We start from the raw sequence: 141,284 nt of genomic DNA, 5'->3' as shown, positions 1-141,284 counted from the left end.
TATGCTAGAAAGAAGTCTGGGCCACAAGCAGAGGTCATCAGCTCCAACTGATAGCTCCAGATGAAGTTATTGGTGACAGCCTTAGCTGCTGTCATAAACACCCCATAGATGATGCTAACCCTGTCCTTCCAGGTACCCTTGCTGACACCAAGGGAAACGGAAAGATAGCTGCCCCTGATAAGCCCTACTCAAATCACAGACTTTATGGGGGAGAAAAAAAAAAGAAAGAAAGAAACGCTTTGCTCCTTTTAGTCTGCTCAGTAGTGGGACCAGGCAAACAGCTGGAGTCACTGAGTACCAACCAGCACAAGCATGCAGTAATTGTCCTCAAGCTGAGACTGGAGAACCAGCTTAGTTACCCCCACGAGAAAGGATGGAGATGTAGAGATGAGGGAGAGTGACCCTGAAAGAGACTACCACAGCTCTGCCACTGCCTAATCTGGGTGGTGTTGACTCACCTGCTCTTCCACCAGCAGTGGAAATAGGGTTTAAGAGTCAAGATCAGCCAGGTGATGGTGGCACACGCCTTTAATCCCAGCACTCGGGAGGCAGAGGCAGCTGCATCGCTGTGAGTTGTGAGTTCGAGGCCAGCCTGGTCTACAAAGTGAGTCCTGGACCACCAAGGCTACACAAAGAAACCCTGTCTCGAAAACAAAACAAAAGAAAAAAAAAACCAATCAAGATCATTCTAGTCTCAGGAAAAGCAAAGGCAAGAGCATTGGTTTTTGCATGCCGAATTGTGAGCAAGAAAAAAAAAAATCCCTATCCACAATATAATTTGGGGCTGGAGTGTTTCCCAACTCAGCTCTGACTCCAGCCACCCCCACCCCCCAGCTAGAACTAAATCAAGATACTAGGGCTACATCAGTGTCCTCGGCCATTGCCAACAAGAAACCATGATTTAGCCGCTGAACCCCTGGATCCTGCAACCAAGCACTCTATAACTTCATTTATCTACTGCCTCTAGGCCATCTGAGACTTCTGACAGTAGTACCGATGCTGAGTCAAGGCCACACTGCAAGGACAGCGACAGGGACAGGGACGCAGGAGGCTTGCTCTGGCTGCAGCAGATTGTACAAAGGGCTGGAGCTTCTTCTGCGTGGTCTTGCTGTAGCGACCCTACTTGTTTTCACAGCCCCTTCTTGGACACTTCTCAGAGTCACATTGGTGGTCAAGTGGCCTACAAACAAATCCAAGGAAAAAGCGGCGAGATGGACCACACGTGTTTGGAGGCATCTCCAGATTTCCAACAAGGAGGCATTTTTTACAAACGTTTTGTATGTATGTGTAGGAAGTGCATTCGTTTCTGTTCATGGGCACAAGCCAGAAGAGGGCATTGAGTGTTTCCTGTTATTGCTCTTCCACTTATTCCTTTAAAACGGGGTCCCTCTCTGAACAAGGGGTTCTCTCAGTTGGGCTGAAAGTGAGAAGGCCCCCATAGTCCTCTTGTCTCTAAGCTAGGATTACAGTCTTTTAGTTTACAGAGACTCCGGGCTTATTCCATGGATTTTTGTTTAGTTTTGTTTTTCCGAGACAAGGTTTCTCTATGTAACAGCCCTGGCTGTCCTGGAACTCTCTTTGTAGACCAGGCTGGCCTCAAACTGACAGAGATATGCCTGCCTCTGCCTCTCGCTGCTGGGATTAAAGGTGTGCACCACCACTGCCCGGCATGGACTTTTTTTTTTTTAATCTACTTTTATTTCATGTGCATTTGTGTTTTACCTGCATGTATGTCTGTGAAGGTGTCAGATCTTGGAGTTACAGACAGTTGGGAGCTGCCATGTGGTTGCTGGGAATTGAACTCAGGTCCTCTGGAAGAGCAGTCAGTGCTCTTAAACACTGAGCCATCTCCCCAGCCCTTATTTCACGGATTTTAAGATCAACCTCTGGGGCTGGAGAGATGGCTCAGAGGTTAAGAGCACTGGCTAGCACTGGCTGTTCTTTCAAAGGTCCTGAGTTCAATTCCCAGCAACCACATGGTGGCTTACAACTGTCTATAATGAGATCTGGTGCCCTCTTCTGCTGTGTGTTACATGCAGGCAGAACATTGTATAATAATAAATACATCTTTTTTTTTTAAAAAAATGATCAACTTCTGCGTTAGTTATGTGAGCATTAACAGCAAGTTCTATATTAGTTACTTTCCTGTTGCTTTGACAAAATATCCTAAGCAAGGGAGCTTAGAGAAGGAAGAGACTATTTAGGGTGCTGTGCCAGAGGGATAAGAATCCATCACGATGGAGAGGCAGGGTAGCAGCTAGGTATGGCTGCTGGAGCCTCTGAGAGATCACATCTCAACTGCAAATATGATGCACAAAGAAAGGAAGTGTCTTAGTTAGGGGTTCATTGCTGTGAAGAGACATCATGACAACGGCAACTCTCATAAAGGAAAACATTTACTTGGGTTGGCTTACAGCTCAGACGCTTAGTCCACCCTCATCATGGCAGGAAGCGTGGTGCTATGCAGGCAGCCGTGGTGCTGGAGAAGATGCTGAGAATTCTACATCTTCATCTGCAGGCAGTAGAAGGAGACTGTGAGCCACACAGGGCATAGCTTGAGCATAGGTGACCTCAAAGCCCGCCCCCACAGTGACACACTTCCTCCAACAAGGTCATAGCTCCTAATAGTGCCCGCTCTCTATGGGCCAAGCTTTCAAACACGTGAGTCTGTGGGGGTCAAACCTAGTCAAACCATCAGAGGGAAAGAAAGAGAGGGAGGGAGGAAAGTGGGTAAAGGTATGTAATTTCCAAGTCTACCCTCAGTGATTTACTTCTTCCAGCAAGGCCACACCCTAATCCTCCAACTAGTGACATCAACTGGGGACAAAATGTTCATATGCCTGAACTTCTTGGTGACATTTCTCATACAAACCATTATATTCCACTCCCTGGCCCCCATTAGCTCATGGCCACATGCTAGTACAAAAGGTATTCAGTCTCACCTTAAAAGCCCCCAAAATCTTTCATGGGCCCAACATGGTCTTCATGATTGAGAAACAAGTGTTCCTTATTTCAGTATTTTATTTACTCATTCATTTATTCACTCATTTTTTATTATGTCTGTAGTACATGTGTATGTGCAGTTAAGTGCCTATGAGGGCAGATGCCTTTGGAGGCCAGAGGGGTTAGCTCCTCCTGAAGCTGGAGTTACAGACAGTTGTGATCTGCCCAACCTCAGTATTCAGAACTGAACTCAAGCCCTCTGCAAGGGCAGTATGCACTCTGTTGTTGTTGTTGTTGTTGTTGTTACAGTGTTTCTCTGTGTAGCCACGGCTGTTCCTGGAACTCGCTCTGCAGACCAGGCTGGCCTTGAACTCAAAGCAATACGCCTGCCTCTGCCTCCCAGAGTGCTGGGATTAAAGGTGTGTACCTCTGCACCTGGCTGGCAGTAAGCCCTCTTAATCACTGAGCTCTCTGACCAGCGCCAGAGCAGGAGCTGTTTTAACTGTGGCACTCTCTCGCGACCCTTGGGAAGACATTCTTGCCTCAACTATTCCTATTACAGTCTATAGCTAAAGTTTTTGCAAGAGGGATCCTTTTCTTTGATACACCTGGAGCAGATATCCATCTTCAGATAGCTTTAGACGCCCCTGGCTCACTCCATGTGCAAGCAGGCGAGACTGTATTTTCTTCTCCTCTATGGTATTAGGTGGCTAATCTCAGGAACAACACATGGTTGCCATTAAGGCTCATGATGTTTGGGGTTTGGTGTAAAGCCACATTTTCTCCATTGAACACACACACTCTCTCTCTCTTCCAAAATAGTGAAAAGAGCTACACAATGCAAAAGCAATGACATGGCTTAATTTACCATATGTGCCCCAGCAATGATTAAATGTGGAAGAAAACAAAAAACAAAAAAACAAAAACCTAGCACATAGATTTCTTTTGACAAGGGCAGGAATAAAGGGAAATGCAGTGTACTGGTTGCTTTTCAAATGCCCTAATCAGGAAAAGGAGTTGGACATGTCTCAAAGACCAAGCATTGCAGTTTAAGCATCTGACAGCCCACCTACCTCCAGGATATCCCAACACAGACCTACTAGGCATCTATGGCAATGAGAGGTAAGAAATTACCTCTAGCTAAGTGGGGGGGTGGTGGTGGCAGGGGGTAACAACACACCTTTCATCCCAGCACTCAGGGGGCAGAGACAGGTGGCTTTCTGAGTTCAAGGCCAGCCTGGTCTACAGGTCCAGTTCCCTAACAGGCAGGACTACACAGAGAAACCCTATTTCGAAATACAAAAAACCCCAACCAACCAACCAACCAACCAACCAACAGCAACAACAAAAGGAAGTTAGCACCTGAGAATTCCTCCCAACCTTGTTTTCAGGTTCTGGGGACGGACTATGGGGTGCTTCACTAACAACAGTTCTGCTACTGATCCACAACCCCAGCCCAGGAAGTACTTTAACCGAGAATCTTCGGCACCTCCGACAATCTCAATCCTTGTAGTGAAAATTTTCAGCACCTGTTCTGGTGAGATGGCTCAGTGGGTAAAGGAGCTCACCCTGAAAGCCTGAGGACCTTAGTTTGGTACCAAAACCCGCGTAAAGGTAAAAAGGAGAGAACCCGTCCCACAAAGTTGTCCTCTGACCTCCACAGGTTTGGTGTGGTATGCATGCCCACACACATAACATTGACACACTCATGAGAGTAGATAAATAAATTCTTAAACCAGCATTTAAAGAATTGTTAGATTAAGTGATCTGTTTGATTTTTAAAAATGCTGAAAACCATTCTCTATGACAAGAGCCAGAAATCAGCCGGGCGTGGTAGCGCAGGCCTTTAATCCCAGCACTCAGGAGGCGGAGGCAGGCAAGATCTCTGTGAGTTCAAGGCCAGCCTGGTCTACAAAGTGAGTCCAGGCCAGCCAAGGCTAACACAGAGAAACCCTGTCTCAAAAAAGCAACAAGACAAAACAAAGCAAAGCAAAGCAAAACAAACAAACACACAAACAAACAAAAAACCAAGAGCCAGAAATCCACACTGAGACAGTACATGCTAGTCAGAGGACAGGCAGGGCCTAAAATTCCAGGGTAGATTTCCCCCCCCCCCCCCAGGGACAGTTCCCAAGTCCTTTATTGGGCCAGCAATAGTTAGAAGCTGCCTTTAGAGTGGCATCCCCACTGTGTTTGAGTCTGCAGCATCGCAGCCTTGCCTCCCCATAACACTGGAGCAGGTGGCATCCGTTACTTGCTGTGTTCTTTCACGTATTCCCAGCCCTCCTTGGAGCAGTCTTAGGCCTTGGAGGATACCATGGACAAAGCTGCCGTGACTGAGATAATACCTAAGTTCTGGGAGTCACAGAAGTTCAGAAAGTTAATCTTGGGAGGGGCTGGGAGCTGTGGCATCTCCAGACCCGCCTGCTGGCACAGGTACTGGCTGAACTGGTACATTGCTGGTAACACCACCTCCTCAGCTTTCCGCATGGCCACCTCACTCTTGTAACTAAGCCCCAACAACTCCTGGTCATAAACAAGATACACTGCACCTCCCAAGACACTTCCCTTGATGAGGAACCTCATTAAAGTCAGTCTCTCACTTCCCTCCCCATGCAAGGACAAGCAATGTGCCCGCTGCTTCCCGTTCCAGGGTAGATCTTAATCCAGCAATACCATAAAAACAGAACAGAACTCCAACTCCAGGGGAGTAGATGTCTCTGGACTCTGAGGGCACCCAAACACACATGGCATACACACACACACACACACACACACACACACACACACACACACACTATCTTAACAAATAAATCTTGAAAGAAATGTTTTTGCTTAAAAAGAATTTTTTAGGCCAAGTATGATTGGCCTGCACCTTAAATCCCAGCACTCTGGAGACAGAGGCGGGCCTGCTCTACACAACAAATTCCAGTACATCCAGAATTTTTTTGAGGCAGGGTCTCTCTGTGTAGCCTTGGCTGTCTTGGACTTGCTTTTGTAGACCAGGCTGGCCTCGAACTCACAGCGATACTCTTGCCTTCTGCTTCCCAGGTGCTGGGATTAAAGGCGTGCACCGCCCAGCTATGGCTTGGTTATGGAATACTTGCCTAGCATGCACTAGCAGGGGGCTCCAATTACACCTGAAACACCACAAACAAGAAAAACTCTGTCGGCTGATTGCGGTGGCGCGCACCTTTAGTCCTGGTGCTTGGGAGACAGAGGCAGGCAGATCTCTGAGACCAGCCTGGTCTATAGAACAGTCAGGCCTACACAGAGAAACCCTGTCTCAAAATAAATAAATAAATATTAGATAGATAGATGATAGATAAGAAAAGGAAAAAGAAATATAAAATTACTATAGAATATTCCTGGCCATCTCACAAAAGAGATTTTCTTTTTCTTTTATTTTTGTCTGGTGTTTCGTTGTTGTTGATGTTTTGAGACAGTCTTGGAATTCCTTCTGTAAACCAGGCTGGCCTGGAACTCACAGAGATCTGTCTAGCACCTGCCTCTGTATGCCTAAGTGTTGGAATAAAAGGTATGCATAGACAAGATCCTCACACATTTTTTTTTTTTTTTTGGCTTTTGAGACAGTGTTTTTTCTTGTAGCCTTGGCTGTCTTGGACTTATCTTATAGACCAGGCTGGCCTTGAACTCACAGAGATCTGTCTAGCACTGCCTCCCGAGTGCTGGGATTACAGGTGTGCGCCACCATGCCTGGCCTGATTCCCACACATTTTTCTTTTCTTTTTAGTTTTTCTAGACAGAGTTTCTCTGTGTTAGCCTTGGCTGTCCTGGACTCACTTTGTAGAGCAGGCTGGCCTCGAACTCACAGTGATCCGCCTGCCTCTGCCTCCCAAGTGCTGGGATTAAAGGCGTGCGCCACCACGCCCGGCTCTGATTCTCACACTTTTGAGCATGAATTTTGGCTGATAAAACAACTCTGGGTTTTGAAATTGAGAGGTGGATTGCATGTATTAATTCCACAAATACATATAAATATTTATATGAGGTAATGTTACTGCATATGTGAGGGGAACCACACAGGAAAGTAAGGCATTGCCTTGGCCCAAAGAGCCTTTCAGTTCATGGTAATCTAATCAAGCTAGTATAACAAAATTCCACTGACTTGGGCCTAGGAGGGTGGTGGGGGAGGTTTGAATAAGAATGCACCTCATGGGCTCATCAGATATTTGAATGCTTGGTAACCAGGAAATGAAACTCTTTGATAGGATTAGAAGGATCAGGTGATACATGTGGCCTTGTTGGAGTAGGTGTGGTCTTGGTGGCTGAAGTGCGTCACTAGGGGTGGGCTTTGAGGACCAGTCTTTGTCTCCCTTCTTCCTCTCCATCTTCTTCCCCCCCCCTCCCCACCCCCCCACTCCCATGCCCTCTCTCCAGGATTTCCCTTATGCAATCCAGGCTGATTTCAAATTTACCGTCTTGGCCAGGCTTAGCCTCAAAAATCCTGAGCGCTCTGCTTCATCTTTCTGTGCCAGAAGTCCAGGAGTTTGAGTTGGCCTCCGCGGTGGCCTAGAGAGCAAAAAAGCAGGCTAGACGGGGCAAGCCAGTGTAAAGCCTTTTTCTGTTAATATACCTGTTCACAGTCTATTGACCAAAGCATGTCAGACAGCCAAGGCCAAAGTCCAGGGACAGGGAAGTGCACACCTCCAGAGGGAGTTGAGAGGAGTGACTATGTGACAAACCGGGCTCCATCGCCTGCAGTTTTCATCCCCTTCACTTCCTACAACTAAAGGTACTAAAATACTAACCTCCGAATGTGACCACAATTGGAAGTAGAGACTTTAAAAGGATGATGCATGCCGGGCAGATAGCTCGGTAGAAAAACTGCTTGTCTAGCAAGCATAAAGACCAGAGTTCGGATCCCCAAAATACATGGAAAAGTCATCCAAGTATGGTGGGTGTTTGTAATCCCAGCACTCAGGAGTCAGATAAGAACCCCCCCCCCCCCCAGGACAAGGTTCCTAGCTAGACTAGCCAGAATTGCTACATTTTGGGTTCCATGAGAGAGACCTTGCCTCAAAAAATAAAGTAGCTACGTGTCTTTTATTTTTAGCACTTGAGAGGGAGATGGGGTTGTGTGCATGGGAGGCCAGCCTGGTCTGCATAATTAGTTTCAGGATAGCCAAGGCTATATAATGGGACTGTCCATAGATAGGTCTGAAGAGCCACTTAGGAAGACAGCTGACATTAACTTAGGGCCTTCACACACACAAACACACAGAAGAGTATGTGCACCTGCACAGATATATATAATCACACACGAGAAATTTTGTGCACGTATGCTCAACACACACACACACACACACACACATACACAAGAAATAAAAATATAGACTGTGAAGTGAATGGTAAAGAGGGGGTGGGGTGGATCCTAATCCAATCTAATTTAGATTAGAGTGCTTATAAGAGGAAGAGATTTGGACATACGAAGACACTAAGAGGTTCTGTACCCAGGAGAAAGAAGACCTGAGGGCCCAGAGAAAAAGTGGCCAAGCATATAGAAGTCAAGGAGAAAGGAGAAAGGCCCCAGGAAGACCCAACCCTGGGGACACCCTGGTCATGGTCTTTCAATCTCTAGAACTTTGGAGAAACACATATGCCATTAAGCCCCCTGACGTAGTGTTCTATTGCTGGAAGGAGACACTATGACCAGACAACTTTTTTTTTTTCCCCTCTGAGATAGGGTTTCTCTTGTGTAGTCCTGGCTGTCTTGGACTCTCTTTGTGGACCAGGCTGGCCTCGAACTCACAGCGATCCGCCTGCCTCTGCCTCCCTGAGTGCTGGCATTAAAGGCGTGTGCACCACCACACCCGCTTCCAGACAACTCTTATAAAAAGGGGGCTTGCTTACAATTTCAGAGGCTTTGTCCTGTATCATCATGCCGAGGAGTGTGGAGCTGGGACAGTTGCTGAGGTAACAGTAAGGGGCCTGGGGGGTGGGAGAGAGAGAGAGAGAGAGAGAGAGAGAGAGAGAGAGAGAGAGAGAGAGAGGGGTGTTGTCCCAAGAACTGGGCTTAGATCAGCAGACCCTCAGTTACTTGCACAGGCGGTAACAGGAAATCTAAGGCTGAGTTTGGCTGCGCTGAAAACTTCTGATTCACAGCGTTACTGCCTTAATAGCTGAGTGGTCTTATAAATACACTAAAAGAAGAAGAGGATCGCGTAGACACATCTAGGCTGAAATGTACCTTACTAAAGATTTTCCCCTCCCCCTGATGGCAAAAGCAGAGGAGGCATAAATTCTTTTTGATTACCTAACGTAAGGAATGTCACAGGGAGGGGAAGCTTTCACCAAAGCTGTAGCAAAGACTTTCCTCCCTTGAGGGTTAGCAATATGCTCATGCCCTGGGATCCCAAGACTTGAGGCTCACACCCTGGCACCTCCATATAGAGTCACCTAAGGACGGCGAAGCACATGAGGTCACAAGCTAAGAATTCCGGCAGGACCTGAAACTATGTAATTCTGTAGGTAATTAGAAGGCCCGGTCCACATAGCAGCCATGTCAGGTAGGAGTTTTTACAGATTTCCCAACTGAAATATCTCAAAGCTTGTGTGGCCCTGGCATGTCCAGTTTCTGATTTCTAACCCCAGGAATCTGATCCGCGTGTTGGAAGCATGCCTTCCACCCCACAGAGTTCAAACCTAGTAGCAGCATTTAGCCGTTCTTAGTTTTTCTGATAACCTGCCAGGAGGCAAGATTTATAACCAACCGCATGGTATTTTGAACATTAGTTGAAATTACACTTGATATGGGCTCCGGATCATGTTTCATGCAGTCGGGCTCACCCGTTTCCACTGCATGTAGAAGCAAAGGTCACGACCTCTTTCGAAAAGGGCTCAACGAAAGGGAAAATGGCAAGTCTCCGTGTTGAAGTAAAAAAATTTGGTTCATAAAATAAAACTAAGGCGACAGAAGGCAAAGGGAGTTTCCGCTGTTTGAAAAAGGGGCTTTCTCAGCACAAGCTTGGGGGAAAAAAATGTTGATGATTTATGCAAATGAGAGAGGAAATGTGCCCCGAGGGATCTTGGCATAGAAGCTCAAGTCGGAATTCTGGATCCGAGGCTGGCTGTGTGTCTGATTCACTTGGGGACTGGGGCTGAGCCATTTAACCTCTCCGCTTCGGAGTCCCCCTCATCCATAAATGCAGCCTAACAACGCCCGTTCTTCTTGCCCCTGAAGGGGAGGCAGTAAAAATGAATGAAATGTCGGGGAATTACTTCTAACAGCCATCGATTAGAAATAGAGCATATGGTCCTAATGACTGCTTGTTTCTGCCACAAATTTTTCCTTATTCCTTCCGATCACTCGAGCTAGTGTGTCACCGATAGCAACCCCTGTATTGGGCTGGTTGTGGGGGCCACTCACCACATGGCAGAGGTCCTGAAAGCAGTGCTCTGCCCACTCTGGGGGTGCATAATGAGCCCGTGGTCCTTGACTCCCCCTCCCACCTCCACAATGGAACTACGTTACCCAAATCTGCCAAGTTGGTGGGGCTTTAAAATATTCTGTCCCGTGTGTTAAAACGTGTGTCAGATCACGTGTCCTGATCATTGCTTTGGAAAATATGGTCACTCACACACCTTCACAGGAAAGGAAGCACCTGCTCGCTGCCTAAAGTCCTCGGGAATGGTTGGATATAGGCAATAAAGCTGGAGAGACCCATTGATTGATTAAGAACCAGGTAGAGAAAGATGAAACTGTATACAGGGGTGGTGGGGTGAGTTCTCGGTGTAAAAAGCACCAACGTTTATGCCAGGAACTGAATTAAAGGCTAAGGGTACCTGCTGCAAGGCAAGGGGGATGCAGAAAGGACAACATTCTTGGCCTTGGTGGCTTGTAGTCCAGTAGGGGACAGAGAGGTAACCAAGTCAGCAGCCTGCTTTTGTGCTCTATGAAGAATAAAGACAGCTTGTAGGATTCTGGGAGGGTTCCCAGGCCAGAGTGCAGTACCCGAGAATTAAAGGATGCCCAGGAGCCGGGGTACTAAGAAGGCCAGGCATTCAGAACAGAAGGAAGATGACTGCAAACACCTTGGAGGAAGAGTGTAGCTCAGTTGGTAGGGTATTGGTCTAGCACAAATGAAGGCACCCTGGATTCAATTCCCATCCTTGCATATACTAGGCATGGTGATACCTGCCTAATATTTCAGCACGAAGGAAGGAGTGCAGCAAGAATTCAAGGTTATTCTTGGCTATACAGTGAGTTTGGGGTTAGCCTTGGCTACAAGAGACCCTGTCCTAAATAAAGAAGCCCCGGTGTCATTAGTGTGGGCGAGCTGGCCCCGAGGTCATGAGCCTGGGAGAGCCACCACTTGCCAGCAGCAACACTGAGTGAGCTGGCTGGGCCAGTGCAGAAGAGCTTGCCCTGGTGGTGTGGATATGGGAGAGTTGGTGGCTTCATCAGCTCGATTACCAGCCAGGCCCAGATCCAAGGCTTTGAGTTGGCCCACCCCAATATCTACTCCATGAAGTGCTGGAAAGTGTGCAAGAAGAGGTCATTCTGAAGATCCACGACAGGATCTCCATGACACAGGGCCAACAATAGGATGCCATCTGAGATGAGTTCCAGTGAAGCACCTGGCTTCCTATGCTTCTTTAAATGATTAATTATTCGACCGGGTGTGATGGTGTACACACACATGCACAAACACATACATACACACATGCACACACGCACATGCACACACACATACACACACACATACACACACACACACACACACACATACACACACACACACACACACATACACACATGCACACACACACATGCACACACACACACACACAAGGCGACACTCACGTAGGACATAACGCAGCATTGCTTGTACATGGAGCCCTGAGCACAAACACTTCACAGGAGTGGATAACTGAAGACAGAATTGGGAAGGAAAATCCAAAGGAACAGGAAGAGGAGGGCAGGGGACTAAGGAAGACAGTGCTGAAAAAGCAGAGCAAAGGGAATGTTGGGAATATAGTATCACCAATATCACAGACAAAGAGGGAGTTGTGAAAATGAACTAACTTGGGCCTTAGCATCTGATCTAGCCGTCTCTCTGAGACCTCACAAGAGAGGCTGGGGATAGCATGGTCTACCTGGTAAGGTGCTTTATTAGCATACCAGAAGTCCTGGGCCCCACATCGAGCACCACATAAACTGAGTATGGTACCCTAGAGCTTTAGAATCCTAGCACTGAGGAGATAGAGGCAGGAGGATCAGAAATTCAAGGATATCCTGTGCTACATATTGAGTTTGAGGCTAGCCTGGCCTACATGAGACCTTATCTAGAAGAAGGAGGGGAGGAGGAAACTATAACTGCTCCACACTAAACTCAGTGATTTTGCTAAAAATCACTCTTAATTATGTCTAATAATGTTTGGATTGTAGGTTCTTTGGGCTTTTCTTCCTACCTAATGTAACCATATCATCAGCAATTAAGTTGCATCTTCTCTTTTCTTTCTTCTGTTTTTCCAAGACAGTGTTTCTTGCCGGGCAATGGTGGCGCACGCCTCTAATCCGAGCACTTGGGAGGCAGAGGCAGGCAGATCACTGTGAGTTCGAGGCCAGCCTACTCTACAAAGTGAGTCCAGGACAGCCAGGGCTACACAGGGAAACCCTGTCTTCAAAAACACACAACAAACAAACAAAAGACAGGGTTTCTCTGTGTAGCCTTGTCTATCCTAGACTCGCTTTGTAGACCAGGCTGGCCTGGAACTCACAGTGATCCGCCTGCCTCTGCCACCCAGAGTGCTGGGGTTAAAATTGTGTGTCACCACACCCAGTGTGTTTCATCTTTTCTTTCCCAATTCAGATGGGTTTGTTTCTTTTTCTTGCTTGATTGCAGTGGCTATGACTGCTACTGTCATCATGAATATAAATGATTACAACAGGCATTTTGACCTACTTCTTGATCTTAGGAAGAAAATGTTCAATATTAACCATTAGTTATACTGTTTGTTGTTAGTTTTCCTTACACATACTTTATCAATTTAATGATTTATCAAATAAGGAATCCCTGTTCTCTTTTAAGTCTGCTAAGCATAACCACCACGAATGGGAGGTAGGTTGTTTTTTTTTCTTCATGGTTTCTCCCTGCGACCTTGGGAAAGTCACCACGCCCTGCTCAACTGTAAACTTTTTTTTTTTTCCGAGACAGGGTTTTCTCTGTGTAGCCTTGGCTGTCCTGGACTCCCTTTGTAGACCAGGCTGGCCTCGAACTCACAGCGATCCACCTGCCTCTGTCTCCCAAGTGCTGGGATTAAAGGCGTGTGCCAGCATGCCTGGCATCAACTGTGAACTTTTAAATGACCCACAATTTAGCATTAAAAGTAGGATTTCAGCCTTCACCTGTACCATTCTTGAGCGTTGACTTTGGTCTGGACAACTTAATTAAATTTCCTTATATAGAAAATGGATAAAAAACAAAAAAATCCAGAAATTTGTGGACAAATTGAGGAAATTAGAAACCATCATACTGAGTGAGTTAACCCAGAAACAGAAAGACTCACATGGTATATACGCACTTATATTTAGACACTAGGCCAAAAGGTGTGTCCCATGAATGTCTTCACTTACCAGGAGACTGGGACAGATGTGAGGACATCCTACTGAGACTCTAGGTGAGAGAAATATAGGAGATGGGGAAATAGAAGGATCCAGAGGATCTCAGAAACCTACAAGAAGAACATCATAATGGTGGATCAGGGCCCAGGGGTGTCTGCTCAAACTATTGCACTAACCAAGGACAATACAAGTAGTAAACATCGAATCTCTACTCTGATCTAGCCAACGGACAGGACATCCTCCACAGTTATGTGGCAAGCAGGGACTGACTCTGACATGAGCTCTGGTGCCCCATATTTGACGACCTCCCTTTGGAGGGGAGCCCTGGTGGCACTCAAAGAAAGAATAGGCAGACTACCAAGATAAGACTTGTTAGCCTGCGACCATAAAGTGGGGGAGGAGATCCCCCTCGGACACTTAAGGGAGGGTAATAGGGTGGGGGTGGGAGGGTAGGAGGAACGGAAGGTTGCGAGTGATGGGAGAACAATTGAGTTGTAATCTGAATAAATTAATATAAAAATCAAACAAAAAACAAAAAAATACAACAACAACAAAGGAAAAAAAGAAAGAAAGAAAGAAAGAAAGAAAGAAAAAGAAAATGGAACGCCGGGCGGCGGTGGTGCACACCTTAAACCCAACACTTGGGAGTCAGAGGCAGGCGGATCACTGTGAGTTTGAGGCCAGCCTGGTCTACAGAGTGAATCCAGGACAGCCATGGCTGTTACACTGAGAAACCCTGTCTCAAAAAACAAACAAACAAACAAACAAAAAGCCCCCAAAGCAAAACAAAACAAAAAAAGCAGAAAGAAAGAGAAAGAAAGAAAAGAAAAAAAAAGGAAAGAAAGGAAAAAAAAGAGGTATGTCCCACCATTGCCCAGCCTGGAAAGGTTAATTTTTTAAGATATAGATTTTTTTTCATTTTTGTGTGTGTGTTTCCCCTTTATCAGATTGACTGTGTATGAGATGCATGCCTAGTCTCTCAAGCAGCCAGAGGAGGACATTAGGTCTTCTGGAAGTGGAATTACAGGTAGTTATGAAATGCTGTGGGCCACAACCCCTCTGACAAACCTCTGGTCTCCCAAAATATTTATTTACACAACAACTCACAACAGTAGCAAAATTAAAGTTATGAAGTAGGACCAAAAATAACTTAATGGTTGAGGGTCACCACCCACACAAGGAACTGTAGTAAAGGGTTCCAGTGTTGGGAAGGTTGAGACCCACTGAATTCTAATAACTCCCGCCATAGGAATCTGAGACGTTTCCTAAGTTTGTGAACCAGGACTAGGGGTTTTGGTTTTTTGAAACAAAGCACAACTATGAAGGCCAGGCTGCCACTGAACTCACGACCCTCCTCCTTCCTCTGCCTCCCTGCACTGGGATTCTAAGCATGTACCACCACACCTGGCAAGGACTAGGGTCTGACCACCAAAGCCTAAGGATCTTGCTCTCGGATAGGCTACAGATGCTGATGTTCCCAGGACCTTTTTGTATCTTCCTTTCCCCTCAGGGCTTCCTTCATCCCTCGCAATGATGATTGGGGATGGGCTTTCCCGTTCATTTTATCTCTTTGTATTTGTTACAATGAATTACATTCACAGTAACTGTATCTCTTCCTCCTCCCCAGTGCTAAAGGTACAATCACAGGTGATTAGTCCACTGTGAACGCCCGTCTCCAAAAGTGTTCCCAAGGGCGGTGTCTGCCAATCCTGCCTGTGCAGTTCCACTTTTGAATCTGGGCTTGTTTGTGAGTCTCTGAGGCTCATATAGGCTCAATGGAGCGCATTGCCCTAAACGATCGAGTTGCACTTCTGGCAGGGATGCCTCTGGAAGACAAGGTCCCCCGAGGCCACTGTTGGGTGAAGGCCTTGACCACTCTGGAAGTAGATGGCCACATGTTGGGAGGTAAAGTTGGGGTTACCCTGGCTGCTGGTGAAAGAGGTGATGACTCCAACTTCCAAGAGGAAGAGAGATAAGAGTGAGAAAGAGGAAGGAGGAGGAGGAGAGGAGGAGGAAGCAGTTATACAAAGGGGAGGAATGGGACAAAAGAGGAGGCCAAGCCATGTATAGGAAGCGATGTAACTGGTATTTTGTCAATGTTGAGCTCATCTTTGGCGAGAAGGGCCCCAGTGCTAACTGCTTAATCCCATGTAATCCTGGTTTTCTTAATAAGGCCATGGTGCCCAAGCAAAAGACAGACATAGGGGACGCGGAGGGAAGGAAAGAAGGATGAAAGAAGTAATGAGGAGCCAAGTCAGATATAGTGGCACATGCCAGTTGATGCCTGTGAGCCACCATGTGGTTGAGGGGAGTTGAACTCAGGACCTTTGAAAGAGCCATCTCTCCAGCCCTGACACATGCCAGTTTACCAGCATTCTGTATGTGGAGGCACACAAATCAAGAATGTGAGGTCGTACTTATCTCCCTAGTGAGTTTGAGGCCAGCCTGAACTACAGAAGATCCTATCTTAAAAACAAACAAACAAAGCCGGGCGTGGTGGCGCATGCTTTTAATCCCAGCACTTGGCAGGCGTATTGCTGTGAGTTCAGGCCCAGCCTGGTCTATAAAGCGAGTCGAGGACAGACAAGGCTACACAGAGAAACCTTGTCTCAAAAAACAAAGAACAAACAAACAACAACAACAAAAACAACAAAGTAAATAAATAAATCTAAAAAAAGAAAAACTAACAAGAGACACCAGTCATGTTACATTAAATTTTCTAAATGCCTTCTTGCAGTACGTTTGTTTGTTTGTTTCTGTTGTTTTACCAAGGAGAGAGGATGTAAACAGAAAATTTTTCTTTTGTTTTGGTGTGATGATAAATATGGAGCTTGGGGCTTTGTGCAGGATAGGCAAGTGCTCTGCCATTAATCTACAACCCCAGTCCCAACAGTGTCCTAAGGCTAAAGAAGGTTCAAACAGTGTGGTAGTGGCTCATGTCTACAATCTCATCACTTGGGAGATTGAGCAGGAGAAGCATCATAAGCTATATAGTGAATTCTAAGCCAGCCTGGGCTACATCAGACTCTATGTCAAAATGTAAAAATTAGAAACAAATACTCAAAGACTAACTTGCCCAATATCACCTACCAAACTAACGGGCAAAGATGGTCTTTAAACCCAATAGTATGAAGTGCAAGCCTACCTTTTCCTTATTGTTTTTTTATGTATACTTTTTGTTACATTTATTTATTTTGGTTTTTTGAAACAGAGTTTCTCTCCTGAAACTCCTTCTGCAGTTCCAGAGGCTGGCCTCAAAATCAGAAATCCACCTGCCTTTGCCTCCTGAGTGCTGAGATTAAAGGCGTGCACCATTACTGTCTGGCATACATTTTACTTTTTAAAACTGGTGTGTGTGTGTGTGTGTGTGTGTGTGTGTGTGTGTGTGTGTGTTGTCTGTTTTTATTGTTTGTTTATTTTTCTAGACAGGGTTTCTTTGTGTAGCCCTGCCTGTCCTCGAACTCAGTCTGTAGCCAGGCTGGCCTTGAATGCAGAGATCCACCTGCTTCTGCCTCCTGAGTTCTGGGATTAAAGGCCTGTGCTACCACTGCCTAGTCTTTTTTGCTTTTTTGTTTGTTTTAGGTTTTGTTTTTTGTGACAGGGTTTCTCTGTGTAGGCTTGGCTGTTCTACTCACTTTGTAGACCAGGCTGGCCTCGAACTTACAAAGATCCACCTGCCTTTGGCTCCCAAGTGCTGGGATTAAAGGCATGCGCCACCACGCCGGGGCTCACAGCCTAGTTTTAAGCAAGGATCTTTACCAGTTGCTAGTCTAGGGTTTTTTGTTTGCTTTGGTGTTTGCTTTGGCTTGGTTGAGGAACTTTCTTTAGTTAGGGAAATCCACCTGCGGTCACACCAGGCATAGAAGAAAGGTGATTGGAAGATCATAGAGAAAAAGAGCAGCTAGGCTTCCAGGGCAAGTCTCAGGCTCTGAATCCCCCTGCTGAGCGTCTCTCAGTGGCCCACAAAGCTTAAGGGAAACACCCCTGAGGCAACCTCAGTGTTGGGAGTAGGGCTGAACAAAAGGCAACTGGGAAGTGAGACTGCGCTCTCAGGAACGAATGCGCAAGTCACCTTGGGTGGCTGTGGGTAAAAGGCGCCTTGTTACAAAAGTGAATTCTGCCCGCCTGTTCTCTTGTACTTATTTGTACCTCCTGCTCACCTTGAGGTGCTGTACCCCAGAATCCCTCACTGGATGCTCAGAGCCCTGAGCCCCCAAGCCTTCCTTCCCCAGGAACAACAAACAACAAAAGAGGGTTGTTTTTTCTTTTAAGGTATTTTTTTTTTTTGGTCACGTGGGCAGAAATTCAACACTGTTATATAGTCTTTGAGTGTTTAAGCAGAGGTGGCCCTTCAAAATTCCTGTCAAAATCCTAACCTCTAAAGTCAGGAAGTGGAGGCCCTGGGGTTGAACTGATCACAAGGGCCTTCCTGGATCAGAATTGACATCTTTATAAAAAGATAAGAGACAGCCGGCTTTATTTCTCTGCTCTCCACCAGACCTGTTGGTGCCTTGACCTTGGTCTTCCCAGCTTGCAGAATTGTGAGGGATAGATGGTTTTAATTTAAGCCCTCCCAACCTAGAGTAATTTGTTAGAGCAATGCTTGGTGACTGAGATTGCCAGCCACTTGCTGGCAGCCAATGGGGCAAGAGAAAGCACGGGGTAGGAGTTCTGAGAAATCCCTTTAGAAGAAGCTGGTTCTGCTAGGAGGTGATCCCCCCTTCTTTCTTTTTAAGGGGTGCTGGGGATCAACTAAGCTAATGCTCTACCAACTGAACTGCACCCCCAGCTCCTTTTCCGTCCCCCTCCCCCCCTTTTTTTTTTTTTTTTTTTTTTGCAATTTCTCATTTTGGCTTTAAAGCAGTGAATGGCACAGACAGGATGGATTTTAAAGTAATTTGGGTGTGGTAGAATCGGCCTGTAATCCCAACACTTGGGAGGATCAGGAGTTCAAAGTCACTCCAAGCTAAGTACCTAGCTCAAGTGGCGCCTGACCTACCTGAGACCCTGTCTCAAAACTAAAACAAATTAAAAAATAAGAATGGGTTGAAAATTAAGATAGAGACACACAAATTTGAGGCCATCCTGGGATGTATATACATCCTGGAATATACAGTAGAGTTCAAGGACAGCCTGGGTTTGTAACAACGTAGTGGGTGCTAGAATTAGATACAGGGTTTGTTTTTAATTAAGTAGAGCTAGGCGGGGCCTAGCAGTGATGCCTCACGCCTTTAATCCCAGCACTTCGGAGGCAGAGGCAAGTAGATCTCTGAGTTCGAGGCCAGCCTGGTCTATGGAATGAGTTCCAAGACACCCAGGGCTACACAGAGAAACCTCTTAAAACAAACAAACAAACAAACAAACAATAAACAAATAAGTGGGCTGGAGAGATGGCTCAGTGGTTAAAAGCACTGACTGCGCTTCCAAATGACCCAGGTTCAATTCTCAGCATCCACATGCCAGCTCACAACTGTCTGTAACTCCAGTCTCTTGACAGCCTCACACAGACATACACGCAAAGTACCACTGCACATAAAATAACAGAAAATAAATAATAATAATAAAAAGAAGCAAAACCCAAAGTAAAATAAAGGTGATGGGGTGGGCAGGGTAGGTGTGGTGGTCCGAGTCTACAATCTCAGGACCTGGGAGATTTCCGAAGAATTGCTTCCATTTCAAGGCCAGTCCAGGGCTACATAATAACACCACCAGCCAGCACGACCTCTTTCTCTCTTTTAATTAAAGACAGGATCTTCCCTATGTGCTCTGGTTGCCTGGGAACACTGTATGTAGACCAGGCTGGCTTCAAGCTCAGAGCTCCGCCTTCTTCTGCTTCCCAAGTGCTTGGATTAAAGGTGTGTGCTATTATGCCCCACAAGGCCTTGTTCCAGAAGAGAAAGCGAAGGACAGAGGAAGAGGAGGGAGGAATGTTATGAAGGGATTGGGAGGGGGGGTTGGGCAGCAAGATGGCTCAGCTGGTAAAGGTGCTTTCCCCTAATTCTGAAAACCAACCTGAGTTTATTTGATGCCTGGGACTTATATGACAGGGGAGAACCAACTGACTCTCGTTAGTTGTCTTCTGACCTACACACACACACACACACACACACACACACAGACACTTTAATGTACAACTTTTTTCTTTAAAGAGACTGGGGGATTGGCAGTAGAGTTGAGGATAAAGCTCAGTGGTAGAGCACTTGCATAGCAAATAGATACTTAACCTTGGCTTCCATCCCCAACAGCAAAATTAAATAAAATACAGAAGGGAGGAATTTATCCCAGTTCTTCCATACCTAGCAGTGAATTTAAGAAAAAAAAAAGGGGGGGGGGGGCCAGGTAGTGGTAGCACACGCCTTTAATCCTAGCACTCTGGATTCAGAAGCAGGTGGATCACTGTGAGTTCGAGGCCAGCCTGGTCTACAGAGCAAGTTTCAGGACAGCCAGGGCTATTACACAGAGAAACCCTGGAAAGAGGGTCAAATTGCTTGTGGTTTTGAGGGTCAGATGCCAAGGCAAGAAAGCATGAAAGATTTGATGGGCAGCACTATAACGTGCCTCTTTTTTGTGTCTTTTTTGCTCAACGTTGCACACCCAGACCTGGCCCAGTAAGAACTAACAAATGCCCAGTAAATACAGAAAGAATAAGTGAGGGACCTGCAGCGAGGGGAAGCGCGTTGCATAGTTACACAGAGCTCTCCTAACACGGGCAAGGTCCTGGGGGCCATCCTTAGCCCTAAAAATAAAATAGATTTAAAAAACATTTAGGACTGCAGAGATGGCTTATCAGTTAAGAGTACTGGCTGCTCTTTTTGTTTGTTTGTTTGTTTTTGTTTTTGTTTTTTCGAGACAGGATTTCTCTGTGTAGCCCTGGCTGTCCTGGACTCACTTTGTAGACCAGGCTGACCTCGAACTCACAGTGACCCGCCTGCCTCTGCCTCCCAAGTGCTGGGATTAAAGGTGTGTGCCACCACCACCCTGGCTGCTCTTGCAGAGGACCAGAGTTTGTTTCCCAGTGTCCATGTGACAACTGACTGTGACTTGAGTTCCAGAGAATATATCTCCCTCTTCTACCCTCTGTGAATACCAGACATTCATGTGGTGCATAGACATTTACATGCAGGCAAAACAACCATACACGTAAAATTAAAATAAAAATAAATAAATAAAAATTTTGAGTCAGGGTTTCTCTGTGTAACAGCCCTGGCTATTCTGGGACTCACTCTGTAAACCAAGCTGGCCTGGACATCAAAGATCTGGCTGCCTCTGTCTCCCAAGTACTGGGAATAAAGGTGTGTACCACCATACCCTGCTCAAATAATGCCTTTTTTAAATTTTTAAAAATTTTATTTAATTTTATGTGCATTGCTGTAAGGGTGTCAGATCACGTGGAACTGGAGTTACAGACAGTTGTGAGTTGCTCTGTGGGTGCTGAGAATTGAACCCGGCTCCTCTGGAAGAGCAGGCAGTGCTCTTAACTGCTGAGCCATCTCTCCAACTCCTCAAATTAAAATGTTTCTGTGTTTGTTTTTTTTAATTTATTGGTGTGTCTATGCACCTGACTTCCTGTCAAGTGTATTCGAACATATGTGTGCATGGGTGCTCAAACTTGTCTGGGAATGTAAAAAATCTGATGGGGCCCTGGGTGTGTCATCCATCACTTGGCCTATTTCTCTGATGCAAGGTCTCTTCCTTGTACCTGGGCCTTGAATCTCAGCTAGGCTGGAAGGCAGCAAAGCCCTGGCGATCTTCCTGCATCTGTGGAGATGCCTGGTTTGTAATGTGGGTGTTGTGATCTGAAATCTAGTCCTCATGACTGCGAAGCACGTGCTCATCTGAGTCCTCTCTTCATCCTCCTGAACCTCCCAAAAATTGTTAAAAAAAAAAAAGGCTGAGTGAAATGTGTTCATAAATCTGGTCAGCTTAAAACTCACACATAGGTCCTTGGGGAACCTGGTCCCTGGGAAATGATTTCCAAGTTTGGCTTCTCTTGCTTCATGCCAGCTGTATGCACCCCATGGTCCCCATGGTCCAAGCCAGCTGCAGTTTCCTCGGGCCTGGATCAGTAGAGGCACAAAGGTGCCACCACCTTGCCTGGAGCTTTCCCCAACTCCTGCCTGATGTGGTTTGCTGGCCAAGTCAATGCCACTGTTTCCCCAACATCACTTCCTCTGCAGCGTGAGAAAAGAGGAAGAAAACTGCCTCTGTGACTCTCCTCTTCCCCCAGGGAGAGCACAAAGCTGTTGGGAACAATCAAAGCGGCCCTGTGTGCAGGGGAGACTTTTGTCTGTGCAGTCAGGGGTTGCCGAGCCCGCGACTTCCTGCAGGGACCATTCGGCAGCTTTGCAGATAAATAAACGTTCACTTTCAGAATGACCAGCCTAGAACACTTTTATGAGCCTCTCTCCTCCCCAGGCTGTACACAGATAATAAATCAAATTAGCATCTCGAACCTCCGGTTCAGTGCTCACTCGCCACAGTCCGTTCCGCTCAAGGGGGTGAGTGTTTTCAACTACCATCAGCTGGTGGACTCCTTAGAAAATTTTGGGCCCTTCCAATGCTGGATGGGCCTCAGACTGAGGTTACAGGGTCCTCTTGGGCATTTCAGACCAGACTGTAAAAGAGACAGCCAGAACCCCAGCCTTGGAATCCAGATTGGGTTGTAACTTAGAGAGAAAATACACATTTTCATTTCTTGGTCAATAATCATAGGAACATGAGCCAAAATAGACAACTGTCAGAAAGAGAGGGAGGGGTGGATAGGGAGAGAGTGCGATGCGGAGGAGGAGGCAGGATTACAGTAATAATCAGAAACAGAGCAGGCATCGTTCCCATTCTCTGCTGTTTCATACATGCTGCAGGGTAAGACTAAATAAAGACGGTTTCTTTCAAGTGAAACCTACTCTTATTTCATGGCTCTACAATTGTGGAAATGGAAGGGTTAACTGCTTAGATTTAGGGGTGTGATTTAGGTGGTATGAAACTGCGTTTTTTTTTTTGCTGCACTATCTAAATATGAGAATGTTTTTGGAATTGCATCCTGTCTTGGGCCACCGGAAGGAACAGGAAAGCATAGACTACAGTGGCAGCTCTCCAGATCACAGATGTCATCCCATGGACCTGCACTACAGCGCTGTCTGTGAAAAGTAGATGGCTGCCTTCCTGAAGATGTGACCTCTCAGCTGATGAGAACTGCGGCTCTGAAGCAAGCTGTGTAGTGTGCTCTTTGAAGAAATAAAAGAAAATAACTAGGCTAGAGAGAGGGCATCAGCAGGAGGACCTGGGTTCAAGTCCCAGCAGCCATACTGAAAGGCTCACAAACCCCTGTAGGCTCAGCTCCGAGGGACCTGATGAGCTCTCTGACCTCTGAGGGCACTGGCACTCGTGTGCACATAAACCCAAACACGCAGAGACACATATACACAGAATTAAAAACAAAAACATCTTAAACCAAACACATTGCAGAGTTTTCCAGCACTCAGGACAATGAGGCACAAGGGGTTGCTGTGAGTTCCAGACCAGCCTGCGGCTACAGAGTGAGGTGGCCTCATAAAACCAAACCAAACCAAACCAAAAACAAACAAACAAGCCAACAAGCCAGCTGGGCCCAGTGGCGTACACCTTTGATCCCAGCACTCAGGGAGGCAGAGGCAGGTGGATCTCAGTGAGTTTGAGGCCAGCCTGGTCTACAAAGTGAGTCCAAGACAGCCAGGGCTACACAGAGAAACCCTGTCTTAAAAAACAAAACAAACAATTAGGTGTGTGTGTGTGTGTGAGAGAGAGAGAGAGAGAGAGAGAGAGAGAGAGAGAGAGAGAGAGAGAGAGAGAGGAGGGGGGGGGAGAGAGAAAAGACAGAGACAGAGAGAGAGTGAGAGACAGAGACAGAGATTGTAGGCAGCAGCAGCTTTCAGAATGTGACTTCATTTGTTTGTCGGAATGGTTGACTGGGGTAGGGGTGGAGGCAAGAGAGGGATGGGAGGGTAATATATTTTTGAATAAGATTTCCTGTTACCTGGAAACATTCAAGAGAGAGAGAGAGGGAGAGAGAGAGGGAGAGGGAGAGGGAGAGGGAGAGAGAGTGGGGGGAGGGAGAAGAAAAATAAGAATGGGGGGGGGGTGTAATGGTTTTATTCAACCAAGCCAATCCTCTTAGGAAGAACAATGGTTAGTGCTTTCTGTAAAATCACTTGCCATCAATGAGTTTGTCAATCATTCATTCGGACACCCATTTCTTTCAATACTTACTGAGTGCACTCCATGCAAATATATAGGTGTCGAGTGAACGCTAGGTTTTCTAGGTGGGTCTGTACTTTGGATAACAAGGTGACCGATGTTACAGGCTGTTGAACCAACCTGGACTTTGAGAGACCTGGGTTCCCACTCTCACATAACTTGCAGGGTAACTGAACCAGCAGTATAACGACCTTTTTTTTTTTCTTTCTGTGCCTCAGTTTCCTGCTCTGCAAAGCAAGGCCCTAGCACAGAGCATTGAGAGCGAGAGTCTTCAGTTTTTAGCTGTTACCTCATCCCTTACTCCCGGGTCCACAGACCACCGCTTGCTGGTATTTCCGAAGCTGGCCAGGCCCTCTACCGCTGACCCTGGAAATCGGGTCACAGTAGACAAGGCGGAGTGTGCATGGCGCGGAGGGAGGGGTCCTTTGCGCGCGGCTACTCGAGTTTCCCTGGGGGCAGCCGGCTAGTCTTTAAAACTCACTTCGGAGGAAGGGAAAGAGCGTGAAGTGGCTCTTTCGAGCTGAGACACCCCCTCCCGCAGGCATCACCCCCTCCCCCCAGCCAGGCGCGGAGTGAAATCTTAGAAGCCGAGGCTGCTGGTTTGAACAGAATGCCGGAGTCCGTGGAAGTCGGAGCTAGTCCACCCTAAGGTCAGCGAGTTGTTTTGAGTTCTCGTACCCGGAAGGGGGGGCAGGGAGGAGAGGACGCCGGGGCCCGAGAGACCCCGCGTCAGAGCAGAAATTGTTTGTGCTCCGGAACAGGCAGCTCAGCGGAAGCCGCGACGGGGGCGGGTCACGTGCGGCGGTGGCCGTGCAGCTGGCTGGGGAGCCCGGCTAAGACAAGGGCCCGGCCGGGCGAGGGTGGCGCGGGGCGGCGGCTTTCGCAGCCCAAGGTGGAAGCCGAGTCGGGGTTCCGGGAGCTAGGGGGTCCAGGAGCTCGAGCTCGCGAGGCACGCGCCTTTAAGGAGGGGTGGTGTGGGAGCCGGGGCGCTCGGAGCTCCGCGTGGTGCGGCGCGGGTGGGAGGAGGACGATGGCGGGGGGGGGGACAGTTGGGGGGCAGAGGTACGCCTGCGGGGCTCCCTCCTAGCGGGAGCGAGATCCATGCGGGGATTTCGTGAGTGTCTGAGACCCGAACAAGGAGGCGCCGCTCTTGCGGTCGTCGGCCTTGTTTTCTTCTCTCAGGCAAATCCCGAAACGGCCAGAATTGCCATCCCTGTCTGAGTCCCAGGAGCGCCCCACTATGCATGGGGGAGGGTGCGTCCTCAGGGCTATCCCGGCAAGGGGAGGGGTCGACAGAGGTGGCTTAGCAAAATGTAAGTCGGTAGCGGGCACGAATTCACACCCCATACCCCGGGAGAGGAGAGCTACTCTTAGGCATCCTCAGGAGTACTGGGGGGGGGGGGGGGGTCATGGAACTGGAGAGACACCACCTGCACCATTGAAAATAGGGATGGCGTCGTGGCCAGTGCAGTGGACCTCATACTTGCACAAAGTGGCGCGTAATACTCTTGCGTGGGAGGGTTAAGGACACAAACTTGGCCGCCTGCCAGAACCCTTGGGAACTCTCCACTTTGGTGTTGGCCTCATTCGTCAGTGCCCTGGAATATAGTCCCCTTTCTAGGGGAGCCCACGATGCTCAGGTCTGAGGCCTGGAAAGAGTGTAGTAGTGTGGGCTGGCCTGGGACGAGAAAGCCACCCAGTTCCTCTCGCGAAGGCACAGGACGGTTTTCTTGCAAAGTTTCCTGTACTCCCCGACACACACACACACACACACACACACACACACACACACACACAGCCCAGTTGAGGAAGGGTGGCTCTTCCGGAGGTGAGGGAGGAGAGAATAGCCTCGAAGCTAGGACTGGTGCTCTAGTTCCTTTAACTATGACCCGGGAGCTCCAGGGACACCTCCGGGCCCCGGGCGTATTTGTGTTCCAGACGCTGCACTTCTGTCTGCTGCAGCCTGTGCTGAGCAAAGTCTGGGACGGCAGGAGACGCCATTTGCACCCCCACACCCCCCCACACCCTGCCGCAGGTTGGCAGGGGCGGGGATGTCGCCCTCCGCGGAAGCGTATTTCTGGCAGTGACACTGATTAGATGCTGTGCCGCTACGTGCACGGAATCGGGGTGTGCCTTCATCACTCCTGTTCGACACACACTTTTCTGGTGGGAAAGTTGTGGGTTCCCCCACCCCACCCCCCACCCTACCCTCTCGCCGCACAGCTGCTGTCTCGGGCTGAATTAGGAGAACACGTTAGCTTAGCCTGGAGAGAGAGGATTTCGCCGGCCCGGGCAAGCCGCAGGGCCCGGGCCTCGAAATCCAGCCCTGGCTTTGCGTCGAGCTGCCGAGTGCGGCGCTTACGCGCGCCCGGCCAGCCGAGGCCTGGTTTCCATCTGCCCCTTTTGCCTCGTGTTAAGTTCGCCGGGGAAAACCCAACGATCCGTGCAAAGCCCCTCGGAGGAGCGCTACCCCCACCCTAGCCTGATCCTGACCGATGGAAAAAATGACAGTATAGGTCAGAACAGGCTGCCCGGGAGTATTAATGTGGCTGTCTCTGTTCCCGGTGTTGGGGAGGATGGGCGCCTCGCCAGGAAACCGCCGAGGGAGGAGCCATGAGGGCCGCCTGCCCCTCTTGAGGCTAGAAAACGTGGAGTCTCACAGGGACCAAACAAATGTGGTCAGGCAGCTACGGGAACTTATCCTAGTTAAATACTGGATTCGCTGTGTGTATTTCAGGCGACATCCCCTCCCCCACAATCAAATACACTGGGTCGGTTAAAATAGGATGAGAACAGGTTAATCCGTGGATGCGAACCTTAATGTTTACTTATCATGAAACATGTCTCCTGGAGGGCCTGAGCTGAACCCCATTATTTTGGCACGTCTATGTGTCCTAAAGTAGAGGGGTCCCCATTGCGCACCGCCTTTGAGAACCTTTAATTAACAGAACTCCAAGAGACTATTTTAGTTGTTTCTATCTGACGCTGCTTCTTCCTTACCACACTCTTGCCTCGGACTGTTTGTATTTAGCTTTTGCACACACACACCCCCCCCCCCCCCCCCGTTTCCCTCTTGCCTTTCTTTTCCTGCGTATGTGCTGCAGGGTGCAGGCAGCAGGAGGCCACACAGAGCCGTGCGGACTCTCACTTGCGCACCGCACCACGCGGCCTCGGAGGGGAAATGTGAATTCTCCGGGTGGCGCTCGAGAATTGGAATTCTGATTTGGACCTGAGGAATTGTTTCAGAGGCAGGGCAGCCACAGCATGTGGGGGCGGGGGAAAGATTGGAGAATATACAGGGCGAGTCCCGGAGGTGACCCAAGCCCTCAGGAGCAAACCTTAGAGACATCTGTGTTCTTTGTCCTTCGCGGGGCTGGCAGCCTGGCACACACAGCTCAGATAAGGATTTACGAAGAGCCACAGCCCATGGCCAACACTTTTAAGTGCCTACTCTACCTCCAAGTAACCATGTATGAAGAACCCCTTGTCTTTAAGAAGGAAAAAAAAGCAACGTCAAGTTAGGAGTTGTTGTGGACCCTTCAGGCTCTTCTTTGTCGTCGTCCTCCCACATCTCCCCAACTTACCAGACATAGTAAGAGATCACATATACATTACTTACATTTGGGTGACAGTAAAAGATGCTCCTGTCAGTGGCAGAGGACTTGGCTTTCCCTCCAGCCTCTCCAAGAACTAGGTAGTCTGGAATCTTCTTGGGGGTGGGGTGGGGTGCTGGAAGGCCCGTGCTGTATCCTCTAAGGTGGCAGGGAGAGTGTGAATATGGTGTGTCTGATCTCTGGCTGGAATTTGCCATTACTCCAGACCAAAATGAATGCCATTAAGAGCATTGTCACCGGGCCTTCAAGCTCATCCTTGCAATCCTAGCACTCAGGAGGCTGAGGCAGAGGATTGTCTTAAACCCCAGACCCACCTGAGATACAGAGTGAGAGCCTCCAAGCGCTGGGGGAAGTCACTCTTCCATGTCACCAATACAGGCCTCTGCGACTATGGTGTCCAGAGACGGTTTGAGGAGGACATTTTGCCTTCACTTTCCACTTTGCCCAAGCATGCCTCGGAATAGACCTGGCGGGCCTTTAACATGGAGGTGTTTCTTACTCCCTCCTTTCCCATAGGAAGGGAAACCAAATCCTAACAAGGACATGTGACACCCCAAGTTCTCCTCAGAGCAGTTCTCTAATGAGGTGGACACTAAGACTGCTTTCCTTGCCTCAGTGAGGACACTAAGGGCCAGAACTGTTAAGCACCTTGCCCTAAAATAGGCCCTGGGTTGACCACAAAGAGGGCTGTGTAGCCTCTTCTAGGGTGTAGCCTATGTCATTTATTTACGGGGCTGTTTCAAAGGAACTCTCTGGACCCCAGCCCTCCAAAAGAAAACGTGGCTTGAGATGCCCAACGTTTGGGGGTGTGTGTGGTTATTTTGCAAAGGAAAGCTCCAGAGTAAGGTACCAGAATCTACTCTGACGCTGCAGCACAGAAAGGGCAACGCGAGGCAGTGTAAAGGCCCCTAGCCCACCTAGCCGCATAGCATCCGGTGGTCACGTCCGCCGGAGGTGACTAGGGCCTGGGGGTACCGGATTGTTTAGGAACTCCTTATCACCCATCGCCAGTGGTCCTGTGCGGCTTAGCTAAACGGCCACCCGCGGTGGTGGCTGGTTCGTGCAGGTTCCCTAGCTCCAGGCGCGCTCCACACCCCCTCCCGGGCTCCTCCGGTGGATCTGGCTAGATGCTTAGTGGCACCTCCTAAAGCTCCCGGTTTCTCTCCACTTGAGGCGCTCAGCCCTGGGCTAACTAAGCTCTATTGCCTGGGGCTGGAGAGCCCAGTTCATCAATCTGGGTTGGGACAGCTGGTTCCGGTTGTTCGCGTTACCACCAGCTTCCTAGCCCCTTACTCCTACTCTCTCACTCCCACTCCAGCGCGCGCACAAACACGCTTTCCAAGCGCGCGACGGGCCTTCACTTTCCCTTCCTCTTCCTGGCTCGCTCTGGTGCTTCGAAAGCTCGCGACGATTGTTTGCTTGGAAGAATCCAGGTGGGGGAGGCTGTGCTGCCCTCCCCCCCGCCCCGCCAGCCCGCACACGCTGCTAAAGCCTGGGTCTCACAGCCAGGCCTGTGGATCCCCTTGTCCATCCCCCCCCCCGTTCCCCCCGCCCTACCCCCCCCCAGAAGTGGTAGATCCTGACGAGGAGGATCTTTTCTATTGGTACTTCGGAGTGATCCTGGAGTAAAAAATAGGAGACCTGGCAGTAGTGCCTGTGTTTAGATTGGGGCAGGGGAGGAAATCCCATCTCTCACGAAGGCTAGTAGGTCTGCCCTGTACAGCTTATGTTGACCACAGCCAGATATCCTCGCGTGCCCAGGAGAGGCTGAGTGGCCTAGGCGCACTTTGAGGGCTTTTAGTGGTTTGGGGAGCCCAGGAGAGGCCGTCTACGCAAGGGAGGGAGTGCAGCAGTTCTCGCGCCTCAAGGCAGAACACCTTTCTTGGAACCTAGAAACCCAGGGGAGCCGCTGCCATCTTCGCGTGACGAGTAACGAGTCGCTGGTGATTGTGTTTCTTTCAGGATCCTCCCCAGGCTGCGTCTCTCTTGCTTCCCACAGACCAGAGAGATAAAACCCGGGGGGGGGGGCTGGCTCACACAACTGCCCTCTCGACAGTGTTTTCCAAGTTCAGTGTTGTCCCAGAGTGTGCCCCCCCACCCCACCCCCACCCCCTCGCTGGGGCTGGAGGGCCTCTGTCTCCATCTTTGTTGGCTCAAATCTCGAGTTTCATGGGGGAGGGGGGCACATCTTGCCAAAGTCACCAACCCTCCCCCTCCCAGAAGGATAAACCTAAACACAGGATTCCCACACCCACACCCCGACTAATCCTTCCTCGCCTCCTGGGATTAACTGGACTCACAGGTCCATAAAACACTTCCGGCGGGGGCCAGAGGGGTCTGTCTGCAGAAACACTTTAAAATAGTTCTCCGTGGCCGGGAGTCGGTATTGACTGGGTAGGTGGGTGGGAAGTGAATAAACAGACACTCCAGTGAGTTGTTTTCAGGCTGTGAAGGGAACCGGAAGACCGGGCAGCATTTTACCAAATGACGCTGAGCTCGGGTTAGGATGGGCAATCACTGGGGGCAGACTGGCTTCTGACCTCACTTTAGTGATAAAGACAAACAATCTGTAACTTGGGGTGGGGGGGCTGGTAGAGGCAGCCTCCTCATCTGTAAAATGGACACTAACACCCCCTCTGGCCCTCTTAGGTGGGTTTAACAGAACGGAAATGTTAAAGTGCTTTGCAAATGCAGCTTGGCCAGTCCATTTTCACTGTGGTCAGTGTTCTGTGTCTCACACATGGAGTAAACCAGTACAGTAGAATCAAGCCCCCCCCCCCATCCCTGCAAGAAAATGGAAGATACATTGATTCCAAAAGCACCTTCGTACTTGGGTCTCTCTCCTCTCCTCTCTCTCTCTCTCTCTTAAGCCACTTCAAATTAAGTTTCTTAAGAATGGGAGAATCTTTGGAATGCTCTAAGAAAATTCCTCCATTAAAATTCGAGGTTAATGAGAACGAAAAGAGTCCTTTAAAATGGATTAAACCACATTTTCAGACGAAAACCGGAAGAATATAAATTCAAAGTAGCTTCCTGGCCTTGTCCCCTAAAGTGGGTCTGGAGAGCAGATGCCGGTAGATAGCCCACCCACCACACACACACACACGCGCACACACACGCACACACACACACACACACACACACACACGGCCCCGGTAGTAGGGCTTGACAGGTTTGCACAGCTAACTGCAAGGTGGTGTAGCTGTGCTGGGTGAAGACCAGGAAGCAACGCCATGACTTGCTTAAAATGAATATCAAAAGAAAGATTTAGGCCTGCTTGTGTTTCCTGAAGGCCCAGAACTACTCAAACCGAGGAGGTGAGGGGTGCCCTGTAATCTTCCTTAAAGGATTCAAGCAACCTGACTGGCCCCGGGTGGTGGCCAGGTGCACAGGGGTAGGGATGAAGACCCAGGACGAGCTTTAACTCCGCCTCTCGAATTTGGCGCCGGGAGGGGGTAGGGGTGGAGTGGAGTGGAGTTGCTCCGCTTGGGCGACACAGGCCTTCCTCTCACTTTCTTGGCCATGCGACCTCTGGCTACAGCTAACCAGCCTCCACCTCACTGCCCTTCGCCCTTCGCCCTTCCCGCCGGGGTGCCCAGGCTGGATCTCCAGGCCTCCCCCTGGCAGCCGGGCAGTCTCGCTTTTTCCTTTTAGTGATTCATTTAGCGGAGATTCAGAGAGCTTGTTTACCTCGGCAGCCTTGAGCGACTGGATCTGCGTTAAAAAAAAAAAAAAAAAGCCCCTACGCCAGCGCCGACCAGTAGGGGGGGATTGTCTTATAGATTATTTTTCCTCCTGGTTTTTGTTTTGTTTTGTGTTTTTTAAACCAGAAGGCGAGGTTGGAGAGGGGGTGGGGTGGTGTGTTGCTGCTGTTTTCGAAAACACTGTATTTGAAAGAGAAACAAAAGCCGTTTAGGAGGTAGCAAGGCTGCTTTTACATATAAAAAAGTGCAACGAATACCCAGGGGCCACCAGCAGTGATAAACTAAACGCTCGGCGGATTTCGACAATTAGCAGTTAATCTGTTAGCTGCGGTCACCAAACAAGTTTTAAGGCTCTGAGGATACTGAATTCCTGTTCCAATTGAGCCCAGATCTGGTGGGCACATGCTATGCCCATAGTTTTCTCCCAGTGTAAGCCCAGTTTTGTTGAACTGGGGTTTCCCAGCTTGGGCCACTGATTGGAGCCGCATTAGATCCTCTAAGAGCTCCGAGGCTCTGATTCTGACCTTGTCTGATTCAGAATTGGCTAAAGTGGTTTTTCACCCCCTTAGTTTCGCAGGCCTCGGAATCTTGCACGTAGTAGGCCTCCACAAAATTTAGCAAGGAGCGATAGAAACTAATGTGACTCCCTGGGCCTGGAACTCAGACTGACACACAACCTCGTCCTGGGAAGCCCATTCGGGTGCCCAGACCTCCCCTCGGGCCCCTGCAGCCTGCGTTCATCTTCGGCCTCAGCGGGCCAGGGCGGGCGGGGTAGGCCAGAAGGCTCTAAGCGCCTGGAGCCTGCACGATGATAAATATTGCGCAGACAGCCCATAAATAATTTGCATTATGTTCAGCTGACAACGCAGGGCGATTAATTTTAATAGCTACATATTTGCCTGGGCTGCTGCTTTCGTAGGCCCGGTAATGAAAGGCAAGAGGCCGCCTTGGCTCCGTGCTCGTGGTCCCGGAAGGCAGCCGGGAGGAACGAGAAGAACGCCCGATGCGGTGTCTTCTCCAGGCTGTCCCCAGGGATCCCCGGTCCCTGAGGCCCCCCTCCCTCTCGCCCCTGCGCAGTGTAGAAGTGGGGTGCACGCCAAGTACGAGCAACCCCGAGGCCTCAAGCAACAGGAACCACCACAATGACACTGCAGTTTGTCTGGGTGGGGAGAGCCACTTGTGGACAGGGGGAGACCCTGCGGGGGGCCATGCGTCCCCCACCCACCCACCCAGACCAAACCTGGAGTGAATTCGGGAAGGTATAGCATGGTCCACTTTGGGGAAGTGCTGGTGTGCTTCAGTGCGCCTATTCGCCGGTGGGCCTTAAGCTTGGCCTGGGCCTTGCGGACCTCAGGGCAGGGTCAGGGGGCAAAACAAAGCCACCGTGTCCGCGCATTCTGCCCTCTCATTTGGTTCAGAGTCCTCTTTGCCCATCCCGCATCCCGAGGGAAGCCCCCCCTCCACACTGCTCACGGTTGCCAAAGATGGCCCATGGAAAAAGATGGAAAGAAAGAGTCCCGTGCAGCTATTTAAAAGAGGGGGCGGGGGAGAGGAAGGCGGCGAAGAAGGACACAGTACAGCAGCCACCGCCGCGGTCCCGCGGTGCCCCGGTGCGTGCGTGTGCGTGTCTATGTGTGCGTTGCGATGACAAAGCCCCGCTGCCGTCAGCAAGCTCCAGGCTGCTAGAGCGTGGGTGGGGGAGGGGAAGAGAAAGTAGTGTGTGTGTGTGGGGGGGTGTGGAACCCTCGCTCGCGTAGGTAGCGGGGAGCTGAAGCTTCTCTGGAGAAAGAGTTCATTCATGATCCACAGGAAGTCTCCCCGGCCCGGCCAGGTGGAGCAGGCTGAAGCCAGCACCTGCGTATTTGCCTTTTTGGAAACAAGCAAGCGCATCGATCATTACCATATTTTAATTGCCTTTCTCAAAGGTCATCTCTAATTATGGGTTGCAAGGAGGGCTGGCTAAGGAGTCTGCAACCCGAGAGAGAGAGAGAGAGAGAGAGAGAGAGAGAGAGAGAGAGAGAGAGAGAGAGAGAGAGAAAATGTGTGTGTGCTTGTCCGTCCTCCGAGACAATGCTCCTAAGCTCAGATCGAAATGCCATTCCGAGGGTGTCCGCAAGTGCCTGCAAGACAGTCACGACGTGCTGGATCCACGCAGACCCGGCTACGTGCACAATAAAAGTCGAGCAGGCGGCAGAGGGCCGTGCAGACCCACGGGTTTTCTTTTTAGAAACGGTGGTGCGAAGAGACTTGACAATAATAACACGCCGCAGGATTAAATCAGGGCGGGAAGAAGAAAATGCATTTTCGTTTCTAGGACTGAGTCGCTGTTTAACCCATCGGATCCCCCAAGAGCTTTTTTTTTTTTTTAAATGCCCACATAGAGACAGGTGCAGGTCACACTGCAGCTTGGGACAACTTATTTTTCACATTAAGCTCTTCTTTTCTTTGCGCATAGGTTGTCCATTATCCTGAGAGGGACCATTTTTAAAGTCTACCCTTTTGTTTTATGGAAAATGATATCAGACTAGCTAAAAGGGAGAAAATCCATTGAGTTGTTTTGTTGTTGTTTTGTTTTGTTTAACCTTTTGAAAGTGTTTGGTTTCTCTTAGGATGTTTTCTCTCCACCTGGCCTTTTCTTCTTTTTAAATCACTTTCAGAAACTCTTGAGGCAAAAGGCTGTACTCGGAGGGAGAGGAGCAGAGGGGTCCGGGGTTCTTGGGACCCGATTGAAGTGGGCAGAAGTCAGTAAAGAGCTGTTGGGTAGAGGTGGTTAACACTGAACTTGACTTTCTCAATAGAGCCTGGCATCTTGTGAGTCACCATACTGTTTCTGGGAATCCCGCCTGATGGAGCCAAGGCCTGGGTCAGGCGCTTTGGAGAGTTGGAGGGTCTTGACTGCCTCTGCTTCCTGCCTGCCCCCACACCTGGCCTCCTGGCCTCCCCAGCAGCCAGCTCTGCTGGGAGAAAGCCCCAGAGACCGCCTGGCTTTCTCCTCCCCTATAATCATAACCAGATGCACTTAAACGCCTTTCATCAGAGGAAGCCCGAAGCCCTTTAACAGACTGCAATGAAATGCGAGGGCCTATCAGCCTGCCTGGTGGTGGGGGTCCCTGAGCCTATTTCTCAACTAAGTCAGCCTCCTCTGCTACTTCTGAGGCCAAGAAAGCCTACCCAATCAAGGCAGTTTGGGTGCCAAGGTTGCTGCTAGGTCTGGGTACAGACCCCACAGAAAGAAACAGGCATAGGAAGGAAGCCAGCAACTTGTGATGAAGATAGGAGAGGCTTGGATAAGGTTAAGGGCTAGAGAGATGGCTCAGTGGTTAAGAGTACCGCCATGCTCTTCCAAAGGCCCCGGGTTCAATTCCCAGCAACCACATGGCAGCTCACAACTGTCTGTAACTCCGAGATCTGACACCCTAACACCAATGCACATACATTAAAATGAAATAAAATATTTTTGAAAAGAAAAGAAGGTTGAGGTACTTAGAACACCCTGAGGTACTCAAACTATCCTCCTAGGCCACTGCTCCCTACTTAAACTCCCAACTCAAGGGTAGTAACTGGTTTATTTATCTGTAGGCTGTGGAGCAAAGTAAGCTGTGGCAGAAAAGCTCTGGAGTGAGATATAGCTAGGCTTAACATCAGAGCTCTGCCACAACGGCGTTTACACTCCCGGAACCTCAGTTTTCTCATCTGTAAAATGGCCCTGAAAATGCATATGTTCACAAGGTTGGGAAAACATCAGATGAAGTCACTATGCAGAAAGTTCTAGGGAGGTCATAATAAACTCTCAGCAACTATTCTGCTGTTGTCCTTTAAGAAGGAGAGAGGGGACTAAAGTGAGTGTTTGGACTGCAGTGGGGGGTGGCAGGGTTTGGAACCCCTTGATGAGTCCAAGTCTTGCTGGCTTGGGGTTTGAATTAGGAGAATTGCATCTAGGACTTGTGGCTTAGTAGCAAGGGCTTTGATGCTCACTCATGAGGTGGTGTGTGTGTGTGTGTGTGTGTGTGTTCTGCATCCAACACCACTTTTTAAAAAAAGAGGAGGAAGAGGAAAAGGAGGAGGAATTGTTTCCAAATGTGCATTTATTGGGTATGGTGGCTCACGGCGTAATCCCAGCACTACATGAGCTAGCCTGGGTTATAGAGTGAGCTCCACGTGGGCTACAGTGTGAGACTTTGTCTCCCCCTTTCCCCTCAGTGTGGATTAGCGCCTAGGGCAGGCAGCCCCAAAGCTGTGAACAATTGGAAGGAGGCTTTCTAACTGTTGGTCTTAGTTTCAGGCGGGGGGGGGGAGGGGGGGGCTAAGCCTCTTGTCCTGAGAAGAGTAGCCAGAAGCTATGGTCTAGGAGACAAGTGTCCCTTCAGCCTTGGCCTCTGCACATCTGTTGTGGTTGTATTTTACTTTGACAAGTCCATCCCTTAGCATTAGACAGGGAAGGGGTGAGTGCCACCTGCCTCTCTTTACTGTTGTTCTGAATTCTGGCTTTTTCCAGAGCTCCCCACTTCTTAGTATCCCCAACCTTATCCTCACCAGGCACCCACAATTTGGTAATTTCCCTCTTCGTTGTAAGCTGTATTACTTGTGACAGTGGGGCTCAAACTCTGAGCCTTGTGAATGTCTGCCAAGAGCCTACTCGTCTTTTGTGTTTGTTTTTTGGTTTTTTGAGACAGAGTCTCTCTGTGTAGCCTTGGCTGTCCTGGATTCCTTTTGTAGACCAAGCCAGCCGTGAACTCACAGAGATCCACCTGCCTCTGCCTCCCCAGTGCTGGGATTAAAGACGTGTGCCACCACGCCCATCGTCCCTTTCTTTTATAATGATGGGGAGCCAACTTTATGCATGGTGGGCAAATGCTCTACCACTGAGCTACAGCCCCAGTTTGCTTGAGTGCCCCCTCCCATTTTCTTGTGTTTGTTTGTGTACTGCCCTTCTACCTCATTCTGAGAGGATCTCTTAAAGCCAAAACTTGTTTATATGGCTAGTCTCCCTAGCCAATTGGCTTTGTCTCCTCCTTAAGAGGCTAGAATTACAGGTAGGCCTATCAGGCTCACTGGGCATTTTTGTGGAGTCCAAGGATCTGAACTCCAGCCCCTAGCACTTGGCTGGTGAGAGCTTTAACCACGAGGCATCTCCCTAGTGTCCGCCCCTCACCTCCCAATGAATAGACCTTTCGAAGTAGCCCAAGTTGGTCTTGAACTCCTGCCTCTGCCTCCTGAGTCAGATATATCTTGTCCCTTCCTTCTTAGACATTTGTCCTCTTCAGTCTTTCGCATCCTGTGTCTTGCAGTCCTTTACTCAGGCCAGGCTGAAGACTACTAAGGTCAGTGGGTTGCCTGCTGGGGCAAAGGTGAGGAGTACACAGCTTCCCACTTTGTTGTTGTTGTTGTTGTGTTTTTGAGATAGGGTTTCTTTGTGTAGCCTTGGCGGTCCTAGACTCTCTTTCTAGACCAGGCTAGCCTCAAACTCACAGAGATCTGCCTGCCTCTGCCTCCCAAGTGCTGGGATTAAAGGCATGAGCCACCATGTCTGGTGGCTTCCCACTTTTATTTTTAATCCATCCCCCCTTTCTGCACAGATTTAGCAAGGCACTATGAAATGGATCTTTCCTGAAACATGTCAGTTGCAGGGAAGGTTCTGAACATAGAAGCAGTTTAATTCTGCTCACAGACTGTGATGGAAAGACTCAACAGCTGGGGGGAGGGCAGTTTGCTGGAGTTATGTGGTGGCATCTTCACTCCCCCTTATAGCTGGCTGTTGGTTGGGTCCTGAGCTACATCCCATAGCAAAACCTTGGGGCCTGAGCTTCTTCAGAGTATGGTGGCAGAAGGGAGTGGCAGGACAGAATTCTTGAGCTGCACCTTAGGTACCAAGAACAAGTACTCCCTCAGCTAAGGCTGAAACTTGAGCCAGCCCTCAGAAGTTGTGTCACTCGTGTCATATTCACTGGTTGCCACTGGGGTCATAGCCCATGAAAATTCAGGGGGAAGGGACAGAAACTGTACCCCTCAGGAAGAGTGGCAAAGAACTTGTGACCATGGGGGGGGGGGAATGTCACAGCAGGCACTCTTGAGAGCTAAGCTTAATTAGCAGTGGCTCTAAACAGAGTCCTCTACCTTCTAAAGGATACTTATACCCTCCAGAGACCTCATAAATTATCCGGGGGGCAGGGGGAAGCAGAGAGCTAAAATTAGGCCAGGGTGAAAGAAATACAGCTATAAGGCAAATATGGATTTTATGAAGAAAAAAAAAACCCAGAAAATATCAAAAGACAGCTCTCTCTGTGAGCTTGTCAAGCATAGGAAGGACTGAGGAAGAACCGAGTGGTAGGTCAGACAGCGTTCTGGCATTTCAGCATTGAAAAGGAATAGGTAATGGATGAGACGCTCACGGCTGCTGTTATCTTTCACCTGCCATTTGGGGTGCAATGTGCAGCCGCAGTCCTCCCTTGTTCCAGGCAACATTGTCACCCCAATATACAGATATTTTTATGGTACAAAGCTAGGAATTACAGTCAGCACATTTCCTAAGTGTGGAGGGGGGAAAGGGACTTGTTTGTGCCCTACCTCCGGTGTGGTTTTAAATACTCTGCACGGACAGTGTTGTGACTGAAAGGGGTTGGGTACATCTCCAGGGCCCCAGATTGCCATTATCCTCATCTCTAACCCCTGAATGGAGAGTTTGACTCCTAATTTCATGCTAGGGGTTTCACAGGCAGCATAATTGTATTTGCCTCTGCCTTTGATCTGCTGTTTCATTGTGGCCCTGACTAGGAGGCAGAGATAAAAATGTGGTGGAAAAAAAAAAACATGATTTTGTCTGGCTTTGGAATTTGTGGTTAGTATTTTCTCTGGCTCCCTTAAGATGACACACCTTCCCGAGATCTGAAATCAAAATCATTTCCCCCATTTTTAAGCATCCAAAAATTCCCTCTGAGCTGTTTTCCCCTTCCCTAGTGAGGCTATCATTAAAAAAGATTTTTTAAAATGTGTATGGGTGTCTTGCCTGCATGTGTGTCTGTGCACCATGTGTATGCCTCGTGCCTGCATAGGCTATAAGAGGCGGTTGGAGCCCTTGGAACCAGACTTAAAGATGGTTGTGAGCGGCCGTGTGGGTGCTGCGAACTGAACTCAGGCCTTCTGGAAGGGTAGCCAGTACTCTTTTTAAAATATATATATATTTTATTAATTTATTCATATTACATCTCAATTGTTATCCCATCCCTTGTATCCTCCCATTCCTCCCTCCCTCCCATTTTCCCCTTACTCCCCTCCCTTATGACTGTGACTGAGTGGGACCTCCTCCCCCTGTATATGCTCATAGGGTATCAAGTCTCTTCTTGGTAACCTGCTATCCTTCCTCTGAGTGCCGCCAGGCCTTCCCATCCTGGGGACGTGGTCAAATATGGGGCACCAGAGTACCTGTGAAAGTCAGTCCCCACTCTCCACTCAACTGTGGAGAATGTCCTGTCCATTGTGTAAATCTGGGTAGCGGTTCGAAGTTTACTGTGTGTATTGTCCTTGGCTGGTGCCATAGTTTGAGCAGGACCCCTAGGTCCAGATCCGCCTGTCATAATGTTCTTCTTGTAGGTTTCTAGGACCCTCTGGATCCTTCTATTTCCCCATTCTCCCATGCTTCTCTCACCTGGAGTCCCAATAGGAAGTCCTCCCCTCTGTCCCACTTTCCTGGTAAGTGAAGACATTCATGGGACATGCCGCTTGGGCTAGTGTCCAGATATGAGTATGGTAGCCAGTATTCAACCACTGAGCCATGTCTCTTGCCCTGCTAAAGATAACATTTTCAGCAAGGCTTTTGGGGTGCTTCGCTGCTCACATTTTAGAGCTCAGTGAAAGCTAAAGTCCCTACCTACCGTGAAGCCATAGGTGAACTCTGACCCCTCCCCCCTCCCAGCTCCTTTGCTGCCCTCACCGGCACTTGCCAGTACTACGGATCTGGTTTCCCACAGCTCCCTTAAGGTGACCAGGGTCTGCCGGGCTAGTTCTTATCCTAGAAACCAAAGAAACTCCGATTCAGCAGGAACCTTGTGTGTCAGAACTAAGCTCCACTTGAGGGTAGCCCTTGAAGTAGCTGGCTTCTCAGACAGGGTCACCCGATCAGGTTGTGTGGTTTGTGTGCCTCACAATGATCCACAGTCAAGACAGAGTCCGGACTGGAGGTCAGGTGCCAGGGGCACCTTCCTTTTTCTAATTCTCCCCCCCCCCCAGCTGAGGACCGAACCCAGGGCCACTGAGCTAAATCCCCAACCTCTTTTTTTCTAATTTCGTACAAAGTTAACAAATAGCCTATTGAGTCAGAGCAAAAGGAGAAACCTATTCTGTCTCTAATAAAGAAGCGGACATAAGGCATGATGGCTACTAGCCAAAGCAGTGTTGGTTAGCTCCTAGGAGGAGCAGGCCCTTCTGCTTGGTCTTTGTTTGGTCATCTCTCTAGCCTCTAGCCAACTTTTATTTTTTTATTTTTATTTTTGTTGTTGTTGTTGGTTGGTTGGTTTTTGTCTTTGTCTTTGTTTTGTTTGTTTCTTTGAGACAGGGTTTTTCTGTGTGGCTTTGGCTGTCCTGGACTCACTTTATATGCTGGCCTGGAACTCTCAAGAGATCCGCTTGCCTCTGGCTCCCCAGTGCTGGGATTACAGATGTGCACCACCACTCCAGGCTTGGTGTTCTTAATTTATGGGAAGTACTCAATGCTCGTGTGTGTGTGTGTGTGTGTGTGTGTGTGTGTGTGTGTGTGTATGTGTGTGTAGGCATGTAGGTTCAAGTGCTCACAGAGAACAAGAAGAGAGCCTCAGAGCCCCTTAGAGCAGGAGCTGAACTGGCCCAAAATGAGTGGCAGGAAAGCCCAGCGCCTCCAGTCCTAAGGGCTGGGCTGTCTCTCCAGCCACATCTTGTGAGATCATACCCCCTACTCCAACACTGTCCCCCAACCCTCCCCCCCCACCCCGCCCCACCCCGCCCCGCCCCGTGGAATTAATATTCCTATCCTTGTGCTATCCACTGTCCTAGCACTCAGTTTATGAGAGTGACCTCAAACTTATCAAAATCTTTCAGCCTCCTAAGTGCCACCATGTCCCATGTTACTTTTCTTGTCTTACAACTTTTAGTTTTAATTAAATTGGGAGGGGAATTTTACTGATTTTAAACGGAATGGTTTTTTATTGTTGTTGTTGTTGTTGTTGAAAATTGCTTGATTAACACTCACTTAGTGTCAGGAGCTTTGCAGTGAACCCAGGGTTTCTCATTTTTTGTGTGTGTTTCCCATAATTTAAACAAACTTTCCTCCTTTTTCCTAAACAGTATCCCTTCTGGAGTAATGACTGTTACTGCCTAGAACTTTGTAACTATCTATCTAATTAGTATCTTTTTTTTTCTTCAGACAAGGTTTCTTTGTGTAGCCTTGGCTATCCTGGACTGGCTTTGTAGACCAGGCTGGCCTCGAACTCACAGAGATCAACCTCCCGTGTGCAGGGGTTAAAGGCGGGCGCCACTGCACCTCCCCCCCATTACTTTCCCAGCATTGATCTCCACTTGTAGAAATAAAGGCGATTTTAAAAATAATTTAATGGATCCTTCCCCCAGGCCTCTGATTTACGTCGATTTCACATTCCTTTTTACTTGTGTCTAGACATTTGCAATTCTACCTTTCCACTAAGATTGTAAATCGCTAGAAGATCCGAGGTGTCTTTTAAAAAATTCACCTTTGCACTCCTGCATTCCCCTAAGTCCTTAGCAAGTTTTCCTTCAACGCATTTTACACCTTAAAAAAAAAAAAATGAACACATAAAGTTACATCCTTCTACAATCAAGGGCCCTTGTAAACCGTGGTTACTTTGAAATCCTCTCTTGTCCTGAGAGAGCATGCCTTGGAAAGCCCTTGAATGCTGGGGACTCTGCAGCAGGCCTTACATCTCCTCCCCCTCCCTCGCAGCTGGCTAGGTGGACTGCAGTTGAGGACAGAAGCCCAAGTTCCGGGGTACGGGGACCAAGCACTGTGTGCCCAGAGTTGCTGGCCACCTCAGGTATCCGAGAACAAGAGGTGGATAGTTGGAATTAAAACCCCGCGCTGGCGACTCGGGGAGGGAAGCTCGCACGCCGCCGCGGTTTCACTGAGGGTCGCCGCTCTTCTGTCGCCTGTGGGGAGAGGGTCCACGTGGCCCGCAGTCGGGAGGGGGTTCCAGAGGGAGCGCAGGCGTCACGCTTCGCAAGCACAGGCAGCTTAGGGACGGCCGCGAGGTCCCCTTCCGCCAGGCTCTGCGGAGTCACCGCCGGGGGCAGCTCGGCCCCGCGCCTCCCGGTCAAGATGGCGGCGGGCGCGCAGCCACGCGGGCCACTGGCGCCCGAGAGCGGTGGCTGCAGCCCCCCCCCCCCCCCGCCCCCAGCCCGGCGTCGCCGAGCACTCTGCCCTCCGGCGGGAGCGACCCGGGGGCTCAGTTCTTCCGCTTCCTCAGCTCCACTGCGCAACGTCAGAGCAGAATACTTTCTCACACTGTGAGCACGGCCGTGAGACTCCTGTTAGGAGGAGGTAGGGCTCTGCTCTTAGGGCAAGGAGTGTGGGGCTGGATTCCAGGTTAAGCATGGTGGACAGAGGACCAGCAGGGACTGCTGGGTCCAAGCCTCATACTCCAGGCATTTCCTTCAACCAAGGAACATAATTCCACAATATTCGTAGCCACTAAAGAGTACCCCCTCTTTTTTGTTTGTTTTTGTTTTTCGAGACAGAGTTTCTGTGTGCACCCTGGCTGTCCTGGACTCGCTTTGTAGACCAGGCTGGCCTCGAACTCACAGAGATCCGCCTGACTCTGGCACCCGACTGCTGGGGTTAAAGCGTGCACCACCACGCCTGGCAAAAGTACCCAGAGCTGTTGAAGTCATCAGAAAGGTCTTGAAAAATCCATAGTATTTATCTAGTAAAAAGCTACAGAATAAGTGCCGCTCCCCGCATTTGCTCTGACATCGGTATGTGCGCTGTGTAGGCTGCCTTCCTTAGGTCACTAAGAAACCGTAGGTCCAATTTACTAGAAATGGCATTGATGAATGCCGTGCATTCTGAGTGATCTCGGGCAGGGTTCAGAGGTCAGGATTTACCACCCCACTCCCCACCCCCCTAACCAGGGAGGGCCCTGATGCAGGTAGAATCTCAAGGGAGGGAACAAAAGTACCCAGAAAAGCTTTGCCTATTTATTACCTTTTGTAAATTGTAGGCTGACGCCTCCTACCATCTCAAGGTTCTGTCTCAAGTTTGTGTGTAGCATTATCAGCTCTGGGAAAAAAAAGAAGAGGCTGAACGTGAAGTTTGGGGGTATTGTTTTGATGAAGTCGTTCTGCATAACATTTGCTTCTTATTCTGAAGGAAAACACTTCCTCCACCCACCCCCTGCAGCAGCCACAGCAGCTCCTCTTTGCTTCTACAGCAGTTCCCCCCTTTGAATTGCCTTTCTTGGCCCAGTTTAGGCAGCCTCCAGCACTTTGTTCAAGTACAGCAATAAACCCTAGGCTAAAGCTAAACCCTCTCTGGTCCTGACCTTTCCTGCAGTGGGCCTGGAGCCAGCCTGGCCCTCAGGCTTTCCTGCCTGACTTGGATCAATGATGCTGCCAGTTGTGTTCCAAGTGTGCTTTCTCCCCCTCTATGTACTTGACACTTTTCATAGTTTCACCCCTAAATAAATAAATAAATAAATAAAATGCAAAAAACCCCCAAAAGTCCAAAACAGCCAATGAACGCAAGAGTCTGGCCTCTGAGTTGGATTTTCATGCCACCACTGGAACCAACTATTGGATCTATATATTTATTTATTTATTTAGGCTTTTTGGAGACAGGGTCTGTGTAGCTCTGGCTGTCCTGGAACTCCCTCTGTAGACCAGGCTGGCCTCAAACTCAGAGATCAATCTGCCCCTGCCTCCCAAGAGTGCTGGGATTCAAGGCGTGCCTCACCATGGTGGGCTCAACCATCGTATTTTGAAAGCTTTCCCAGAGCCAAGACATCACCACTGCCCTTCCACCTACCAAATGCCCTCTCCAGGTGCCTGGGCCACCTCCCCTGCACCATCACCCCTTAGTCCTTGTTCAACCCAGCCTCTCCCTGGAAGCACTGTAACTTTAAACATCTAGCCTGGCTGCGGAGCTGGTTTCGGTGAGGACTCCCTGGAGACAGCAGCCCGGAGCAGCAGGCCCCATCTGCAGCGCAGCTGAACGAGTTAAGCTGCCCCAGGCGTGAGTAGTCCAGTGTTTAGGGCCTGGGAGAACCGGCGGCAGAGCCCGGGGCATGCCCGGCCTTAGGAGTTCCTAGTTGCGTGGTCCGAGTCTTCCGTTCACAAGCCTAGAAGTAAAACAGCAACAGGAGGTCGTGGCCAGGAAGGGGCTTCTGTACCTAGCAAACTTTTAGGACCCGAACATTTGACCCTTCGGCTCCAGTGCCCAGAAGGGACCACGATGCAGGCAGGCAAGGGAGACTGGGTTCTCCTAGTAACCCCCTAGGTGAGCCCAAGTTACTACCAGACTTCCTAAAGAGCGCCCCCCCCCCCCAGCTAGTGCCAGAACCCAGGGCCTCACAGGCTACTGCTGTCTCAGCCCCACCCGACCCCGCCTCACAAAGGCCTTGTGGGGCAAGAGCCGACCAGAAGCGGCCACCACTCCCAGATCTTTAATTATGCTCGGAGACCCAACCCTTCCCCCACCCCATCGCCGCTTCCAGCCCTTTAATCAATTTCACGATATTAAATATTAATTTCCCGCCAGCTACGCTTTCTCGAAGGAGGGGGGAGGGGACACGCAGGGCAGAGCCAAGAAAAGGATGGCTTTGCTGGGTGTGACCAGAGTAACTAGGCGTGGAGGACACACACCGGCTCCTAAGTGACCGTGCCCGGAACTCAGGAGCCACAGGGTTTGCACCCCGGCAGCTGGGGGAATTTGGAGAGTCATGAACACCAAGGTACACGTCTCCAGGAGGGGCAGCGAGGTGCGCAGAGCTCGGGGTCTACTGGATGACCGCCTCCTGCTCTGCCGCCCCCTCCCCACCTCCAGCCACGAGTCAGGCTCACACGGGCCTGCGGCGCGCTGGGATGATGGATCGCGCCTGGCGGGGGTGATTTGGTGTTGATCGCACATTATCACTGGCAGGTTGGACTGCTTGCTGATGGACGACTTCTAGCGGCGGCAGCAGCAGCGTCTTCCGACACCGCGCGGGGATTCGCTCTCTTTATAAGGGTCTTTCCCCCTACCACCCTCCTCCACCTACGCTTGTCAGGAGAGAGAGTGGGGGTCTCGGTCCCCAAGGCCACCCACCTCGGTCCAGGACCGCGTGTGGGTGGCAGGCAGGGAGAGGAGGGGAACCAAGACGTCTCTCCCACTTCCTCCCATTTCTCTTTCCCTTATAGCCTGACCACCTTCCGCTTCCCCATCGGAACACGAAGGGCCTAGGTCACTTGGCTGGTGATTTCCTCGCTGCCCAGCCCAGTGCACAGGGGTGCAGGCTCTCTCTCTCCCTGCCGCCCACGACCCTCTCAGGGCTCCCAGCAGCAGTGGCGCTGGGGTGAGCCCCTCCTTGCTTCGTTTTCTAAAGTGCCTGCAGATACAAAAGCGGTTTCATAATGCCTTCCGTCTGCGAGAGCCGGAGGACCTTGGCTGACCTTTCGGAAACTGATTGCAACTGCCTGTTAACAGCCCGTACTGACCGCACTGAGCGGAGCGGAGGACAATCATTTAAGTGACAGACGGCGAGGTGGCCCAGCTCAGTCGAGCGGCCTGGTTAAGCCCGCCCCTCCCCCTAGCTACTCCCCCAGCCCCGGGTGCACTGCGGGCCCTGGCCGGCGCTCCGGCGAGCGGGGAGGGCGCACCGTGCGCGCGTGTGAGTGTGTGTGCGTGTCTGCGATTATGGGCTGAAGGGTTAACCCTTTGCAGAGCGGCCGGGCCCCTTTGAAGCCGAGCGCTGCCGGCTTAATCTGCCATTTGCAAAAGAGGAATAAAAGGGCCGCCTTGTCTGACTATCCCTAATGGGTAAACTGTACCCTCTTAGCGTGACCCGGGCACTGTCCCAGCTGCTGCATAGGAAAGATCGCGACCCTCGGATCTTCTGCCATGGTGCTAAATAACCTCCCTGCGCTTTTCTCCTTTTCCTCATAGAAACAAGGAGACAGCGCAAGGCTCCGAGGTTCGCGATGCAGTGGATGTGTGTGTTCCTGGTGTTTTCTGTTTTGGAAACTGGAAAAAGGGGAGGTGGGCTCACAGCGAGAAGGGCAGGTGGGGGAGGGGAGGCTGGTGACAGGACACCTCGGGCTTCGCTTCTCTTCTCTCTCTCTCTCTCTCTCTCTCTCTCTCTCTCTCTCTCTCTCTCTCTCTCTCTCTCTCTCTCTCTCTCCCTGTCTCTCTCTCTCTCTCTCTGGAGAGATCGCCAGCTGCTCTCCAACAGGCAGCGCCCTGAAATCTATTTAAAGAGAGGGAAAGGGGAGGAGAACAAAGGGGGAGGGGGGGCAGCGAGCGAGCAGGGAGGATCCGCCGCTCCGCGGGCACATCAAGCGCTCACATCTGTACACTCCGCGATCGATGGGGAGAATGGATAATATTTGTCAGCTGCAGACCTTTCTCTTCCCGGTTCCCAGGAAGAGGAGGGGGGCGAGGGAGGGGGAGGGGTAGGCAGACTAGGCAGGAGAGGCCGCGTCAAGGACAGCGCATTTCCCGCTGCAGCCACACGGAAACCCAGTGCCAAGAAAGCCGGCGGATTTTTCTCTTATTATCATTATTAATTATTTTTTATTATTCCACAGCAGCCAGCGAGCGCTCAGACGCGCCCCTCCCCCGCTCGCCTGCCGCCTCCCTTTGTTGATTCTCAGCTGCGAGCGTGGCGGGCCCGAGCCACCGCCGCCGCGGAGCACGATCTGCTCTTGCGCCCTGGGTCGCAGCTGCGGCCCAGGAAGTCAGGGCTCCGCCCCCGCCCCCGCCCCCCGCGGCGCGGCAGCTCCTACACACACACACACACACACACACACACACACACACACACACACACACACACACACACACACCCGTGGCCAGCCACACACACACACACACCCGTGGCCAGCCACCAGGCCAGCCTAGCAGTACTTCGCTGCGGCTTTGAGTCCCTAAAGCCCAGGCTGCCTGGACCTGGAGCTAGGGGCCGCGTACCGGCCTTCACCACCCCCTTCCCTGGCCGCTTGTACTCTGATGCCGCCATCCTCACACATGGTCTTCATTTAGCACACTAGCGGCTTGCTTCCTCTCCAGTCCTCTCCTCGGGGCTTTTCGGAGCGAGGAGGGAGGTTTAGAGGAAGTTAGAAACCTTGCGAGCCCACGGGAAAGGAGGAAACCCCTCGTTTGCAGTCTGTGCTTCCGAGACAGAGGGGAGCGTTCCATGGGGGATGGGACAGAGCCTAGGTGCCCCCTTGAATGTTGGGAAGGCTAAGTGAGAGGTGGCAGTTAGGAGAAAGATAGCAAATTTGCCTCTGTTCATCTTTTTGCTTGTTATACATAATATCCCTAACCTAGTGGTACCCTCAGCTAGGTGGAGACGGGTGGGGTCGGGTAGGAGCCGATGGGACAGGCAGTCAACGAACGAGAGGAGACCTACAATATCTCAGACTGATCCAACTGTAATCGCGAGCTAGCTCACAGAACCTTTCAGCCCAGGTTGAAAGCCTCAAGCGGATGGCCCACCAATTGGCCTGAGTCCACTGTGTTGCTGGAAATGGAGGGGGGCACACTGTGCAGACATTGGGGTTTATTTGTATACCCTCATCCTCTTGCGATACCAAGGCAGCCAGAGGTGGCGACCCTGACTGCTCTGCGGTCCTGGGCTGGGCAGGAAGCTGGCGCAGCCGCCGGCTGGGCAGGCACCACTTGGCCTAGCCGGCTGTTCGCGGGAACTCGCTAAGTACCAGCACGCCGAGTTGAGTACCTGAGACTGTGGCCTGGTCACTCTGAACTGCTTTCCTCCCACATTGTCAGTTGGCTCCTCTCAGAAGTCTCTCGATCTCCTCCCGCCCTCGGCTTTTCCCTTCCTAGGCCGACGGATCTCAAAGAGACTTCGAAATGCAGTCAACCGCCTGAAATTCAAAAAGAAATATTCAGGAACCAGGCGTGGTGGCGCACACCTTTAATCCCAGCCCTTGGGAGGCAGAGGCAGGCAGATCGCTGTTAGTTCGAGGCCACCCTGGTCTACAAAGCGAGTCCAGGACAGCCAAGGCTACACACAGAGATACCCTGTGGGGGGGGGGGGAAGAGGGGGACAGGCAGACTCTCCCCTCACAGCAGCACCTGGAGCCTCTGCAGGTTCAGAACATGCTCTTTAGGATCCACGTGGCTGGGGTGGGGGTGGGGGATTTCTTTCCGCTGTCTCTGCCACAAAAACCTCGCCGGAGAGCCTGAGAGGACACTTGGTGTTTGGGGTGAGGTTCCCACCCCGAGCTAGGAGGGCCCGAGTCCGGGCCCGCGCCCGCGTGCGGCTGTTTACAGTGTGTCTGCAGCTGGAGCTCACTTGCCCACACTTGACAGCGCCGGGCACCCTCAGGCTGCCAGACCTTCGGGCATTTTGCCCGAGGCTTTCGCAGCACTGGGACCGGGGTGCGCAAGCAAAAGCGAGAGGTCGCTTCCAATCTTGAGGGTTTTTTTGCAGTCCATAGACCTTCCCCCCACGCAACAATAGCCTGTTTGGGGGAGTCTATCAGAGGAGTTTAGGGGAGACGTGAAGAGCTCACAAGGGGATTCAAAGAAGTCCTTGGGTTCCAATCAGACACCCCACCCCACCCCCGCAAATGACTTCTCAGACTCGGGTGTGCCCTGGACTCCACTCGGGACTCAGAGGTGCTGCTCCCTCTGGACAGCGCTCCGCAGCTCCACCTGCCTCTGCCACCTTCCGCGATAGACTTGTCACCCCAAGCCTGGAGGGAGGGCTACATTAGTTGTGGCCACGAGCACCCCGGCCTTCTTGGCTGTGCCTTAGATCCCGCTCCAGCTCTCCCCTTCTCCCCGGCCTGTGGCCGGCCCCATGCAGCTCCAGCGCGGCCTGAAACTTGATCCCGTGTCGGAAGGACAGTGTGTAAACACCAGGCGCGCTCCGTGAGCCCGCGGGAGGGGCCGCGAGAGGGCCGCCCGGGCAGCTCCAAGGTCCCCCGGAGTCCCCTCCCGCCTGCTCGCCTGCTCGCCCCGGGCTTGATCGGCAGGGCCGCTGCCTCGCTCTCTGCCTTCCCTGTTGGCTCAGCTAATTGGAGCCGCCGCCACTGTGGCGGCCTCGTGTTGAATTTTCTAGATCGCAACCGTTCAGTCGTGGCTGCCTGCGGCTCCCTTCCCCCTCCCACAGCTGTTATCTTGGCCAGCAACTTGTTGGTGACGGGGACAGTCCCTCCACTGACCCTGGCACCAGGCTTTGTATTCACCTCAACAGTTCCGGGAGTGGTTTTTCTTTGGTGTGTGTGTGTGTGTGTGTGTGTGTGTGTGTGTGTGTGTGTGTGTGTGTGTGTGTGTGTGTGTGTGTAGAAATAGAGTCTTGGTGGAAACCTGAGGGTTCCTGCCAGGGTTCGAGGCTCCTGGTGCTAAAACCAGGGAGACCTCCTGGCCGAAGAAAGCTTTTAGTCTCAAAGCCTTGTACCAGGAAGTAGTGGCAGTCCAGGGGGCCTACAAGAACAATCCCACTCGCTTCTGTTCCTAACACGAAAAATTACAAAAGAGTGGGGTGGTGAAGACAGTAAAATAATTCCTTCTCTCTTACCCCTTTATGGCCTCCCACTCTTTTGGGTCTAGGCCACCAAAACGCCACAAAACTGCTTACACCCAGAGTTGAAGTACCAAGCAGATCTGGGGGAAAAAAATACTACTCTCTGGTTTCTGGAGGTACAATTCTCCCTAAGCTGGGTCAGCGCAAGCCTTTGGTGCTTTCCCTCCTCCCAGCCTCCTCTGCTTAGCCATCGCTTGTCCTCGCCACACATTTGTACGGGGAGGCAAACTAAAGTGTGCAGCTTGTAAACTGTAGTGGCCCTATAAGAGTTTGGCCTTGTGGCAGAGTGGAACTGGAAAACAGTCTGATAGACTCAAGAAGAGATTGCTGGTGCTGGCTCAGTTGCTTTCTAGTCACCATGCCCACAGAAGCATTGCTAGTGGATTTCACAGGCCCAAGGTCCAACATAAAAAGTAGCAACTCCCAGCCCGCAAGTACATACATGCTCAGGGGATCTTCCACAGACAGAAAAGCAGCTGCTTTTCCTGTTTGGGTTCCGAGAAGGGGGTCCTGCTCCTACCCTGGCCTTGATGGTTCTCTGATGACCGTTATGGAACACAAAGACTGGGGACCTTAGGCCTTTCCCAACACCTCTGGTCTTCACTTCTGCCTTTTACCCAGATGACTACTATGAGGTTTTCCTGAGGTAGCTTCCCATCTGTTTAGAGCAAGATTTCTCACTCATTCCATGTTGGCTTAAACTATGATGAAAAGGAATTTCGCCGAATATTATAGCTTGGTGTGTAGGATGGCACTTCAGCAGGCCTAGCTCACTTAAGGTTTTCTTTTTATTCTAAAGTCTCCAGACCCTTCCAATCAGATAAATTTATCATTTCTTATTGCCAGTTCTCTTCTATTTCTATAGCTGGGGGGGGGGGGGGGAAGATTCCTGGAAAAAAAAGTGTTTATTCTCTTTCACCTCTACTTAATCAATCTGCAAATGCCTCGTTCCTTTTTAGGAGAAAGCATATTTCTATGTTTTGATAAGGAAGAGAATAATTGGTGTTCCTCTTCAGGCCTGAAAAGATAATTATGCGTCCCAGGAGCTTGCTGTCTCCTGTCTGTTTAACAGATGATCTTGACTGTGACTCTGGAGCACAAGTGCTTTTGTGGTCCCCTCCCCTCCGTCACTCCCCTCAACCCCCTAGACACCAACAGGCCCGAAGATGCTGGTAGCTCAGAAGACCCAGCAACTTAGACATTTCTGTTTGCTTCTTCTTATCATACAAAGAATAGCTCGAGCCCTTGGAATTCCTGCTTCATCTCTGTGAAAGCTTATGCCAAGAGCTCCCCATGGGACCTGTGGTGATGGATGTCTGGAGGCCTAGGAAAGGAGCCATCATGGTGGGAGACCCCGATGAGATGAGCAAGACTCAGACCTGAGCCGGGGGCCCGTGGTGGCACAGGCCTTTAATCCCAGCACTCCAGAGGCAGAGGCAGAGGCAGAGGCAGGCGGATCGCTGTGAGTTCGAGGCCAGCCTGGTCTACAAAGCAAGTCCAGGACAGCCAGGGCTGTTTCACAAAGAGACCCTGTCTTGAAAAACCAACCAACCAACCAAACAGAAACAAACAAACACACAACTCAGACCTGAACCAAAGGGAAGTACAAACAGCAATGGAAGAACTCCATGCACCTGGCTGGCAGCCTACATGGAAACAACTCCCTGTCCTTCCTCCATCCCTAATAAAGCCCACAGGCATACCATTTAGGGGCCTTTGCTTGAGCTCAACTTAGGAATGGTACCCTTAAGTATGTCAGTAAGCTGAGACGCAGCCATGACTCCTCACTTCCCTTGGTGCCTGCATTAGCTTGGCAGAACTTGCTGTTCCTGTCTTTTTTAGAGGAGCTGGTTGTAGTCTTGAATCAGAATAGCACTGTGACACCTCCCCCGGGGGTCCCTAGCTATTGATTTTTAATATCTGTATTCAATATCGTATATTAAATATTGAATCCATGCATGAGAAGATGTGATGCAAATCACCAGCCGTGCCTGTGACTTTAATAGTTGTTTTATTGCCTGGAAACCACAGTTGGATGCAAGGCATCCTGCAGCCAAGGATGGTGTGTGTGTGTGTGTGTGTGTGTGTGTGTGTGTGTGTGTGTGTATGCATGCACACACACACACACACACACGTGTGCGTGCGTGCGTGCGCACAGGCATGGTAGACAGGGAAGGCTGAGCAAAGTTGAGCCTCCTGAGGCTGCCTTGATACCTTTGGAACAGCTCTTGCTGACAGGAAAAGGAGGTGCTTTACAGCGTTTGCCCAAGGACGGTAGAACAGGGCCCCACTCCCCTGCTTCAGTGGAAAGAGCTGGGACTTCTGTGTGAGATTTGGACAGAGGAAGAGGTGTGGAACCATGTCCTTCCTTCCGGGACTTCCCTAACTGGATATCTGTTCCTGGCCACTCATCACCCATCCCCTCTATACACTCATCCTAGGACGTGTACACAGAACTACTGGACCGGAAAGTGAACTGCAGCAGGAAACCATAGGCCTCCGGCAGCTGAAGCTGAGCTCTGTGGCCTTTATGTATCTATCCTATCCACTCATCTCTCTTAACCTCTGGGGCAGTTTTTGTCTTCTACCACTGTGGGTAATGCTGGCTGCTCTGTCCCCCGTATAGTGGAATGGAAGGAGCTGCAGGAGCAAAGGACATAATATTCAGGGAAAAGGCTTTTGTCTACGGCTGTCCCCAGGTAGGCAGGCTGAGGGATTAGTGCTGGCCTCCCCTTTCTGTTTCTCCCATCCTGCAGGCTTATGACTCCGAGGAGATGTCTTCCCTCTCGGGCAAAGCCCATTCCTTTTTTTTTTTTTTAAAGGCCTATGCTCCACTCATCAGCGGCCTCCATTTGGCTCCCCCAGACTCCATGATAACCCTTTTTACCCACTCGGTTAGACAGTCAGGTTTTGAGAGGACAGCCAGCAGGGAGGAGACAGGACTGGCTAAAACAGCCACGTCTGTATCCCAGTGTGTGGGGACAGGGAGTGTGTCCGTGCGAAGCCAACAGCACGTTGGGAAAGCCCTTGGCTTCATTGGAGGGAGAGGCTGTTTTGCAGACCAGTACAGCACAGCTGGTGGTAGCAGCAGAGGAGCAGCGGCTCCTAGACACTGATTGGCCAGATAGCCTTGGTACCTATCCCGGCTCCTTTCTCCCATTGCATTCCACTGCTACTGGTTGAAGGAAAGCCTGCTTGGTTCCTAATTGCTGGAAAGGCCGAGTAGATAGTACACTCTAGGGAAGCCCAAATGGAAACTCAGTGGACCGTGACACTCCCAAGAGAGACCACACTCCACCTATAAGCCTGCTATGTTTGTCACAAGCTCGGAGAAAGGTGGATGCCTGAGGGACCTGGACCCATGAAGACCGCCCCAGGGACCCCTCTTCTGCTGGGAAGTCTCCAAACACCCACCTAACCCACTCCGGACAGACAGAGACCTACTCTGGCAGCAGGGCCCGCCGAGAGTCGGGGTGCGCGTTCCTCACTAGGCACATGAATGGAGATATGCCAGGCAGGGCCTGGCTGTGCACGCCTCCGCGCTGGGGCTCAGGCGGCTGCTGCAGCCTGTGTTTCCGGGTCTGTGGCTGAGCCTTCCTGGCGTTCTCCTCGGGCTTTGTCTCACTGCCAGCTTCTCTCCTGTCCTCACCAGTCTCCTGGGCCCACGGGTCGCTCTCTGCCTTCCCGAGTGCGCGTTTGCGCACGTGTGGCTGCATTCCCGAAACCTGGCCTCTTCCCGCGGGCTACTGGGCCTTAGGGTCGCTGTGTGTGTTCACTTCTACAAGGTTCCCCAGTCCCTAGAAATTGTTGGCAGGGCTACGAGGAAGGGACCTCAGAAGGCTAGAATTTGCTTCGCTCGGACCCAGGCCGAAACTGGCGAGGGGCTTTTATTAGAGTCGCTGTTTGTGAACCTTTCCCAGCACTCCAGAAACTGTTAGTCGCCATGAAGAATTTGGGCACACTGTTCTGCAGCCGATCCGAAAGTTGGCGGGACATGTGAGCTGGGGTCGGAGTACCCATGAGTGCATACGCACGTGTCAAATGCAAGGACCCGGGATGGATCAGCGGGCTGGGAGTGACTGGGCTGAAAGCCAGCAAACACCTGGGAACACCCTAGGCCTCAGGGCAGGCGACACCCTTCGGAACCCCGACTCTCTCCTCCCCATATACCCCCCTTCCCCGGCCCGCATGCGGTCGGCCTCTGTGGCGGAAGCACGGTCCAACTCCTTGAAAGTAAACTTGCCGCGAGCTGCCAAGGCTGGGAGAGAGGGAGCGAGCTGGCGGGGGTGTCTGCGTCGGGGAGGCCGGGAAGGCTAGTGTCAAGTTTCAGCCCCTAATGACAATCGATGGCGAGGTGCCAAGGCTCTGAACGGCTTGAGGGGAGCGGGGGTGGGGTGGGGTGGGGGAAGGCGCGGGTTGAGTGAGAGGGACCACGCCATAAGGGCCCAACTTGCAAACCCCGAGACGCAAGGCGCCCACGAGGGCTGTGGGAGGGGGCGGGGGCGGGGGCGGGAGAGGGGGCGGGCGGGGGCGGGCGCTCGAGGAGCCGCGGGAGTGGAAAGGAGCGCAAGCATCTTCCGCAATCCATTCATGCACTGAAGCGCATGCAGAGCTGCTGCTCGCTGCCATTGTTACTCGCGGGCGGTGTGGGAGCCGAGCCTCCACTCTGGCGAGAGATAAATGGCCTCTGACAGCCCCTCCTCGCCAAGAGAGCTCCTCGGATTTCACCGCGCGGCGGCTCTCAGGTCTGTGCCTCGCTCGCTTCCCTGTGAGAACCTCCCCACCCTCCCTTCTCCCGGACTCTGTCCTCCGCCCTCTCTGGCCCGGCCAGAGCCTCCCCTCCGACCGCGGCAGGGGGGAGCTCTGCGCACAGCCTCGGGTCGCCTCCCCAGCCAGAGGTTACGAAGTGGGGGCACCGAGGGGACCCGGGGCCCGCGGGTGGGGAGAAGCAGCTAGCGCCCCCCGCCCGGGTTCCGTTCCTCCGCCTGAGCGCCCCGCCTCCGCGCCCACAAGATGGATCAGGCTACCGTGCGGAGAGCGGGCTGTAAATATTTTAAAAGTCTCTCGCGCGCCGGCGGTAATGGCTTTCGCAGTTGGAATGTGTGCTAGGGAAAGAGGAAGGGCGACGTTTGTGCTATGTTGCGGGTTGGGGGGATTGTTTCTATATCCTCTCCCTAGGTTCGGGGTGGGCTGTACAGCCAGGATCCCCGGTTTCCTGCCCCGCCGCGTCCCGTGATAGCATCAAGAACACCAGTCGTTAGGAAAATTGAGTATATAGCAGGGCGACAAAAGGCCCAGTCGAGGTGACTCCAGAGCCACTCTCCTCTCCGAGGGAGGTCTCTCAAGGTCTTGGGGCGTGGAGTGGCCCGAAACCTCTGGTCCAGGACCCCTTCTCACCGGTGATCCGGGGAGGGCGGGAAACGCACAAATAAGAGCTCCCTGAGTTTGCGTGGTCACTAAAGCCGGGGTTTGGGTTTTTCCAGCGGGTACGGGTCCCGTTTGTATCTTTAGTCCCCTTCCCAACTCCCCCGTAAAGCCTCCGACCCATTCAAGGCGTCACCGCTTCGCATTTGAATCTGAAAGTAGCTTTGTGGCGACTTAGGGTCGAAACCTGGGAGGAGGGAGCGGGAAAAGGTCGGGACGCAGAGAGGGTAATGCCCAGGCTTGGTGGCAGTCACATGTGGGGGGTCACCCTTTTGCTTCCTTGGTTAGTGTAGGCTTGGAATCATCAAGGCTGGAAGCCCAGCCCGATAGGAGAGGGTGGGGGAGGGGTTCCAATTTTCTCTGTCGGGAGAGACTTAATGGGCCCACCACAGGGTGTGCGAAGGGTAAGGTGGTCGCCTTTGCTAGCAGCAGCTTCCTGGCAGGGCAGGGGTGCCGAGTTGGGGCGGGCTAGGTACACCAGGTTCTCACGAAAGGTTCTAGGAGTGTGGGCCTAAGCTAGGACTGCCCATCTGTATCTTCCACCTTGCTCGCTCCCTGGCCCGCCAAAGAGTGGGTGCGGGAGGCTTTTTCGGGGCGCGCCAGGGCTGCCCTAGACGGTCTAGTGCGTAGAGCACTCGGTTCTGGCAGCTCCGCTTCCAAGGGCTTGAGTTGCGCCCTTCTCGCTTGTTTGTCTCGTGTGAGCCTCGTAAACCGCCCTGATTTATTACCCAGACTAAATGCTTAATTTGTGAATATGAAACAGATTAAAAAGGGCGGGGGGGGGGAGGGGGCTTGAGGTCCGCATATTTTAGCAATCAGACCAAAGCGGTCCGGCAGATGTTTCAAATTTGTCGACATTTTCAGGCTCATGTGGAAAGCCAGTGAGAATGGTCAAGAGGTCCTTTTTCCGTCCTTCAACCTGAGAACTTGGCGGCGATCAAAAGGAGGTGATTAGTAGCTACACAAACAAGACGCCAGCAGTCAAGGAGTTAACAGAGGCTGAGCTCTTTCTTCACCTCCAGAATTGGGGTGGAGGGGATGGGCATCCCCCCCCCCCAGGGTCACAAAGGCAAGCTGATCACAAAGCCTGGAGGGGGCCTAGCTAAAAAAAAAAAAAAAAGGCCCAAGTATTAGAAGGTAACTCCATAGAACAAAGTCGAGGGTCCATTAAAAGTTAAATCAGTAAATAAACTTCAGTGGCGATAAAACAAATAAGAAAGATGGCAACTCCAACTTAAAAAATAACCAACAGATAATAGAATAAACAGCTTTGATGTGGCCTAACCATGTGCTTTCGCTTTAGGCAGGTCCCCACAGTGAGCGGCCCAAGGCGGGCCTCTGGGGAGCACCCTCTCTCTCTTTGAAAAGACCCCGTGTGTACAGGCAGCGCTTTTTGGCGTTTGTCATTTGGGAGTAACTTCGCACATCAAAGGCGACCACAGTGTTCTTTTCAGCTCCCTGGTTCCAGGCGCCCAGTGAAGCAGATACAATTTCTATAAATTGGCCTTCTCCTCTGGGGTTTTGATTGATCATCACCATATGAGATTATTGAAAGTCTAATGTCTTATTTCACTTTCTCCGAGGGGTGAGGAGGGGGAAACAGTTTATTGGAAGTCGGGCCACGTGAAGACTCCTGTGTTGTGCAATAGCAATTTCCATTAGCCTGGATTTGTCAGCCTCCTGGAACTGCCATGTATTTCCTGCTGGTGCCTGGGTCCACTCCCCTTCCCCTCTGGGTATGCCTTGGCTGTTCACAGGTATAGTCCAAACTAGAGCCTTTCTATTGGGGAGGAAGAAATGGCTGTTGACTAAATACAAAAGATGTCTTTTTAAAGCATATTTAGTCCCATGCCAAACATCCCTTCTTTAGCCTTTGTTTTCCATTCCAAACTTTTTTGTCCCCCTTCTGCCTGGATACGATCTTTCACTTTATTAAAGTTGATTATGGCTCCTCTGTCTTGTCCTGCGCCAGACAAAGAAGGCTTAGGGAAAGTCAAAGAATGCGTTAATTATATGTTCCTTGTAAACTGACTTTTCATTTCCCCCTAACACATTTAGCTGGCTTGGTGTTTAGTTTAACACTCAATTGCTGCAAATATGCTGCTTAAAATGCTGTCTTTATTAAAACAAATAAATGAATTCAAAGACCTTTCTAATTTCAACTCGCGTGGGCTAGAAACAGAAGTGAAAACTGGAAGGAAAGAGTATAAGCCAGAGAAAGGTGGCAGGGAGGCTGGGGAGAGAAAATACACACACACACACACACACACACACACACACACACACACACACAGTATTCCTTTTGCCGTCCTTCCCTGCAGCCATGTTAAAGTGGTCCATACAATTGTCCCTGCCTGAGCCCTGAAGCTTGCCAGCCTGCCTGGATTTTCCGCCCCTTGGTGCCTAAGGCGATCATTAGCTGAGAATGGACAGCCCTCTACCTGCTGGCCGCCAGTCACTTACCAGCCCCAGCCGGGGGAGTCTGGCTACAGGCTTCTCCATCAGGCCTGGGTCCCATTTGTACGACCTGAGAGGGGTCCTTGGTTTTTGCCCCTGGGTGAGTTGCTACCTAATTAAACTCACCCAGGGCAGCTTGCACTAAATATACGTAGGCTGAGAGGATGCTGGGAGGAAAAGGCAGTCATTACTTAAGCGGAGAAAGTGACTTTTCTGAGAGGGAAGAAAGGGACCCTTCTGATCACTTTGTTTACCCTTAAGCAGAGCTTCAGAGGCCTCATCAATGCCCACACTGAAATAAGGAGAAATGGGAGCAAAGGGGGAAATCCAGAGACCACGCGCCCCTAAACCAGGCCCGTGTCACCATGTGGAAGCAAGAGGGGGGTGTTTATCAGAGCTCTAGACAATGCTGGCTGCAGGAAGGGAAAAAATAAAAAGACTCAAGCGCCCTAGTAGCTTTGGAGCAGGGCTCCTCCTGTGCTATGGGCCCGTGTACTCAGGAGCTGGAACTGTATAAATGGCCACTGGGACAGACAGAAACAGATGTGTCCAAGAACCCAAAGACTGAGTGTGTATGGTAAAGTTATGCAGACCACGGAGAAACAGGCGTCTGGGCAGCTGAAGCCCAAGGCCCTATTAGGGCCTGGGCCCAGGCAGGTTCATGATGCTCAGAACTGGGGGTGAAGGGACAGCCTGCAGACCAAGGTAGCTGCAGAGCTTGGGTCTTCTTGAGCCCTGGGGAATTTAGAGGGTGGAAACATCAGGTCATGGAGAAAAAGAAAGAAAGAAAAAAGGCACAAATACAAAGCACAGGTAAATAGATTTAGGGGGCTCCAGTGACTTCTGATTGGAGAAAGGGGTTCTTTCTGGCCTAATATTTTAGCCATTTGGCATTTATTAAGCACTTGCTTTATGCAAAGCAATATGCTAGGCATCCGGAGCCACAAGGGCTAGAATCCTCAAATGACCCAGCAGGGGAGACTCCATCCTTTTCTGTGCAAAATAGTGAAGGACTGTGGGTGAGCTGCTGAGGAGGAGGAAGAGGGGGGGGGGGAGGAGAGGGAGGAGGAGGAGGAGGAAGAGGAAGCCAGTCACTCCCTGAGAGCTCCACTTTTACCTTTAGCCTTCAGCTGGATTCCAGCAGGGAGGTTAGGCTACTGGCGGCCTGCGTGCAGCAAGGAACCTCTACCCCCAACGTGAACTGAACCCCACTGGGACTCAGCTCCAGGGCCTTCCAGATTGTTCGTCTGGATGGTGGCAGAGGTCACGTGGGGCCCTTTGCTTCACCTTCCTTAGTAAGCCTGCCTAAGTTTATTTCCCCTGGGGAGCAGGCCAGAGAGATTTTTGATACAAATCAAGAAGGCAGCTTTTCAAGTCCGGACTAGGCTGCACTGGAGCCCCAGACCAAGAGAAAAGAGTAGCATTCACAGCCTCCTTCCCTCCCCACTTTCTATTTAGTTCTCTCCCCCCCCCCCCCCCCGCCTCGTGTCCCCCCCCAACCCGGAACTTGATAAGGGAATACTGTCACCCTTACCAAAACAAACTTGGGATTCTCCAAGGCCTCTAATTGTGAGGGGAGGCTCCCAGGAGAGAATTCCAACTGGTTTAAATACACCCCCCCTCCCCGGGGCACACTCCCTCCTTGCCCCCTAGATTCCACTTGCGCCTTGGGGTGGTTCAGTGTGATCACAGGTGCCCCCCTTCAAGCCATCTGGCCTGGGCCCAGCCTTTGCTCTTGGTTTCCCTAAGCACTGGCTAAACATGCTGAAACCTTCAAAGCGCATTCCGAAACACTACTGGGGAACTGTAGGGAAGTACAAACAAAGAGGCTAGGAGCGCGGAACAGTTAGCTTACTGAGTCTGTGGGCCAACAGGGCTGGCCCAAGTTCAGTCAGACTCTTTGGCGCTGGGCCAGTCAGAGTTGGCACTGTGCCCTCTCCAGCCCACTACTCAGACCTCATTGCCCCCAAATTTGGCCAAACTCCCCACCCCCACCCCCACCCCAGCTAGCCTAAGTCCCAGGAAGCCCTCTCAGAACAATACTTCCCCATTTAGGGTTAGGCACATAGTTGCAGGCTTCCTAAGAGTGAATGAATTGTCAAAGAGCAGGATTCCTTCCTTCCTCAGAGTGGCCTGGGGACTGAGGGTGGCTTGTGTTCCCTGCCTGGTAGCTTCAGGATTTGAGTAGCTGTGAACGCTTGGTAACATAGACCCTGTGCTACATAAAAAAAAAGTATGGTGATGCTCTGTGTATGTCAAGGTTCGTAAGCAGAAGTTCCCTGAGTCCTGGGATTACAGGTGTATACCACCATAGCCAAGCAATGTGTGCATTTTGAAACAGGGTCTTGTGCTAGCCAGAGCTCATGGGATCCAGAGGATTGCCTAACTTAGCTTGTTATGTAACCGGGACTGCGGGCTTATGCTGCCATACCTAGCTAGGAATTTTCTTCTTCTCCTTCTCCTTCTTTTTCTTCTTCTTCTTCTTCTCTTCTTCTTCATCCCAGTATTGGGATTGAACTCAAGGGTCTCCATACATGTTAGGGAAGTTCCTCAGCACAGAGCTTTAGCCATCTTTACAGTTTTTCTTTTGAGACAAGGTCTCTATACCTTGCCTAGGCTGGCTTTGAACTCAAAATCTTTCCGCCTCATCCTCCTAAGTTACAGGTAAGATGACAAATTCAGCTTACCTATGGGTGCTTATGTTGTGCATCGCTTCACCCACTGAACCCTTTCCCAGCCCTAAGAATATTTTTGAGGGGGTGGGGTGGGTTTTGAGACAAGGTTTCTCTCTGTAGCCTTGGCTGTCCTGGAACTCACTCTGTAGACTAGACTGGTCTCCAATTCACAGAGATCTGCCTGCCTTTCTGTATCCCTGAGTGCTGGGGTTAAAGGCGTGCACTATCATCGCCTGGCCAAGAATGTCTTGTTTCCGCTAAAGTACAGTGGTGTGTTTTTGCCCACATTCCACTTACATACAAACACCTTTAGCCCAGTCTGCTAAATGGGAACTTTTGTGCCAGGCCAAAAATTCTAAGTTTATCAAAGGGTGTTGGGTGAGAAATGTCTGCCTCTCCCACCCATTTCTACCTCTCTTCAGGATCACTGCTCCCAGTTTCCTGCCTATACTTTTTAGGATAGTTAAAAAGGAAAAAAAAATGTTGTCCTGAAAAAGAGAGGGTTGGAAAAATAGAGTTTTATCTTGAAGCCCAAACCCACAGAAAATCAAAAGACCTGTGCAATGAATACCCATATTTATTGGAAGGCATATTTTCAAAAGCACAATATTTATTTAACTCACCTATTCCAAAGAATTGGAAAGCCTTCAGAGGTCTGAACCAGTTGAACTTTCTCTTATACTTATGGAGGAATGCATTACTTTCATAGATGCAACAATTTCGTATTCCTCACTTTGACTTCCAGTGCCAAGTGTGGTGGCTCATTTGGGCAATTCTGGCATTCTCGAAGCTGAGGCAGGAGGATTACTCTGAGTACAAATTCAGCTAGGCTATAGACTGAGAGAGACCTTGTTTCAACAACAAACAAGAACAGCAGGCATATTATACATATACTCCAGCATTTGGGAGGTAGAGTCAGGAGGATCAGTAGTTCAAGGTCATTTTCACCTATCTAGTGGGTTCTTGCTCACCTGGAAGAAGAGAATTGGCCCCTGCAATTTATGCTTTGACCTCTCTACTCATACCCTGGCAACTGGCACTGTTGAATTCCCCATAAGTAGATAAATATAATAATAAAAATAATTAAATGGGCATAATAGTAACACTCTAGAGGTGGAGGTACATATGAGTTTGAGGTCAGCTTGAGATGAGATGTGTGTGTGTGTGTGTGTGTGTGTCACACGCATATGGCAGCATCTGGATGGTAGGAGTTGCTCAGTGGCTTGTATGAGGTCCTGGGTTTTATCTATCCCCAGCACTAAAAGAATAAAAACAGAAAAGATGATGTGGGGAGAGGTCATATGACTCTGACCATTCTATAGCCAGCTGTCCTACTGATAGAAGCATCTTAGAAGACAGAGCTTGCTGTTACATAGAGACCCAGAGAGCCAGTTCCCTTTCAGGGAGATGCCTTGGCTCACAAAGGGGCTTGGGGGGGGTCACAAAATTAAGGGTTGTTAGGCGTGGTGGTACATGCCTTTAATCCCAGCACTCAGGAGGCAGAGGCAGGTGGATCTCTGTGAGGCCAGCCTGGTCTACAGGGTGAGTTCCAGGACAGCTAGGGCTACATAGTAAGACCCTGTCTGGGGAAACAAACAAATAGGAAACAAAGCTGAGGGTCAGATGGAGGAAGCATGTATGACTCCAGAAACCTCCCACTGTCCTGCAAGTGAGAGAGTTTTGTGGGGCCTGCTCCCTGCACCTGATAAAATTGCCCAGGATATACTCTCATAGGATATGTTGAGTAGTAAATGCCTTAAGAGCCCAAGGAAAGACAAAGGAATTTGTTTTAAAGGTATACTTTGCTCTGCGCTAGAAAACACCTCACCTAATGTTAGGCTTTGAAGGCAGTAATATCTGCTCTTGACATTGTGGTGTTTCTGCCATATAATTTAATTAACGTGTGATGCAGGCACAGTGCCAGACTCAAACGTTCTGACAGCTCTTAGAAGCCACCTAAATCCCTTTGAAGTCCTTCCCGACACCCCAGTAACATACACACAAAGCCATTATGGTTCAAGACAGCCCCTGATATGGGGTGCAGAATTTTATCAGCAATTACACCATTTGCAATTGTCCTGCCCCCCCCCCCATCAAAATGGTTTGTTTTAGCTGGGTGAGGTGGCATGTACCTACCCATAGTCCAAACTATTGGGGAGATTGAAGCAGGAGGATCACTTGGGTTTAGAAATTGAAGGCTAATATGATGGACACTCTGTCTGTCTGTCTGTCTGTCTGTCTGTCCCACCCCCCACCCCCGCGCGCGCGCGGGCGCGCGCGCGCGTGTGTGTGTTTCTCTGTCTCTCACTGTCTTTCTTTTGGGGATTGAGTCTTACTATTTATTATGGTTCGTGTTGGCCTTGAACTTGCTATGTAAACTAGGCTGGCCTGGAATTCTTGGACATCCTTCTGCCCTAGTCTCCCAAGTGCTGGTATTATAGACGTGTACTACCATACCCGAAAAGATTACAGCCCTTTAAAAAATTGTTTTCTTCTAAGAGTTCACCTATCACAAAGCTACTGAGCTTTGCACATACATTAGAGCACAAATGAGATAGAAGATTTACTAAGGAGAAAAAGAATTATACCTATATATCTGTATACAATTATTTAATGCCTGGCACCCTCCTCTCAATGCTTTGGGCCCTGAACGGTGTCTTTGCGCACTGAACAGTATCAAAAAATTTCACTTTACTAAAAATGGAGAATAAATACATGAGCAACAAAAGAACATTGCAAGTTGTGCTAAACTAATAAGGGTAAGAAAAAAAGAGAAATAGTATATTATTTTAGAAGGTAGCGAGTGAGTCTTGGGTAGGCAGAGGAGTATGCTTAGGTGGTGTGTTAGCTCTTGCTGCAATCCAGCTGTGTAAAAAGTCACCCACAGCCCAGATAAGCTGTTAATTTGGGGGGAGGGGGCGTGTTGTTGGTCAGATGGGTTTGGTTGATGAGGAGAAGGCTTGACCGTAAGTAATAGCTGAGTCCAAATTAACTCCATGTGTCTTTCATCCTCCATGGATGAATGGGCCAGTTGGGCGCAATGGCAAAAATGGTAAGAGCGCAGAATGAGAACACAAAGGCTCGTAAGTCTTCCCCTCAGAAGTTGTCACTGGTACTTTGCTGACATTTCATTGGTTCAAAGGAATTCTGTGATCTGGTGTCAGTGGGTTGGGGAAGTAGGCCTCACCTTTAGCGAAATGAGTTGCAGAGTCATCATGGTGCAGATAGGGAGAGGGAGGGTGGGACGGTGGACTGGGTGGGGAGTAGCCCAATCTGAAACAGATGGCTCAAACCAAAACTGTGTATCTCTAGCTATGACATTTATATATACAAATGCATATATCAAATGATAAAACCGCCTTTGGTGGAGTCTTGTGTTTTAGATTAAATTTAAATAAACCCATATGATAATTACACATCAGCATCCCTATGGTGGCTTATGGATCATTGTTACCAACTTCAGGAAACCTGGGAATACAGGCCTTGCCAATGCTCAGAGAGAAGTGGGTCTTGAGGGAGACTGTTCTTGCCTTCTGGTCCTTTGATGCAGAGAGCAGGGGTGGGGGGAAAAGACCAGTGGAGACCCCTGAGCCAGGAATTGTCTCTGCTGACTTCTGTGCATGTCTTGGAATGGCACCAATGTGTTTGCTACTCTGCTGCCAGCAAGCCCTTCAGTTGGTCTCCATGGCTGCCCAGGACCTAGGGCAAGGATGAAGGATGCGAGTTGCTCTTTGCTGCTCCTTGCTCCCTGTACCTACCCTGCCTTTGTCTTGCTGTTCTTGAGTAATTTAGGGGTCCCTCCTCCTCCTCCTTTTAATTCTTCCTCTTCCTCCTCTTCCTCCTCCTCCTCCTCCACTTGATTTGCCTTCCCTCAGTGAATTCCTCCCATGCTCCACAGCAGCCAGCCAAAGCGCTGTAAGCTGGCCCCTTCTCTTTAGGGAAAGGTCGTTGTTCAATTGATTCCCACAGCTAATGGAATCTAATCACCAAAGCCTGGAGTGATTGCAATCAGAGGAATCCACCCGGTGAGAAAGAATCTAAGTTTTCCTCTTGTAGGCAGAGCAGTGAGAGTGAGACTCTGAGGCAGGCACGGGCTGTACCAGGTCCCTGTTTGGATTCAGAACATCTCTTACTTGGGTGTTCAGATTCCTGCCTTCAAAGTCATGTGTGGTGATTGGCCTTTCTGTGAGGAAACCTAGCCTACAAGTGGAAGTGGGACTGCTTCCAAACCAGGCACCATCAGGGTGGAGCGTGTTGGGCATTCACACAACTGCAACCTGATCTCTGAGCTCATCGGCAAGCCGGGTTTGATTTCACTGTGTTCACCTTGAACCTAGCACTGTTGGATCCTTCCCCTCATCTGTGTGCCCCACCCCTGCACACTCCCTCAGTATATATCTTTCTGCAGTTCTTTCCCAGAGGCCCTCCTGTGGTTTTGGCCTCCTTTCCCTGTTGATGATGCTGATGATGGTGATGATGGTGATGGTGATGGTGACGGTGACAGTGAACACGGATGGGTCTGGGAGATTTATTTTGAGTGAAACACAGTAGTTATTTAGAAAAGTGCACACATCATTAGCATATAGCTGGATCAGTACACTCACGTAACTGGTACCCACATCAGGATTCAGAATCCCCAGCACCTCCAAATCCTCCTCAGGTCTTCAAGCAGGCACCTCAACTTTTCTTACACAACAGTGGGCTGGCATTCTCACTTTTGAGAGGCATTGCCGCTCTATCCTGATTCCTATTAGCAATCAGTTAGCCTCCCTGGATTTGGGGCTTTTGTAGAAAAGAAAGGTACAGGAGGGTACTGTGTGTCTGGCTTCTTTCCCTCTGCACTATGTTTGTGAGTTCTGTACATATTATGTGTAGAACAATTGCTCCATTCTCCCTACTGTATCATATCCGCTGTGTAAATACAAATTTTATTCATTTACTGTTTCACTGCCAATGGGCATTTGGATAGTTTTGCTTTGGAGTCTTTACTAATGATGTAGCTGTGGATGTTTTGTGTATATACCCTGTAGCATCTACATTTCTGCTATGTGGGTGTAACCAGTAATTGAATTGCCAGGGCCATAGGTTTTTGCCAGCTTTAGTTGTTGTTGTTGTTGTTGTTGCTGCTGCTGCTGCTTTGTGGTACTGAGGATTGAACTCAGAGCCTTGAATGTAAGTTTTCTACCACCTGACTGTGTAGTCAGGCTGAAAAATGTCCCAGGCTGGTCTTGAACCCTAAACCCTCCTGTCTTTTAAGTGTTGGGCAGTTTTAGAAAAGAGGGGCATAGAGCCAATGGAAGTGTTATAACACCAATTCTGTCCTTTAACCCAGCATGGTAGTACATAACAATATCAGCACTTACGAGGTGAAAAGGGGAGGATCAGAAGTACAGGCCAGCCTCCACTACCACAGGTTAGCCTCCACTACCACAGGTTAGCCTCCACTACCACAGGTTAGCCTCCACTACCACAGGTTAGCCTCCACTACTACAGGCCAGCCTTCACTACCATAGGCTAGCCTCCACTAGTACAGCTTAGCCTCCACTACTGCAAGCCAGCCTCTACTACTACAGGCCAGCCACCACTCCTTAGCAAGTTGGGTTCCTTGACATCCTGTCTTCAAAACCAACACCAACAACAAAACAGGCTGGAGAGATGGCTCAGCAGATCAATGGCTACTCTTCTAAAGGACCCAGGTTTGATTCCCAGCACCCACACCTGTCTATAAATCTAGTTTCAGGGGGGATCAAAACGCCATCTTCTGGCCTCCTTGGGCACTGCATGCAAGTAGTATACAAACATATGTTCAGGCAAAACACCCATATACATAAACTAAAACAAAAAATTAACAAAATTTTATGTCTTAGTTGTGTAAGGGTAAAACAGTCTTCTCGGAGTCTGGAGAAGTAAATTTTGTCATTTGTGGCTAGTATCAGCTAGTTGTTTTCCTGCCATTTTGGATAACATAGTGAGACTCCATCTTAAAAAGAAAGGGGAAAGGGAAGAAAAAAGAGGGGGAAAAAAAAAAAGGTTTACATTTAATGCGATGAGCATATCCACAAGTGACTTTCTCATCCCTTTTGGTTGTCTTATAAATAACCTGGCTGCGTAGAAGGGCCCACTGGCTGGCTCACACACCAGTGGCCTCAGGGCTGCCTAGGATGGGATGTCAGTTTAGAATGCAGAGTTCTGGCCTTGTGCCGGAAACTTCTGACTTGTAGGCCTGGGGTGGGGCCTGGGAATCTCCATCTTTAACAGTCTGACTGTGATGCCTCGCTAGGTTTTGAAATTAGAATGTTCTCTTCTTGGAAGTGAGGCAATGCCAGGGGCCCCAGTTTGGATGCAGAGATGAGGTGTGATCTGAGGCCTCTCACCAGGTATGTGATGACTTAGTGGGATCTATTTGGATTACTTGTGCTGGGCAACAAATTGCCCAGAACTTCACTTAAGGCATTTATTTATTTATTTGGACAGTGTCACGCTCTATAGTCCTTGCTGGCTTTCTTGCAGCTCATTCTGTAGACCAGACTGGCCTCAAACTCACAGAGGAGATCCATCTGCCTCTGCCTTTTGAGTGTTGGGTTTAAAAGTGTGTATTACTATGCCCATTGAGAGTTGACTTCTTGGTGACATTAGGGATGTGGGGACAAGAAAGCCAAGAAGAAACAATGTGGCCTTTTCTGATGTAGTAGTCATTGTCTTACTGTGTCACCTCTGGTATACTGAAAACACTCAAAAGCCCAGCTACCTTGGAAGGCGTATAGCCCACCTCATGGTGGAAGACTGTGACGGTCAATAGGTAAGAGTGTTTGAAAGCAGCACTGTACGTCTTGAGCTTACACGGATTCAGTGGAGTCGACTCTGGATAGCCCTAGACCCACGGAGCTCCTTTAACCTGAGCCCTAGGAGCTCACAGCAAAGTCAGTCCCAGGCACCCCGTTCCAGTTGCAGGTGTTGGTGTCGGCGGTGGGTCATAGAAATGTAGAGACCGGTCAGGGTTTCTCAGCTCCCGGTCTTCTCTAGTCACTTTGGATAGAGTTCACTAAAACAGCGGGGCCCCGTCCGATGCTGAACACCTTAGCTCCCCAGAGAGGGTAGTCAGATCCAACTTGGCCTCTCTTGGTTCCTTGTGACCCCAATATCAGCCCTTCCACTAAGCCTAGTTTCAACCGGTTTGGAATGGAGACCCACTTGTGGGGTGATTGCTAGAGAGCAGTTTTGTTGGCGAGCTTCTTCTGCCTCCCTTGGCTTTCCGGACTTGGTTTTCCTCCTTCTGGTTTTGATGACACTGGGGGAAGGTCATGCAGAGAGAGCTCTTGGGGAAGCTCCTGGGGAGGAAAGGATGGCTGGCTTCTCACGAGCGGTCCACAGGACTCATCTGAGGCGGCATGAAGAGGGATCTGGGGCCCCATGCAGTGCCAGATTGGGCAGAAAGGCACCGTGAAGGGCAGAACAGCAGAGGACGGAGCCATTATTGGCCTGCTCCTATGTGCTGGTATTTATGAAGGTGGTCATTGACCTCTTCGAAAGGGACAGAAAAGAAGCCATCTTCGGTACTCTGAGGAGACTGCTCTCCCAGGCCTTCCTGCCTTTTCCTCCTGGGGCTCTCCAGCTGCTACATCAGCACTCCTCCTCTACTGGCATCACATTTAGCAACTGTCTTGTTCAGGGCTGGGGATCAAAGAGCTCACAGTAATGTGGAAGTTAACTCCTCACCCCCATAGTGTGTATTCCTTGTATTTCATGGCACACAGCCTTAATGCCTGGAAATGGTTGCATTGGGTATATGTGTTATCTTTTCTTTCTTTCTTTTTTCTTTTCTTTTCTTTTTTTTTTTTTTTTGAGACAAGGTCTTATGTAGTCCGAGCTGGCCTCAAACTTGCTATGTAGCTGAGAATGACCTTGAGTTTCTGATCCTCTTGCCTCCACCTCTTGAATGCTGGAATTATAGAATTGTAGACACACACTGCTGTGCTTTGTATTTGCGTGTGTGTGTGTGTGTGTGTGTGTGTATGTATGTGTGCACGCGTGTGTGTGCCCATGAGTTTTTCTTCAGACACTATCCACCTTGTACATTTTTATTATTATTGCCTTGCTGGGTGTGTTCAAGGACGCATATGTAGACAACTCTGTGGGGTCAGTTCTTTCCTGCCGCTTTTCTATGGCTTCGGGCTTGTGCAGCAAAGGCCTTTCAGGCATCTTGGTCTCTCTACCTTTTTTTTTTTTTTTTTTTTTTTTTTTTTTGAGACAGGGTCTCTTACTGGCCTAGAACTCCATAACAATTAGGCTCAGAGTGAGCCATAGATGAGATCTGCCTGTTTATACGTGTGTGTGTGTGTGTGTGTGTGTGTGTGTGTGTGTGTGTGTGTTCTAACTTAGCTCCCTCTGTCTTGCAAGCATACCAACCGAGCTATCTCCCAGCCTCTGTGCCCAGTCTTAAGCAGTGCTGTGGACGGAAGCCGGGTATTTATGAGTGGTAGGGGAATACCTTACCAACTGAGTTGCATCTTCAGCCCTCTGTGTTGCCATTGATGAACACATACCTCACGTCCCAGGGTAAGCACCCTAGGGATTCATGGCAAGGACTGGGCTACAGGGCAGGCTGCTGCCTAGTCTCCGTGCCTCAGTTTCCTTATTTGTAAAATGAGGGTAAAGAGGCGCCCGGAGGGGTGCCCTTAACCAGGTTGGTCCCCACTTGTTATGGATTGGCATAAGTGAGAGTATAGAAAGAGACCAAAGTCCCCTGGATGGAGAATGAGAAAGCATGAGGCCAGGGGTGGGAACTGTATTTAAGCACCCTTCCTCGGCATCATATAGAGGATAGAGGAAACACTGTGTGTGTCAGAATCCACTAAGTCTGTGACCTTAGGATAGCTACCAAAAATCTCAGGCCCTCTCTGTCTTCTATGTTTTTAAGAAACTGTTTTTTTTTTTTAAAAGATTTGTTTATTTATTACATATACAGTGTTCTGCCTGCATGTACACCTGCATACCAGAAGGAACCAGATCTCATGATAGATGGTTTGAGCCACCATGTGGTTGCTGGGGATTGAACTCAGGACCTCTGGCAGAACAGACGGTGCTCTTAACCACTGAGCCATCTCTTAAGAAACTGTTTTGATAGGTAGCCTAGGGTAGCCTTGTACTCCTGTATCTCTTAGCTGACTTTGACTTTTTTTTTTTTTTAAGGCATGGTCTCACCATGTAGCTTTGGCTGTCCTGGAATGCTTGCTATGTAGACCAGGCTGGCCTCAACACTCAGAGACCACTTGTCTCTGCCTCAGGAGTGCTGGGATTAAAGATGTGCACTACCACTCCAGGCTTGGCTCTGAATTTATGAATCTCCTTCCTCAGACTCTCGAGTGCTGGGATTATAGGAATGAGCCACTGTGCCTGGCCTCAGTTCTATCACCTATTAAAATAAGGTCATGGCCGTGCCTCATTTTGACCACATATTCATGAACGTTACATAAAGGAATGCATTAAGTGAACATCTCATTCTTCATAGGCTTTACCACGGAGGAGCATAAATGAAATTAGGAAACAAATGAAGGCTCTGTTTCTACTGGTTCACAGCTGTGCATCCAGAGGGTGTTTTTGTTGTTGCGGCTGCTATTGCTGCCAAGCTGGGGAACGGACACAGGGCCTTGTAAATACCAGGCAACTGCTTTACCCCGAGCTACACCCTAGCTCCCAAGGCAGCGTTTGATTTATAGCTATCTGGAGATCTGATTTACATAGGCTTATTAGAGGCAGAAATGGTGGCGCACACCTTTAATCCCAGCACTCCAGAGGTAGAGAGGTGGGCAGATCCTCTGTGAGTCTGAGGCTAGTCTGGTCTACAAAGAAATGGAGCCTACAGAGGTTGCTGGAGAGGTGGCTTAGTGGTTAAATGTGACTATGCCCTTCTAGAGGGCTGGGGTTTGGTCCCCAACATAATACAATGGTGACTCACAGCTAGCTGCCTTGGGTACACACAATTAAATCTCTCTCTCAATCTCTCTCTCCCTTCCCCGCCCCCTCCCCCCTCTCCTCACCTTTCTGGCCTGGAACTCAGTTCCTACATCAGGCTCACAGAGATCTACCCGCCTCTGCCTTCTGAGTGCTGGGAATGAAACCAGGTGCCACCACATCTGCCTTTGCCTCTGTTCTTTAATATATTCCCTGATGGATGGTGTATTGTTATGGCAACCAAAAGCAGAGTAAGACAGGGCCACATCCTCATAGTTGGATGAATGTCTGGTCAGTTCCTCTGTGGGATGCAACAGGGCTAGCTCCTAGAACTGGAGTCAGTGAGAGGGCAGTTCAAGATGGCGCCCGGAACCGTCTGGCAGTTGATGCACATTGTCAGCTGGGATAGAACTGCAGCGCTTCTTTCAGTGCTTTCCTGTCCTCTAGTAGATGAGACTGGCTTTGCTTCTGTGGCAGTTTCAGAACTGCACCAGAGGGCGAAGGAAAAGGCGGCAGCGGGAAGGCCTTTTCAGGTGTCACCATGCCCTGCAGAGATTTTAATTTTAATTATGTGTATCTGTGCAGGAGCATGGTGTGTGTGTGTGTGTGTGTGTGTGTGTGTGTGTGTGTGTGTGTGTGTGTGCGCGCGTGCGCGCGCGCGCTCGAACCTTCAGAGGCCAGAAGGCTGCATCTGATCCCAAGTAGCTGAGTTACACTGGGTTTGGGAGTGAGGTGGTTTTTCTGTTGTTTTGTTTGGAGACCTTATACTCAACTAGCTTGTCATCTTCTTTCCTCTGCTGCTGCCTGGCCACTCCGACGACAAGTGTGAGGTAATTACAGGTAACTGGGGAGCCGAACCATTTCTATTTCTCCCATACCCACATGCAAGTACTACCCTCCAAAATGGTCCGCCCTCAGCGAGCCTCTGTCTCCTCCCAGGTTTTGCTCCGGCCCTCGTGGAGCCAAACAAATCAAGGGAAGATCGAGTTGGCAGACAAAGCCACCTCAAGAGAAATGAGAAAGGGGTGGGGGTGGGGTGGGGGGGTGGGGGTGGGGCGGGGCGGGGAAGAAAACAAACAAACAGACAATAAATGGCATGGAGTGAGGGACATCAAATATCCCAGTTCTGAGTGCAGCTGAGGGAAGTAGCTTTGGAGGCAACACCAATAAGCCAAGCTGACAAAAGCCAGCACGTCTTGTACCGGCTCGACTTCTGTGAGGCAGTTAGATTCCACGTGGGTTTCATCTCTGAACTCCATTAGGCTTCAACGGCAGCTCAGCAGCTCGGCAGAAAGCTCCCTTCTTCAGCTTAGCTACTTTATCTTCAGCCCTCCCACAGTGCTGTCTCTAGAGCACCCCTGCTGATGCAGCTTGATGGCAGGCCACACACGCGAGCTTCCCCCTCCACAACAGGTGATGAGGCTTCATCCGGGGAGCTCACAGGGTAGGGGGACCCCTAAGGAGAGGACCCAGCCAGGGATTCCTAACGTCCATCCGTACCCCTTGTTCAGTTGCTGCTTGACTCACGGTGACTATCTTTAAAGAAAGATTAGTAAGTGTTCAAGACGTGCAGACCTCAGAATTGCCTCAGGCCCCAGGAATGAGGTCAGACGTGATAACCGCTGTGCTGTGGCCAGAGCTCCCACCATGCCATGCCTCTCTGCTAAACCAGAACGTGTTTTCCAAACAGTCTGGCCAGTCAGTCAAGCCTCGGGCAGTGGTGGGGAGCAACAGGCTAAGTGTGTCGCTGGGCTGTGCCCCAAAGCTTGGGTTTCCTAAATCAGCACGTTCCCTGTCACTCTGACTTCTGTGCCTAGAAATAGAAAGCTCTCCTGCCCTGGTGGGGAAAGAGCTAAGCCCTAGTGACAGGGGACTTTGAATTCTCAGGATGGTGACCGAAGGCTGCTAAGAATATCCAGCCTTAACCACAAGCCAGTTGACACCCTATGTGGTGGCTTCTGTTGTCCTTCGGGCATGGAGGAAGGAGGTTCCTATGAAGTCCCTTTTGCTAGGGCATGTAGACATGGGAGTAAGGAGGGAGGGGACATTAAAAAGCATCGACTGGCTTCTACCTCCAAGGAATGTAAAGCTTGAAAAGCACAGACCTATTGCCCATCTCGTATGAAATCAAGGCCAGCCATCCAGAGGGGACCAGAGGCAGCTTACCAGGAGGTGCCAGCAGCTAGATCAGGTGCGACTGAGGCCTAGCAGTTAGGTGACAAGAGCCAGCTGGACCCTGGACACAATTCACTCCCTCCCTCCCTCCCTCCCTCTCTCTCTCTCTCCCTCTCCCTCCCTCCCTCCCCTCTCTCCCTCCCTCTTTCCCTCTAACAGCTAGTCCTGTTTCTTCTAATGCAAACCGAGAGTCTTGGGTTAGCATTTCACAAATAAATAGCCATGTCTTGGTGGTCTCACAGGCTCACTGAGGTAGAACCGAGGTTCCATCTATGAGAACACTGTTTTCCGGGGTTGCGTGGGTTGCCTAAGGATGTCAAATACTAATGATCCTTGTTTGGGTTTAGGGTTTAGGGCTTGTTCTTGGAGGCCTGCAGAGGGCTGGGAAGAGCTTGTGGAGAAAGCAGATTAAAGACTGAGCAAGCGCGTGAATCCGTTGGTAGACTAGTTGCCTGGTAGAGCCTGGGGCTTGATCCCTAGCAACACACACACACACACACACACACACACACACACACACACAGATGTGGTGGTATACACCTATGTACAGCTCTGAGAGGTGCAGTCAAGAGAATCAGATGTTCAAAGCCAGTTTGGGCTACTTGGGAACCTGTTTCAAAAAACAAGCAAAGAGCTCAACCAGGGAAACCAACCCAAACCACCAAGCAACAAAGAGCAGAACAGGAACAGCCAAGCCTTCAGAGTCTGAGAGTCTGCGAGGCCCCCAACCAAATAAAAGATGGAAGAACGGGGCAGGAATGTGCACGCAAGTGTGTTGTTTGGATGTATGTGGGAGGCAGGGGTTGGCGTAGGGCATCTCTGTCAACCCTTCTCTACAGTTTACGCTTTTGTTTGTTTTTTTTCTTTGAGACAGGATCTTGCTATGTAGTCACCACACCCAGCCCTACAGTTTTCTTCACTTATGTATTTTATTTGATTTATGTTTGACCGGGGGGGGGGGGGGGGGGATGTCTCATTTAGTTGTCCTTGCTGACTTGAAACTTGCTGTGTAGACCAGGCTATTTCCTGAACTCCAGAAGATCTGCCTGCCTCTGCCTTTCAAGTGCCACCACAGCTGGCCTTATCCACCTTATTATTATTATTATTTTTTGAGATGGGGATCCCTCCCTCAACCTGGAACTCACTGACTCAGCAAGAGTAGATAGCCAGCAAGCCCCAGGGATCCTCCTTTCTCCACAGTGTGCATGGCCACACTTGATTTTTTTATGTGGCTTCTGGGGGTCTGAACCAAAGTGGGTTTTTTTTTTTAATTTAAATTTTTTGATTTTTTTTTTTTCCGAGATAGGGTCTCTCTGTGTAGCCTTAGCTATCCTGGACTCGCTTTGTAGACCACACTGGTCTCGAACTCACAGCGATCCGCCTCCCTCTGCCTCCGGAGTGCCGGGATTGAAGGTGTGTGCCACCGCCGCCGCTGCCCGCAAAGTGGGGTTTTTTGGGTTTGTTTTTGTTTTTTTGTTTTTGGAGACAAGGTTTCTCTGTGTGTAGCCTTGGCTGTCCTGGACTCACTTTTTAGACCAGGCTGGCCTCGAACTCACAGCGATCCGCCTGCCTCTGCCTCCCGAGTCCTGGGACTAAAGGCATGCACCACCAGGCCTGGCTGAACCAAAGTTCTTATGCTTTCAAAGCAAGCATTTTTTCCCCCCAGAGCCCTCATGTCCATTACCTGTCAAGAAATGCAATGGCTAGCAAATCACACACTGGGTGAGCCCATCATAGGGTCACAGGTGCAGTGCTACCTTGCCACTGGCTGAGAGGAGGGGGCGTCGCGGGGTGATGAGAAAGGGGCAAGTTGAGATTAGTGACACTCTAGTTGGGGACCTGGACAGTGGTCTGGAGAAGGGCCCCTGTGAGCATGTGCTTTCTGAACAGAGCTCTGGGTGACTGGACAAAGTGGGCTGAGGGAAAGTAAGCAGGAACTGCTTCTAGGTAGGCCTCAAGGTGTATAGGGGCTGAAAAATAGATCTACCGTGCAGGTCTGGCCATGCCCAGGAGTTCTGGCTAAGGCCTTTCATCTTTATCTCCACAGTGACTGCCCTGAAGCACCATCGATAGAGTTCTGGTCACAGGTCCTTCCTTTCTTTATCCAGGATCCTTCCTCCTATTAGGATCCTGGGTTTTCCCCCTTTCACAGAGCAGGCGCCTCCATCCTCTGATGGGGCCTTTGCACTGCCTCTCCCTCCAGCACTTTTCCTGTGAAAATCCACTTGACTCACCCTCTCACCTCCTTTCAAATTTTCCTACCATTTTATGTCTCAAAAAGGCCTTGGGCTGACGGGGTGTTTCATTGTGCCTCTAAACCTGATAGCCTGACTTCAGTCCGGGGCAGGAGACAGCCAAGTCTGGCAAGCTGTCCTCTGACCTCCACACTTGCACTGTGGCACACATGTGCACCTATACCCTCGCAGTCACACAAGGTGTCTTCCGATCACCTCAGCCTCGTGCACACTTCCTCCCTCCACTCTGCCTCTGCCGTGCCCTTCGCCTGCTCTCATTTGTTCTGTCCTCTGCTCATTGCCCAGCATCTTGGATCATTGTATGACTTGTTACCTTGACTGTGTAGTTGCCATCTGTCATGCTACAACACAGGGGGCCCGAGGGCAGCCATTTGGTTTGTCCCCTTGGCGTATACAGTACCTGGACTGGCCTCTGGACACAGTTAAGTGTGTGTCTTGTAAGGGGCACTATAAACTGTAAAGGGCACAGGAAGTAAAAAAGGGAACGGGTCAGGCAGTCATTGCCACAGCATTTGACAAGAAGCTGCGCTGGGCAGGCAGGGTTCTGGGTGACCAGCAATGGACGAGCAAAGAAAGCAGGATTTGGTGATGGAGGAGCAGTGGGGTGAAGGTGGCAAGACGAGGGATTCCTGGGCTGCATTGCTGGACAGTCGATAGGGGCCATTTTCCGTTGTCGCATAGCATTGTGAGGAACAGGTACATTATAAATAGAAATTTCAGACGGACGTGCTAGGGCATGTATTCCAGCATTTAGGAAGTGGCAGCTGAAGGATCAGGAGTTGAAGGCCAACAGGAAATATATAGTAAAATCTGTGTCTAGTCTGAGTCCCCATCTTAGGGGGAAAATAAGTAGGCCCCCAAGCTGGCTCAGCAGGTAAAGGAACATGCTTGAGTTTGATTCCTGGGACCCACGTAGTCGAAGGAGAGAACTGACTGCTGAAAATTGTCCTCTGACAAGGGCTACAGAAGACAGACAGACAGACAGACAGTCAGACAGACAGACAGACAGACAGAAACACACACACACACACACACACACACACGGGATAAATGAATAATTTTTTAAATGTAAAGATAAAGAATAATTTAAAGCAGGAGTGATGAGAGCTCACATCTATAATTTCAGCACATAGGGAACAGAAGCACGGAGATTGCAGAAAATACTTGAGGGAGTGGGGGAAAGAGAGGGAGGGAGGGAGGGAGGGAGGGAGAGAGAGGGGAGGAGTAATAGATGTGCTTAGTATATGTGAGACCATGGGTTCTGAGGAAGGGAGGAGGAGAGGAAAGAAAGAAAAGAATGGAACCACCACTACAGTTAGGAGAGAGGGAGCGAGGGAGAGAGGCCAGGAGAGAAGAGCCACAGAGGCTCACTCCTTACAGTTCTGCAGGCTGATAGGTACAAGAGAGTGGCCGCCATCTGGTGAGGGCCTCCTTGCTACATCACAACATGGCGGAGGCATCATGAGATGAGACACAGACCCATGGATCTTCCCAAAGGCTCGCCCCAAATAGCACTAACAATTGTGACTAATGGGGGTTACACTGCCAACATACGAACTGTAGCATCCACTGTGGGCTGTGGCGGAAGTCCCTACGGAAAAGGCAGTGAGACTGGAGGAAAGACAGGCTCGAGCTGGTATCCTGTCCTGAACAGAGAGCTTCCCTAACATTTGCCTGGCATGCCATTGGAATCAACTGGGCTGTACTGTAGAGAAGAAAGAGCAATTCTGGCCACAAGATTTTAGGGTCTATTTTTCGTTTGTGAGACAAGGTCTCGCACTGTACATAGCTCAGACTGGCTTTTAACTCGGTGTGTAGCTGGCCTTGAAGTTTCAACAAGCCTGGCCAGCTTTCTCAGGTAATTTTACATGATTATTGCTGCTGCTGTTGTTATTTTGGTTTGTTGAGACAGGGTTTTCCTGTGTAACAGCCCTGGCTGTCCTGGAATTCTCTCTGTAGAGCAGGCTGGCCTCGAACTCACTGAGATGCGCCTGCTTCTGCCTCCCGACTGCTAGGGTTACAGGCTTACGTCATTATTTAAAATTTGTGTTTACTGTTATGGGGGCAGTGCCACATGGAAATCATGACAACTCTGTGAAGTTCATCGTCCTCTCTCTTCCCCTCGATGTGGGTTCCAGAAATTAGACTCAGGGCTTCAAGCTTGAGTGGCAAGCGCTTTTACTCACTGAGCCACATTGCCCAGATTGGGAATGCAAGTTTATACTTTCTCTTCCTGAGATTATATATATTTTATTCTCGCTCAGTTTATTTGGAGACAATATGTTAAGGGGAGGAAAACTGGAGAAATAGCTTAGCTCTAGGGCACCCAATATCCTCTTCTGGCCTCCACAGGTATCCACGTGCACACACACAAATAAACCTTTAAAAATCCATTTATTATATTTTGAAGGTGTTATCATTTGTGCCATCGAGGGATAGCACACAAAATGCATATGTCTGTGTAACCAACGTTCACATTAACATGTAGAATAATCAAGAAGTCTCCACAGTGGAAGGAAACTTCCAGTCTACCCTCTAACACCTTAGCTCTGTCCACTTTCAGAAAGGATGTCAGGAGATCCTGTAACACCTGTTTCTGGGGACAGACTTTCTTTGTGCCCCATTTCATCAGTTAGATGCATCCATGCTGTGTGCGCTTCCGTTTACAAAACAGCCTTCCAGTGGGGCTGAGCCCCAGGAGCTCAGTTTTGTGGACTACACTGTGAGAAACTTGGGAGGCTCGGTAGAGGCAGCAGTGGGGCTGCCGCGACTTTGAGAGGAGCAGAGAGAATCCGAGGTCCCGGCCCTCTCAGGCTTGTCTGAGACTGGCTCGGGCTGGCCTGGAACACTAGATCATCTTCCCTGCCTCCTCGGACTCTCTGATGCTGCGCTTACAGGTGTGCCATCAGCACCCTGGGCTTCCTATCAGTGTTCCTAAGGAAATGATAGGCTGAGCTTTGTGCTAGGTGCTGCCTGGACTTTCAAAGTGGAAGATGTGGTTAGGAGGAGTGCAGAAGAGATAAGCCTGGCTCTAGAGTCAACCGCACTGCTGTTGTGCCTTACCTTGCCTCTTCCGCTAGGGACTTCCTTCATGGCATTCTGGCCTAAGGATGCGAAGCAGAAGCATTGTCATATGATAGGAGACAGTTCAAGGTCACCACCTAGGTCATCCTGAAGGGGGGAAGAGACACCGAGAAAGCAGAGAGAGAGAGAGAGAGAGAGAGAGACAGACAGACAGACAGACAGACAGACAGACAGACAGACAGACAGACAGACAGACACAGACTGATTTCTGGGCCCGGAGATGGTTTCTTGAACAGGAATTCTTCCAAGGTCCCCTCATGCTAGAGGAACATTGCTGCTTTCTGTCTCTCACATCCAAGGGAGCCTCCAGGACTTGCAGAGGCCTGTGGGAATTTCAGCATCCAACGTCCAGAAAGGCTGACTGCTATGGCTTGGGTGTGGTGTGACCCTCCTCGCCCCCCACCCCTACCCCCCTGGCACGCACGCGCGCACACACACACACACACACACACACACACACACACACACACACACACAGAGACTTCACATGCTGGAAGCTTCACCTCCAATTCAGCAGCACTGAGGTGGTGGTAACTGTAGGTGGTGAGGTCTAGTAAGAGGCTGGCTGGGTCCTAAGAGCCCTTCTGAAGAGGTTAATGCAAGTCTCACGGGAGTGATTAGCTTTTCGGAAATTGGGTTGCTGTGAAGCATAAGTCCGCTCGCTACCAGCCTCTTTGTTGTGTCCTTCTCTGTGTAGCTGCTGTCCTCTCTGCTTCCCTGCCATGTTGTCGTGCAGTCAGGCATCCCTCACCGGGACACCAATGTCATACTTTTGGAAACTTCCAGCCACCAGAACTGTGAGCCAAGCAAAGCTCTTTACTTCATAAAATGCTCAATCTCAGGCATTTTCTTCTGCCGACACAAACAACCTGCCCGAGACCACATACACTAATATAGCCAACCTTGCACATCAGAGCCCATGTCCTCTTCAAGCTTGTTTCAGACTGTGTGGCAGCCTTTCCCGTGACAAAGAGCCTAGGATTGCCACCAAAAGAACAAAATTCCCTCATTTGTGAAAGGTGTTGTGAACGTAGAATAGGACAAAGATGTCTCGAGTAGCTATGACTTTGTAATAATTCCTGTCCCGATCCTTTTATTTCTCTTTGCTTTGGGTTTGTGTATCGTTGGAAGCAGCCTTAAATCATTATTGGAACAAAGTAGGGAGAAAAATAATAATATATAATTACAAATGACGAATACACCGTATGATCCTATTAATTGCCTTCCCTGCAATCTTTATTTTTGGCAGTTTGAGAATAATTAAGGGATTAGGCCTCAATTGGTGACAGTGGCGGGTTAGCCTTGAACTCTGTCAACAGTAGCAGTACCTCCTATAGCAGTAATCTAGTGCCATCTGCCACCTGGGACCCCGTCGCAGCCCTGTCGCCGCAGCACCAGGGCTACGCTCTGCCAGGCTGATCTGAATACTTAGTGGCGGGGAAAGAAAAACCCCAAAGCAAGGTAGCTGCAGAGGAGAAGGGAGACTGCGGGCAGCATTAATCATTGGAGAGCCGGCCTGGAGAAGAGGACCGCGGCTGGCTCAACAAGACAGCACCTAAATTATCGTCAAGATTGATCTCTTCTCTAGATTCCCTGTGCTAGCAAACAGGCCAGCAAGGTCCCAGTGTAGCCACTGGCTCTGAACCCACGAAGGCATCCCAGCATAGTTTGTCAAAGAGCGAGGCAAGGCTTACCACCCTCTCTGTCTGTGGATCATTCTGGAATTTCTTGCCTGCCTCTTTGGTGTTATAATAAGCCACAAGAGGGGGGAGGGGAGGGGGAAGGGAAGCCCTCTCCTAGGGAGCTGGCAGATAAATCCACTGCAGGACAATGATGTCCTTAGGGGACATCATTTGCATGCCAGGATGCAGTGGAGGCCATTGTCCTCAGAGCTTAGGGAACTGGCCAAAGAAGGAAGCTGTTCACAGGTCCTAGAAAGTATGAGAAGGCACTTAACCATGTCCTGCGGCAGAGAGGACTTGGCTAGCAGTTGGATTTGGGGGACTCCAGTGTTGAGTGTCCAAGCAGGCAGGCATGTTTAACTGGTCTCTAAGCCTCAGTTCCTTCACCTGTGAAATGGAGACGGTAGTTGTCTGTAAGGAATCAAATCAGTGTGCATGTTGCGTTTGGCAGAGAGAAAGCCCTGACTAAACTCCAGCTGTTCTAAGCGCTCAAGGAAACCGAATCTGCTCCCCCAGGTCTCGAAAACTCTGTGACTTCAGTTGAGAGCTGTTAAGGAAGAGGCTGGTGTCAGGAGGAGGGGGGTTGCGGTGGGGGTGGGACAGGACAATGGGACGGGTAGGAGGGAACCCCTTCCCATAGCCCGCGTCCCCCCCTCCCCATGGTAAGGGTGGCTTTTGTTTGTTTGTAGGGCTAGAACTGGAACCCAGGGGCCTCTCACGTGCTCTCCAGATAGCCCCAAGAGTGAGCTCTCCGTGAAAGCTCAAAATCCGAGGAACTTGTATAGAAGTAGGTGAAGAGCACGGTGGGTTACAATATCACCATCCAGCGCAGATCCACAGTTTCGTATCACTAGGAGCACAGAGGGATTTTCCCAACCCCATCCATCTCAGGGTCCCGCTTGCATTATCTGAGGAGTTTCCAGAGGCTTGCCTGGGAGGAAGGTACTCTTGGTGGAAACGAAGGTGCTCGTGGTGAGCAGGATGCCTCAGGTGACACTCGTCAGTCCTAGAAAGAAACCCCGTGGCTGATATTTACTGCAGTTGGCAAGTGGCCAGGATGACCCAAGAAAAATGGGATTGGAGGATTTGGCCCCAGAAGTACTTTGTCGGGGCCTGAACAGCTTCCTGGCCGTCAGGCCATGCGCTCTATGCTAAAGTGTGTCAGAGGGTTGTGAAATTAGGGGAATTTTTTGCTGTAGTTACACTTTCCTAGATTGGTGTGTGTTTGGCTTGTTGTGGGTGGGGGGCAGTTCTAAAAGCTTAGTTTCCTTATCTGTAAAGTGATTCGTAGTGCCTAAGCCACAGGGTTATTAGGGGGCATGCATGAGACAGCACAGAAATACACCTAGGAAAAGAATTGGAAGGGAGCGAAGGTCCTCAATACACAGTAGCTATTTTTATCCCGTACGAATTATTCAAACAGACTTGCATGCTATGAAGTGTAGCATGGTGACACAGTTCCTGTTAGGAGGTCAAAGGCACGGAAGTGGGAGGAAAAAGTCAATTGCCCTATGCCAGTTATGACCAGAGCCCGCATTTATGGTTCCTGGGGGGGTCTTGAGGAAGAGGAGCCCACATCTTTTGCCACCAAGTAACAGCTGAGTTAGCTGATCCTGGGCTATCCATGGAGACCCTGTCCAGAGTGGTCAGGGATAGACAAGGTACACTTAAAGAGGGCTCTGCACTTGGTTTTGTTTTGGCTTAGGGCTCCTAAGGGATACTATGCACTTGGGAAGGCTAAGACTCCTAAGGGCCTTCCAGAAACATGTGCATGCACGCAAGTCACCTGGCTCCTCTGACCAAGACTGTGCTGTGTGTATATGCATTTCGTGGTCCCGTGGGTCTTTCCAGATGGTATTAACTCTTCTTGCCTTGCACTTCACTTTCCTAATTACTTCTGCCTCAGTCTTCACCAGAACCACCGATCCACCTCCTGCACATTAGCTCGAGCCCCACAGCTGTCTTCCTTTCCTGATCCTGCTTTCTTTTCTGCCTGGGCAGCAGAATAAGAATGCATCAGGAATTCAGTCAGTCAGTCATTTTTGAGACAGAGTCTCCCTAAGCTAGCCTGGAGCTCACTATGAAGGCCTGGTTGGACAGAGTCCCCGCCTGTGTATGCCTCCTAAGTACACCACCAACACTGAGCCTTTGTTTTGGTTTGTTTGTTTGTTTGTTTGTTTGGAGAGAGGGTGTCATGTAGCCCAGGCTAGCCTCCAGCTTCCTATGTCCCTGAGGATAACATTGCATTTCTTACTTACTTAATTTATTTTGTTATTTCTTCCCTAGAGACGGGGTTTCTTTGTGTAGCCTTGGCTGTTCTGGAATTAAGAACACCAGGCTAGCCTGGTACTCAAAAGAGATCTGCCTGCCTATACTTTCCGAGTGCTGGGATTAAAGGGACCTTGAATTTCTGATCCTCCTGCACTCCTGCATCCACCTCTGGATTGTTGGGAATCTAAGAGTATGCCACCTCCCCTCCCCCGTTTTGGGCGGGGAGGATGCCTTATGCCTTTGCTGGAGATAGAACTCAGGACACTCCCATTCCTTGCTTCTTTCTGAGACAAAGTAGCAGCCCTGGCTGGCCTAGCCGTGTGCTTCTTTCTGAGACAAGGTAGCAGCCTTGGCTGACCTAGTGTGTGCTTCTCTCTGAGACAAGGTAGCAGCCCTGGCTGGCCTAGCCATGTGCTTCTTTCTGAGACAAGGTAGCAGCCCTGGCTGGCCTAGCCATGTGCTTCTTTCTGAGACAAGGTAGCAGCCCTGGCTGGCCTAGCACGTTAGGCAGAGCAGGCTGGCCTTGAGCTTTCGGTATTCCTGTCTCTGCTTTCCAAGTTCTGGGATTCCTGGAGTGCACTACCACTGTCAGCGTGTATGTGTGTGTGTGTGTGTCCATCCATCCATGTGTTACCACAAAATATATTACATATAATATATATGTGTGTATATATATGTATATGTATATATATACATATATATACACACACACATACTTTTATTTAAAATGAAGGCTGTATAATCTTCATAATCTCTATGCTAGGTACCATGATAGGCATGATGGGAAGACACAATCTGGATAACCAACAACAACAGAGCGAGCCCATTCAGCTGACAGCAGCCTGCTCAGAGGCTGGCAAGCAATGAAATGGCAGAGAACAAGTTACTCAGTCAGAGTTAGTTTGTTGCTTTTTAGAGATATGGCCTCACCATACAGCCAGCCCATCCTGGCCTGGAACTTGCTATGTAGCTCAGGCTGGCCTGCTTCCACCTCCCATCGACTGATGTTACAGATGCGACTGCACATCCAACTACGAAGTTTGAATTTTGTTTCAAGTACGATGGGAAGTAATGAGGTAGTGATATGTGATGTGCTGTGTTTACTTTGAATTGTAATCATTGCATTACTTTATTTATGTGTGTATCTCCCTGAGCGCATGTGCAGCACAGCCTGAGTGTGGAGGTCAGAGGACAACTTTAGGAAGTCAGTTCTTTCTTTCCACCATGATGGTCTTGGGAATAGAACTCAGGTTCTTAGGCCTGGCTACATGCACCTTTAGCCACTGGGCTATCTCACCAGCACCTAGTGGGTTCCATTTTTGAACCAAGATTTTGCTATGTAGCCCAGCCTGGCCTTGAACTCATAATCCCACCTCCTAAATACTGGGATTATAGGAGTTTACCACCAAGGCCAGATGTGATGTGTTGTTTAAAAAAAAAAAAAAAAAAAGCCTGTCTAGCTGCTATGTGGAGAATGGTGAGAAATGGTACCTAGAATTAAGATCCTAGGTAATAATCCAGGCAAGAGAATGTGGTGGCCTGTTCTGTGTCAATGCAAAAGGCTGAGAACTAGGCAGAATACTGAAAAGTGGAATCAGTTATCTTTTCAGAGTGCTGCAGGGGAGCAAGGTAGAAGGTGGAGGAGGAGGCTTATTCTTGATGATTTGGTATAGGCTGCGTAGTGTGTAGTGATGGGTGAGCATGGGGCTCCGGACAGGGGGATGCCTGGATTTGTATCCTATTGTCCTAGATTTCTGTGAATGTTCTGAAGTCCTTTACTTCAGTTTTTCATATGTCCCCCATGGGTGGTGGCTACCTACCTTACTGAATAGTTGCAAGAATTCATAGACAATATACATCCTGCGCTTATTTACTTAAAAACCACTGTGTAAATGGTAGCTATGGTTACGAAGTTGGATATGGATGCCAAGGTGAGATGTCTGGTCTGCAGTTTGATGGGGGAGGGGCTGGAACCTGGGGGGGAGGGGAAACCAAACTAAGAATCACTTGGATGAAGTTTGTCAAGGAGGAGGGCCCAGAGAGGAGCACAGAGAAGAGGCCAGAAGGAAACCGAAAGTGGTTCTCAGCCTGGACCAAAACCTCTGTATATCCTGCCACTGGGAAACCAATAAAAGGGAGCAGCCTGGGCATTGAGGTTAGAGGGATGCTATGTGTTTCTGGGAGGTTAAGGAAAGCAAGGATTGAAAAAAGCTGGGTGGCGGGGCACACCTTTGAGCCCACCACTCAAGAGGCAGAACTGGGCTGATCTCTGTGAGTTTGAGGCTAGCCTGGTCTGCAGAGTGAGTTTCAGGACATCCAGGGCTATGTAGAGAAGCTGTCTCAAACAGAACAAAACAGACACTTCCCCACTCAGCAGAAAGGAAACAACTGGTTCCTAGTACTTTCTACAGAAGGCCTAGGGAGGATGGATAGAATAGTTGGATGAATGGTGATGTATTGTCCAGTGATGTTCCATGAACTCTGGCACAAACAAGGACCATTTCCTTATGCTGATAGAAAGGCATCTGCTAGCTGTCTGTGGCTGTAAATCTAACTGCTTGGGAGGCTGATACAGGAGGATTGAGCTCAGGAATTGAAGCCAGCTTGTGTAACCTAACTAGGAGCGCCCCCCCCCCCACTCCCACCCCATATTGGCAGCTGCAAGGTATAGCGATAAATTTCCTGGGTAAAGTGCAGACTAGTTTATGTAAAAAAAAAAAAAAAATGGGGCCGTAGACCCTGTTGGAAGTCTGTAACTCACACCACTGCGCCCCCCCTCCCCCAAGGGGAAGCGCAGGATGTGGGGGATGCTCACACATTTTTAAAACCAAAAACCAAAACCAAAACCAACCCCCCCCCCAACTGCAACAAAACTATATACAACAGCCCTGTGCCTGTTTCTTCCTTTAATTACAGACCTTGGAGGTCTTTCCTAACTTTATATAGAGTACAGCATATCCGGATTGTAGCTGGACAATGACATTGTTTCTAATCCTGTGCTTTTACAAAGTGGCGCTTACCCAGTATCTTAAACACACACACACACACACACAAACCCAGCAACAATAACAAAAAGGAAACTTTGACACTAATAAGATAGAGTAAAGAAATAAGCCTGGTGTAGCTCAGGCCTTCATCCTTACATTGGGGATGCAGAGGCAGACAGACCTCTGAGGCCAGGTTGGTCTACATAAGTGAGTTCCCAGATAGCCAGAACTGTGTAGAGAGATTCCTGTCTCGGGAAAAGCAAATAGAAAGTAAGAAAAATGGAAATGTTACTTGCATGTAGGGATCACTTTCAAAGAGGCGCAGCTGTCTTGGAAAACAGACGCATAAGAAACAAATCTGAGGCCCTTCACAGGGGGATGCTCTGAGCAAAGGAATACAACAGGGCCATAGTGAAGACTTCTTAGAAGAATTCGGAGGTCAGAGTCAGCTAGGAAGACACTGACAACTTGGTGAGCAGATGTAGCAGAAACTTTAAAGAAAGCACCAGGAGGTTGTTCTGTGTGCTGTGGTGACACCAGGATGGGCTGTTGGCTTTCAGCAAAGTAGGTAAACTGCTTTACAAGTTGCCTGTAACAGTGCTAAGAAGCAGTTACATCTGTCACTAGAGAACACTATCTGGGGGCCTTGATAAGACTTTAGCTTCTGCAATTTGTGTATTTTTCCCCCATAGGACATGACATATATATCCTGGAAGGTTTTTGGAATTTTGAAAATAAAAATTAAAAAACCCCTAGAATTTATAGTCCTGACGGGTTTGCTGATGGTCTTGTAAATTGTATATTTAATCAAAGGCACTCGAACGCCTCCCTCTTTTTTTTTAACTATTGAAGAGCCATTTAAATGTCAACATAAGTGATTCTCTACCAAATAGTGCTGTTTAGACATTACTTCCTCTAATAGACCATAATGATTCATAAGGAGGCATTTCTCGACTCTAAATTGTAGGCCTATTGAAATATAAATTAAGATGATAAATAATTTGACCTTACCTGAGAGTACTAAGTATTTACACGTGTCAAATACGAAATTACCCTGAATATCACGGCCCCTAAAAAGGCAGCCTTCGTCTCAGTAAATAAAACGGGTTAATGAATTTCCCTTGGAGAGCAGAGGGAAAGGGGAATACACAAAAGACCTTGCTCCAGGGGCTCGGCCCTCCTGGCCTTCTAGACGTTCTGTGGAGCTGGGGAAGAGACGCGGGCCAGGCTCCCCCGGAGCGCCAGGCGGATGCTGGCCGCCCTTGGCGCTCGGCGCGTTCCCCTCTTCCCCCCTCCTTCCGCAACGCCGCTGGAGTTTCAAAACATGGAGTTTCCACAGGAACTTTGCCAGGCCGAGCTCGCAGCCCTCCCAGGTTCCCGCAGCGGCATTTGCTGCGGCCTCCCCGCTCCCCCTCCCCGCAGAGAACGCTGACCCGGCGGCCACCCAGCGCTGCGGCGCAAAGCTCATCAGCTGGGTTCACTCCCCCCAGAAGGCGCAGAGCTTCCGGACCCTTGTGCCCGGTGCCCCTGTCTGGGTCCTTCCGCAGGCCCCCGAGTCGAGCCCATCGGCAGAGCCAATGTGCTGGCTGGGGGGTGGGAGGGTGGGGGCGAGTCGCGGAGGCGATCGTGGCCCGGTGGGCACGCGGGCTGTCGGCTGCTGGTACTGGGGTTTGGTTTTGTTTTAAAGCCTTGCTGCGCGCCGGGGCGGCGGCGGGGGGGGGGGGGAAGAGGGGGGTGCGTAGCACCTTGTCAATGAGAAATTTCCTGTTCGCAAGACTCAGCTTGCAGTTTCTGTCCTGCCCTTGAACTGACAAGTGGATCTCCGCTGCGAGAGTCCGGGAGAGTCTCACCAGGCGCGCGCGGGGGTGGGGGCGGGGGCAGCGGCGCCGAGGCCCCGGGAGCCCGGCTGAGCTGGGCCGCCGCCGCCTGGCCTCCCGTTTCCCCCGCGCACCGTGAGCTCCGAGCGGAGCAGTGACTAATCTGTGGCTCCGGGCCTCTTGGCGCGCAGCCCGGGCTCGCCTCCCGCCCCCTTGTCCCTCCTCCTTCCCCAGCCCCAGCAAGCAGAGCTCCGCGGGGTGAATCGTGCGGGCCGCCGCCTTGCCTTTGCCTGGAGTATGGGAAGCGGCTCAAGGCGGGCGACTCGGGAGCAGTCTCTAGTCGGGCTCCTTCGACCCGGGCCCCGAGTGTGCGTGTGTTTCCTTCACTGTAGGCACTTTGATCAGCATTTCCTCGGTGTAGCCGAGGAGCCAGGGCGAGCTGGGGCTTTTTAACCCTCTGCGTGCCAGATCCACTGAGAGCTCCAAGGGGAGCGTGCTTAGGCAGACAGGTCCATCCGATTAGCTAGGTTTGACAAAGCCAGTTATGTGGAGCCACGCTGGCTCTGAGGAACTTGCCCCAGTGCTGCACACTGTCCTCGGGACAGCAGGCCGGTGTAGCTTGAAAGGCCCAGCGGGCTGAGGCTTCTAGAAGAGACAGGAACACTTGGAAGAACTGCCTTCAAGCGCCTTGTTCGCTGGCTCAGGGATGCCTTTCATCCCGGGGTAGGGGGGGCCTTGCTCTTGCGCCACGAACTGGGCTCTGGCTCCCGCCCCCCTCCCTTGGTCTGGCCTTGCTAGGGAGTTAATGATTGATTTACTGGCTCCGAGAGGCCGGCGCCCTCCCAAGCTATTTGTCCGAGCTGAAGAGTTGCTGGAGAGAGGCGCAGAGGCCTACAGAGTAGGGTCGCCTAGGAGGGGAGGCCGGGCTACCGACGGTAAAGAACGGCTACTTGGTTAGCTTCCGCTGGGAGACTCTAGCCGTGTCCGCGGCGAACCCGCGGGAGGCCTTGCCTGGGCGAAAAAGGGTGCATTGGGAAGTGCCACATGTAAATGGATTGGCAGCTGGTGATTAGGCTGCCTGGTTTTATGAGTCATAATAGGCCGCCCGCCTGGCCTCAACCTGCCGGTTGTAGACTTGGTGTACTGGGGCCCAAGTGGTGCATTACTCCCAGCTGCGCGGAGGGGATGCTCCAATGGGCCCTGGCCGCCGGTAGCGTTGCACAGGATTTCCTCTCATTTCTCGTAGAAGGCAACACAAACACCCTAAATCAAACTGCTCCGACAACCGGAGGCTCCACACAGACACATCAATAAGGATTTCGCCTCCCGCGTTCGAACGCACTGAAACACTTGTCCTATTTTTATGCAAATGACACCACACAAATAGATCTCGCAGGCCCAGGAGAGGGGCGGTAGGAGGAGGGACGCCGGCGCCCCTCCAGGGGGCGGGGGGGGGGCGCGTCAATCCCGCACCTCGGGGCCCGCGCTGGCTCCAGTGCAGTGGGGCTGGCACTAACCAGGAGGCCCGCCCCGCGTGCGGTGGCTCCCTGCCAGCGCCGCCTAGTCGGCCGCGTCCCCAGGCTGCCTGCAGAGGCGGATTAGGGAAGGAGCGAAGCGAGCCTGTGACTAATCGCGGGGCCTCGGACCGGAGCACCAAGGCCATGTGCGACTGACAGGATCGACACTAGCAGAGGACACGGCGACGCCTCGCTTAATTGCAGGCTTAAAAAATTGCCGCCTGAGCAGCTCCAGTGCAGAAAGCCACAGCGGACGCGTGGGTCTGGGGAGTGCGTCCTGGGGGGGGGGTGTCCAGATTCCTCGCCTGGAGAGAGGATGGTTTGGCATCTTCTGAACTCAGGGAGCTACACTGAGGGTCTCCCACTTTGCTGGGGCTTCCCAGGGGCTTCCCAGGGGCATGCTGAGGGAGTGTGGGTGAGGTGGCCAGCCACCAGGGGTAGATAGATTTTCTATCATTTGTCCTTTGAGTCCATGCTTTCCTCTTCTCGCCCTAGACCCTATAAAGGAGGCCTGCAGTAAAGGGTAAGGGTCTAACGAGTCTTTTAAAAATAAGAACCACACGCTAAACACTTGACTTCGATTCTGTTTATATTCCATCAACTGTGGCCCTGGGCCCCGACTGTCCAAATGATAGCCAAGTCAAGTAAAGGCAGCAAAGAGCAAGGTCATCGAGTGCCAAAAGTCTGGGGTCACAGACACGAACCCTGGTCTCCTCGAAGGCCCGTGATCACAGTCCCTGTGTCCCAGGACTTCTTCCTGGAGCGCTAGGGCCTCTCAGTAGAGAAGCGTCGGCGGGGCGGCTGGTCTGTGAGTGGAGGTGGGGGTAGGAAGGCGGTGGCGGGGAACCCAGCGAGAGAAGTTTCCACCCGGCTCTGGTCTGTTGCTGCCAAAATCCCCATGGCCCCTCCCCGCCTGCACTGCCTTCCGTCGCCACCACAAGTTTGCTTTAACGAGAGAGCTCGGGACAAAAGCAAACCTTTTCTATAGACCCTGAAAACAAAGGGGGAAAGAGACGCGCGAGGCCGCAGAGAAGCGGCTGCTAGCGTAATGGTGCCAGGCCGAAAGCAGAGCATTAGAACTGCAAAAGCCGCGCGGGCGGGAGGAAGTGCGAGGCGGGAGGCGGGAGCGCGGGGAGGGCGGGCGGGGGAGGGGCGCTGCGCCATGTTTCCGTGTCACCCGCCGAGTCGCCGGCTCAGGGCTCGGCGGCCGGCTCCCGCCTGCCTCCGTAACAGCAGAAAGCGTGCGTGCGATTAGCAGCCAGACAGGCGGGGACTCCCGGCCCTCGGGGCCGCCGCACACGCCGCCCGCGGCCGCGGCCCGCGCTCCCCTCCCCCTCCCGCCGGGTAATCCTCCTCCACGCTGCAGCGCTGTGTGCACTCTCATTAGAGCAGGGTGGCTTTTCTCTGCGCACTCGCTCGGCTCCCGCTGGCAAAACAACGCCTTCCCTGGCCGGGCCCTGGGCCAGGGGAGTCGGGGAGGGCCGGACGGGGGCGGGGTGAGACTGGGACAGCTACGCAGGTTAGCTCCGCCGCCCGACCAGGGCATCGGGAAGATGGGGAGGACCCTTTGGCCCTCCCCCACGCGCAGTGGCAAAGCCGGAGGTCCGTACCAGACTCTCTATCCCTCGGGAAAGAGGGGAGATGCTGGTGCCAGCCTGACCTACTGCCGCCCGCGGCACGAGGAGAGAATGCGTGGGGGCAGATGAGTGTGTCTGGGTTGAAGAGCGGGAGTGGACACTGGGGAAGGTTCCCACAACTGGTTTTTGCCCCCATGTGACTTGAGAACGACCTCTTAAGGCCAGATGCTGGATTTCAGGTGTTGTTGCCCCAAGACCCGCAGGGAGACCAGTGCCCCAAAGCCTTTCTGGCTTTGGGTTTGACAGCCCAGAATGGGTTGGCAACGGGGGAGGATGAGGCTCCGCTGCTTTGGAGCCCCATTTTCTGTTCTGCGATCTCTGTACACAACAGTAGGCAGCTTCTCCCAGCACCATGCGCCCAGCTGCAGGGCCCGGGAGCAGGTGTTCCTGCCCGGCCGGAGTGGCGTCTCCGCGCCCCTCCTGTCCCAGCTGCGGGGCCGAGAGAGGGAGGGAGGGAGGGAAAGGGGGTGTTGGTGGCTGTAACCGAGGGACGTCTCACTGAACAGCGGGGAGGGTCATTGGTGCTTAGATGGGGGCTATTCCAGGGTGTGGACAGTCGCCTGGAGCCAGGAGGGATTTGGGATGCCAGGCGGCCAGCCCCCGTCTGGAACTGCTCTGGGGGCCAGCGCGGGCCGTTCGGGGCGGCGGGAGGGCTTCCGGTCCCCGTGACTGCGGCGGCGGGGCGGCGGGGAAGTTCCCGGCGCGGCCGCGAGGAGCACCCTCCCTTGGCTGCTGCCGCCGCCGCCGCCGCCGCGCAGCTCCTGGAGCGGCGCCCTAGGAGCCTCTGAGCGTCTGGCGACGTTGTCCTCACCTTGTGAGGAGATGGGGGGATTCAGGGTGGTCCCCGCCCAGCTCCCCATCGGGAGGCGGGGGTCGAGGACCCTGCGGGATCGGCCGCGCGCCTCCCAGCCCCCCCTCCTTCCCGCGCCGCTGCTATGGCGGGCACGTGAAGCGCTGCTCGGTGCCGGGAGCCCGCCGGGGAGCGGCCTGGCCCACCGGCTCAGCTTCCCCACGGGTTTAGGAACGCGGAACCAAGTCTGGCTAGATTCCGCGGAGCTCTCTGCGGCCCCGCACCCGGTCCTTGCCCGAACTGGGCCTTGAGGCCGCGCCAGACGGCTCGCCCGAGGGGAACTCGAGCTGACTAATGGGACCCGTGTGGGCCTCCTGAGAGGCCCGGCTGTCAGCAGATGCCCGCTCGTTCTGCGCTGACGCCGTGACCAGGCTCTTGGGTGTGGGGGGGGGGGGAGGGCGAGAGGAGGAGGGGTTTCCCCGACCGGTGGTTTGGGCTCCCTAGGGACAATCCAGCTGCGGCTGGCCCTGGGCTTTAGGTCCTGTAGCCTGACCCCAAGCCGGCAGACTCCGGGCGCCTGGCTTCTTAGGGTGCCGGCCTGAGAAGATGCCCCAGAGCCCTGAGCAAAAGCTCAGCTTGGCCTGAGGGTCCTGTCTTCTTGGATGCTTGCTGTCTGGGGCCAGCAGCTTGGCTGGGGGCGAAATTTGCAGGGCACCTTGAGGGCGTGGACTTAGAGACCCAAACCTTCAACAAATAAGAAATTCTTCCGGAAATCGCTATGTGAGAACCCTGCGGGGAGAAAAGGATTGCTAAAAACTCCAGGAGAGTCCAGTTTAGCTGGGAGTTCTCAGGTTCTGGGCTGCCTGGTGCTTTTCCCTCCTATTACAGGGGCTTGTGAAAAATCAGCTTACTGTTTTCTTATTGTTTGAGTTTCTTATTGTTTCCAGTTAACAGCCACCTTATCTTTGACATAGTTATATGACCCTCCCAAATATAGCTACCTGTTCAGTTTGGTGAAGCACAAATAGAGACCAGTAACTAAAAGAAGAAAACTGCCTTTTGGAGCTTGTGTGGGATGCAGAACACATCCTCATTACGCGTCCCTGGTTTTATTCAGCTTAATTACACTCGAAATCCTGTCCCTCATGAGAAAGCCTGGAAACCCTGCAGTTGAGGTGCGACTTTTCCTGGGGAGGCTCGCCATTGGAGAGGGGTTGCTAGTGGAAGGGAGGTAGGTTTAAAAGGTCACTTCCAAATGAAAATGCTTTCCTTCAGCTTTTTTCTTTCTTTCTTTTTTTTATGCAGTTTTCGACAGGAGCATTTTTTTTGAGATAAGAAGTGACCGATCAAAATCGCTGAGGGGAGGTTGTAGGCAGCCGCTTTGCCCCAGCTTAGCCTTATCTTATCTTTCACACTTGCATGGCGGAAAAAAATTGGCTTATCTTTATCCCCACCCCCTTCTCGCCTTAATTGCTAAAAAACATTGGTGTGTTAAACGGGCACGAAGGAGGTCTCTGGATTGTCAGTAGAACAGGAAGATTTGAAAGTGTGGGCACCTAGAGAAAAGAAGGGTGACACAGCTTACTCTTTCCCCTAGGCCTTTCTTGTACAGTGCAGAGAGGGTCCAGTCCCAGCTGGAAAGCACCATGACCATCTTATTTTTATTTTTTAAAGAAGAATTAACAACAACCAAAAACTGGTTTGGGCGGCTTCCGAGGCCCTCCCCCGCCCCCAGCATCCTTTTTACCAACCTCTCCTCTTCGTCTGCTTCCCCCTGCCCCCCAAAAAAGCCTTGTAAGTGGGTCTCTGGTTGACACCTCTACCTTCATACTCTCCTATATATATTCTCTGCTGAGGGGGTGGGGGTGCAAGGTTGGGACGTGCCGCCTGCTGGAAATCATTAAAATATATGCGGGTGTCTGCAAACACACACTTTTAAATCATGGCGTTTCCCCCTCCACGCTGGTATATTTAAACTCCAGAGCGAGCTGGATCTCCTCCCTCTCAGTCGTTTGTCTGTGTCACCGACAGGCCGCTAATGGCCAGGCTTCCAGGCGCTGTGCATTATGCATTAGCCTCCTCCCACTGCTGCCCCACACTAGAAGGTTCTGTCAGGGCCTCACCATGCAAACCACTCTGAATCGCTCCCCCGAAATCTAGACCTGGGGCGCCTGTAGTGTTGCTAAAGGGCCGGTCATTCTGGGATATGGGGTGAGGGAACAGCAGAATAGGTCTGAAGGAAGAATGGAATCAGGTAAAATGTGCCACCAATTAACTTAAACCATTTGGGGTTCCCAGCCTCATCTGAGCCCGGAGATATATGCTCGTGGCCACAACTGTCTCACAGTGACCACCCCACCCCACCCCACCCCACCCCACCCATTTGTGGGCCCAGTTCTGTGCGTGTATATGTATTGTGAGGGCGCTCAGTCACTTAGTGTAATGCCAATTCTGTTTTTCCATCTGCTGGCCCTTACTCCCTTTTTTTACTTACTATAGGTGAGCAGCTGGTGGTGGAACCTTCTGAACCCCACCAGTTCCCAGGTGGCACCGAGGTAGCAGAGATGAAAAGCAGAATTGAAAATGGTTGGTGGGGGAGACAGGTATGCCAGATATGAAGGCAACTCTCTACCACCTTTCTCTTATATTACCACTTAACCCTAACCCCCAAGCAGGATAAAATGTGTGCCACAGGGCCTAGCTAAACAAGAACCCTGGCCTGGATGTAGTGTCAGGTCTGCTCTGCAGGATCACCTGGCTTCAATGGTGGTGGGGCCAGGCCCTTTCACAGAGCCTCCTGTGCTTATGCCATCTGGTCAACACCCAATCAGCCATTGGGAACACCAGTTTAGACTTTGAGCTCCTAGAGTTCGGGGCCTGAGGTATGTAGCCTAGAGCAGGAATTTCCTGAGGTTGTTTTTGTGAACCCCGTTGGTTCTGTTCTTTGGGCCTTCTACCTCCAAACAGCCTATAACTCTCCAAAGGCAATTATCTCTAACCTGTCCAAACCCAAAGCCAAGAGTTTGTCTGCCTGGAAAGGCAGCTATCTTGAGACATTTCACAATTAGTAAAGTCCTTAGGGTTGTGGATAGGCCTTCAATTTTGATTTGAGTTTTGAAGGGAAGATAGATAGAAGGCTGGAGTTCATTACCAAATGACCGGAAGACCGGAAGACCAGAAGTGTGGGCATTTGTATGTTTTTTAAAAGATAGGTAATTAACAGGATATAACATTACACAAAGTAAAACTGCATCTTTACCATTTAAGCGTGGAGTATTCAATAACTCCACTATCTAGGGCCATAGGCCAGAAAACACCAGCCGAGGAAGCCCCTAGGAGGCCTACAGGACTTGCATTCTACACATACCTGTCATAAATAACCCCACCCACCCACACACATACCATACACACAGTTGGGAACCCAGATTGCCCCTAATCGCACACAGGTAGGACCTTTGCATAGGATGCAAGGCCTTATCCCAGGTCTAGGGGTGGCCAGTCTGGTAGGAGCTTGGCAGGTCTTGTAATCAGCAGACTCCAACAAGGGCAGGCTGGTTTCAAGTTTGATCGCAGAAGCTCCAATTGGCTTGCCCAGTTGCAGAGCCTGTTTAGAATCTGCAGCAGGAGGCCTGGGAATCTGAAGTCCAGCCATATGTTATACTCACAAGTCCTTTTCATGGGGGTGGGGTGGGGTGGGGGGGGTTGAGGCTGATGGGGGAGGGGGCAGCTCTACCTTGGAGTACTTTCTTGTTTCCTTGCTGATTTGTTTTTCAGCTGGCTAGGCAGGCTCCCCTCCCATGAGCTCCCTTGCTCTTCCACTCCATCTATTCCTCTGCTTTCGCTGAAACCCCTCCCTTTTTCAGAGTGCAGGGTATCTAGTGGTCTGACACCAGGGTCAGCTCCAAGGGGCCATGGGGGAAGGCAGGGGAAGAGCCAGACCTTGAGCATCTGATGCAGACTTGGGGGGTGGGGGTGGGCACCCACAGATCCAGTAGCAAGCCCCTTGAGTGAGGACACTCTCTCTTCCCAGGCCCCCAGTTCTGACTAACCAGGCCAATAGGTGTGATCCTTCTCCACTTAGGGGACCTGGGGAAAATCTCACATTTTAATTCTCAGTGAGTCAAACACCCCCCCCCCCACACACACACACTTGCTCCTTGTCTCTTAGGCCTCCCTTAATAAGATATTTTTAAAATCCCATGGAATTGGGAAATGCATCCTAGGAGATGGAAGAGAAAGCCTTTAATCCCACCAGCCCATTGGAGAACACCGTTGGAGTCCAGAGACTCCCTTAAAGGAGAGGGGTGACTGCCACAAATTACGTCAAAGGCGAATTTACTGGCTTGTTTGTCTCCAGCATCAAATTTCTCCAGCAGTCAGCCCTCTCCAAGGCCCCTTTGCCCTTACAGCACCCCCCCCCCATTCATTTTAACTCTAGGACTTAAAGTTAGACAAACAGACCCCTTTGTCAGCAGTCCCAGGGAGGCCCCAGGATTCGGAGAGGCCTCAGGCTCAATGCTCGCCTCCTAGATTTTCCAAAAGTTCTGGGCAGTTAATGGGACTGGACGCTGGGAAAAGCCTGATCCTGGGAGAATTGAGAGGTGAGAACAGGGGGAGAGAAGGTGGCTGGGCCTCCAGCCAGGGCTGTGGTGCGGCCTAACCAAGCCAGATGAGCCTGGCACTGCTCTGCTGTTGGGCCAGGCCAGGCCAGCCCTCCCGCCCAGCCCACAGCGGCCTTTTTGCCTGGAACCGTATTCAGAATTTCCCCCACAAATACCCAACTCCAGCTTTCCTGGTTATTTTAGACTTGTTTTGAGTAAAAGGAGTCGCTTCAAAAAGAAATGTTGCTACAACACACAACCCGCGGCCTTTCCCCCAGCTGTGTCTGTAACTCGCATGCGTTCAGTCTAATAACTTTTAATGTCTCGCCCTAAAACGTCTTTATAAAAAATAGCTTTACAGCATAATAGTCCAGGTGTCTTTCTGCTTGTTACCGGAGATTAAAAAAATGTGTAGACACCCCCTCCCCACTCTCATAGAAAGACCAGGAAGAAAAGGCATTCCATTCCATTCCGCAGGCGCTGGTCCTGGAAGCATTAGCTGCCCAGCGCGGCTAGGCACAACCCTCTGGCCTGCCTGTCTTTTGCATCAGTTGTTACAAGCAGCTCTGGAGCATGAAGATTTAATTCTGCTCAGAGTTTCGGGTTTCAAACGGTAGAGATGTTTCACTTCTGCTTTAAGAAGGGCTGTTTTTATAACTATGTGCTGAGAACTAAAACAATAAAATCGCACCTAATGTTAGTCCCGCAGTCAGTAGTGGGTGTCATTTTTTTAAAAAGGGAAAATATCTTCTAGCTAGAGATGATTTTGGCCTTGACCTTGTCTTAGTAATCAACTTGAGATGCTTTTGATTATTTTTTGGCACGCAGACGCTCCAGGATATTTAAAAACTTTCCGTGTGGGTTTACTAGCCACTTCCATTTCGGAGCCTGAACCATCCTGTCCCTAGGCAGAAGAGATACTCCACCCCTTGACCAGAATCAAAAGACCCCATAGAACCACCAAATAGGGTCACCTTTGGCAGCGGTGTCAGAGCTCCCAGCCTGGGTGTCTTGACTTCCCTTCCCGCCAGCTTTATGCAGCGGAGCTGGGTTCGCCCTTTGAGGCTCTGCGCTTGGGGGAGTCCGGAACCTCGCTTCTTCTCGGCTTCCCCCTTTCGCTTGCCTAGCCTCCCCCCTCCTCCTCTCCCCTGGCGCCCAGAGCTGCTCCGGGTGCGTTGGAGAAGCTCAATACGTGTCAATTGAATTGAACTGCTGCGGGCGCAGGCTGTACACTGCCGCCGAGCCCGGATCTGCACGACGTTACCGAGAGGAAATTTATGGGCTGAACGGTGAAGCCAAAAGTTGTTCCCGGCCAAGGAAAATAAAACGCGGAGATACTCTCACGAGGCCGAGGTGAGAGAGGAGCGCAGACCCTCCAGCCACCGGAGGTCCGGACCATGCAATGCTCTAGAAGTGGGAGAAACTCAGGCGCATCCTGGTTCCCTTTATGGTCCTCCCATCCCCTTGTGTCCCCAGGAGCAGCCTCCCACCCTCACACAATTCCCACACAAATGAAACGTCCGGGGAGTAAGGGCGCGGAACGGCCAACGTTGCCCATGGTGGTGTTTTCACGTAGCTCTTCGCGCCTGAAGGGGATGTAGCTCCTCTGGTTAGAAGGGGCGAGGTGGGGTAGGGGTGAGGGCGCCCACGCGCACTCACGCTCTGCTGGGCTGGGTCTTGGAGGGGACACTAGGCCAGGAGAGCGCTGCGCTGGTGGTAAGAGGCAGCAGTGGCGCCTGCCGCTGGGGTTTGACAGCTTTGGCTGAGAGGAGTGCGAGGCGCTTTATGGTAATTGCGGTCCTCCACTGGCCTTCTGGGTAGCAAGGGGAGTCTCGGCGCGCGGCCGGGAAAGCCGTCCCCGCCGCCCCCTATCCCCTGGGCTGGAGATCTGTTAGCCCACCTAGCCGTCGCCGCCGCCCGAGTCGGTCACCACTCTCCTAGGACGTGAGCCCCCGCTGGGTGTGAATAGCTAACTCGGCCAGAGCTAGGACATTGAGGACCGAGGGCAGTTGGGGGCGGGGGGGGGGGGACACGACGACACGACCCGCACCCAGGTGGTTCAGGGTTCAGATGTGGCGAGACCCCAGTGCAACCGACTGGGAATCGGTGACGGCCAGGGAAAGTCGGGCGAACCTTTCCTGGGGAATCACCCCCTCCCGAAACCCCACCGCGGAGGCGCCGCAGCGGAGGGTGAGCGGAGACTGGGGAGCTCAAACTTGCGAGAGCTGGAGGCGGCGGCGGCGGGCGGGCGGCTGTCGCCCGAGCGCTGCGCCTGAGGGGGGAGGGGAGGCGGCTGTTGGGAGGGAGGGAGGGAGGGAGGGCGGAGGGAGGGGGAGGAGGAAGAGGAGGGAACCTGGGAGGGGGGACGCGTTGGGATCGCGGCGTGCGGCAGCAGACGGAGCCCGGGCTCCCAGCGGCAAGGTGAGGCAGAGCCGCGCTCCGGGCTGAACGGCGGCCGAGCTCTTCGGCCGAGGGGAAGACGCTCCGGAACCCAGACCACGATCGAGAGCGGGAGCAAGGCGGGCGGCGGTGGCGGAGGGGGACCACGCGAGCCGCCGGGCGGAGAGCCCGAGCCGCGCTGTCGCCGCGCAGGGACGACTTGGCCAACACACTCGCTCACACACACACTCACACACACCCAGCCCGAGCGGGCGCTCGCGGCTAACCGTCAACATGGCGCTGGGGCTCTTGCCCGAGCGCGGGCGGCTGTGGCGGCGCGGGAGCTGCTGAAGCCGACAGAGCCCAGTCCAGCTGCGGGAGGAGAGGATCGCGCGGGGCCGTCGCCACCTGCCCGGAGGCTCGCAGCCCGCCCCGCCCCGCCCCACCCCCACGCGGCCCAGAGCCCACCCCTCCGCGGGGCCGACCCCGAGGGCAGCAGGCTAGCTGCAGACGGAGACGGAGGCGAGTGAGCGCGGCGCCCGGAGCGGGCTGCGGGCAACCGGGGAAGGCAAACTTTGCTGCTCGCTGCGCTTCCCCGGCCCGGCTCCTCCGTTCCTTAACGCAGCCGCCCTCTCCCGACCCCGCACCCGTCCACCCACCAAACCAGCCGCCCCCGGATCTTCCTCGCCGCCTGGACTCCGCTCCGGGGAAAACTTCAAAGCGCCGGATCGTAGGCTCCCTGCCTACTTCCCGACTGGGGATTTCAGGTCAGTGCCCGGAACACCTTTCCCTGGGGGCCGCGGGCAGGCTGGCGCGCCGGGGACTGCAGCCGAAACCCCCACCCCCGTCGGGACTCTCACCCTCAGAGGGTTTCTCCTCCGACTCCAGTAGACCCCAGTCGGGAGGTTTAAGCTACCTTGCTCGCTTTCGTTTTTACCTCAGAGCTGCAAGTTATTAAAAATGCAGCTAACCTAAGCGGCCCCTGCGTGGGCACCAAGAAGGGAGGGAGGGACTCGACGGGGGACCTGCTGCCTCCCGAGGGGCTGGGAGGGCCGGGAGTTCAGCGAGTGGAAGTTTGCAGCCTCTGTGTGTCTGCGCGGGAGCGCGGTCGTCGCCGAGCGTCGGGAGTCAGGCGCGGGGGGTGGGGTGGGGGGTGAGTACTGAGCTAGAAGCTGGGAAGCTCGTCTCGGCGTTACCTCGCTAGCAGGAAGGGGAGGGCGGCGGGTTCCCGTCTGCTTTCTTTTTCGACTCGGAAAAGAACTGTAAAAAACCCCCAGCCGCCGTCGCTTCGTCTGGCCTCTTCAGGGGCCGGTGGTGCCTCCGAGTGGAACGACGGCTTGTGCGTGCGCTAGTGTGTGCGGCGGGTGTCTTGGACCGAGCCGAGCTCGACCTGCCTTCGTCGCGCAACTCCGGAGGGGAGTCCCGGGTTTTTTCTTGGCTTGCCCCAAACCGTGAATCACGTGGATTAAAGGGGGGGGGGGAGAACTACTAGGAAACCGTGGAGAGCCAGAGATTCGGACTGAGCCGGTCTGCCGGCCCGCCAGGTCAGATGCTTTGTTTTGTAAATGTTCTTTTAAGATTCTAATTTTGACCCCCTCCCATCTCCACCCTTCGGGGAGACGTCCTAGGGTTGGTTTTAAGTTAGGGCCTCTGGGAGCGGGTGTTGATTGCTTGTGTTTGGGGCAGAGTGGGAGACTGAGCGGAGCCTTGCAGCCCTCCGCTGGGCAGTGGGGAGCCTGGTGGGAAGCCCTGATGGGCGTGTGAAAGTCTGCGGCCGGGGGAAGTTGGTCTCACTCAGAGGGCGGGCGACGCGTAGGCTCTAGACGAAGAGGAACTTGCGCACCGGGCGCGATCCTCGGCTGAGGCGGCGGGGAGGGCGAGGCGGCACAGGGCCAGCACTTGGAGCAGGCGAGAGGCTGTACTGCAGAGCCATCACAAACCCGGGGGCTCAGGGCGGTGGCAAAGAGCGCCTGCTGTTTACGAAGAGAGCCTAGGAGCGCCCTGTACGGAGTAGGGCGGCTCGTGGCACGTGTAGTCCCGGCGGACTTCTGGCTGCCCGGTTGCTCACGGGAACGCGTACCCACGTCCCGAAGACGCCTGAGCCTGTCCGCTTGTAGGCCGAGGCTGAGCGAGGCTTATTTGCTGTTAATGAATCTTTTTCCAGAAAGTCTGCGACCTCCAGCTAGACGCTGTGAGTGCCCGCGCGCGAAGGCGCGCGCCGCGGGCGTCTAAAGGGTGGGGGTTGGGGGAATGGAAAAGCGAAGAAGGAACTGGGGGGAGGGTTATGTTTATTTAAAAACAAACCTTAAAAAGAAACCAGAGTGCTTCAGCTACTGCCTAGTTGCGTCTAGACTAGACAGTCCAGGGCCTTAACAGTGTAACCCCCCTCCCAGTGCACCCTTATTGCGAGAAGGCTAGGAGAGGAGTATTGCTATTTGGTTTTCAGGTTATTCCCTTGGACGGAAAAAAGAAATCCTTAAAAATGGAACGGGAGAAAAAAAAATTGAGGAAATAGCCCACCCCAGAAGGTGGTGGGTGGTGAACAGACAGACGTGGGTATTTCTAGCCATCTGACACTTCCTTTGGCATTGGAAACGGACACCATCGGGAGAGATGGACCTGTGTACCAGGTGCTGGATTCGGTTTTGCCACCGGAATTGCTTGTGTGGAAGGCATTTTAATTGTCGACCTCAGAGACGCCGCCAGTATGTGGACACTTGGGGAATATTCACTTCTCGACCCTTACCCTCCATCTCCGACTTGTTACCTGGTCTGTGTTGCAGTGTCGGGCTCGTGTTTATTGGGGGTTGGATCGTGTCGCGTAGACCTACGCGGAGGGTTGATTAATATGCCGTCCAGGTTTAATCCGAAGCTGGCCTTCAGTGTGCGGTGTACACTACCACGTACACGAATTGCCTGCGGTGGTTAGAGGATCACGCGGGTTCGGTCACCAGGCGCTGGGCGGGGAGGTCTGAACTGGGGCTCGATTGGCCCCAGCGCTGTCCTTTGAGGCGCTGTCACCAGTAGGTGACTGAGAGTTAATTAGGAAGTGTTCTCTGGATCAATGGGCCGCACAGCTCATTAGCGATTCTCTCCAGCCCTTTGCAGGGCCGGCCTGGCCTCCGCCTCCCACACAGCCCGAGCCCCCGCGGTCCGGGCTGTGGAGAGTGCCGCTGGGAAGTGGGGAGGGGTGGTCAGTGAGGGACAGCGGGCAGGTCAGTATAACTTCGCAGGGCGGCGTGTTGCGTGTGGCGCCGCGAGGTCCGCACAGCCCGCTCTTTCTTCCTGCTCGCCTCCACTGTGTCTTTTAACTCGCTCTAGCTCGCTTTGCTGCCTGGCTGCTCCTCCCCGCCTCCCTCGCCTATCTCTTGTTCTCTAAGCACGACGCCTGTGCTCCCCGCCCAGTTTGGGATTAGACAAGATAAAAATAGGACTGCCCAGCGCGGAGAGCTGTGACAGTGCCCGGGTAGCCGGGCTGATGCGAGCGCAAAGGATAGGGTCTGGGGAAGACTAGCAGGGCGCTCGGGGAGGCCAGATTCTTATTGGACCCTCACCCCCTGCCCCGCAGGCGCCGTCACGCTCACTGGACTCCGTCCGCTGTGAACCGTGCGGGCCAGGGGGACCTGAGCAGGGTCTCCGCGCTCTCGCGGGTGTTGTTGGTGTGCGGTTGATAGATCGGTCTAGACAGGCATGCAGACTCCCTCCCGGCTGAAGGACGGGGCGCGGGGGGGGGCAGTGGAGATGGCAGCAGACTCCCGAGAGCGGCGAGCGAGCAAGCTAAAGCTAGCCTGCGGGCCCAGCAAGCCGGGTGGAAGGCAGGTTGCGGCGGCGGGGGTGGGGGTGGGGGGGGCGCTGTCTCTTAACCCTTTATGTGCGGTAAAGTGTTTAATGGGGGGAAGAGGGACAACGAGTCTAGAAGTGACTGGAAGTCGAGTGGTCCTCAGGGGTGGGGGCCTGGAGTCTAGACCTACTAGTGTTTTCCTTTCTCTTCTCTGTGCATCCGCCAATTCTTTCACAAATCAAATGCTACTGCTAAACAGAGTCCTCGCTTGGCCCAGTACTTCTCTTTGGAGAGAGCTGTGAAGACAAAATGGGCACCCTCTCTTGAGGATCTGAGTTTGAGAGCAGAGTGTGTAGATAGACCCCTGTTAACTTTGGGGGGAACTCAAAGGGAGAGATGGTAGTTGAGCAGAGGCTCTGACCCAGACTGGTGCAGATTAAAGACCTTGATTGAGCCTTAGATGCCAGGCCAATAAGTATAGTGTGTAGGCATTGGTAGGAGAACACAGCATTCCTTGAGTTCATAAACAAGCACTTAACCATGAACTTGTGAATAGTTTTCATCAGACATATGCAGGAAGACAATCCAAATCAGAGATGGTGTGGATGCTTAAAACAATTATTTGTGTATCTGGTCTAAAATGCAATACATCTCACCACAAGTTAGTTTAGTTCTTTTCAGAGCTGGACATTCATGTGTGGGTCCCTCTATAGATAATTAACTTCTCTTCCCCCCCCCCCTTAAAAATGTGTGGTCTGAGGTTCCTCTGTTTACGTTTAAACTGTGAAGCCGTGCTGGTCTGGCCAGAAAATAAACTGCATTATAGGGAAAGCCAAAGAATCTAAGCAGTAAAAAGGAATGCTCAGATTAAGATGTACCCCTGATGACATGTGCTGGGGGGAATCATGACACCTTGGTTCCTATACACAAGAGATAAAGAACTGGCCAAAAGGAATGAAAACATGCGTATGCAAATGCAGAAATGTGCAGTGATATTCTAAAAAGAAAAACTATAGACCTTGTGAAGCTAGAAACTGGGGCAAAATTTCTATGTGTTGCAAAGACTGAAAAAAAAATCCATTTAAAGATGTGAAGCGGGTCACTTGGAAAAACACAAGGCATGCATGCACATACATACTGTGCTGAGACACGGAGACCTAGTTACTAAGACCCCCTTTGCCTTGAGGTAGACTTTTCACTAAGCTCCTCTGTTGAAAGTAAACCGGGGCAGCTACATTGACACATTCTCAGGGAAACAATGTATTTGGGCAGTAGGAATTGGCAAAGGAGCTTCCCAAGCAAGTGGATGGCCCCTTGTTTAGGATTCCTTTTAGTTGATTCTTGCCCTACTGGCTAGGTAGCAGGGATTTTTGAAGAGGCTGGGAAAGGATAGTAGCTCTCTGCTTTGTGGCCGGGAGAAAGATGTGTGCCTGGTAAAGTCTTGTTGATGAAGGTGGCACAGGGCTTGGACTGTGCAAGGGAACCGACAAAGGTATGCCCTCTGTGAGAAATAAAGGAGAGAGCAGGATGCTTTCATTTTGGTATGCTTTAGTGTATATTTCCCCTTTCTTCTGGGATGGCCTGTGCAGGGTGCAGTAGCAGGCGCCTCAGTGACCCCAGGCAGGCAGGCTCCTCCTGCTAAGGTTTAGTTTGCTCTGGGCACCTATTTGCCTCGGTCCCTCTTTGTCTAAGCCCAGTCAGGAATTCTAGTTTTTATTGGGGAGATCACACTTGGGTGAAGCCAAGGCTGGGCGCGGAGTAGGGCTGTGCTTAGGAGGAAGGCCGGCAGCCTCCTAAAAGGCCCCAAGTGCTGCCTCAACCCTTAGTCCTCTGGAGCAACCAGTGGCCCTTAACAGTGCCAGCCTAGTTTCCTCGAGGACTCCGCTTCCAGACACCTCCCCTGGCAGGGTTGGAGAATCGCTGCCCTGAGCTCAGAAGGCCCTTTTGTTAGGTCCTGGTGTCCTGGGAGGCGCTGAAAAGTATATGTAAATGCAGTGTTTTTGCTCTGGAGTCTCTTGGGACGGTCTGGATCCGGTCTGGTGGGGGCCTCTCCCGTTAGACTTAGGAAGGCTTTGGCTGGCCACCATCTGAGAGACTTGTTCAACGCAATTCCATCTTTTTCCAGAGTTGGCCTCTGTGCTGAGCCCTAGGCTGTGGATCTGGGAAAAATCCAAAAGAGCTGTAGCTATGACCTCCTCTGTTCACCTCCATAGTTGTCAGTCCCGGTTCATCTTGGGCACTTGGCCCAAGATATTCGCCAGTCACTCCCCCAACGGCTTCCCAAACTTGCTCCCAACATGTCCCACAGGAAGGGGCACCTCACATTTTGTGGGGTAGTAGTTAATGGTGCTCACATGAGGTATTGCTGAAGGTTCCTATTCTGAGCCAAAGCTCAATTCTGTGTGTCCTCAATCCAGACTCTTAGGGTAAGGCCCTACTTAAGTTTTTGGGTTTTTTGTTTTTGTTTTTGTTTTTTCCCCAGAGACCAAGTATCACTAGTCAGCAGGCACAGGCTAGGCTCCCCGTGAGTAGACAAATGGAGAAGTCCAGTCAGAGAAGATCCTGACAGCATAAAATATAATTTGTGATCTAAAAGACAGTTTCCAGTATAATCTCATTATGCACCACAGACTCCCGGTGTTATTTTGTGGAAGGCGGACAATGATCAATTTACATTGACCCGGGGCTGGGCGAGCTTTTAGATGGTAATTGCCATATTGATTTGCATGCAAAAAGGAGACCTGCTAAAATTAAAGACCGGAAGCTAAATTAAACTAAATTTATTGTCTAGGTGCAAACCAGGGGAGCTATTGGGGGAGGGAGGTGAGTCAGGTTAGGTTGCCAGGGGCAGAGCAGGTACGAGGCTATCAGAGCTTGGGGCGAGGGGGGGGCAGTTTACTACTTTCCCGGCTCTTTGCCTGGTGATTTCAAAATGCGGGGAAGGGAGTGGAGTTTGGGGGAAAAGTTATAAAAAGGTACAATTGCAGTAAAGGCCCTGGGTCTTTTAATGCTAACAGTAACTATATGGGAGAGGGGAGGTTGTTTATAGGGTTATAGGGGGGTCTTCCTGCACCATTTCCGGCACTCCCCACCTCCCATGTCTATTGTTCTGGCTTTTGCTATGGTGCCAGAGACACCAAAATCTGGAGAGAAAGGGGAGGGGGGGAAAAAAAGGCAGTCCTCCCTCCCCCGCCCTGCTCCTTCCCCTCCCCCTCCCCGAGCAGGAGACCTTGTGGTGGGCGGGAGTGTGGTGGAGGCTAGGCACGCCCTCCACCTTGGCAAGGCCCTGTGGGTCGGCACCGATGAGACTGGGCTCGTCTGACAACGGAAGCTAAGGCCACAGGCTCAGCTGGATGGCACTTGCTCGGGAAGCCGAAGACTCCAGGTGGCTGGGGTTGGGGGTGATGGGGGGGGGGGTTTGGGTAGATTGGAGTGGAGTGGGAGGTGCAGGCCTACCTAGTGCCAGGGTCTGGGGATCACCTCCAGAAGTCCTGGCATGCTAGGCCAGTTCCGAGCTGGGGCAGGCAGGAGCTGGAAACTGGCTAGCCAACGCTGGAAAGTTTTAAAAAGAGAAAGAAAGCCACTTGCGGAGTGCTGGCTGGGAGCCAGGTCAGCTGGGCTGGCTGCCTGGCCACTCCGGGGTGAGCAGAGGGAGCGCTCTGTTCTTCTCTCTACCTGGACCCTCTCTCCCTTTCAGCGTCTCTGCCGGGTCTATTTTAGTGGTCCTTGTTGAGTGGAGCCACAGAAGCTGGCAGAGGTGACCAGATGTCTGGTGCCTGAGCCAGTCCTCACTGAGCAAGGGTGAAGAAGAGTAAACCTTTGGTGCCAAAGTTCCTAAAACAACTGGAAGCCTGGAGTAGGTCTAGAAATCAAGAGGAAGTAGGGGAGAGGATGGTGAGGCCATATCCTGGGAGGAAAGGTTGGGAAGAGAAAGTGGTTGGCTTTTGGTTAGGGACATTACGGTGCCCAATAGGACCTGTTCTCTTCCAAGTCACTTGGCTGGTATTTTCTCTCCCGCTCCACTCTGGTCCCTAGGGTTTTCTCTTGGAGCCTTAGAGGCAGACGGATGTAGGATGTAGGAGCCCCTTCCAAAGACCTTTTGCTCTATCTAGATAATCGATTGCATTCTGTGGCAAGGCTAGGGTGGTCATCCCAGCCATAGGACCAGCAGTCTGCACTTTGCCTGAGAAAAGAGAGGCTGGGACACCTACTGGTGCTTGCCTCGGCCCAGCACCGGAAGGGAATGTGACGCTTTGTTGGGAGCCTTGGCCCCCAACCGCGGCATCTCAATGGGAGAGGTTTGTAGTATGTAGGGGGGAAATTGTGAAAGCCTTCTCAGTGGCCTTAGAGATTGCTGTAATGTTTAGGGGGAGCTGGGCTCTGGGCTCATTCTGGACGAATTACCTAAGGCTCCCGTGCTGGCTCCTTACCTTGTATTTGATACACAGAGCCTAAGAAGCTCTTCCAAACTTGAGGTGAAGACGGTGTATGAAAATGGCGATTTCATATGACACAATTAGACCAATAATTGGCTCCTCTCCGCAACTCCAGGACTGAGTTTGACCATGGCCCAATTTTACTAGCTGTGTGACCTTCCGGGGCAAGTTATTTATGGCCTTTGAGCCTCTGTGCGGTTCTTCATTTGTATGACTGGGAATAATTATCTACCTTTAGGATCAAAGACTATGCTTGGCACATAGTAGGTCCAGAGGGCGAACAATTGCTTTGACTGACTGCTCATGTCTCTGTAAGTTGCTCCTCAGTTCTCTATTGCCCCTAAGACCTGCTAGGCCATTGTCCCAGGGACCAAGGATGCTGGGTCAGCTTCTTCCTCCAGGGACACACAGCCTTCCAGGTAAACCTATGTGGGCTCTTCTTTTCCTTTGTTAGAGTTCTCTGCCTTCTGCTTTTAAGGGGTTCCATATGCAACGACGCAGATTCTAACCTCCCCCCCCCCAAGTGGGATCATTATATGGTTAGGAATTGATTCCAGAACTAGTATCTAGCTGCTGGAGAAGACCTCGGTGGAAGAGGTAGAGGACTGAATGCCCTGCTGCTTGCCGGGGTGCTGTGCTTTGGTAGGGATTAAGTCCGGGTTTGCAATAAAGTCAGCCTGAGATTGCTTCTTTTATATCGATATGTATTTTTTATTTTAAATTACTAGCACGAGGAGAAGAAAACCAGACCTGTATGGATCCAGGCCGGTAGTAAGCTACTGTGATCAGGTTTCCTCTTCGACTCCCAGAGGGGAAGTCAGCTTTTGATTGAAGCTACACTTGGTTCTTGACTCTCAGGGGATGCCTACCCTGAAACAGGAGCCCTCTCCTCCCCCTCCCCTTGCTTCCCTAAAAGCCTTTGTGCTGAAAGAGCTTCTGTAGGCACGAATCCCCGGTCCCTCTAAAGAATGCCTTGCAGCCTTTGCTGACGTTGTTCTGTGTGCAGTAGGTTTTTCTTTTTACCAGGCCAGCAGTTTTGCCCCGTTTTTAGCTCACGATTTTAGAGGTAGTGTGTGGACGGGCCGCTCCTAACCGCGATGGTGGTGGCTTCAGTGTGGAGCCCAGCTGCCTGGAATCTGAAAGCTCTGTAACCTTTGCCCTGGGGGCCCTTCAGGAGGGGGCAGAGGTGGGGAGCTTGAGAACCCAGGATCGTTGTTGAGGTCTGTTTGTTTTCTCCTGCCAGAGAGGCTGAGGGCGGGGCCGGGCAAGAGTATGTTCTAGCTTCTTGAGTCTGCTTTAAAAACTTGGTTTAATTGGAGAAACTCCTAGGCATTTCACAGTTCTGTACAAATGCAAACCTTGAAATAGCTCAAGACCTACGTCATTTAGGAAAGGATAAATGAAGTACAAAAATGTTCAAACTATGTAAATCCTTGGAGTTGTCTGCCCTCCCATAAACACATGACAAGTGCCAAGGCATTTCCAGTCAAAACACCCATGGACCCAGCAGCCTCCCTCCTTTGTGTTTATTATTTTATTAACAGCATTTTACACAGCATTTAACAAGCCCAGACTGCCCGCTTTCCACAGTGACTGGGGTGGGAAACGGGTGGGGGTGGGGCAGAGTGGTCTACAAACCCACTAGCTAGAGAGATCTCCCCAGATGGAGAGGCAGTTTATTTCTACTGGCCAAAAAGGTGCCCAAAGTAGTACTGAGGAGAAAGAGAGCTCCCCTCCCTTCCCAGGAGCACAGTTGGCCGTGTAGAAATGGGTCTGCACCCAGCTTCCATTTGGAAAGGAAAACAGGGTCTACTTTACTCTGCACCTTGGTTATTGGTGATCTTCAAAGAACAAGTATTTGTCTGTTGTTACTCCGTATCCTGGTGGAAAGTTTCTAACGAAAAGTAATGCCTTTCTTAAGTCATAAAATGAGCCTTGTATGATTATTTAATTAAAATCTATTTAAGGACCGATTAGGCGTGTAATTTGCGCTAATAATGACGATTATGGAAATGTTCAACTTAACCAAAAATCATAAAGGAGACAGTTTGATCAGTGGGGCGACTAGTAAGTATTCAATGCATTGGGCAATTTCTGAAAGACCAGAGGCAGACCTCTGTGGCCCTGCACAGAGCGTGGACATGGCCAGCCTCTGTGACAGCCCCAAGAGCTGCAGGCCTTTCTGTCGCAGTCCCAGCCTAGCCACTTGGTCCAGTGTCCTAGGAGTGTAAGCATCCATCTCTTTCCACCTCTCTTCCAGAGGTGCAAACTATGAGAGAGGGCTGAAAAACCACAGTGAAATCGCTGCGAAATGGCGGTGCTCTTGGGCTTAACAAAACTGCACCGAGAAACGCACGCTTCCTTGGCTGGCCTTGGCTAGAGCCCGGAGGGGTGGGGTGGGGGGTAGCCAGGGTCCCTTGTTCCGGAGAAAACCTGCCAGCTGCTGGGCTTGGTGCGAAGGCAAAGGCAGACACAATGCTGCTGTTGTTGGTTTGATCTCTACTGTGGATTGTTAGTCTGGCTTTAACTATGTGGTAAGGGGGGAATGTGAAGGCTGTTTACAGCGAGTGCAAATAATGTGACAGCTGTTGGCGCGCGAGCAGCACTGCGCCTCCTCAGCACTCACACAAAGCCGCACTATGCAGGCCCCGCAGAGTAGCTGCAGAGGTGGCCACCACTTTGTGGCTGGGGCTTTCGGATGAGAGAGAGCTTGGCCCCATCCCGCTACCCGTCAGATCCCCAGCACACACCTTAAGGACTTCCCAAGGGTGGGGTAAGGGTGTGGAATGGTATCTATGTTGTGGTTAAGGGAACTTGTCAGGCAGAGGTGTCAGGAGAAGGCCCAGGGGGCCCAGAGTGTCACTGTCTAGAGGGTTTGGCCAAGATCCATGGACCTGCTTTTAACAGAGTTTGCACGATTCAGGGGAAAACAACCAGCAGTCCCAAGTAAGCTTGTTGGGAAGGGTGAGATGTTAACTGAAGGCGGTCTGAGGATCCCAGAGGTTCTGAAGGCTGTCTCCCTCCTCTGCACTGGCTCTATTCAGACAAGTTAGAGACAGGCGGTCTGTGTTCTGGGCACTGTTCCTTGGGATGGAAATGCAAGTGTGTGGATTCAGGATCCAAAGGAGTGTGCATTTTCAGGGGAAGGGGTGCAGGTTGACATTGACCCACAGGTCTTTAGAACCTTCCCTTGTCAGAACACACTGTAAGGGGTGCAGGTTGACGTTGACCCACAGGTCTTTTAAGGGGTGCAGGTTGACGTTGACCCACAGGTCTTTAGAACCTTCCCTTGTCAGAACACACTGTAGCCTTCAGCTACGGCCACAAAAGGCCTGCTGGCAGCAGCTCCGCTCTGTGGGTACCAGGGTGGAAAGGAGGAAGACAGTTGGCCATGACCATCACCCCTCCAGTCCTGGAAATGCACAGGCATGGCCAAGAACTTGGTTCTGTCTCCTGGGTGGCCTCGGGAGTAAAGCGGCACCCTTAGCCCCCAGGAATCCCGAGGTGAAAAGAAGCCTCCAAAGTCCTGACTGTCCCCAGGATAAATAGAGGCTATCTTCAGGCTGACTTGGTTGTACAATCTGGTCTTCTGTGTGACTTTGGCCCTTGCATGGACAAGCTACAGGATGTCTGAGTCGGGATAGCCTCCACCCCCACCCCCACCCCCAGGTAAAGATTCTGAGTTGTACTGTGGACTTCTACATATCCCCCTTGGGGAGCTGGGAGATGCTTCTGGAGTGATACATGAACTTCGGTGCCAGTTCTATAAATTGGTCTCTTTTTATGACGTGTGCCATTTTCTGTAGGAATGTTGCTTGCAAAACGAGTTTCGCCTTGGAGGAAAGGCGGAAAGATAAACAAGGCTGCAACGCCAAAACACTGGCAGTCTTTCCTTCCTTCCAGCTCTCTTAAAGCAGCCGGGCTGTATTTCCAGGATTAGACTCATGCCTGTGAGGAGGGACTCGGTTGGCTTTTTTTCCCCCCAAGCAAATGCAAATTAGAGAAAAATAATTTTCTTTCAACGATATGCAATGTATTAGTCACTTGTTATCGTGCTCCAAGGCAGGCCTCATTTGCGCGTCTGCCAGCTCGCTCACATCTGCTCGGCACTGTCGGGGCATTTTAACCTTGGCAGTGTCGTGTCTAGTCCCGTGGATCAAGGAAGAGTAATTAAGCTATGAACAGCCACAAAAATCTGTGGGTCCCCTATCTATATGGCTTTGTTTTGGGGGTGCTTTAAGTTCCCCTCGGACTGAGTAGCAGACATGGAATTCCTATTGTTCCTTGCAAAGAAAGTGACTGTCCCTCTCCTGGCCCTCACCCCCAGCCTTCCCAGGACTTCAAGGCTCTGCACAGTCAGCAAGAAGCCGGCATGCAGATTTCAGAACCCTTGCATTTTCCACATGCTTTTTTTTGGGGGGGGGGTTCAAGACAGGGTTTCTATGTGTAGCCTTGGCTGTCCTAGACTCACTTTGTAGACCAGGCTGGCCTCGAACTCACAGTGATCCGCCTGCCTCTGCCTCCTGAGTGTTGGGATTAAAGGCGTGCGCTACCAAGCCCGGCTTCATTTTCCATATCTTAATTCCTTAAAAAGTTCCTTTGTGCTTCCTAGAGATGATAGCCTTTTGTATAACTTGTTACTTTCTGTAGCAGGGATGACATTAAATGTGTCTCATTTCTACAAAGCTTTAATGGATACATGTGTCCTACTGCAGCCTTGATGTGGGGCGTTTATTTGGGATCCCTCTCCAGGTTATACGGATTCCCCAGTTAGGGACGGAACTCCGTTGGGCTTGGCCAAGTATGGAGGTGTGTGTAAGGAGTCCTGGCTTTCTTCCTAGGTTTTGGGTGCTGGGGCCGCCTCCTCCTCCTCCTCCTCCTCCTCCTCCTCCTCCTCCTCCTCCTCCTCCTTTTTTTTTTTTTTTTTAAGGAACTCCTGTTTGTAAATTCACCCTGCCTGCGCCTTGGATACGCACATAGTTTACTGACTAAAAGGAACAAAAAGGCAGGGAGGAGGGGAAATGGCAGTATCCATCCTGGTCTTGATTTGGGAGCCCTGGTAAATCTGATCCCCGCCCGCCGCCCGCTGGGGTAGAGGAAACATGCCCAGCCACCCACTTTTGCTAGACTCTCAGATCAGCTCTGCCCAGGGCTCCACACCTGTCCCATTTCACCGTGGACTATACTTGGCTCTCATCTTCCTAGGGGAGGGTCCACTGAGCAGCCCTCTAGTCTGACTGAAGGGAGCTCGCAGTGAAAGTGGGAAGAAGGGTTTGCTGGCCTGACTCTAGCATGTCCCATGAGGCCTCAGATTTTGCCTGAACCCACTTAAAAGTTTATTTTTTGCCTGCCATTTGATGGTGAGGACCAAAGGAGCAGTGTGAAGGCTCCAGCAGAGGGACCCTGGAAGTTCTCAGGAAACACAGGGTCCCAGGGGTTAACTAGGGTCTTTGGGGATGGTGGCTGCCCAAGGGACAACTGATACTGTTTCTGGAAGGCCTGAGAGAATTTTTGGCCGGTACTGCTACCTCTTCCTACTAGGACCTTGGCAAGGGACTGTGAGGAGGGGGGCAGAAGGGCCCCCGTGAGCGCTGAGCAGCTAGAGTGGGCTGGGAAAGACAATCCCTTTGTTGCAGACCCCATCACTTCAAGCTATGCTGAGGCGTGGAAAAGGGGGCGCCCCTCCTCCTCTTTCCCTCTGCTGCCACCAAGGGCCAAGTTGATTCCCTGCCCTGGTGGTTCTCTGCGGTGATGATCGGGTGATTGTGGAGCTCCAGAAAGAAGCCGAGGAGGTTCTGTGTGCTGAAAAGATCAAGTCCGTATGAGCGGTGTCCCCTCCCCCACCCCCTTCAGCTCCCTGACTTAGTTACTAATGTTACTAATGTAAAATTTGGGGTTGTGGGTGGTGAAACCCACAGAGCCAGTGGTTGTGGCTTGGAGTGTCCAACCCCACACCCCAGATGCTTCGATGGCTCTCAGGACCTGGGAACAATTTGAGGGTCCCCCCTAACTCATCAACTATATGACATCTGGGAAAGCAGCCCAGGAGGACCCGCCCTGCATTGCACATCCGGGAAAGCATTTTCTTTTCATTTCCCACCCCCACACAGGCCCTCCCCCCAACATTCTAAAATAGGAACGTCCTCCCCCTCCCTTCCTTGACACCCAGAGCGTGGTGCTGCTGTGACTCAGTCTGGGTTTGGAGCAACCCCAGGAAGGGCTGGTGCTAGCTTTAGGCTTCGCTGAAATCCACACCAGTTGTGTCCCTGCCCCCCCCCTTCCTCAGTCTTGGCCCCTCTGTACCCCTGCCTCAGCGGTCCTCCCAACCCCACCCACCCATGATAGATAGAAGGCTCGGGTAGCCCTTCTGGGGCTTAATATATAAACAGTATGTTTAATGGAGTCAGATGCTGTTTGATGGGGTTAAGCATGACCAGCTCCAGCTATTGCCAGGCAAAACTCAAGTCCATAGTGCAGCTGAAGCCTCTGGAAAACACGGTGCCAAATATTTACAGAGGGGGACCAAGGTTGCAGAGATTCGGCCACCTGCCCAGGGACACAGGGTGGGTGAGGGTGAGAGCCGGAGCCAGGAGACTGTGGCGACCTCAAGAGAACTGCCCGTGTTGGAAGGACGGACTAATTTCCTCAAGAAGACCCCACCCAACACGCAGACTGGGACGAGGCTACCTATGTCCCACCTAGGCTAGAAGCTATTCCAAACTTGTCCAGTCCTCTCAGCTGCTGCCTACGCAACTGCCTGTGGGGTGGGGGCCCAAAGGACCCAGGGAAAAAGCTTAGACAAGCTCCAAAAGAAGGGGCCGCCAGTGTTTGAGGAAAGTGATTTCATCTCTTTCTAGCCCCTGCTTGGAGGGGTGTGTGGGATACTTTTCCTATTGTGGGTGCGGAGGGCATCGATGGCAGTGGGAAATGGTCTGTCACAGTGCAGTGCTAGTGGGGAGAACAGAGGTCAAGAAGGGCCTAGTGTCGCCTCTCCCCTCACCGCTCTACCCTTTCCTTGGCCTGCTTGCTCCCTGTTGCCTGCAGGGGTAAATCTTAGATACCAAGAAGCAGAAATAAGGAAGTTGGGCGTGGTGGTCTATGACTTTAATCCCAGCAGAGACAGATAAATCTCTTGAGTTTCAAACTAGCCAAGACAGTAAGCTCCTTGTACTTTTTTTTTTTTTTTTAAAGGGAAAAAGTGTGTTCTTTTCCTGGATCTACTGCCGTCTTGGCAGAGATCAGCGAAATGGTGTTAATAGGTACTCCTTGGGGTCACCTCATGTCTTTTCATAACAGGAGACAATCAGTGCTCCTTCTCGGGGATGCCAAAGTTGGAAGGACAGCACCCAGTATTGGGCCCTCTGGCCCTCTTCTGCCAATCAGGCCCTTTTACCCTGTGCCCAGGCCAAGCAATGGGTACTCTAGCTATAACCTTTGGCTTGGGAACAAATGATTGCTCCAAGTCCGTCTGGATGCCTCCAGCACTCTCTCGGCCTTCCAGTTTAACACAGTACCAAGAGCCGCAGCCACAGACCATGTGTTCCAGCAGGCAGGTACTGCAGTTAGCAGTCAACATGCTCTTTAGGAATCAAGCAGCCATCTCTGCCTGGCTCTCCAGAACTATCTTCTCCTTTGCATGTCCTTTCTCATCTTCGGTTTTCTCTCCACGACTCACACAAAGGGTTAAAGCCCAGAGCCAGGGTAAAGCTAGCAACTTGCCCTCAGAACAGGCTGGTGCTTGTAAAGTGCTTTTTCATGAGTGATTTCACACATCTTGGCTCTTCTAGAGGCATAGCCTACATGTGAAAAAAAGAGGGGGAAAAAAAAGACTCTTCCTTATGTATAGCAGCCAAGTGCCTAGAGGTATTCCATATTCCTTGTACCATATTCCGCAGCCAAGGGTCAGCAAGGTCCGTTCTGAAGCACTTTGCCTTACAGGTAGAGCGAGAACCCCAAGTCTTTTACTAGCACTTTCTAGAAACTGGACGGGGTGAGTGTTGCCCTCTTCTGCCTTCTGGTCTCTGGCTTTTCACCCACGAGTTTAGGTGATAGTACTCCCTGCCCCCAGCTTGTTGAGTGGAAGCAAGGTGTTTCCGCTGAGTGTGCTTCTGCTGGGGGTTTTTGGGCTGCCCTTTTGGTTACCCTAGAGAAGGGCCTCCTGCTAGGCAGGCCCCCACAGTCATTGGCCCTCTCTACTCTTTGGCCAGGCACCTGAAGAGTTAAAAGTCCTTGGCTTGTTGCAATGAAATTATGGCTGGCAGTGGCGCCGCTGTTTGTTCAACAGACCTTCACTTCTCTTCTAAACAGTTCACAAAAAGTTCACGGGGCAGCTAAGGATTGCAAGTGTGTGGACACGAGTGTGCACAATCACTCATGCACACGTGTGTATAGTCCACAGTGGTTCAGCACGCCTCCCCCCACAACCACACAGAGGGGACTAGACTGCCCTCCAGGCCTTCACTCTCAGTCTGACCCTGTGTATGCGACACTTCATTGTGGGGGCTTGTGTTGTCTTATCTGTGACAATAATACTGAAAAGCCTGAAGGACCAACCCCAGAGAAGGGCTGAAGTTTCCATCTGTCCAGGCTGTCCCAGGTGCCTCACAGTCCAGGTGGCCTTTTCTGGAAGAGCAAAGGACTGAAGCTGCTACTGGGCTTTTGTTGGCAAGAGGTCATTCATTCCCAGAGCTGATTCCTGTCCTCCTTGAGAGGCCCTGGGGTACTTTCTTTCCCATCCCCACCCCCTGACAACCCCTCCCCCACCTCGCTCCCCCGGGTGGGCCACTCAGGGAGATACGTAGGTTTCAAGGCTGAGGAACCGGCAACGTGGAGATTTGAGTTTTTCTTAGGCAGGTTCTTCCACGCCCTTTTTCCTGGGGGATTGCTTGTGGCATCCTCCTGTCCTTGGTGGGATTTCTACACTTCATCAGTGCTCCATGAGGGCATGGTGTGCTCCCTGCTATCGGAGACACCTGCACCAAGGAAAGGTGCTCTACTTGATCAGGCCACCTTCAGTGTCCTCCCTTTGTTGTGAGAGTAGGCAGCGGGGGGGGGGGGGGGGGAGGATGCTTGGGGAAGGGACACTCCATGGACCAGGTCTTGGGTCTTTCCAGTGCTGCTTGTTTTGTATATTTGAAAGCTGGCAAATAGTGAACAGTCCCCACACAACCTTCCCCCCTCTCCGCCCCTCCCCCGCCCGGGATAGATACCCCAGTCTGTTCCTCCGTGCATGATGGCTAGGCCATTTGGAGTTCCCGTCTGAAGAAAGAGACCCTTCCCCGGGAAACTGCTTGGACAAAGTCCATTCCCATGATGCCTTCACAGATTGCAGCCTCTTCAGTCCTTTTTCCTCCCCTTCCAGCTTCATTGTTGAGCTCTAACTGTGCGTGGTGTGTTGGTGCGTGTTGTTCTATGGTTGGGGGCTGGTGGGGGTTGCTGGTGGACAAAAGACCTAGTTAGGACAAAGAAAGGAGCATAGCTGGGCTTTTGGATTCAGTCCTCCCAAGCCTTCCCCACCCCCACCTCAGCCCCTGGCAGAAGAGTGCCTGGACGGGGTGCCTCCACCCAACCGACCTGGCAGTCTGCTGCTCCGTGTGCTAAAGTGTAAAAGCAAGCATTTGCATATTTTTCTCCTGCTAACAAAGGAAATGTGTCGACTTAAGGGAACATTTGGGCTTTCGGAAACTGTGTGGGTGGGTGCGGGAGGGAGGAGAAAGAAAAGTTCCCCTGATGATCTATCTGCACAGCAATTATTTCATACTCAGCTCTGGGTCCCGTGGAAAAACGCCGTGGCCTGTCCTGGACAAGGGGAGCTGAGATGTGTTTGTGAGCAGGGAATTGCCGAGGGCCATCGGTCCCAGGCATTAAAGGCTCCCCTACTTATTAACCCAGCATTTAACAGCAGGATATGGGCTGAAGCGCAGTCAAAGGAAACGGCTCAACCTCCAAAGAGCAATTAAAATCCTGCACGAGGATAAATCACGCGCCGTGATAATCCTGTTAATAAAATGCAGCTTGTCCTGACCCTTCACTCATGCAGCAAACTAGAATGTGGAGTGGGTGGGGGGGTGGGCTGAGAAGGTAAGTGGGGGAGGTGGGCTGGACTGCTTTTGCACGCCCCTCCCAACAGCCTCTCCCTCCCCCCCCCATGAGATGGAAAATGGGTGGCTTTTGCCTGTTCCCTGTGTGCCAGCGGCTCGAGAGCCCATCAGCACCAGCCCTGGCTGCAAAGACTTATGCGCTAATGATTTCTTGTCCCCAGCGAGCCGGCGTCATTGAATTACTCAGCCCGCCTCCCCCTGCAGCTCCCAGGCAAAAGCACCCCTGTTAGGTGCTTAATCTAATCCAGGGCTCCAATGGAGGGGTTCACCAGCCCACTGGACTCTCTCTGAAACCCTCCATCTTTGGGGTCGTGCGCAGGACAGCTTGAAAATTCCGTCCTAACGGTGTGTCGGATCTGAGTCCCAAGCCTGCCACCAGCACCTCCCTGTTAAGCTCCTTCTCCCACCCCAAGTGTGTGGTGTGCCAGTGATCTCACAACCTCAAATACGGCATCTTCCTAAAGCGAAAGGGTGGGCAGGCCCAGAGCTGTGACTGGGATGGCCTCCCTGCAGGCTTGAATCTGACCCCCCTCCATCACGGTCGGTATGGTCGGTCAGGTGAGCCCTCCATATGAATTGCCTTAAAAGAAGCCTGCTCTGCCTCCTCAGTGCCTCTTCTTTACTTAACCTCATTGAGACCTCCCTGCTTTTTTTTTTTTTTAAATAGACTAGCCGCCTGAAGCCAAACTGCTGTCCAAGAAGAAGACATGCTTTCAGCAACTCCTCTGTATGGAAACGTTCATAGTTGGATGAACAGCGAGAGGGTCCGCATGTGTGGGACAAGTGAAGACAGGTGAATGTTCTCCAGGGCCAGGCCCGGTGAGGGAGAACTGGTCCCCTCCCCCACACTCCTGAGCAGAAGCCCGTGCATGCCCAAGCTCCCCCCCCACCCCCACCCCGCCCCCACCTTCTCACAGGCACAGAGGGGCCCAAAAGGCCTAGACAAGGGAGATCTCCTAGCTGGTGGCCCTTGATTTACAGTTTTAACAGGCAGCCTGGCTCAGCGAAGCATCGCCGCCCTTTAAAAGATTAGCCCCTAAAGCGGCCTTTCAGTGCACTTTCATCCTTAATTTATTATTTCATATTTATGAAGGAGAATTAATCCCCGCCTATATACTGCTTTAACTCTAAATGTCAGGAGTGTGGGCCCAGGTGGATCGGCATTCGATGTGCTTTTTAAAACAAATAGTTTGCTTAGTAATAAATGAAGAGATGGCTACCCTTTGCTTGGGTCCAACCCAAGGTTTCCGATTGCCCTCTGCTGCCATGCCATGTAGCTATTGGCCCGGATTCTGGATCACTGGACAGCTCACTTGGGCTTTCTAATCAGTAATTTTGGACTGGGGCAGAGACAACTGAACAGTCTATGCTTGAAGCTCTGGGTTAACGGTGAAGCTTTCCCTCTGCTGTTTGTCAGTGATGTTATCCCGGGGATTTGGGGAAGTTGGCATAGAACACTGTCTTTATCAATGCTCTCTGATAACAAGTCCCAGGACAGCCAACAGCAGCCTGGCACAGATGTGTAGCTTCCTCTTCTGCCTGGAGTAGCTGACATTTCTCTGATACTATTGTATATCCACACACATCTCCACATTGTTTTGATAAAGGCTGCAGATATAGCTTCACTGTCACCATGGAAACCAGTCTCCCGGACATGGTCCCTAACTTTGGGGGTGGGGGGGGGAGAAAGTTTTGAAAACCTGCCCTCAGGGTTAAGGCAGATGTGGGTAGGAGTAGGGGCTAGCCTATGGACTTGTAGCCCTGCTTGGTCCATGGACACTTTATTAAATTTCTGCCCTCCAGGACAGCCCATAAGGGTTAGCTGGGATAGCACTTGGCCTCTATAGAAAAGGTCACGTGAGAGAAGTGTGCTTAATTTCGAGCTTGCCCACCTCTGGGACATATGTGTTATTCATGTCCCCACACATGAAAGGCCTGCCTTCGCTTTGTTCTGCCAGGATATTGAATCACCATTTGAGAGTAACTTTCACTATGGGTCATGGCAGGGAGGGTTAAGACGGTTCAAAAAAAATAAATGAGATTAGTAGAAACAGGTCTGGCCCGGGGAGATAGATGAAAGATAGATTCCGCAAGAGATGTTTTCATGAAATTGGTGTGTCCTTTTAAATAGGAAAATTCCTGTGAATGATGGTGACTCTTCAAAAGCCAGGCTGGAACTGAGGGAAGAGAATCCCTTGAATCACACCGTGGTAAGGGATGCATGACTTCTCTTGATATCGGTGATTTGTAATCAACTATGCAGCAGTTTGTATGCAGTTTGTGGGGGGGGGGGCGGGGAAGCGTCAGGGCCTGCGTATGTATTGCTTTTAATATTCTCTGCCCTCACCGGTCCTTGTTCCTTAGTCAGTGGATGGAGCATGGGGCTTCCATAAACCATGTGCCCCGTTAATGCTCCAAGCTGGATAATTTCCCAGCCTCCAAGTAGTTCCTGAGGCTTTACTTTGCCAGCAAAACATGAAGCACTGGACTGTCCTTTCAGGCACCAGGGCAAAGAAGTCAAAGGATGCAACTGACATCCCCACCCCTAGCCCCCAGCCCCCAGCCCCTGCCCCTTTATTGATTTAGAAACGACATAAGCTAAAAGTTCGCTGTACCCCTTGTCCTTTGGAAAATTGTTTCTTGGCCTGTTAAATGATACCTTTCTGTGTCCAGGGAAAATAGGTGCCTGCCCCCCACCCCACCCCCTAGTCCAACCTAACAGGTTCCACAGGGTTAGTATGAGTCCTGTACCCCCATAAGAGTGGTGCAGAGAAGGTCGGATTTGCTGTTGTCTGTGCTGCAGCCAAAGCCTTTGGACTGCAAAGGTAGAGTTCATACAGGTGGCCAAAATAATGGATGGGCTTCTAGTCTGAGCGGATCTTTTGGTGCTTGGGAGGAGAAAACAGAATGAGGCTTGGGAGGAATTTGAATGTGGAAGGAGCAGGGCACTGGCCACAGCAAAGCTGTCTTGGACCTTTTTCTGTTGGGCTGTTAAGGCTGATGTCGTGTGAGCCGGGGCTGCTACTGTGACAGGTGTCCCAGGTAACATGTGTTGTTCTTCTACAAAGGTGGATACCAGTGGAGCCCATCGGATTGATGGCTTGGCAGCACTGAGCATGGACCGCACAGGCCTCATCCGGGAAGGGCTCCGCGTCCCTGGCAACATCGTCTACTCTGGCTTGTGTGGACTGGGCTCAGATAAAGGTCGGGAGGCTGCCCCAAGCTCTCTCGGTGGCCTTGGGTTTTCTTCAGAAAGAAATCCAGAGATGCAATTCAAGCCGAATACTCCTGAGACAGCAGAGGCTTCTGCTGTCTCTGGAAAACCCCCAAATGGCTTCAGTGCTATGTACAAAACACCGCCTGGAATACAAAAAAGTGCTGTAGCCACAGCGGAAAGCTTGGGTTTGGACAGGCCTGCCAGTGACAAACAGAGCCCTCTCAACATCAACGGTGCTAGTTACCTGCGGCTGCCCTGGGTCAACCCTTACATGGAGGGGGCCACGCCAGCCATCTATCCTTTCCTCGACTCGCCAAATAAGTACTCACTGAACATGTACAAGGCCTTGCTACCTCAGCAGTCCTACGGCTTGACCCAGCCGCTGTATTCTCCTGTCTGCACCAGTGGGGAACGCTTCCTCTACCTGCCGCCCCCAAACTATGGTAACCCCCACATCCCCTCCTCCTTGGCTTCGCCCATGAGGCTCTCCACACCTTCAGCCTCTCCAGCCATCCCTCCTCTTGTGCATTGTTCAGACAAGAGCCTCCCATGGAAGATGGGGGTCAACCCTGGGACCCCAGTTGAGTCCCACACTTATCCCCACATCCAAAACAGTAAGCAGCCCAGGGTGCCCTCTGCCAAGGCAGTCAACAGTGGCCTGCCAGGGGACGCAGCTCTCCTGTTGCCCCCTTCTCCACGGCCCTCACCTCGTGTCCACCTTCCAGCTCAGCCCACTGGAGAAACTTACTCCGAGTTCCACAGGCATTATCCTAGGATCACCACTTCCCCCTCCGTCAGCCTGACGAAGCCATACATGACAGTCAATAGCGAGTTCCCCACAGCCAGGCTGTCCAATGGCAAGTACCCCAAGGTTCCAGACGGGGGTGATGGTGCCCCACCCATGCCTGGGCACCCCCGGAAGTCAACGGTTCAAGACAGAAAAGATGGGGGCTCCCCACCTCTGTTGGAAAAGCAGACCATTACCAAAGACGTCACAGATAAACCACTAGACTTATCTTCAAAAGTGGTAGATGTAGACGCGTCCAAAGCTGACCACGTGAAAAAGATGGCTCCCACAGTCCTGGTTCACAGTCGGGCTGCAAGCGGATTAGTGCTCTCCGGAAGTGAGATTCCAAAAGAAACATTATCTCCTTCAGGAAACGGCTGTGCTATGTATAGATCCGAGATCATCAGCACTGCTCCCTCCTCCTGGGTGGTGCCAGGGCCAAGTCCTAATGAAGAGAACAGTGGCAAAAGCATGTCGCTGAAAAACAAGGCTTTGGACTGGGCAATACCACAACAGCGGAGCTCCTCATGTCCCCGCATGGGTGGCACAGATGCTGTGATCACTAATGTTTCAGGGTCTGTGTCCAGCTCAGGGCGCCCAGCTTCCGCATCACCAGCCCCCAATGCCAATGCAGATGGCACCAAGACCAGCAGGAGCTCTGTGGATACCACGCCATCAGTCATCCAGCATGTGGGCCAGCCCCCAGCCACGCCTGCCAAGCACAGTGGCGGCACCAGCAGCAAGGGAGCCAAAGCCAGCAACCCAGAACCGAGCTTCAAAGCGAGCGAGAATGGCCTCCCGCCAACCTCAATATTTCTATCTCCAAATGAAGCATTCAGGTCCCCACCAATTCCCTACCCTAGAAGTTACCTCCCTTACCCAGCGCCAGAGGGCATCGCTCTAAGTCCCCTCTCTTTACATGGCAAAGGGCCTGTGTATCCTCACCCAGTTTTGTTACCCAATGGCAGTCTGTTTCCTGGGCACCTTGCCCCCAAACCTGGCCTGCCCTACGGGCTGCACACAAGCCGGCCAGAGTTTGTAACGTACCAAGATGCCCTGGGCTTGGGCATGGTACATCCCATGTTGATCCCACACACCCCCATGGAGATCACAAAAGAGGAGAAGCCGGAAAGAAGGTCCCGCTCCCATGAGCGCGCTCGTTATGAGGACCCAACCCTCCGCAGCCGGTTTTCTGAGATGCTGGAACCCAGCAGCGCCAAACTACACCCAGAAGTCCCCACTGAGAAAAGCCTGAAGCCAAACCCTAGCTGGAATCAAGGGAAAACTGGGGTCAAAAGCGACAAGCTAGTCTACGGAGACCTTCTCCGTGAAGAAGCCGAGGCTAAGACTGATGCAGGAGCATCCAAACCAGGCCTTGCAGCCGAGAATGTGGGCCAGAACACAGAGTCCACCAAGCCCTCGGCTGACCCCGTGATCCAGCAACACCGTGATTTCATCTCACTCAGAGAGGAGCTGGGCTTCCACGAATCTTATGCTTTCAAACAGGCCCCGGGCCAGCCAGTGTTTAGCTTAGGCAAGGACAGTGTGGCAGCAGGAACCAACAAAGAAAACCTGGGGGTGCCGGTAGTAACTCCATACTTGGAGACAACTCTGGGCAGCGAGGGCCCTGCTCTGACTTTTGGTAAAGCCCAAGAAGATCCCAAACCATTCTGTGTGAGCAGTGCCCCTCCGAGCATGGATGTCACCCCCGCCTATACCAAAGATGGAACTGATGAAGGAGAATCCAACGATGGCAAAGTTCTGAAACCGAAGCCATCCAAGCTGGCAAAAAGAATTGCTAACTCGGCAGGTTATGTGGGTGACCGGTTCAAGTGTGTCACCACCGAACTGTATGCAGACTCCAGTCAGCTCAGCCGAGAGCAGCGGGCATTGCAGGTGAGCCTCCCCCCACCCGAATTTCACTTAACTTTATCAGTTGTCAGTTTTTGTAATGTACAAAGGGGATTGGGTGGGTGGGTGGGTGGGGGGAATTGTGGTAGGGACAGAGCACCAGGCAGATTTGGTTTAATGCCACTAAATGGTAGTTGGAATGTATGAAATGTGTTCAATACAGGGACGGCAGTAGTAGCTTTTCGGAGGAGGTTCGTGTGTCTGGGTTCTTTAAGCTGTTCTGTAGATTACATGAGAACTCTATTGGAATGCTGATAACAAGTTGTAATTACTATGAAGGATGTCTAAAGACTGCATGACGTTTACCTAGCAATTGCTTTGATGTCTCTGCCTGTAAGATACCAAATACATCTAGAAGCGTTGCTTAGAATACCTTACTTGATATTTGGTGGAGATGTGTAGCAGTCGCATGTCTGTGGGAATAGTACAGTTTTTTTTTTTTCACCAAAAAAAAAAAAAGAAAGAAAAAAATTCGCTTAAAGGGATAGAGTATGTATTTAATTGCTGGTGAATTATGATAGATGTTGTATAGGAATTTCCTTAAGATATTTTACTTTTAATTAAAAGATGAATAAAGCCAAATTGTTTTGTAATGTTAAGAAAAAAATTGGTTTATGCTGATAAAAATGGATGAAGTTATCTAAATGATCCATTGAGTGCCCATTTTAATTACATAGATGGAAGGATTACAAGAGGACAGTATTTTATGTCTACCCGCTGCTTACTGTGAGGTCAGTTCTTCAAATTTTTATTACTAGAATCTTCCATAAACCTTTTGAGTTAAATTTCATTTCCAAATATACAAAGGGAAGTTTGTGGGCCATGGTCGTCTTTATTCATTGTACATTTTGTTTCTTTTCTGTTGTGTTTTTCTTTTGCTTTCTTTGCGTTGTGCTTTTGTCTTGTTTTATTTATAACCTTCCAAAGACAATGTCTCTATGCAATCGTGTATGTATGGCCATACATACACATTGTGTCTATACCTATATACACACGACTTTATGGATAAACAATGTGACTATTCACATATACACTTTTAAATTTTATCTGTTAAGCTTTCAAATATCTGAGTTGTATCTCATAAATTGTGGTTGGCTTTGGGCAAGCTTTTCTTTGAAAACCCTTTCCTTTATAGTATAAGGCCCATGAAATAGCCTTTATGGTAAGATGTTGTGTTTTTTTTTTTCCATCTCCGTTCTCTTTCTAGCGTGCAATGATGCGCTTCTCAGAGTTGGAGATGAAAGAGAGAGAAGGTGGCCACCCAGCAACCAAAGACACCGAGGTGTGCAAATTCAGCCCAGCTGACTGGGAAAGGTTGAAAGGAAGTCAGGACAAAAAACCAAAGTCAGTCGCCCTGGACGAGGCCGTTGCCGACCAGAATGACAACGAGAGATGTAAGTAACCTGAGCAGCTGGCTTGTGATCCCTGAAAACGGGGCCACCCTGCTTCCAAGGCCTGCCTGCGATGCTGAGTGGCCCAAGGTCCATTTGGGGGATTGCTTGGAAAAAAGGGCAATGGAGAAAATGCTCAGGTTTTTCCCATCTAGGTCTTGTTGAGATGGCATGAAAGTTGGCCAAAGCACCAGAAAGATGGCAGTAGGTATTTGTTGACTTTGCTGTCATTAGGAGTTAGCCCTAGAACCCAAGTGTGGCTTATGTGAAAGGCCCACTAAGCACATGGTGGTTTGTGTTCCAAGGGTATGTGCAATACTTGGTGAAGAGCCTTGGTTTCCTCACGTGTTTATGCCTAAGGTTTGAGGTCTGCTCTGGCCCTTAGAAACCTTGTCAGGGAAGGTAAATTAGGATGTCAGGGTAAACATGGAGGGTGGCAGTTGTAGAAGCCTCCTAGGCAAGCCAGTCAGTGATGTCAAGTGTTTGAGAGCCGTGTGTTGTTGCCCTTGAAGGTGTGGCACACACGGTACGGTTCCTGGGTACCTGGTGGCACCTGAGGATCTCTGGTCCAGGAACTTGTTTTTGTCTATCTAGAGCACCATCTTTCCTCTAGCACCCCCAGTTCATCCTTAAGGTCCAGCAAACGCTCTGGCCAGGCTGCAGCAACAGGCAGCCCAAGAGGGAGTGCTGTTGAGTTAGTCCGAAAGAAAAAGATAGTTTCTGTGGCAAGCAAGTGGTGCCCTTTCCCAAGGGACTCTTTGTGTGCGTGAGTATGAGTGTCCGTACGCTTCCGGTCACGGGATGTGTACAGGGCAGTAATGGGTTTGGGCTGCTCTTGGGTGAAGTGGCAGAGAGAACCTTCTTCCTCTCTGGGGCTCAGAATGGACACTAAGCAACTGCATCTCCGGGGCCTTGTGATTGCCTCTAAGAACTGAGAAGTAAGTAGGCAGGGTGCTTCAGGTAGGGAGGAACTACCCACCGAGGGAGTCCCCTTTGTTCTGAGTGCGTGGTGAGAGACACTGGAAGACGTTGAGAGGTGGGAACTTGGACAGTTTCCAACCTCTTGGCCCTTTCTTTTGTTTTCAAGTAACATAGCCAGGCCCAGAGTGGCCGCTGGCCGCCGATAAAAATGCCTGAAGCCGCCAACCCCGGGGAGATCCATCTCCTTCCCAGCTTTGTTTTGTTTTCCCTTGCTGACCCTAGAGACAAGAAATTGGAGTGGCTTGGGGGACCCTTATTTGGCGATGCCAGGACAGGGCTCCTGACACCTGTAAGCTCCAGAACCTTCCACCAAGTGCCCTATAGGTGATATGCAAGTGGCTTAGCTTTCAAGAGGGAAGGATGCCACATCCCCATCCTGCTCTGGCAACTTGAACCATTGTACTTGGGAGAACAGGGACTCCTAGCTCTCTCCAAATACCTGAGCCATGTTGTCCATCACAGCTCAGGTGGCCTTGGGTAGTGCTCCTCGTGGTCCCTTTACATCTCACTGATGCAACAAAGGGGGATGGGGAGCAAGTGCCAAGCTATTTGCCTATGGGAGCTCAGGTAGGTGTTTGGACTAGAGGGTACAGGATTCTAAACTCTACCTATTCTCACTTTTATTTTTATTTTTTATTATTAGGGCGTTGTTGTTAGAGGTGGAGTCTTATCACATAGCCCAGGCTGGCCTTAGTCCTCATTGCCTCACCCTCTTACATGCTGAGATTATGGCCAATTACTCCCAGTCCCCTCTCCCTTCCCCTTCTGAGGCAGCCCCTCTCCTCCCAGAACCTCAGAAGCCGCTGAGATAGATGGTGGCTGTGTCTTCTTGGAAGGGGCCATGGCCAGGATTTTCATTTGCCCTGGTAGTATAGAAGTCGATCAGCTGCATGAAGCACTTCCCTCAACACCTGGCTCTTCATGATTAGGAATTACCAGTAACATCCCGGAGTTGGGGAGGGACAAGGGAACACTAGTTTGATCTTTCCTGAGTGGAAGCTACTTTGTCCCTTGCCAGTCTCTCGGGTGGGGTAGACCTGGCAGCCTAAGCAGAAGATGGAAGAACCTTGAGTCAAGGGACTTGGTGGGAACTTGTCACTTGGGGAATTTCTCCTCCAGGACAGCACCAGCATGCATTCGTTATAAACTACAGAGATGCCTTGACATCAGTCACCTGCTCTGCTGTAGGTGACAGAGCTAGCTACCTGCACAGGGGACTGACACCTAGGATGACCCGCAGAAGTCTTCAACTCACCCACCTTGTTGAGGGCTCACTGGGCATGCCTGCCCAGTGATGAAGTTGCTTTGTTGCCATGGTGATTTGTAAATGTTGCCATGGTGATGCCTTTATGAGGTATAGTATGGCAGCATAGTCATAATAAATTATGGGATGTATGTGCTGCGAGTCATATGACCACGCTGTAGGGAGCAAGTGTCAAACACTGAAAGACAGAGCCACAGCCACATCTGCCTACGTGGTGTGACCAAGGGGCCAAGAGTTCGAACAGTCATAGAGCGTGGTGGTTAGAACTTCTTTTCTATCGGCCCATCTCCTTTGCTCTAAAGGTAATCTTGTAGGTAGGTAGTGGTTAGATTGTCCTCCTTTGAGGAGGTCCAAGTCAAAGTATGTGGGAATGATACGAAGGCTCCCCAGGCTTACGGCAGTAGGGTTGTTCACTTTAGAATAGGTATTAGCTCCTGGGATTGCCCTGGTAGAGATCTTTGAGGCTTCTCTGAAGGAAAGGAGCCCATAGAGGCTTGGCGGAAGGGCTCGGGTAGTTTATAACGGTTTGGAGATTGGAGGAGGAGAGCAGCTAGTGGTGTGTGGACTAATGTGAACCCCAGATTCATCAGTGAGAGTTCTTGGTGATAATTTGGGATGGGGAGAGAACAGTAGACATTGCTCTAGAGTTTCCCTGGGATAAGGCACAAGGGGACATACCATACAATGATTCACAACCCTCAAGGCACAGGGGTCCAGTGGCCAGATGGATGAAGTCTGGTGGGGAGTTGAAGGAGCCAGTGAGCAATGCTTTCTATTCTTTCCTGCCAGCCTCCCTATCACTGAGTAGCGGGTAATGAGGTAGAAGGGACGCCTCTTTCTTACCCACTTTGTACAGGTTTGCCCAGATGAAAAACTTCCAGAAGAGAACGAGACCGGTTCCAGGTCTGTAGTCTGAGGAATAGAGTCAGGTCATCCTCAGCTGATGGCAACCCCTGACATACTCTTTAGGGTGCTTTAGCCAGGGCTGCTTGGGAAGAAGGTCAAATGATGGAGATAAGCTTCATTTCACTGTTAGGAGTTGACAGTGGGGCTGAAAACTCGAGTGGCGATCCTCCCCAAGAAAGAGCTTAGACCTGTAAGACCTGGAGGTCAACCGTAAGACTAGGGAGCGGATGTAAAACACCCAGGGTCGAGAGAGCCTTAGAGATTCATTGGCAGGAAGGAATGTGATGCCAGAAAGGGATAAGATGGGGCAATGCGATCTAGGTTAAGACTCCACACTGAGTCTGCTGTCTGATAGTGACTCTATAGACAGTTGTGACGTTACCCAGTACATCACTTACGAAAGGATGAGGTGAAGGGAAGTATGCTTTAAAATACTGGGAGAAAGTCAAGCTGGTTTAAGGATCTTAACATCCCGCACAAGTAATTTCTCTGGCCTTTCCCTTGACTCGGAGCAGCCTAAGTAGTTGGTGAAGCCTACCCCTTGCGGAGAGGTGGCTGGTCATAATGTTCCTACTTTATAGCCCAGCGTGGCCAAATTGTAAAGCAGTGTACTGTTAGTGCCAGAGCAGTTAAGAGGGTCACAGAGTGGCTAGCACAAGGGAGACCCGGAGGCCTGCTAGCTCCAAGACCCCTACCAAGCTGAGTGCAGTGGTCTATGGCAGTCTGCATGCCTTCTCTGGCTGCTGTCAAACCTTATACAGGACAGTGCCGTTGTCGAAGGTCCGCTTTGACCCTGTCCTTGAGTTAAGTGTGCTTAGAGACCTGCAACGGCGTGCCTCCAAGGGGCCTGGCTGCTGACCGTTCTGTCTGTAAGGTGTGCGGCCATGAGGAGGAGGAGGAACAGTTGGAGCCATGTGGCTTGGCTATTCCTTAGCTCAGATTGGATCCAGTCCCACATTCCCTAAGGTGCTGTCACCCTGCAGCTGACAGCCACTCGATGCTGGATTGCCCTTGAGAGAAGTTGATGAGGCATGAGAAGAGCTGGTCGGAAGTCGGGGTGGAATTTGAAATGTGTTGCGCTCAGCCTATGAGGGGAATGCTTAGTTCATCTACAAAATAACTCCGCAGCATCACCAAAACCTACACCTCCCCCATCCCCAACTTGAACGTGTGGGATCATTTTAGTGGTCCATGGGCAAGCACCAAAGCTTGTGGTGGTCATTACACAGTAGGCTGGTTTGTTTTTGTTTGGGGCATTTATTTTGTGTGTGCGAACACGGTCACATGGACAGGTCAGAGAACAGTTTTGCATCTACCCTGTAAGTCCCAGGGATAGAACTCAGGTCCTCAGGCTTGGCAACGGGTGCCTTTACCTGCTGAGCCATCTCCCTGGGGTCTTTGTCCCCTCTTATCCATTAGGGTTCTAGGCTTCTTTCAACACTCTCCCATCATCTGTATCCCTCATTTTCACCATCTTTTGTCTGTCTAGTCAAGTAAGCATAGATGTTGCCCCTTGGGTAAATAACAGTTTGGGGATATTTAGTCTTTTACTACAACCCTCTGCCCTGTCTGTATTTGAATATAATTAATGACTTGAACAAATGCTTCCCCAGAGATTATTAGTTTAACCAGACTGGGTTGAGAAGGTGGGTACCTCAGCTCTTTGTGGGTTCCCAGGCCCCAACTACAAAAAGGTTAGAAAGACAAGGTACCTCCTATCTTAATGCACTTGCTGACTCCTTCTGGCATGCCCTTTCTCTGGAAACTTCTGCTTTCATGCTTCTTACGGGTGAGGATCCCTGTCTCCCAAGACCTGCCAGGTGTTCATCACCTTGGCCAGGCAGTTCCCGCCTAGTCCCCCATCCTGCCTCCGTGTAAGGACTTGGGCCTTCAGTTCTGTCTTCTTGTGTCTCTTCCCCACAGGCGAGTATAGTACTGGAAACAAACATGATCTCTTTGAAGCCCCAGAAGACAAAGCCCTTCCTGTGGAAAAGTATTTCTTAGAGAGGCCACCTATGAGTGAGCCACCCACTGAGCAGGGGGCTGTTGTGGACGTGCCACACAGCCCCACCCTCCGGCTAGACAGGAAGCGCAAAGCGTCAGGTGACAGCACCCACACTGAGACCCACGCTGTGGAAGAGCAGCCAGAGGACCCTCTGAAAGCTAAGCGGAGACGGCTCTCCAAAGGTGAGCTCCTCCAGCGGCCGCTGCCTACTCGGGGGGGAGGCCTGTGCATGCAGCCACAGAGGGCACACTTGAGGTGCGGTTGTGTGGGGACATAGTGGGGTTTTTGCAGCACCTGTTCCCCCTCCTCCCCGACCCATAGACAGCAAGCGGGTGTTTGGTGCAGCCTTGCCATTCTCACAATGCCACCTCCTGAAGCCCTGGGGAGGCGGCACCCACCCCCACCCCCACCCCCCTCCAAACCCAGAGGTCGCCAAAGAAAAATAAGTGACCTGCTTGGAGCAGAGACAGCGGCCACACCCTTCCCCCTCCCCCACCCCATTGGTGCTATGTAAGACAGTTTGTTCCCTCCCTATGGGGCTTTTTGATTAATTTGTAGTTATTTCTCCATTAGATGACTGGCCTGAGAGGGAAATGACAAACAGTTCCTCTAACCACTTAGAAGACCCACATTATAGTGAGCTGACCAACCTGAAGGTGTGCATTGAATTAACAGGGCTCCATCCTAAAAAGCAACGCCACTTGCTGCACCTTAGAGAACGGTGGGAGCAGCAGGTGTCGGCAGCAGAGAGCAAGCCTGGCCGGCAAAGCAAGAAGGAAGTGACCCAGGCTGTTCAGCCTGAGGTCACCTCCCAGGGGAATAGCATCACCATCACCGAAGAGAAGCCTGGCAGGAAAAAGGCAGAGGCCAAAGGCAACAGAGGCTGGTCTGAGGAGACCCTCAAATCCACTGACAATGACCAAGGTACGCAGAGGCCACTCTTAGCCTCACACGCAGCTTCTAGAGAGGATGGGACAGACATGCCAGGGGAAAGGGCCTTTGGGGGGAGCAGGGGGACTTGGGACCTCTGAGTCATCAACTCTGTCTAGGTCTGTGGCGAGTGGTGCATTTTTACGATGGTCTTGCACACCCCATTCCCTGTATTTTTCTCCTCTTCCTTCCGGCTTTCCCAGTATATGGCTGGGCAGGAAGGGAAGGCTGGGTGGCCCCACGACCTTTTCAGCACCATCCTTCTAGGCTCAGGCTGGATTCTGAGCAGTGCTGGAGCGCCATGGGTGGGGGAGGGCAGGAAGAGCCAGTTTCAGTCTTCTTGTCCTGGCCCTTTGAAGAAACTTACCACTTGGCATTTTGAGGGTTAACCTATTTGCCATTTGAATGTGGGATAATTAAAATATTAATGCTTTGAAAACATAATTGGTATATCTTTAAAAAAACTGAAGCCGCTCCAGTGATCAGTGGTAACAATGGGCTTTTCTTTCCACATCGGCTACAACAGTGTAACGCCTGCTTCTTTTCCCCCCTCCCCCCGCCCGTCGCCGCCCCCCTCCGTATTTAGGCTTGCCTGTGTTCTCCGGCTCTCCGCCCATGAAGAGCCTTTCATCCACCAATGCAAGTGGCAAAAAGCAGACTCAGCCAAGCTGCACGCCAGCCTCGAGGCTGCCTGCCAAACAGCAGAAAATTAAAGAAAGCCAGAAGACAGATGTGCTGTGCACAGAAGAAGAGGATTGCCAGGCTGTCTCCCCACTGCAAAAATACACCGACAACATCGAGAAGCCATCCGGGAAGAGACTGTGCAAGACCAAGCACTTGATACCTCAGGAGTCCAGGAGGGGCTTGCCGATCACTGGAGACTACTATGTGGAGAGCACTGACAGCAAGGTACCTTCTGCCCCGCCCCCCCCTCATGCCTGCTTCTCATGGACCAAGTTCCCATCCTCCTGGACTGCATCCCCTTTAACATCACCCTTGTCCCAGAGGGCCATGTGTTCTGGGTCGCCATGAAGTTTCAAACTAGTAAGAGTGAAACCTCATCCCCCCTCCCCCCCCTCCTTTGACAGCCCCTCCCCCCCCACCCTCCTGTGACAGCCCCTCCCCCTTCCTAAGAAAGAAAAAAAAAAGTGTCTTTCTCTGTGGCTTTGCCACTCTGGGAAGAGGAAAGGGAGAAGCAATGGGTGTGTGAGAAGGTTCACACTCTTACCTGGGCCTACTGCTTTCTTTTGTGGCAGATGACTGTGCGGAGATTCAGAAAACGACCTGAGCCCAGTACTACGGACCTCGATTTGTCACCACCAGCTAAGCAGGAGCCAAAGCCCTTTGACCGGTTACAACAATTGCTGCCGGCCTCCCAGGCCACACAGCTGCCACGCTCAACTTCTCCTCAAGAGACCACCCAGTCTCGCCCCATGCCGCCAGAAGCTCGGAGACTTATTGTCAATAAGAATGCTGGGGAGACCCTCCTGCAGCGGGCCGCCCGACTAGGCTATGAGGTGAGTGGACTTGCGTGAGCGCGCTGGATCCCAATGAGGAAGCTGAGGGGCAATTGCTTCAGGGAGGGGACTTGGAGAGCAGAGAGCCCAACCCCCACCCCTCCACATCAGGAGGTGTTGTGAGGCCAAACGGTATGTTTGTAGCCTCACTGGTTGCTGTCGCTGGCAGCGGGCTGCATCGGTCAGGGTAGAGAAAGAAAGTCTTCGTGTGCTCAGTTCCTGTGTTCAGTTCCTGTTCCGGCAGGTAGGCTGCCCGGACCAGGCTTGCTCACTTAATCTCTGATAGAAAGTCTGACATAAGCCAGGTCTTGGCGACTGGTGGAATTTTAATGATTTCTTTGGTTTGTGATTAGCAAGGGTGTGGAGAAGCGATTAGCTCTATTTAGGGTGGCTTATGCTATTGCTGGTCGAAAGGTGGTCTTAGTGCGTAGGAAGTGGCTGTGAGGAGGACTGGCACTGAGGTGGGGGAAGGCAGCGCTGACTGGCAATGATGTCTGAGAGAAGCCCTTGGTGTCCCCCTGCCTGAGCACTCCACAGTGTGCTCCCAAGGCTGCGTGACCGCAGTATAACTCACTTTTACCCTCTGATCATCTTTGGGATGGGAACTGCTGGTATCTGCAACTTTTGGGTGAAAAAGTTGCAGAGGGACAGAAGGACTTGGCCTGACTGCTGCTACCGGCAAAGCCTAGCCCTGTCTCCTCATCTTCCCTAGCTCTGGTCAGACTTCTCGCCAAAGAGAAGGGAGCCCAGCCCCCTCCACCTCAGGAGGAGACCCTTTCTGCACCTCCCAACCTCCTGGACCTAACTGGCTCCTTCTGCCCCCTGAATCTCCCCTCCCCCACCCCCTGCCCTTCCACCCCCCCACCCCCACCCCCACCCCCACTCCCTGCACACTTGCCAGTTGAAATTGTGATGCAATAGCTCACAGGGCAAGGCGCGCGCGCAGGAGGGGGGGGGGTTGTTTTGTTTTGTTTTGTTTTTAATGCTGACATCAGCCCCCTGGGATTTGGATGGTGAAAATAAAATGCAGCTCAGCAAGCAAGCTGAGTGTGGTGGTGTGAAGGGCCCACAGGAGGCTAAGGCCAGCAGGATTTCACCACAGTCCTGGCGCCCTCACTCACCTTCATTCTGATACCTTTGGACTTCCTATTAGGCTCACACAGCCCAGCGTTAACTAGTGACCTAGATCCCTGCCTGGGAATTGTAGCTTTGTGGGTGGGAACTTGCGACAAGGATGGTTCTTGGGTGTGCTCGTGTTTCTGGTTGTGTGTGTCATTGTTTGCACCGGCACTTGCCTTTTCAGATCTTTGGATTATTTTAGAACTAAACGGGAAGATCGGTAATTAGCTCAGTGACTGTGGACTAAGCACCAGTGGCTGCCGGTTAGGTTTTTCCCACAAGCCAAGAGCATCACTACCTAGAAGGACGGGGTGAGGCCGTGTGTTCTCCATCCATTTCCTTCCAAGGGGCTCCACCGATGCTGCACGTGGGCTCCCCCAGCAAGCTCACCAGGGGAGACAGTGAGGGAATGAGGGTTCCCTCAAGGGCAGCAGGCTGCTTTGCTCGGAAAGAAAGAAGACATGTACCCTAGCCTTTAATCTTGGCGTCATTGTTTCCAAAGCCCTTACTCCTTTGCAAAGAGAGATGGCAAGGCTCGAGAGACCCTCACGGCTTCTCCAAGCAACAGTTTATAGACAGCCAGCAGGTCTGAGTCCTGCATTAAGGAACCCTTTTTTAGGCTCTATTCCTTTGATGGCTCACGGAGTATTTCTTGAACTTCTCCAACATACAGGCGTAGGTAATTTTCAGTACGCAAGTTTTGATGCCCAGTGTTTTAACCGTTAACGTTAAAACATTTCACTCACCGAGAATCTGACGTTCCCGTATTTCTTTTGGCAAAATTTGAGATGTTCGCTGATAGGGCCCATTCAGATGTGGCAATTTCAAACCTCCTAAATGAAGGACAATTTCTGTTCTTGTAAGGAACTGTCTGTACACACAGCTGTGGCAGAGTTTTCCAGGAGTGAACTTGGTCACTCTTGTTTTCTGTTTGGCTAAAGATGCTATCCTTGTCGCTGAGCCCTATTCTCTTTCAGCTACTGTGAGTCTAGGGGTTTACAGCACCCCATCTCTTCAGTTTTGTCTTAGCTAGACCATTGATCAGGCCAGGCATACTTCCATTGCTTCTATTTCTCCAGCTAAAATGCCAGCATGCAACCACATGCTTGGGCATTTAGTGGTGATGGTTAAATTTTCTATGAATTAAATAAATCATGTTTTTAAAAAAGTTAATGAGGCATTTAATTAATTAACAATGTCGGGTTTATGGCCTTTATGGTTAACATTTTGTGGTTAATGGCATTCGGCTTATGGCCTCTTAACAGAATTGTCCAACAAAAAAAAAACAGTTTGATTTTGTTTAGGAATGGCTGGGCTGTCCTTCAAACACACCCATTCCTGACACAGAAAATAACCAGCTGACACACATCGTCACCATTCTGTCTGTTGGGGGCCGAAGTTGGTATCTGTAAAGAGGCTATTACCCTCCCACCTAGGAGAGCTTGCTTGACCCCGGCAGAGGGGCAGAGGGATGCTGGTCACCTGGGTCAAAGCCCTCCAGCCAGAGCCATTTATTGGGCCTTTTGAGTCTTCCCAGCAGATCTTGTGCCAACAGGCTTGACTGACGGGTCTGATATTTCATCTTGTTTGGGAATCTTAAGCCCTCTGGACCACAGTCACCCCAATTGTTGGGTGAGAACCACTCCCACTTTTCTTCTTCCTGGTGTTTCCTAAGCTGTGGAGAGTGGCATGGGGCACATACCAGATGAGTGGCTCTCAGGCCAAGTGACACCAGTGCAGCCAAGTGAGAATAGGTCATGACAAATGCCTCACCTAGTGTGTGGTCACTGCTACCTTTCCTGCCATCCTCCAGGAAAAGAGAGAATTGATTTAGCCTTCTGCTTTGACTTCTTTCATTTCTAGGTTCCCTCAAATCAGCCCTATAGCGATGAAGGTTTCCAGGTGAGGGCCATAATTGTCAGAACAAATAAACCCTGGGTTGAGAGGACACCAGGCAGACCACCGGGATCCACATAAATTGATCTTTGCACAGCAGTCGGCGGTGCTCAGGGCCCATCCCAGAGTCACGTGACAAGGTCTCTTCCTGACTGGGGCACACAACTCATTAGATTGCAGCCGTCCACTCGAGTCTGGCTAGTAAGGGCCCGCTAAAAGAGCAGCGGCTTCATGCGGTATCCTGGATACCGGTGCTCAGGGCAGGTGGCCTGGGAGCTCAGAGCATTGTGGGCTTTCTGGCAGGTTAGGACCTGAAGGAAGAAATGCCTTGCCAAGCATGCTTTCTCTCTCCCTTCCCTTGTTTTAGCAGGGAGCTACCGTGGTGACCTGAAACTACAGGGCACAGATGGTCAGATTGACCAGCGTGCAGCTTTAGGCTCACAGGGAGGCATCTGGAACATTCTAGTTAGCACCCAAGCGGGCCTTTACCTTTGACTGAACTGTCCTAGAAAGCGCGTAAGGGATTTTTTTTCACAACCCACCTCACGTCAATGATGTTTTATGTCTAACAGACGAGTCCCCCAGTGTTCACGAAGGGAGGCCCAATGTTACCTATGAGGTTTCCCTTTGACTGATAGGCCACCCCTACACTGCTTACCCCCATTCTTAGAAGTTAGTACCGATCTGCTTGGCGTGACTTAGAGGAAGATAGCATAACCTGTTGTTTCCTGGTGGCAGATACTGTACGGTGTGTTTCAAAACTTGCGTAATCATGGTAATAAGACATTGAATAAAGTACTGCTGTGCTTACTGGGAGTGGTTCATATTAATATTTTAACATACTAAAGAAGTGAAATTAATACTTGTGACTCGGATGCAAACTATTGACACCAACGGCCTTCTACAGAGCAGGAGGGGCGGGCTTGTTCTGTTGTGTTGCAGCGTGTGATCTATCCGATTCCTGTCGTTGGCTTAAGTAAATAAGAGTGTATTTCATTGATTCGGTCTTGAGTGGAGTAGAAAGTGAGGGAAAGTGGGGTTATTTGAGGCCTTGGTGTCCTTGGTGTGAATGGATGAAACGCAGAGCACTGCCAAGCAAAGGCTCCACTCCTGGTCTGCCAGCCTTCTTTGTGCCTCTCTTTCCCCCCTGCCTTGTTTATTTGGGGTGGGTTTAGTTTTTGCTTTTAAGACTGAATTTGGCTTTGTATCCCAGGCTCGCCTTCAAGGCTGGTCTCAAACTTGAAGTCATCCTCCGGCCTTAATGTCGTGAGGGATGGCTTCACAGGTGTATAGCACATCACTTGCCTTTGTGTCATGCCCTGGTGGTGTCTGAGATACCTGGCAGAAGCCTCTAGAACTCTGCTGATCATCCAGAGGCCTGGCTGCCCAGCCTCTGCCCCCTGTCTGTACACAGGGCTGTAATTTGCCTGACCTGCTCTGGACTGAAGGATGTTGTTAAGCTTTTCCAGTTTTCTTCACTTTGATCGTCCTTTCTTTTATCTAAACTTGGCCGTCTACAGTCCATAATGGCCCCATGGAACATCGATGAATATGCCCTTGGATTTGTTTTGTTGAGACAGGGTCTCTTTTCTTTCTCTGTCTCCTAGGCTAGCCTTAGACTCATGTTGGTTCACTGGCCTCAGCCTCCTGCGTGTTGGGAATGACGGGTGTGAAGGACCGTGCCTGGCTGTGAATGGGCCCTTTTGAGATCCCTTGCAGCTGGGTCTCTGCGTGCTCCCTCCGCCCTGAATCAAGTGTTTTGGGGCACATTGCTTGCATTCCCACAAACAGCCTATGGAGGCTTGGGAGATGATAAAACACTGTTTGACTGGAGCTGCACAGCCCGGGACCACACAGAACCCTTCACACTGTTGTGGGCCTCTTAGTAAACATCCAGGCACCACGCAAACCACAGTGGGTTCTCAGGCCCCAGTGTGTACTCCTAGAACTATAAAGAAGTCTTCCTTATGAGGTGTCTGTGTGGTGATCCGGATGGTATTTCCCGTTTCCTCCTCACAGGAAGTGGTCTTATATTGCCTGGAGAACAAGATCTGTGATGTGAATCACCGTGACAACGCTGGCTATTGTGCCCTGCATGAAGCTTGTGCCAGGGGATGGCTCAACATTGTTCGACACCTCCTTGAATATGGCGCTGATGTCAACTGCAGTGCCCAGGATGGAACCAGGTCAGTGGAGTGTCTTGTTCTCGCTGCATCTTCTTCCTGCTGAGGAGCAGACCCGTAGCTCTCAGGGAATGCAGGAACACCACCCCCCCCCGCCCCCCAGGAGAGGGGTGGAGAGCAAATTGCATCCTAGACTTGAACTGAACAGATTTTCCTGGCAGGTGTAGACAAAAACCTCCCAGTCTTGGCCAGTTCTTTAGTTCTCTTACAGATCACTGCCTCCAAGGATGCTCGGGTCCTCATGAAGAGTCAGGGAGTGCTGCCTTTTAAAACCTTGAACTGTTCATTGCCATCTGTAAAATCACTATTCAAAGTATTTGTGCTGGGCGGTGGTGGCGCACGCCTTTAATCCCAGCCCTCGGGAGGCAGAGGCAGGCGGATCACTGTGAGTTCAAGGCCAGCCTGGTCTACAAAGGGAGTCCAGGACAGCTAAGACTACACAGAGAGACCCTGTCTCGAAAAACCAAAAAAACAAAACAAAACAAAGTATTTGTGACCCGAAACACCCCTGGGCACAGACTGATGGCCATCTGTCCCTCCCTCCACTGGTTCCTCAGTCACCACCCACATCCAAGCCCTGGTGTTCACCTTGTCCTCAGTCAACACACAAGCATCTTGCTAACGTTTGGGGCTTACACTGCTGGGAGATAGGGCACAAGGGGGTCCCCTCATGGTCATAAATAGCTAGCTAAAAGGCAACCTGTGACTCTTTGACAGTTTTTTGTTTTGTTTTGTTTTGTTTTTATGTAGTCCTGACTATCTTAGAACTCACTATGTAGACCAGGCTAGCCTCGAAGTGTGCGTGCCTTTGCCTCCCCAGTGTCTTGCTCTCCTAATAGCATTGACTCGGGGGCCTGGGGGTCGGTAGTGTATACCCTCCTGTGACTATACCACCGTTAGGCCCTTGGCTTCCAGGCACACAGTGCTGGAATGGGACACGGGAGATGGCTTCTTTTTGCAAATTCTGCTAATAGCAGAGGTGGCTGGGGTTTTTTTGGTGGTGTCTGCATTGGTGGGGTTTTTACCCCTCTCTAAGCTCTGTCCCTACCTCATTTCATTGAAGACATTTTCATCATAGACTTAAGTTCTTCCTTAGGCCAAAGGATAAAATAGGTAGGTGTGTGCTTGAGGACCCGGTGACCCTTTACTGGCTCTTTAGAGGGTTAGGTATCCATAACAGCAGCTGGTTGCCTGTCTCTGAGCTGGTCACTGTGCCTTAGTTTTCCCCTCTATACAATGATAGTGATCCTGCACCCAGGATCCTCACTGTAGGAAGTGTGCATGTATTCATTTTCCATGTGTGTGTATGTACACGTGTGTGTATCCTCAAGCTTAATGTCAGCGTGTGTCTTCTTCACAGGCCCCTGCATGATGCTGTAGAGAACGACCACTTAGAAATTGTCCGACTGCTTCTTTCCTATGGTGCTGACCCTACTTTGGCCACATACTCAGGTAGAACCATCATGAAGATGACTCACAGCGAACTCATGGAGAGGTTCTTAACAGGTATGAATGATCTCACCCAAAAGTCCCTTTCACCTGTGCGCGGACCGCCACTCCTACATACTCTGAGAGAGTAAGGATGGAGGATTGTGAGCGTAAGGCCAGCCTGACTGACGACTTATCAAGGCCTTGGGAGTGGGGGTGTCGATTGGGCCTGCAGTATGTGTGGCTTCAGTTCTTGACGACTTACTTACCTAGCACATGGGAAGCTCTGGGCTCCTGGCCACACCACCGAAGGGGTGGACCTGAAGGGGAGGGGTGGACCTGGAGGGGAGGGGTGGAGGCTCCATATTGTAATTTTGGGTGTGGCTAGGCAGAAAGCAAAGATTTTTCTATGGTGTAATCCTGTTGCAGGGAAACCATTTGGTCTCTTGGTAGTTTCGTTTGTTTGTTTAGTTTCCTTTCCTACAAATCCATTTTTCACCCAAGTATGGCAAGTCTGTGTGAAGTTACACCTCCTAGGCATGCAGTTTTGTGTGGTGGTGTTTGGTCTCAGGGTAAACCCATCTTTAGGCCCCGGGTGTTATGAGATCAGAAAACAGCAGCACAAAGGGGTTTCAGGACTGTCAGGCACTTGAGGTTAAGTTCCTCCTTAGCTGACCCTCGGGACCCGCCCATGCCCACCTTGAGTTGTACGTACTGGGAGAAGTTGCTCAGTGGATGGGAGACAGGGTGTAAAGCTCCAGTCCTCCCTTGGTTTTATATACGAAAGCTGCAAAGCTTCTTTGTTCTCAGTTGGTAAGCCAGGGTGGCCTGTTCCTGAGCAAGTCAGATTCACAGCCACCTACCACAGAGGGCTGCAGACACACTCACAAACCAGCCTGTTAGAGAGGAGATGTGCCCTAGCTGGATCAGCATTTCCTTATTGTCAAATGGGTTTTGCTTTGTGTGGGGACACGGTCCCATAGTGTGGCCCAGGCTGCCCTCAAACTTAAGAGTTCTCTTTCCTCGGCCTCACGAGTTCTGGGATATTACAGTTGTGGGACACCACATCTAGCTTGCCAGTATATTTTATCTTCTGTCCCTGTTCCCCCCCCCTTTTTTCTGCAGACTATTTAAATGACCTACAGGGTCGCAGCGATGATGACTCCAGTGGCTCTTGGGATTTCTATGGCAGCTGTGTGTGTGGTAAGTAATACTGTTCATAGTATAGTGGAGAGGGAGAAAGTGACTTCCCGTGTGTCCACCTGCCCTGGGGGAGGGAGGTGGCCACTAGAAGAACTTGGGAGCTAAGGAATCTCGTTAGAGGTCTGAACGTGGTGGTCCAGCTGAAGTCCCCTAAAGCCAACTGATCCCTCTCTCATTTGCCTTACATTAGAGCCAGATGATGAAAGCGGATATGATGTTTTGGCTAATCCCCCGGGACCAGAAGACCAAGATGAAGATGAGGATTCCTATAGCGATCTGTTTGAGTTTGAGTTTTCCGAAAACACGCTCTTGCCGTGTTATAACATCCAAGTGTCCGTCGCTCAGGGGTGAGCATGGCTATCTGTGGGGGCAAAAGAGCCAAGCTGCTTCTCAGGCAGTTTGTCCCTTTAGGCAGATAAACGTGGATGAGCAGGTGGCTCCTTAGCTGTCCAGAACCTTGGCGAAGGGTCCAGATTGGCTTGCTCATTTATGTCCAGTGGAGACAGGGCTAAACCAATGCATGTTGATCCAAGATTGCCCCTGTGAGAAAGCAGGAGCTGAAGAGCTGCCATCTTGGATCAACACTTAAGAAATGAGTCTTCTTCCCCTAGCAAGTATCATCCCATCCCCAAACAAGTCACCCCAGGCACTTGAGGTATAATTGGACTGTAGTGACAAACTACCTCCTTACCTAAGACTAGGACAGTCACACTTAGAGTCCGTCATGTACCATCAGATCTAGTTAGATCCCATGTTCCCCCTATGGGTGTGACAGGACTCCTTAATCATCAGTCCTTTGGGGTGTACATGTTAAGAAACCGCTATACTGTGTGTTGACAAGGGTGCTTAATGAATAATATCCTCTCACGCTCTGAAGCTATAAACACATATACTATTAACAAACAGGGTGTCCCTACCCCAACTGAAGGATGGGGTGGAATTCAGAAAGGGGAGGAGAGATAGCCTTCTGTGTCGTGTGGTGTATCAGTGAGGGTCCTTGGCGAGGTCAAAGAGGTCAGGATGCAGCCCCCACAGGGTCCACTGAGAAGCATGAAGCAAGTGTTCGCCAGAGCTGGGTGGGTAGGGCTTTCTGCATTCGTCTCCATCCACAGCAGGCGCACTGAAGCTTGTTCAAATACTAGTGGATAGTCTCTTTATAAAACTAGACTTACTTCCCAAGTCCTCTGTGCTAACTCTCCTTCCCTTAAAGTCAGTGGTGAGCTATGGTAGAAGGGGGCAGAGGGCTGAATAGACCACAGCCGGCCCTGAGTTGTGCTCCAGACTAGTCAGGATGTAGTAGTACCTTTCCATTTGGCTGGAAATCTGACCCCACCCCCTTTCTCTCTTATAGGCCACGGAACTGGCTACTGCTCTCGGACGTACTCAAGAAGTTGAAAATGTCCTCCCGGATCTTCCGCTGCAATTTTCCCAACATAGAAATCGTCACCATTGCAGAGGCTGAGTTTTACCGACAGGTCTCTGCAAGTCTCTTGTTCTCTTGCCCCAAAGACCTGGAGGCCTTCAACCCTGAAAGCAAGGAGCTCTTAGATTTGGTGGAATTCACCAATGAGCTCCAGACTCTTCTGGGTTCTACAGTAGAGTGGCTGCAGCCCAGTGACACAGGCCATGAGGGCTACTGGTGAGCTACGTGCCCTGCCCCACTGGCCATGTACAGTGTGTTATAGTATTAACCTTTGTGCATATGTGTCATACAACAACGGTTTCTGTAAAGAAAGGACACTATTACATATGAAAATATCTCTTCTTTATATAAGAGACGTTATTCCACCCAGAAGAACCTAGAAGCCTGTGTTTTCTTTCTAAACTTTTAAATCAGTTTTTATGAAGCTGTTCAAATAAATGTCATTGTTTTCCAACACAAATGCTTTGAGATCTGTATGTTCATTTTTACTCGGAACATTTCTTTTCTGTTCTGTTCTTTTCTAAGGAGGAGGGGAAAAAGTGAAAGGAGCTCCATACTTTAATTTCCTACAAAGCTCTGGTGACAGACTGGCCATGAGGGTACTGTATGGCCAGATCGCTGTGATTGGTTTGGGGGAATGAGTTGGGTGAAGGCTCTTGGTGGTGATTTGCTTTTAGGTTTTGTTTACAGAGTACCTGCTCACACCAGGTAAACGCTATTGGATGTACTCCAGTAGTGTGTAACATAAATTCAAACCATAGCCACACACAACTAATTGTATGAAACTTTTGTACCCTAATTTAAAAGCTGTGAAATTACTTTTCACACATCAAACCGGACTGTTTATATGTTTAAACATTTTATGCTCTTATTTAAAGAAGACTTTGAGCTATTTTTTTCTGTACCCTGTAAAATATTGAAAACTAACATAATATGTTGAAGGTTGCTTGAAAATGTACATAAAACTAAAATTTTCTGAATTGTGTGTTTATGTTTGAAATCTGTGTTTTAACTTTGTAAGTAAATTCTCTGCCTTTGTATTTATATTTTACAAAAATTTTCTTAAAAGGCAATAAACCTGTTGAGGAAAGGAGCAAATTGAAGCACTTTGCATCCTTTGTATTCCTAAAGTGCTGCTTTTGTCACTGGTCTCTTTTAAATGATGGTGATGGATTCCCCATAGGCAACTTACAAACAATTTTGTCTCCAGAAACCAAAGTAGACTACAGAGTTCAGGGGAACTGTGCTGAGAAGATGATCTGTCATCCCGTCCCAAGATTCTGAGTCTTACATCTCCCTGATCCTTTTTTGGACCTCGTACATGCTAAATAACTATGCCACCATCGGGCCACACCCTCCTTTTTTTTTTTTTTTTTTTTTAAGACAGTGCTCTCACTTTTCTTCCAGGGTTCCGAGTCAGTCCTCCTGACAGGGTTACAGACATGTACTAGCATATCCAGCCCTCAGAAATGTGTTCCCTTTCTCCTTGGGTTGTCCTGGCTGACTTGCATTGCTTTCCTCCACCTTCACCTGCAATCTCACACCATTACACACCTTGGTCCTTTAGGAGAGCTTTTCCCTGAAATGCTATATTTATTGTCACTTTTCTTCCACTAGGCCTCTTTTTGTTCTTTTACTCTGTTTAGCCTGACCAGCAAGGTCAGCAGTTTCAACGTTTCCACTGCCTTTACATTTTTTCTACCGCTATCTACTAGCATTGTCAATTAATCTAGTCCACAATCATTTAACTTCATTCTCTTAAACACAAAGGCTGGAAAGCTGCTAGCCACTGGGCTCCCTTGCAGCTAGCTTTGCCCTCCAACGAAAGAATCAAAATGGAAAGATGAGTTAGGGAAACTTCTACTTATTACTATATTGCAGCATCTAGTTGTCAAGTGGAGTCTTAGGGGCACCAAGATGGGGGAAGGGCAGGGATGGAGGAGGCCTGCAAATCAAGATACGGTTGGGAATGAGGAAATGTAGTGTGGTTGGATAACTGTGTAGATTAGAGACTTTTTTTTTTTTTGGAAGATGGATTACCAGGTGAAATTCGAAATGTACACCAAAAAAAAAAAACAGGCAAGATTTCTGTTCCTTGGTTTGGTTTGGTGTTTGGTTTTTCGAGACAGGGTCTCTCTGTGTAGCCTTGGCTGTCCTGGACTCACTTTGTAGACCAGGCTGGCCTCGAACTCACAGAGATCTGCCTGCCTCTGCCTCCTGAGTGCTGGGATTACAGGCGTGCTCCATGGCACCCAACTTCTGTTCCTTGTCTTTTTGACCA

General features: G+C 51.0%; 1 protein-coding gene, 1 long non-coding RNA gene and 1 pseudogene across 11 annotated transcripts; 1 reads left to right on the top strand and 2 right to left on the bottom strand.

Annotated features, from left to right (window-relative positions):
* Positions 1-5,193: 5,193 nt before the first annotated feature.
* LOC311601860 (MICOS complex subunit MIC13-like) lies at positions 5,194-5,541 on the bottom strand (annotated as a pseudogene). The gene has a single exon. The product of its transcript is annotated as an MICOS complex subunit MIC13-like (transcript).
* An 18,722-nt stretch (positions 5,542-24,263) lies between these two features.
* BCOR (BCL6 corepressor) lies at positions 24,264-139,463 on the top strand. Of its 8 annotated transcripts, none has more exons than XM_084790795.1 (15): positions 24,264-24,414; positions 115,510-115,635; positions 116,974-117,052; positions 117,911-120,742; positions 121,435-121,488; positions 121,965-122,151; positions 127,223-127,486; positions 127,878-128,228; positions 128,821-129,143; positions 129,491-129,751; positions 134,786-134,952; positions 136,310-136,455; positions 137,503-137,580; positions 137,771-137,927; positions 138,932-139,463. In XM_084790795.1, the coding sequence occupies exons 2-15, from the start codon at positions 115,550-115,552 to the stop codon at positions 139,221-139,223; spliced, it is 5,277 nt and encodes a 1,758-aa protein (XP_084646921.1). In that variant the 5' UTR covers positions 24,264-24,414; positions 115,510-115,549; the 3' UTR covers positions 139,224-139,463. The 8 variants fall into 8 exon arrangements, with proteins under 8 accessions (XP_084646921.1, XP_084646920.1, XP_084646924.1 ...); XM_084790794.1 differs by lacking the exon at positions 24,264-24,414 and adding an exon at positions 53,388-53,568; XM_084790798.1 differs by lacking the exon at positions 24,264-24,414 and adding an exon at positions 96,500-97,292 and having other exon boundaries at positions 127,980-128,228.
* LOC311601621 lies at positions 42,870-47,150 on the bottom strand. 2 transcript variants are annotated; one of them, XR_014780613.1, is made up of 2 exons: positions 47,009-47,150; positions 42,870-43,414 (listed from the first exon to the last, which is right to left on the bottom strand). It is a non-coding gene; the product is annotated as an uncharacterized lncRNA (long non-coding RNA). The 2 variants fall into 2 exon arrangements; XR_014780614.1 differs by lacking the exon at positions 47,009-47,150 and adding an exon at positions 44,380-45,164.
* Positions 139,464-141,284: the final 1,821 nt, after the last annotated feature.

The sequence above is a fragment of the Acomys minous genome (genome assembly GCF_964271855.1).
Source record: "Acomys minous genome assembly, chromosome: 7".
NCBI classification, from domain to species: Eukaryota; Metazoa; Chordata; class Mammalia; order Rodentia; family Muridae; genus Acomys; species Acomys minous.
Note: the sequence above shows the minus strand (reverse complement) of the source record. Positions and strands in the feature narration are given on the sequence as shown.

Excerpts from the sequence above, each read along its gene's own strand:
- BCOR (XM_084790795.1), top strand. The coding sequence starts at position 115,550 with ATGCTTTCAGCAACTCCTCTGTATGGAAACGTTCATAGTTGGATGAAC. Across the intron at positions 134,953-136,309 it reads AGTGCCCAGGATGGAACCAG|GCCCCTGCATGATGCTGTAG; the intron begins GTCAGTGGAGTG and ends TCTTCTTCACAG. Across the intron at positions 136,456-137,502 it reads CATGGAGAGGTTCTTAACAG|ACTATTTAAATGACCTACAG; the intron begins GTATGAATGATC and ends TTTTTTCTGCAG.